Source organism: Carassius auratus, chromosome 18, assembly GCF_003368295.1.
Source record: "Carassius auratus strain Wakin chromosome 18, ASM336829v1, whole genome shotgun sequence".
Lineage (NCBI taxonomy): Eukaryota > Metazoa > Chordata > Actinopteri > Cypriniformes > Cyprinidae > Carassius > Carassius auratus.
Window position 1 is genome coordinate 22,582,542 of NC_039260.1, and position 144,179 is coordinate 22,726,720.

The 144,179-nt window shown below is 36.6% G+C and overlaps 1 protein-coding gene across 1 annotated transcript; it reads right to left on the reverse strand.

Annotated features, from left to right (window-relative positions):
• Positions 1 to 6,715: 6,715 nt before the first annotated feature.
• Positions 6,716 to 116,391, reverse strand: nectin1b (nectin cell adhesion molecule 1b). The gene is made up of 6 exons (XM_026288064.1): positions 115,725 to 116,391; positions 43,772 to 44,140; positions 40,707 to 41,006; positions 38,703 to 38,820; positions 31,908 to 32,059; positions 6,716 to 8,563 (listed from the first exon to the last, which is right to left on the reverse strand). The coding sequence occupies exons 1-6, from the start codon at positions 115,777 to 115,779 to the stop codon at positions 8,058 to 8,060; spliced, it is 1,500 nt and encodes a 499-aa protein (XP_026143849.1). The 5' UTR covers positions 115,780 to 116,391; the 3' UTR covers positions 6,716 to 8,057.
• Between the last annotated feature and the right edge of the window lie 27,788 nt (positions 116,392 to 144,179).

Here is a 144,179-nt window from a genome sequence, read left to right on the forward strand (position 1 = left end):
ACTGTCACTCACGTTTTTGAAGATAGAGATGAATGTGCATGATACAAACCTAAATTTTTATAATTCATGACTGAAAACATTTTGTAACATGATTTTGATGTGCCATTTACATGGTAATGCAATGTCTGATTTTAAAATGGGTTTTAAAGGATGAATTTTGAGATTTTATGTTTTCAAGTGATATATAACTTCTGATGATTTCTAAAATGTGATAGAGAAAAAGGCAACGAGGAAGTCTTTTTTTTAAACAAAGGTCAAAGCTCCTTTTGTAATGTAGATTTCTGAGGGTGCACTCTTGTCATAAATTCATCTATTACTTTTCCTACATCATTTTTAACAAATGGTAACCCATACTTGGAATTGGTGCTCTGCATTTAACCCATCCAAGTGCACACACACACAGCAGTGAGAAATGAACACACACCCGGAGCAGTGGGCAGCTACAGTATATCCAGCACCCGGGGGATCAACTGAGGGTTCAGTGCCTTGCTCAAGGGAACTTCAGCCGTGGGTATTGAGAGTGGAAGAGAGCACTGTTCATTCACTCCTACCCACCTACAACTCCTGCCAGCACTTTGACTCAAACGTGCAATCTTGGGGTTACAGGTCCAACTCTCTAACCATTAGGCCACAGCTGCCCCCATATAGTATAGTAGTACAGTATAGTAGAGTATAGTAAAATCTGTGAGTGCAGAGCTGTAAGCAGAAGCCAGTCTTCTTGTCTTTAGTGGAGAAATGCCTCTGTAGCACTGATTCATGTCTGGCACAATGATATATATAATGATATATTTGACACCTTCCAAAATAGGGTAAAATGTTTCATCAAATGGTCAGTGATGTGCTAAGGCATCAGTTGACTATCAGCCTCATGATGTCTAACAAAATATTAGATGAGCTGTTTTTGATTAAAATTTTAAACCCAGTTTTGTTACCATCATTTTGGACGTTAAACATGCAGTTCCCACAGATTTACTCAAATACATACGCCCGTTTTATAGCAACAAACATTGCATAAACATAAGAAACTACTCCATAGGCAAGAGGATTATAGATTTACCCTAAATTAACCTGTCACTCTGTAGGGTCTTGCTATGCAAAGTTGTACAGTATTTGGCTGGTAGTTAATGATAGTTTGATTATTTGTACAATCACTTTAATACAATAATTTGTACAATTATTAGTACAAATAAGGGATGCCGACAAAATATTGGTTCCTTAAGGTCCCTTTGTCCTAGACAACACTTTTTTTGGCAACACAACCGAAAAAATAGCCCAGCAGTTCTCGGCTGCAAAGGAGCAGACTGAGATGGTCCGACTTTCTGCCTAGTGGGCAGCTGCTGTCTACACCCGTGTGCCGGCTGCAGCGCCCTAGTCTGCTCATTGCCTAGGGTGGCTCCTTGCATCCACTACTGTTCCAGTGCCATATCCACAACAGCCTCAAGCAGTGAAGCTGGGAGTAGGCAACCTGGTGGTGAGCAGAAGAGCATGAGGCCTCGGGACGGATGACAAAGAAAAGAGAAGGATGCACCTATCCTTTACCCGGAGGAGGGCCGGATGGAGAATCTGGTTCCCAAAAATCTCAACAGGAGAGTGATTTTCTCTGTCTCTGGTTCCCAAGAGTGCATGGAAAGTTGCAGATGGACCAACACCGGACCACACATTTATCCACCTTTCTCACCAGTAGTAAGCAGCATTGAAGGCAGCTGATGCTCCTGTCTTGTGTGAAGATCACAGTCCTACTGGAGAGGGATGCAATAGAGCTGGTCCCTCCAGCCACTATGGAGATGGGGTTTTACAGCCCCTACTTCATTTCACCCTAGAAAGGCGATGGGTTACGACTGATTTTGGACCTGCGTGTCTTGAACCAGGCCTAAAACAAGAGGGGTAAGGGACCTGCATGCATTTTTGTTTTGCGATTCGTGCCTAGAGTTTAGGTCGGCTTACTCCCATGTAATACTGAGGCCCCAATAGAGTAGAGACCTAAGTCAAGTAAGTCTTCCATATGAACCTAAACAGTTGTTCATATGTGTAAGTACTTCCGAAACCTCCTTCGGGAAGCATGGGGCTTTCGTAACGTTCCTGTCCCAAGTGGTACGGACACATTTTACCAGTTTTATCCCGTCTTACTAGTGGGTAGTGCCATGGCAGCAGTTGCATTGTCTTCCAAAGGCTTCCAAAGTACACTGGAAGGGTCAGTATCTGTAGCCCATTTGTAAGGATCCCAATTCGTCGATCATCCCATCACCACAGCTTCTGTACCACCATTGAGTGGCCGGGTCACCAGCTAGGCTCCTCAGCAAAAACCTGAATATGTGCTGCACCTGCTGCCTACTTATACTCACGCTGTGTTCAGTGGCAGCTGGATGTGCATTGGCTCATTTAGTTTACACTTGCAGTAGATTGGTCATCCGATGTGATGTCTCTCTTCCTTCCTTCAGGGAACGAGGGTTACATATGTAACCAAGATGTTTAAATGAAATTATAATTGAGATACGGTAAAACAATTGTTGTTTGAACATTAAACCATGCAAATGTCTTTACTGACCTGTCATTTATATAATCCTGACATATTACATTTAATATTTGTATAATGACTATGCCGTGCAGTGAAAAACAACCCAAAACTATGGAATAACATAATTTTTGGGTGAACTGTTCCTTTAAGCACAATATTTCATATCAAATTTACAATCCTACTATGTCTCATGTAGCCAGATTCCCTTTCCCTGCACTGCAGAGTGACACAGCATGGAAGTTCGCTCTGGAGGGAATGAGGCTGATTCCGTATCATTTAGGCTTATCATGAGGGAATATGCTTTCAAAGGCCCATGGGGCTACAAAGAGAGCTTTGAGGAGACGGACAGGGGCAGCTGCTCTCCAGGAACCCTGGCAAGCAAGTCTGCACTCTCTCATTCCCTTCTGCGATTGCTTTTCAGGGTTGGTTCAGCTGATCAAGGGCTGGATGACGGAAAAGTAATTGCCCTCGCTGTGAAAATAGACCATGCACGTTGTATCACTTTTTCGCAGTGAATATATATATAAAAAAATTGTTCTCTAATTTTTTATTAACTTTTTTAATGTGATTTCTAAGTGCAGAAATGAATAATTAGCATTGCTCAAGAGAACTATCACTTTGCGCAGTGGGGAGGCCACATCCAGCTGTTAGCACTATTGGGATTTGGAGCTCATAGTTACAGTTCTCTTGTTCACAGACAAAAGCTTTTAAAAGCCATATCAAATTCAAGAGTTACAAGCCATTTAACTTCCTGAAACTAATGCAAGTACAACTTTATGCAGCGTGAGCTCATGCTTGCTCGTTGGTATTCTTATATAGGATGTTTGAATAGACCGTAAAACTTACAATACTAACATACTGACAAAATCTACAACAACAAAAGCAACAACAACAACAACAACAACAACAAAAAACTTTTAGACTTGTCAGAACTGATATTGCTGGACCACCACCATAGGTGACCAAATTCAGTTCACAATCCCATAGTGGGACTTTTTGCCATATTGATTTTGATCCTTTAACTGTGCGCTAATAAAAAAAGTTAAATATTAAAAATAAATGTATTTAATACCAAGTATAGTTCTATTAAATATATGAAAGTATTTACTCACATATTGCTCTGGATTTACTTATAATTAAACTTTATTTGGAGTAGGCTACTACTTTTAATATACATTTCTTAATATTAAGCCTAAAATGTGTTTTAATGTCACTGTTAATGAGGATTGTTTGACACAACTTCTATATTTACACTCTGTGTAAACTATGTTATCTCGGACCAATAACCCCTATTGTTTTTGTATTTATTTATGGTTTATTGTTTACAGTGCAGCATCGCTCACTACAACTTGGCTTGTTGTGACTTGTTGAAATACATGTTATGTATGTTCTTTAAAAATACATAAAATACTAAGTAGGTCATTCGGTGTGACAATTTGTATACCATTTAAGATATAATACAATTTATGTTTTGATACATAGACACTTTGCATGCATTTAATATGCTTTCTGTATTTATAAAATTATGCATGAACACCAAAATGTGAAGACTCGTCTTTGACTCATAAAAAAATAAAAAATAAATAAAAAAATGTATAATTATTATTGTATGCTAACACTTGTATAAACAAGCATTTAAAAAATCTCAGATTTACAGAACAAAGTCATAATATAATTATTTTGAATATATTTTTACAAAATATATTCGTTGTAATATTAAATATACTATTTTTTTAAGTGTGTGTATGTGTGTGTGGCACTAAAAAAAGTGTTGCATAATTGTAATAGAATATATCAAATAAAAACAATCTATATTAAGTGAACTAGGACAACACATCTTTGAACATTTAAATCATTTAATGTTTTAAAGCAAATACAGTTTACTTCACTGGGTCAACACATGTGAACAATATATACTGTATATTTTTCATATCATTACCGACCTCAGCAGACATACATTCACACGGCTGCATGAAGACAAGATCTTTCTTTATGTTTTTTTTTTTTTGTTTGTTTGTTTGTTTTGTTGCAGTTATGTACAAAATCACTGTAATGCATCAATCCCACATCTCTATACAGAATCCATTAACATATCAAAACCTATCTACCCAAGTCCATGTCGAAGTAGATTTATGGCAATGAGCTATACATCTCCAGTCATCTGAGCTGTCTAATTTGTTTTCTAGTTCAGCTTTTTATTTAACGTCCAGACTTGAACTCCTCTGTTTCTGTCCCCCTAACATATAGTAAACTCAACTCTAGTTTCCAAGGTACATACATTATTTACAGTGGAATGTCAGGCTTTGAAGTGGGCAGTTAGAAAGACATGAGACAGGAATGAATCCTTGATAACTACCTAAAACCGAGGATATATAAAAGAAATAATACAAAAGAAAAAAAAAAAAAGTCTGTAGAGCAATATTCAAAAAAAGAAAAAAAGAAAAGAAAATAATAATAATAAAAAAAGACAAAATATTATTTACTTAGTATGCTCATGCGCTTATGCAGGCTATTTAATGTTGCTAGAAGCGTCAACATCAACCGACCCAGCAGACAGACTACTGTATTAAAACAAAAAAAAAAGAAGCTGGTATGGGTCATGCAAATTAATTATAGTCACTTGAATTCTCTTATTTGACATTTAAAGCCATAATACCCATTTGGTAAATGGGTAACTTGTGCTTAGCTTGAGAAAACGTAAAAAAAAAAAACAAAAAAAAAAAAAAAACCCTTAATTAACAAAACCCTGGGAACACAAGGGGTCAATGAAAAGATTTAAAGAGAAAGAGAAATGAAATCAATACACAATTACATATAACATTAACAACTAATTAAACTTCTGGAACAAAACTTGTGCTTTAGCTAAAGTGGTGTCAGTCTCTTTAATCATAGCCATGATTGTGTAGCAGGTTTCCAGTTGCGAGTTGGTTAACAAAGTGCTGACAGACCAGCGATGGGTTGCTTTTGTATTTTGTCATCATATATAGCAGAGAGATAATATTTGTATTCATGAGGGTTTAAAAAACTTGATAAAAATACAGCTTTATTAATACTTGAAGTCCAGATGATACGCTTTCCATCACACTGACTTGTGTAGATTCATTTGTTTATCATGCAAATACTGTAAAAAAACAAAAAAACAAAAACAAATGTACACTGATGGCATACAATAACTCAGAAATAATATGTACATGATTCAGATCAAAAAAAAAAAAAAAACTTAAATCTCACACGTCATAGGCACTGCGATTTGTATAACTTTGCACACTGACTTGACTAAGCTAAAATACAAGGTTTGCTACGCAACAAATGTACATTTATTCCTTATGTGGTCCGTTTTAGGTCAAATCAAGATGTGCATAAGGTCTGCCATCAAGATTTTTATTCATTTGTATCTTAGGTGTAGACATACTATGACTTTCCTCATGGGACAGACCACAAGGAATCTGCGGCTGCAAGTTCCAGTTTGTTTATTATTTGGGTTCTTTTAATAATGGCTTAATTTACTAGCATTAATGCATTTTATAATTTTTTAAGTCTCTTCTGCAGATTTTCTAATGCAAAAAAAAAAAAAAAAAAAAAAGATTTCCCCCAGATTCCATGAGGGCCTGCTCATGGATGAGCAACCTACAGTAAGTGGCTTTCATTTAAAGTTCCTATATTTTAAAGTCCGCCTAGATTGTCTGTGTGATTACAGCAGTTCAGCATCCTAATCTCTCGACTTGTAAAGAGCCTTGTTTAAGGCAGGCACGGGAATTAAATATTTAATGGACAAGCCATGATAAATTCTACTAAAGCATTTTTTGAGTCTAGAAATAGATATGGATACAGTTAGGGAGGTTATTTGTCTCTGGAAGTAAAATAATTTAGTGTAAAACTGCCCACCCATTTACAAACAGCAAACCCTGATGTAAAAAGGGTGATAAAGGCTGAACCAAACAAAAAGCAATTTAAAAAGACACAAATGCATTGAAAAAGGCCTTGAAATATTGTACATTTTGTGGTTGAACAGCTATGTCAGGACTTTGATGAATGTCTGTTTTATTTATTTAAATATATACTAATTTGTAGCCAACAGATCTGATCTTTATAGAGGATCAGGAAGGATTTGGAAAGGAATCCAGGCTTTGCCGCAGATCCTGTGGTTTCAGAGACCTAGCAGTACATAACAAGCCTGTCTGTGATGCCTAGTTGCTGCCTCTGATTTAGCTTTGGCTCAAAACTTTTCCGTAATTTAATTTATGTGCTTTTACCTACTTTTGGAAAAACTACTTCCATCAAAAGGCTCTATATGGTGGTTGACACAAGCGCTACACGCCCGTGTCGAAATCTCCTGTGGAACTAAACATTACCATTGAACCTGCTCATATTTACAAGATCTTGAAAACATTTTGACCACTCCACATCACCAGTTCTAAATAACAAACACCCTGTCTTTATAACAACACCACATTATACAGGATTATCCTTTTGCGTCTTAAGAGTTTCAGAGGAAATGGATTTTAGAAAGCATCACTATGATAACATGATGGCACATCCGAGGTGGATCTGTGGATGGAGAATGACTAAGACTGGCATGGAGAATGGTAGGTGGGCACGGTATATCTGTCTAGGCCCCGTTCTGCATGCATGACTGCAGTGTGCATATGACTAACACTGCAGATGTGTTCTTCAGCTCTCAGCAGAGCAGGGTCTTAAAATAAATACTGTTTTTGGAGAGCAGTCAGAACCCACATGCTTTTTTTGTTTCATTGGATTGTACACTTCCAGGCCATGCCACATTCTCGGACCCCTGGATCTCCATTCAGGGAGCTGGGAGCGGCGTTTGTAACAAGAACCACAGGATTATGATGTTTCCATTAAACACAATAGTGCTAATGCAACCTTCGACCTCGTAATGACACGGTGGGTGGGAATAATTATTGTACTGTTTTGTTCCACATTTTCTGGTAACCAACACTCCATTTGAAAAGAAGACTATATAAAAACAAACAAAACATATGATACATGTAAAAGTAATGGTGATATGCTAATGAGATAAAAACAATACAAACAAACAATAAAAAAAATAATCATACATCCAGTGTAAGACTTTCACAACATGATCAGCAATATACCCCTTTCCAAAACGGTTACAGTCTCTTTTTATACATTTAATACATTTATAATAACAACAAAATGAGACAAAAAGGATAATACACTGTAATATTTTCAAGCAACCTGCCTGTCCAGCCTTACTGGATGTTGGTTGGCATCAGTCTGTGAGAAAACCTCTCGCTGTTGTAGCAGGTTCATCTAAAAGCGCGTGGATGTGTAATGATGTTGATGTGTTGATGCTGCAAGCTATTTTTCTACAGCTGTTTATTTCGATGGAATCTGATGGGGGCGGAGGTTACTGGGTCAGGGGTGGGATGTGCAAATAGGGATAAACACATTGAGGGAGGGTTCTAGTGATGGAGGTGGATGGGTGTGGTCGGATGCAAGAGAGGACAAAAGGTTGTTGATCTTTTTTTTTTCTTTTTTTTTGACGTTGCATGCCACTCTACACATACCACTCTTTCTTTGAAATAACAGAGCCGTCGGTCTGGGAGACCATGTCATCGGCGATCTCGGGCTCAGGGTCGTACTGGAAGGCGAGAGTCCGTTCGTCGTAATCACGACTTTCTCCTTCGTCTACGGTGAAATAGGGTCTCTTCAGATCCTCAGAGTTGCCATCGAAATCCCGATCGCCGCCCTCGAAACCGCCGGGCCCGCTGATTTGTGCCGGTTTCTTTTCATCGTCCGAGTCGTCAGGGTACTGCAGGTTCTTGGTCATCGGAGGATGAGCGGGCATGCCGCTGGCCTTGCTGTATCCATTCCCGAACACGTGCTTTTTGGTGCTGTAGTCGCCCTTAAAGGTGCGCTGACGCCGCCGCAGGAAGAAGACGAGCAGTGCGATGGCAGCCACCAGCAATGCCACCCCACCAACTGCACCGCCGATGACAGCACCGGAACTATGCTCCTCCAGTGGGATCTCACGGCCATCAAAAGGCAGGGAGTTAGGGAATTCTGGGTAGGAAAACACAGATGGAAGGGGAGAGTGTGTCAGTGCTCTGGTGGGAAGGAGGTGCATTTGTGCAGGTGCTCATTTTTGATGAGGAAAGGAAAATAGGGGAGGAGAAAGAAAAGGGAATATAGGAAGAAGCCCCCGCCCCATACCCACAACCACCCACTCCCACAAAACCAATCCATTATGACAGCTTAACACAGAAATGCAAGAGCTGGATTTTTAGTATCATCATGCATTTTATGTAAGGTACACAAGAACAAGCACTCTAACCATTTTATAAGCAAAAAGAAATTTAGGGCGCCTGTACACTAGAGCGAGGGCATGATGTTTTAATTTAGTGTACACTGGGACCAGTTTCTAATACCCACCTAACATATTGTTTTCTGCATATTGGTTGTACCATGTTGCTTTAGCCTTGGGTACAAAATTATATAAGGACACAATTTGAACCGTGGAAGGTATTAATTAAAAGATTGAGTTGGATTGAACAAATGAACCTAATAGTACAACCCATTCTCACTCCTAAGGCACCAAGAACTGAAGGACCTTGTGCTTCACTGTTAAGATTGAACAAGGCGAAAGGTTTCCTTCAATTCTGCTCCCAAAGATCCACCATCCTGCAGCTCCATGCCCAAACACACCCAAACCAGCTAATCAAGGTGGTTAGTTGATAATTACAGGAAGGTGTGTTGGAGCTGGAATGAATCTGAAATTTGTAGGATGGCAGCTCTCCAGGAGCAGGGTTGGAAATCCCTACCCATAGGTGTCAATATATCGATGAACTTGGAACTCCACTGCTTTCAATTGCTTGCCTTATTCAAAAGATTAAGGCAGATTCAACATACATCATGAAGACCAAATTATAATTAAATTATTATAAATTGAGTATTGACATATAATGTTTTTTCAATGGAATTCCTAGTTCAATAGAGCAACTGAGGTATGCCTTCAGCATCCTAATAGTGTTGATAAAGGCACTTAACCATGCTTTAGTTTTTGCATCCTTGGGAATGAGAATGGGTTGAATATTAACAGGTGTCGCGGTAAAACTTTTGGATGCTTTACTTTCTGAAAAGTTTGTGTTTTTGTCTGATATGTCCTTGTGATGCATACACTTATTGAAATCAATTGATTCAAAGCATTGTCTGACGTAGCATAAACTCTAGTGCCTAGACGCCCTTGATCATTTAAAGTAATTCACTGCAGCACTTTAATCTGACTGGAGGTAAAGCTTGTGTTAAAAGTAACAATCAGCCCCAATACACTTATAAAAATAGACCAGACAACTCTTTAAATCTGAGCAATTTCAATATTCACAATTCAACTTAAGTAAAGGTGTCTTGTATGTGAAGCTCTTGACCTTGTTGACTTATATGGAATATCTATATATTGGAACCTGCAACCTTTTATTCTCTTAAACCATTCATGAAATACATTTATTTATTCTTACTCAATGAATTTAATAACAGATAAGAGACCATAATGCTGCAGGTGAAAGGCAAAACAAGCACTACCGCTTTCAAAACTTCATAAAGTCTTTCTAATGAGTGATGTGGATTTTACAGACATGCTGGAACATGAATCCCCTGCAAGGTTACTGTACATGGTTACAGCTGCTGACAAACTGCTTATGTTTTTGTTTTCAAAGCACACAAAAGACATGCATCCAACAGAAAGCATCTGACACAGCCTGTAATAAGCCCATGCAAAAAGTCAGTAAACCATTTCTTAGTACCCACAGCACTGAGATTTGCAAACAGTAATTAGATTTGAAGAAGTAATTCACACACACATACACAAAAGCAAGACATGCAACTTTTTTCAGCACTGGATCATTCACAATAGCTGGATTAACAGCTTACATGCAGTTTCTAAAGGCTTTTCTTTGTGCGGCACTTCTTGTAAACATAAGCAACAAGGACTACAACAGGTCAGTGCAAAAATCTACCAGCACTCAAATATAAAACTTAACCAAAGGGTTCTCTAAAATCAGTTACAATGAGACAAAGCAACAAGCTACAGTAGTTGTCTTCTACAATACATTTTATTATTCGTCACATCCAAAATCCCAATCCAAATTAGAATGTCTGATTGGATCCGACTGTCACAATGTAAAGCCCCTTTCACACTGCGATTCCGGAACACTCAACAATTGTTCCTGGGTTGCTAGATTTTGCACTTTCACACTGCCAGTGATTACCCGGAATATGTGTGTGCGTTCACACACAGCCCGTAAAAGTCACATAAAGACACAACCTCAGCGTGTGACGTGTAATGTACGATTCTAAAACGCTAGGCACATTAACTTACACTTAAGTTAGCGTCAATCTCACCTTCAGCGTGGAAAGTGAGGAGCTAACTGATCTCTGCATCGTTATAGTTTGCACTTTTTTTTTTTCGTTGTGAACGTTAATCTTCCTTCAAAACACCTGGTAAAAGAGTCGCGCGATAAGGTGCGTCATTACTACGACACGGCATTAGTTCTGGCTTTTGTTCACACATCGCTCATTCTGGGACTGAACCCGACAATGTTACCAACCCGGGATCAATACCGGAATCAATCCCGGGATGTGTTTGCGTTCACACAGAAGGCGACCCAGCAATGTTCTGCCAATTTTCCGGGTCCAATGTACATCCAACAGTCTTCTATGAGCTTCTTCAAACTGCCTACAAATTTGCCTTTCACACATTGTGTTTACGCCACAGTTGTGCGTAGTTAGCAGCACAACACAACTTCTGACAACAAGGGAGTAGATGCTAGACACCCTGCGTCATATTTCCAGTCTGAAGTCAATGCCATTTACATGTGCTAATAGAATATGCCGGTTAAAAAGGTCAGCCACTGCTTTGTGGAGGTTTCTGACTGCCTTATGCGACAGTGAATTATTGAATATAGGCAGTAATAAGCCGGTCAGGGTGAGCTGCATTTGACATATTCCAGCTCTTTAATGAGCTTCCATTCTAGACCTGGCAGAGCACCATCTGGTACCCACCACACACGCAGTGATGGTCAGATATGTCTCATTGACATGCTCAGACAGCTTGTGAAGGATTATGCTCATAAAAGGCAAAAACCTCTAGGGCTTTAATCCATCTTGTCCTTTAATCTAAGAATATAAAGTTAAATGCTAATAGGGAAGGGGAAAGGCATAGCATACTTGCAGAGGATACACAACGGGCACAAATAAAAACTTTTCTAGCAAGCTCACATTAACATATTGCTACATTTTGTACAATTCATAACACAATACTAGAACCAGTATACTCTGTTAAAAAATGAAATAAATGCGTAATAATAATAATAATAATAATAATAATAATAATAATAATAATTCTTAAAAAAAATTAAATACATTTTATAGGAAATACATTTTATAGGAAACTGCTATTTTAGTTGTTCTACTTAGATAATTGTATTTTTATTTCTAGGCCAATTTTTCTGCTGCAAATGATTCTAAAGTGAGTTTAAGCATAAATATTCTGCTTCTATGGTCAGTTTTCTTTTTCAAATGTGAACTACTATCATGATAGGAGAAGAGAGCCCTGGTAAGAAAGTTGGTCAGTATCAGTAAACTCTTGAAATGTTTATAGCTAACAGTATATCAACACATTAGCTCACGCATTAGACATGGTTATTTTAAGATAAGTCTATTGCCCCCTAGAGTGTGGAGGATAGCTACCACCACAGTACTTCTGCACAAACATGAACTAAATGGATGGATGGATGGATGGATGGATGGATGGATAGATAGATGTTATGAAAGGGCCTTCACATATTTTCTGTTGCATTTCATTTATAAACTTTTGTGCATTGCTTAATTGACCACTTATCTCTGTCAGGACACTCCTGGAAAATATATTTTTAATCTCAGTGTTTCATTCCTGGTTAAAAACAGGTCTAATAATATAATGGGCTTTTAAATGATTTAATGTCCTGTTTTAACTCTATTAAACTATTATTTCAAATTCTCAAACACATCTCATTAATTTTAATAGCAAATGTTAAGACTAACAGGATGCCATTTCTCATATTGGGGGGTCAAGAGAACAATTTGACTTCTGAAGTCTTTCTCTCAAATTTAATTACTGTGACAATCCATGGCTAAAGCCATTCAACCACAGGAAACCATTTATGTATACTCTACCTCCCTCTCTCTGCTTCTCCTTCCGCTGCTCTTTCTTTTCTAGGTTTAGTCAGAGAATGTCCACACTGTGGTTTTGCCACTGGTGGTGCGACCACTCTCTCAGCTATCAGCTCTCAAGTATTAATCTGGCCTTTAATGGGATTAGACGAACTGGGGCCTTCATTATACTGAGGGAGAGAAATCCACAGGACTGGAGGAGTTGAAAGGACCAGTCTCCTTCCTTTAATGCATTCCTCTTTTCCTTCAGTGCACCTTTCTGTCAGTATCTCCTCAAGCTCTTGCTCCATCACTGTAATTGGTAAACTCGTTTTGTGCCCCTCATTCTTTTCCTGCTGAAGGCATGTGTTTATACTGCTACTATATTTATGACACACCATAACTAGCTGTGACCAGACAGAAGCATTAAAACTGCAAAATGACCCCCATGAAAAATTATCGCAGATTATTTCAAACTGGAGGCCCCTTATGAAGCCTATAAACGTTTGCCACCCAAGAGGGGTTTTGCTGAAAAAAATAAAAATTAATATGGAAAATGTGGCAGACCAAATCCTTATAAATGCAAAATCTCAATAAAATGAAAACTAATGCGTGTTAGACTGGTGAAAACATTATATCAGACTAGTTTTGTTATTCAGACCACTGTTATTTTAGTATCATTGAGACAAGTAATTGAAATGTAAAATTTGTATTAATGGTTTGAAAGTTTTTTTTATTATTTGTGTTTTCTTTTTATATATATTTCTGTTTTCATTTTATTAAATGCTTTTGTGTTGTGTTTTTGTTTTGTTTTTTAAACTACATTATTTTTTGATACATTTCTAAGATGTTGTTTCCTTAGAAGAAAAGGGTAATTTATTTTTTTGGTCGTCACTAACTACCATTGCATTTTTCTTTTATTTATGATTACCATTTTTCATTCGATCCAAGTCAATTATATACTTACAACTGTTTGGGTACACTACACACATTATTCAAAATGCCATGTTTAATGTAACAGAAAATAATAATAATGATAAATAAGTAATACAACTTGATGGTGAGTAAATGATGACCAAAAAATAAATAAAATACAATAAAAATGGGTTATAAAAACTATACCTTAAAAGTGTTCCTTTAGTTGTATGCTATAGATCCTTTAAAAGATCTTTAAAAATACTCCATTAGGCTCACTAGAGCTTTCAGATAATCAAAGGCATTGAGACAATAGTCCTTGAAGACTTGGTTTGCAAAGCAAATCAATGGCAGAATTAGCCTCACAGCCAAATTACTAAGGCATGATGAAAAAAAAAAAAAAAATGTTCCCATATCGAGTTCCTGTAGTGGTAGAGCATCAAGTTAGCTAGCACAAGGTTGGGGGGTTCGAATCCAAGGGAACACATGTTAGGAGAAAATTGATAGCTTGAATGCAATGTAAGTCGCTTTGGATAAAAGCGTCTGCTGAATGCATAAATTTAATTTAATCACCCCACTTCGAGACTCTTATTCTTCATACAGTATGTGACCCTGGACCACAAAAAATGGTCTTAAATTGTTGGGGTATGTTTTTAGCAATAGCCATGAAATACATTGTATGTGTCAAAATTATAAATTTTTCTTGTATGCCAAAAATCATTTGGATATTAAGTAAATATCATGTTCCATGACGATATTTTGTAAATTTCCTACCGTAAATATATCAGAACTTAATTTTTGATTTGTAATATGCATTGCTAAGAACTTCATTTGGACAACTTTAAAGGCGATTTTCTCAGTATTTAGATTTTTTTGCACCCTCAGATTCCATGTTTTCAAATAGTTGTACATACATCAATGGAAAGCTTATTTATTCAGCTTTCAGTTGATGTATAAATCTATATTTTCGAAAAATGTACACCTAAGACTGGATTTGTGGTCCAGGGTCACATATATTTATTTTAAAACACACATACTGCCTATCCTTGACAACTCATTTATTTTAACTGAACTACGAAGCTCAGTGCTAATACCGTTAGCATTTAACTAGCAAGCTCTAGCTAAAAAACTAATTATAAATACGAAAACAAAAACAGATATCATTTATTACCTCAGGAACTACGTCTTCAACATACATTGTGTGTGGGCCTGTTGTTAATCACACAAGACTAATCATATTACCACAACACTAATAATTCAGCAGTCTCTGGCTGCTTTTCTTCATTGGATGGCAGGGAAACAGAGCGAGGTGACAGACACGTAGCGTGGATGCGAGAGGGGCGGTGGGGGAGCTCAGACTTCAGTGCCATGTCGCCAACGGCTACACCTGCCAGAAGATAGATAAAACCTCACTCGCAGTGTGTCTCCAACTGCCCTGATACCATTAAAGCTGACAAAAGAAACCGCCTATTAACAAGCCTCTGGGAATATGCAGATACTGCCGCAACCTTGAGTTGCGGTGGACAAACAGGGCCCTGTTGAGATTAACTGGTCGAAGAACCATGAAAAACCTAAATTCAATCAAAACGCATGGATTTATAATGTGTGACGTGTGGCGTTGCAGACTTCCAAATGATTTTCTGTTTGGCTAATCATTAGCTGGCTTTGAATTGCATCTCTAGCTAGCGTTTACATTTATTTACATTCATTTTCCCTTACCAGCATGTCTTCGTGAATGTGTATAATCGGTTGTGACAATTACTAGCGGAAAAACACGGTCCAACATATGTTCGCCGAGAAACGTGGAGATAACATGTAAATTAAAACACATAAACAAACACTAAGCTTCCACGCTAATAAAGACACTGGCTTGAACAGACGCTTGACAGCTACTTCATAAAGAACATGTATTCATAAAACCCAATCTATAAATACATTGAATAAAACAGATAAGTAAAACAAAAGTTTCAGTCAGGCAGGCGGCTGCCGTCACTGTCATAAATCTAAATGAGCTGATGAGCTGCTCTGCTCGTCTTATGTGAGATTGACGGCACTTCTGAATTTAGCTCTCACCAGATGGAAGACGTGTGTGAAGCAAACAGCATTGTGCGAATGTGCGGGTGTTTATGTTATAGTATGTGTGTGAGAGAAAGACTCCGGGGGAGTTCAGGGGTATGAAATACTGTTGTTGTCTACTAACTAGGGAGCACTTTCTCACTCAGACACCTCCATGTTTTTGATCATAATTTAAGAGTGATGTTCAAATTACTATTAATTAATGAACCAACACTTCAGTAACTACATTGACAGTCAACCACATTTCGAAACCACACAGAAATGCCCTCACAATGACTTTCACTTACATTTTGCCGAGAGAATGTAAAAATGTACAAGTCTAGTTATTATTAGTCACGAACAAAACTTTCCCTGAACTCATAATTGAGGTATCCTTAGTGGCCCATTGCATTTTGCTGTCTGGGAGAAAATTGAAGTGTGTGATCTTGCCTCATGTGATGGAAATAACTAATGGCTTGGCTTCTTTTTTTTCTTTTTTTTTTTACTTTAAAAAGAAATGCGCTGTTGCTAAACCCAATGTGTGTATATATATATATATATTTTTTTTTTTTTGAAAAAAAAATGTTATTATTATTATTTTTTTTAAATGTGACTAAAATGGTCTTTTCTCTCTATGTTTAGTCAGAGTTTGAATATGGAATTTTATTCATGGAATACTAGGACGGTTAATAAACTGCACTAATCAGTTGCTACTCATCTAATAATAATTTAACAGTTTATATTTGAAAGTGTTGGATATTGCAAGACATGATATTATTATTCAAACACACACATGCATCCCCCCCCCCCCCCCCCCCTCTTTACCCAGATCTCAGGTATGGAATTTTATTGATGGAATATGTTAACACACACATACTATTTTTGTAGTTAATTTTGAAATTTAGAAATTGTTCAAATTTGAGGTGATGGTTGGCTAAAGCTTTGCAGCTGTTTGATGTGTATGAGCGTGTATATACATTTCTACACAACAGAATAAATGTCCAGCTGAGGCAGGGAGACTAGATGAAAGCAAATATAAAGACGGGGAAATCGTGCAGCAAGAGATGTGAGCAGAATATAGTGAATGAGCCAAAAAAAAAAAAAAGAGGGAGAATAGGAAAAATAGAATGACATAAAAAAGAGAGTTAGGGAGGGCCGGTGATGGAGGAGGATGTGTTTACTCAGTAAATCAAGTGAGAGACAGTGAGAGAGCGAGTGTGAGAGAAAGAGAGGGGGAGAGAGAAATTGCTTGTTACTCTCCTGACTGGATTTGCCCACGGTTGTGAAGTCATGGAAATGTAATGCTGCCACAAAGGATAAATCCTCATCAGCGGGCTAAACTCAACAAGCAAACTTTCTCTCCAGAACACCACACAAAAGGCTCCTTCTCTTGCACTTTTCCTCCAACCTCTTACAAGCATGCTATCATTCCTTTCCTTTCTTCCTTACAAGGCTTTGCACTTTAGCCAAATATGACCTAAAGGAATATCCCGGGTTCAATAAAAGTTAAGCTCTGTTGAAAAGTTTTGTGATATGCTGCCAATTACCTCAGAAAACTATTTTGACTTGTCCCTCAGTTTGTCACAAATTTATTTCTTTATTTTTTTTCCAGTTAACGTTTATTGTAATGATTTTATTTATTTATAATAAAAAAAAAAAAAAAACTATTACCACTCTGAGTCATATTGGTTTGAAATCACGTGAGTTAGTGAATGCTTACAGATTTTCATTTATTTAATTATTTTGCATGAGCTACCCCTTTGAATGTCACTGTAAAAATGTCAACCTTTAAATGCGAGTCTGCGCTGTGTGATAACATGCTGGAAAACTGTTGACATGAAGAGATGATGACATTCATGGCTCTGACCTGAACTCGTGCTGGCACCCGCAGCTCACAAGAGATTTTCTCCAGAGAACGGGGTTGGATTTTTAGACATCCTACCGAAGCGCTGGTCTAATCTCATTTGGTCGCGACATCCTCGTATCAAACAATTTCTCTTCCTGACAGATAATCAGAACGACTGAGAATCAGAACGGAACATGCGTGGCTCTTGCAGAACACAATGAAGGCATGGCCTGCCATCTCTAAGCTGATATGCATGAGATTTTGACCAAATCAAGACCAAATTAATAATCATTTTAGCAGATAAGCTGTACGGTTTGTCAAATGCAAACATGTCTTCTTCATCTGGCTGTCAGAAGCAGCTGATGTCAGGAGAGAAGAGAGGAGGAAAGCAAGATTATATGAGGAAAGAAATGAGGCGAGCATCTGTATTACTGTTGCTTATATCTAGGTTTAGAAATACCTCAAATAATCCTAGAACAAATCTTTTCTGAAAATGTAATTTGGTTTAACAATCAAGAATCAAATAATATCATACTTTACTGTATCCTTGAATACACCATTATTATTATTATTATTATTATTATTATTATTATTATTATTATTATTATTACGACTAACCATTGCTTTTCATGATATTAACTACAACTATTATATAATTTATTGTTCTGTTGACTTCACCACATGACTGCTTCATGTTTATATATATATATATATATATATATATATATATATATATATATTAAAAATAATGAAGATTTTGTGCAAACCTACTCAATAAGTTGTTATTATTATTATTATTATTATTATTATTATTATTTTAATGTAAAAAGCCTGAGAAAGAGTATGCCTATTATAAAAATAAATAATATTTATATTATATAATATAATCATAAAAAATAATGCTTGAATTTTACACAGATGAAAACAATGCTGCGAGTTATAGACTTACAGTCTTTACAGTTACACACACTGTATAAAGGCTCGCGGTAACATTCGATAACATTGTTATTTTCAAAATTCTCTCTCAAAACTTTCCAAAACTGAAATATGGAGTTGTTGTCCATAGTGAAAGTTTTTTTTTGGAATGTTTTGTCAGCTGAACAGTCAATATGTTGTTAAACAAGAGTTCGGTCCATTGAACAAACTGTTCTTTTATCTCTCACAGCCATGTTTTCATCCCTGTCGAAATTAAGATTAATGCTTGACTATTTCTTGACTAAGATTAATGCTTGTTGCTGCATATTTATATAAATACACTACAAAATAGTGTAGAGACTATTTTCGCTCAGAAATTGCTAGCAAATTTCACAATCGTTTGCAGTGTGCAAGCCTTCCTCTCTGTTGTTTTTGTTGAATTTTCCCTGATAATTTTGGTATGCTTTGCCTAATGAGTGACTCACTGCCGAGGCTCTGACCCTGGGTTACTGTCTGACCCACTTACTCACCCTCCCAGGACTGATGCTCACAATGATAACAGACAGCGTGATGATAGTAGGAGGGGAAGGGAAGATGACGGGGGGCTGATCACTGCCAGACAAAACTCTGCACTGGCTGTGTGTCCTGCAGTGTGACTACTCCATCACAGACTGCAAATCTCCTTCCACAGAGAGCAGAAAATGGCCTCCGTGGTAGGAGGGGACAGGGGCGTCATAAATCGCAGATATGTGTTGTGGCTGTTTTCAGCCCTTCGGGAACACGCACTCTGCCTGTGATGTAACAGAGGTGGTATTAAGGAAGAGGAGGACAAATCGGAAAAGTATTGAAATTAATGCGTGAAACCATACAAATAACTGTAGGATTTAGTTTAAAATAATATTTACTCAGTAATTGCTAGTAAATATATATATATATATATATATATATATTTATATATATATATATATATATATATATATATATATATATATATATATATATATATTTTGCCATGGATGCTGGATGTTTCTAAACTAGCTTAACTAACGAGTAGGGATGCACCGAATGTTCGGCAGCTGAAATTATTCGGCTGGAAATAGCAAATAAAGCTCTTTCAGTGTTAAGACAGATAAACTGTATCGAACAATTACGTGACACGATCAAAACATGTCAGCAGTCTAGAAGTATTTAAAACTGCCTGAGAAAAATGTTGAAAACATTAAATGCATGTCTTCGATGAGAAGAGTAAGGGCTGGTTGTTGCTGGTTTCTGTGTGATGACTGAAATACTGAAAATACTGCAGAATGTAATATTTTTTCAATACACAAACAAATTGTGTGTATTCAAATATCTGCTTGTTAGCCAGTTGCCCAGTAACCTTTTTATTATTTTTTACAAGGCATGTGACAATGCAATACACACGACAAAAATCTTTCCAAATTCTTAATGAGAATCATTTACTGTTGATCTGTAAAATAAAACAAAGACAATAATACCAAAAATAATAACGAAAAAAGGCAAAATACATCAGGGAAAAAACGCGAAAAACAGTTCGGTATTCGGCCTTAGGCTCAGTGTTTGGTTTCGGCCAATAATTTTCATTTCATTGCATCCCTACTAACAAATCTTCATGCTAAACCAGGATCATTTGGAAGATTTCTGTGAGAATCAGAGCCTCGTGAGCAAAATGTCTTTGCCTGTGGTTTTTAATGGCATTTGAAATTTATTTGATGGAATTTTCTTTATGGAATATTAGATTAGAACTGTTAATAGATTAAAACGATTAAAGTATTATTAATGTCATACTATTTGAAATAATTAATTAATCATTGTAGTGAAATTTGCATGTGTTGCACTAAACAGATTTTGTCCAATTATATGTTGTGCAAAATACAGAATGTCCAACCCCCTGTCATTCCACCTGTAGTCAACTAAATCATTGTTTATAGGTGTTGTATAACTAAACCTTACACATATTCTTCACACAAACCGGGAATATGTCAACAAAGGACTGAAAATCGCAGTTATCAAGCGACTTCAAAAGGGACCGACTGTAACTGTCTCTCTCTCTTACAAAAAAAGGTCTCTCTCTCTGCTCCCAGCAAAGAAAGAGACCGAAAATGCAAAAAATGCAGAAAGGACGATGTGCATATGCTAATATCTCATTTGGATAATGAGGCAGAAGCTTGGTGGGAGCTGAAAAGTGGAAGTCACTTCCTGTAGAGAGCAGTGCAGGCCTGACTTCACACTCCATCAGACCAGCACACTCAAAGCTCGCCCAGGTGCTCACCCGCCGAGGCTCGCGGGACGCGGCACAGACCCCCCGACACGCGGCTTTGAGCTTGCTCTTCAGTCGCCTTGACAGCCACGTTGTCCTTGTGGTGAGAGTTTAATGATACACAAAATCCACATGTACGTCCTGCGGAGGGATGAATTATGCAGCAGGCAGTGTGTGGGAGCTCACAGTGTCATATCAGTCCGACTGAGACCGATTCCGCAATGACAAGCAAGACAAACAAATTTCACATCGCTGGAGGGATGTCACACCAAGCAAGACATTAAAACGCCTCATCAGGGTGCTATTCAGAAAGAAGGAGAGGGAGTGAGAGGATGAACGAGAGGGATGGAGAGAAGGAAACAAGTGGAAGTGACAAGGAGTGAGGTTAAATTTAGGTAAGACTAAGACAAATAAGCTCATTTGAAATGAAACTGATCCTATTTGATTGCTTCATACACATCTCTGGTCTTATAGTGATCAAATGATATCTTATTTCACTCATTTTGAATATGATTTGATGCTTTACAGAAGTAAAATGAGTGAAATGATTCAATCATGGAAAGCAGTAGATATATAAAATCACAATTATGAAAATATCTCAGTTGTGGGATAAAATTGTAATTAGGAGAAATCTCATCTTTGAAAAAAAAATGTTAATTATTAAATGTTAATTTTGGAAGTCACTGAAAATTACATAAAGTAATAAAGTTTAAATTATGATACATGAAGCTGAGATTATGATAAAGTCGCAATTATGAGAAATAATCCCACTTGTAAATTAAAATTAGAAGCAAAAAAGGTGGATATATGAAAAATAAAGCTGAAATCATAGGAAATTAATTTGAAATTATAACAAACTAAATGATGAGAAATGAAGTCTAACTGTCAGATACAACATTGCAACAATGAGAAATTAAGTCGCATCTGGAATTTTAAGATATTACTGAAGGTAAGAATTATGAAAAAGAGAACTTTGATATAAAGTAACAACTGTCAAATGTAAAGTTGGAATTATGAGATTTACAATTTTAATTATGAGACAAAGTATAGTTATGAGATAAAATTCCAGTTAGGAGAAATAAGTTTGAAACGATGAAAAAAAGTTACGGCAATTATGAGAAATCGAGTAACATGAGCGATGAGTAACAATTCTGAATTTGCGAACCTTACATTCTGGAATATAAATTCAAAATCATTAGAAATAGTTATATGTGTGAACTACAATTGTAATAAATAATGTTGAAATTATGACAAAATAAGTAAAAATTCTAAGAAATAAAGTCATAATTATGAGATAAACACAACTATGAGATATAAAGTTGCATTTGTGAGAAAAAATTATAAAGATACAATTAAACACAATTTATTTTTAGTCTTAGGTAGACATAAACATTTATTAAGAACATAAAAAGGTGACGTGTGCGAAGTCTGTCCCTCCCACCGTCCCCCTCAAGGGCCATATGAACAGCAGGAGTCACAATTCCTCGTACGTGTGAGCAGCTCTACACTCGCTGGGATTTGTATAATTGGAGTTTTGTATGGCGAATCAGCCCTTTGCTCCGAACCGCAGCGTGAATGGATTTCAAATGAGGCCTGTGTGATGTGAGCGGAGGCTGGCAAATATATTAAAAACCCTGACGTTTCCATGCAAATGAAATGCCTCTCAAATGGCTTCTTATCAATTCATATCCCAAGCTATCTCTCGCCTCTTCTTTGTGTCGTGTTTCACTCTGTTGCTCTATGCCGCTCTTTTTTCCTTTTCTTCCTTCACATTTTGCTCCCTTGTCAAGCCTGGGAGGACAGAACATGTGACAGGAGCGAACAGAGAGCAGGGAGATGCCAGGCCTTGACTCAGCCACTTATATAAAGCCAGTAAACACCCTCCGTCACTCTGTCCCTACATTCACCCTCATGCCTCAAGGGCTCACTTACGTTTCCATTTCATTCAATGGTCTCAAACGAATCCCAATATTGGGTCCACTCAAGCGTTTCTTCCAGCGACAAGTATTCCTTTATTTATTTATACTTTGGTTTGGTGTGGCTATGTTTTATTCATCTCATTTTCACCTTGTGGTGGGCATTTTTCTAACTTCACTCAGCCTTTTTTTCTCTCCTTCTGGTTCTTCCTCTCATTTTGAACTTCACTGTGAGGGATTGCTTGCTCAGGCGAGCGTGAACAGTTGTCAGCGGTGTGTAGCGGCACTAAGCTAAGCGGTCTTGGCTTCTTAAACGGAGGGGAGCTAAGTCACCTATGCCACATTAACCCGTGTTGTGCAACACGACTACAAACAGGTGACGTCATGGGCCTTCCTGACCCGGATGGGACATCAGAGTGTCACTAAGTCAATTTATAACAGCAAGCGCACACTGAAATTAAAACTAGTGCCCTATGATTTCTGCAATGTTGAAAACATGGATGGAATCACACAGTCAATTCATAAAAAAACTGCAATTTTGTGTCTGTGTATATTAAAGCATAAAATAGCTGCTCTTTACAAATATTCAAGCACACGTTATGCTCTGTGTTTTTAGTTTCTGTCGTCTCAAAATACTAAGACATGAACTTTATGTCCAGGGCTGCTCTTAGAGTCACCTCACCAGCAATTCACCACTGAATTTGATAAACCTCATCATAAGTCAGATATATGATGAGGTTTTGTGTGTGAAGCACGGAGAGATTTTTGCTTCTGTGTAAGCACAGAAGCAAAAATGTTTTCAAAACAACCCGTCAAAATAAAAGTTCAGTGTAATACATAATCACTGTAAAACAGAACATACTTCTCAATGTAATAATATTATAATATAAATAATATAAATAATAATAATAATAATAATAATAATAATAATAATAATAATAATAATAATAATAATATTTATTATTATTATTATTATTATTATTATTATTATTAATTACATTGTTAACTTAATTGATTAGATTATTATTATTATTATTATTATTATTATTATTATTATTATTATAATTCCAAATTTAATTAAACCAATACAATGAAACCCAGATACATAAAATCAGAACACTGAATTTGGGAAACAAGTGCTCTAAAAATGTATTGTTTGTTTAACTTTTAACAAATCATTGCTAAATTCTATGCATTTCATAATTTCAATTAATTAGACATGCTTTATGATTACAAATAAATAAATAAATAAATAAATAAATAATTTAACTACAAAAAATAAATGGTTTTCTCACATCTGACAAGGTCAATTCAAGGTTTACTGAGTAGTTCTGAGGGTGAGAAAGGCAAAAGAGACAGAGGAAAAGGCAGAAAGAATGAAAGAGAGAAAGCAGATGGAAAGAACCACACACTTGCCCTCTTCTCTTTCACAGGCGCGATAATTAGATAATTACGGGACCATCTTACACCTCTCTTTCTTACTCACTGTTCACATACATACGAGACTAGCGGTCTTCAACACTTCCCACTCAAAAACCCAACACACAGTTTGAAAAGACTAAAGCAGTCAGCACATAAATCTCCTCATTCATTTCTTTAATTACAGATCCCCACGGAACTGCTGATTGAGGAATCTCTTGAAGAGTATCCGTTTCCTCAAAAATGTTAGACCTCGAGTAATTTCATCAGACAAAGCCGGAGGAAATGCATGTCATAGGAAATATACAAATAGTAACATTAATGCAAATGATCCTGACCTTGAAAAAAATAAAATAATAAACCTTCCAATTAACAGATTAAAATTGTTACGTTTTTGGAGTGTTTTTTGTTTGTTTGTTTGGTTGTTTGTTTTTTTATTGACTTAATTATTATTTAGCTGATATTCAGGTAAGTTACTTATGTATGCATGTATGTATTTATTAATTAAATAAATATATAGATTCGGGGGCAAGTTGTCACTAATGTAATGTACTAATACAATATATCATGGACAAAACAAAGGTTTAATATTTTTATATGTTACCTTTTTTTCATCACTCAAAACAAGCGTTTGATATTTTTGTATTTACACTAACATTTCATTATGTATTTTTGTGTTGCATTTAATTAATTAATTTGTTTACTTATTTGTCTAGCTGATTGAACTGTAAACCCATATCAAAAGAAGATCATGTGCAAAATCAATAGAATTTTGCAGATGGTTTTGTATCAATTTCTAGAGTCTGTTGTAAAATCTCAAAATCCTTTCCCTTATGACTGTACATTAAATCTAAAACATCTTATTGACTGGCTGTGATTGACTATCTTATGTTCCACACACAAATTGCTTGTCACTGAAAAACTTGGTTAAGACATGCTGTAATAGGCTATTTAAATGCCGTTCACAAAAGGTCAACATGTTCAATGAACTATATCTTTTTTCCTGAGCAGTAATGGTGGAAATGTTCAATAGCGCACATTCAACAATAAACCTAGACTGTGTAAAAAGAACAATAACTACCCTGCTAATAGCTTACAGAATTTTTTAAATATATATATATATACTTTTTTTATCCTGGTTGTAACATTAGGGAAACCACTAGCACAGTTAGGTGGCCTGAAAACGAACTTAGCGTTAAATTGTTTAACACTTCTCATGCATTCAGCTTCAGCTATAAAGCATTCACTCCACTTATCTTCAAATCTATAGAGAGAAAGAGAGCGAGAGATAGTCAGCATGAGAGATAAGATGAAAGATTCAGTTCTGAAGAGCTTTGTCAAAGCACTACTGTTAATCTACAGCACATGAGACAAGCGATCAAACAACTTGACAAATTACACTCCTCAGAGCTTTTTAAAAGTGTATCGTCCACTGAAGCAGATTTTTAATCAAGATGCACTGGGGTGGGTCAGGGTACTTGAGATTCAACCTGGTATATCTAGTGGAATCTACTACACCTCATTTGTAGATTTCCATTCAATTGTGTGCAGTGTAACCGCGTTTGACGAGGTGAATTTCAATGGAGCCAGATGTTTATTACTACATGTCTGGGCACCGAATGCGGTAGTTCCCTGCATGCAGAGCACGGTCATATGGAATGCATTAGTGGCCACAGGATTTGGGTAAATTTCCAGCAGTATGAAAGACGGCTACTGGACAGTCACTTGTTTTCGTGTGTTTTTATTTGGAAGACACCTCATTTTGCATTCTGCCCTGTCTGAATGCTAAGTATAATCCAGTGAGAAGCAGAGCAAAGAAAATCTGCCTGGCTTTAGCAAGGCCTGTCCATAGCTGTTCGCGAGAAGAGAGATTGCGTTTGAAGTTTATGAAGCATCAGCACACGCTTTAACTGAGCCTTACAGTTCTAATGCCAATTCAATCCAGCGCAGAGAGAGAGGGGGAAAACCACAGGAAAACAGACAGAGAGAAAGAAAGGGAATATTAGAAGGCACTCTTCATTTCAACACAGCTTTAGTCATAGTTTTTTGTCTTTTTGTTGAAAAGAATTCTTACGTTTAGTCAATTCTTTGTTATACTGTATTTATTAATTTTATTACATTTCACTCTGACTGACATGGTATGCTTTTACAGTCAACAAAACAAATATTAGTTAAATGACGTAAATTTGTTTCTTTGAAAGTCTCTAAACTATTGCCCTCGACTCAATATTATGTTTTATGTATTACTGAATAATTTAACGGAGTGCCTATTTACACTATGTTCAAATAGCCCGCCTTGTTTGCAGAAGCTATTTACACTAACTCCACCCACCAATGTGTGATTCGGCTAGTCAACATTACGAAAGACTGCCATCAGCTCCAGTGGTGCAGATGGTAACACGTGTGTTGCATTTATTTTGATGCGATAGACCTGGATTTGAATCCGCCTTTTGGCAAAAAATGGTCTTCCTTTTCAAATTTTAAATCACATCAGAAAGACATTTATTTTCAATGAAATTTAAGTAAATAATCAAAAAGCTGAAAACAAAGTATTGGGTAGGGTAAGGGTAGGTGTAGGGAAGCCTTTATTGTCCCAATAAGGTGGGATCCATTTTAGAATTTGAATAAAATTTCACATTTACACTCAATACGTTATTTTTGCATACTGTTTTATAATATACTACAATACTGAGGTGCAAATAATTGTCACTTTTTGCAATAGTAGTATTATAAATAGCAGAAAATCTTGCAATTTTAACATAGTGTAAATAGAATCTATAGCTATTTGCACTTAGTGTAAATAGCATCTATTGCTATTTGTACTTAGTGTAAATAGCCTCTTTTGCTATTTACACTTAGTGTAAATAGCCTCTTTCACTATTTATACTTAGTGCAAATAGCTGCAATAATTTTAATTAAGTTTTTTTTATATATATACAGTATTTTTTTTTGTTTAAAATAATTTTATTGACATTACATTGCATCTTTAATCTCATCTTTATTAGTGTTGCAAAAAAAAAAAAGAAGAAACATCAGAAGACACATTTTTTGCTGAGTGGATTAACGCTGGTAGACAGAGAGAAAAACGTGTTGGTCACACGCAAAAGAAACAGAAAGCAACAATGAGAAAGAGAGCACAGCTGTTAAAGTTGAGATCTCCACAGTTTCATCTTCACAATGTTATCATCTCTTCCACACAGTCTCGCAGCTGTTGCGAGCTCCTGCAAGGGAGTGCCAGCCTCGCCGCGTGCTTCACACACAAAACTCTCCTTCTCCCAGGTGCAGCCAGGCGAACAATGGACAACCGCTTACGCAGTTCACAAGAAACCGCGGCAGAGACGTGGTGCTCGGAGTAAGCTGCGTCCATCTGGCACAGACGCCGTCTTTGCCGTTGCCCCAACGTTGCCAACACTGGGTAACCGGTCACATGGAGGCTTCAGTTCTCACATGGACTCTTTCAGAAACAATGTGTGAGGAACTAAATGAGCACAGAACACTGTTTTACAGCGTTTGAGTGGGCTGCTTTTGCCAGAGGTATCACTTCCACTCTTGGTATGAGAATGGAGCTGTAATAGCCCATATGTGCTCTCTCATGGAGAGGTTTCCCTCTAGCTATGATAAGAACAGATGGAAAAGCCTTATTAGCATCTCGTTTGGCCATGCAGAGCACGGTACAAAACCACAGGGAACATAGAGCTGTGTCGGTGAAAATTTACAGACGGTCAGGGAGTTTTTGCATTGTCATCCTGGACTGACAGCAATTAGATTATGCCTTTGCACTTTAAAGTCAACATGAGCTGTTTGCAACCCCTTTTACTTCTGCAACCTGAGTCTAGACATTCAGCAATAAAAATTAGCAGGGCAGGACTTGATTTTATCCATCAGGAACTGATTGAAGTAGCTGTTATACACCAGAATGGAACCAGGTGGTAGGAGGATCGAAGAGTAAGAGAGATTCGAGACGTCAGCCAATAAGATAATTCATTTTAGACGCAAGGCTAATTATTACATTTAGATTGCAAAGATTTTTGGAAGCAGAATAAGACCAAGAAAGTAAATGTAGGGTCCATTTTGATTTCATGTTGACTTTAAAACAAAAAAGATTCTGCAGTGGCTACAGTCCTCAATGCATTGTGCGTAGGCCGAACATTTCAGTCACGGTTATTAATGAAATACTCACAGGAATGTGAATGAGATTAATATGGAGCCGTAAAGGGAGAACAGCTGCTGCCATGGAAGTTGTGACTACAAATAAAACTATAATGAACTCATAAAAAAGGCACGATGAAATTGAAAGATTCAACACTGCAGATGAGCACATCGTATAGGATGTTTAAAGCCGCAGTGTGTCATTTCTGCACCACTGGTGGCACCAGACAAAATTGCAAAGCTAATGACTATTTCCCAAACATGTCTTTTATTGTTCAGTCAAGCAGGTAGCCTCAAACTCACGTCACTGTTTGAGTCAGAAGTTGGCAAGTTGAACACCACAGTGTTTACACTGCCTGCAAACAATTACCTGCAACTGTCTTGCACAAAAATGAAAAAGAAAAAGAATAAAATAAGTTACTCATGAAACACATCACACCACCAATCCCTCTTCATAAGTATCATTTTGATACTTCAATATCTGTTAGCTCTCCCACAAACAGAGAGGGAGAGAGACAGAGGTTCAACGACCTCCGGATGGAATGATCCATCAAAGGATAGACGTTGCCATAGAGGAGGGATCTATCATCAAATGGGCACATGCAATACGGAAACAATCCCCAGGCATTGCCAAACAGAGGTCGGAAAGAACAAATAAGGCTTTCAGTGCATGTTCTGCTGGCAACCTTTGGACAGCGAGAAGGAGAGAGGAGACGTGCAACTTAGTTTTTGAACTCTTTTCTGAAGAGAAACTTCCTTCTGTAAAGGGGATATGGAACTCATATGGAAATGTTTCACAAATGGGATGTATTTAATAGGTTGAGTGTTAAAAAGAAAATGGATGCTTTGGATAAAGTGTCCTGCCTCCCATAATTTTATGACTATATTAATCTCTCTTTACACCTGTACAGTATTGGCATTCAATTTATACTTCTATTCTCTTAATGTATTAATCTATTAATCTATTCTCCATGTAAAGCCTTACACCCAGTGGAATATATATATATATATATATATATATATATATATATATATATATATATATATATATATATATATATATATATATATATATATACTTGGAATTAGACTAAACTAAACTAAACTAAACTAAAGAATTGCATATGTGTTTTTTGTTGAGTATCATATTTGATACATGAGTTTTTTACGGATCATATAGTATTAACTAAAACAATATGAAAATCAAGAAAAACACACACACAAAGACAATTATGATTCTGACAAGACGTAAAATAATAATAATAATAATGATGATAATAATAATAATAATAATAATAATAATAATAATAATAGTAATAACAGTAATAATAACATTAATATCAGTTGTCACTCTAAATCTCCCAATAATAAGTCTTAGTAAGATTATTTTTAAATTCCTAGGTTTTATGATTTTCTGTAGTTTTCTGTAGGTTTTATGATTTTCTGTAGTTTTCATCATTGGGAGACAAAATATACAGTATATTGCGAACAATGCAATACAATGATAATGTTCTGGATAATAAAGTAAACCTTAGTTGCCTCAGTCCAGTAAGTGTTCATCTTAAGATATTACTAACAATATAAAAGCGTTTACTTTTAAAAAATAAGCAAGATTTATCTGCAAAAAGATGTGTACCACAACCTGAAGTGGTCGTTTATATATATATATATATATATATATATATATATATATATATATATATATATATATATATATATATATATATATATATACTAAACGTTCTTTAATTGTTCAAACGAAAATCTCCTGGAGAAACATCTAAGGCAAAGTTGAGACTTGTGTGAAATATAATAGATAAACTATTAAAAAAGCAATAACATTTTCCACTGCAAAGCACCAAAGTTCTGTAAACTCACATCTTGACCTATTGCTGAACTCTCACAATTTCCTGAACTGCCGTTTTGAAAATGATCAACAACATCTCTCCCGAAGCAGACGTGCTCTATACATATCAGCGGCGGAAATTTCCCGCCTGCAGAATATTTTCCTTCACCACTCCTCATTCAAAATCAGCCATTCAGACTTCCATTAATGCATTGCCTGTGCCTGCGGAGCGTATCATCGAAAACCTGCCACGGAATGAGATGACATCACCACATCCGCAACACATCACCAGAATCTCCAGCTGAGACGTGGCGGGACGACGAAGGCCTGGAAGTTTACACGCAAACACACCCACACAAACAAATAAATGCAATGACAGAGAACAGCCAAGCGTCGACTCCAGCATGCAAAGCTATGCATGTTAAAAGCTCCCCGTTGAAGCGAAGAGAGAGGCGCACAAGCTATTATCAGAACAAAACTGCAGAAGCTCTCTTCAAATATTGGACCAATTTTGAGGTTCTGCTCAGCAATCTAGAGCAGCATCACCTCCTTTCATTATCATCTTTTGTTCTTAATGTATTGCAAAGCCTGAAGAACGAACTGCAGGTGTTTGAGATGACAATTAGAGTGAAGGCAGAGAAGCGGCTCCAGTTTTGTTCTGTTTTCATTTGTAGTTCTTGTTTTCACACAAGTAAAGGCGGAGAAGACGAAGAAGATGTGGGATGCGAAAGTAGCTTGGAGAAATGTGAGTTTGTTGCAAAGTGCCTGTGATCAATACTAAAGAGGCAACAAAACTGTGATGGTATTTTGGGGAGAAAATGACAGAGTGCTTTATTCTGAATCTAGCATCTATCTGTTTGTGAGTTAATTGTGTGGCTGCTGGCACTGTAGCCTGATGTGTGATGTGACTGAGATAAATTAAAGAAAAGGAAATTATAGCAATTTCTTCTTCACTGTCAGGTCGTACCATAGGTAGGAGGCCAACCTCTATAAATGCAGCAGTGCAAAAACAATGCATGTGCAGGCTTCAACATGAACAAAAAGTATTTTGACACTAAAGCCACATGTCAAATGTTTGAATGCCATTTGCCTTAGATAATAAACTAACAAATCAAATAGCAATTATTTTTTTAAAACAGCACTATTACACTTTTGGACAACCATTGGATTAAAAAAAAATAATAAAAAGAATCTGACAGTCAATCAGTTTTGGATTAAGACAAGCAAATATATTTTTATTTAGACTGCAAAAGGAAAATTACATCTGAATTATACTAGTCTTATATAGTTAAGAGAATGTATTAAATATAATCTTATTTTATTTTATTTACTTATTTTTATTTTTTATTTTTTACTGTAATTTATTTTGTTCACAGCACTGGTTGTATATATATATATATATATATATATATATATATATATATATATATATATATATATATATATATATATATATATATATATACTTTATATAGAATATACATTTATAAAATATATATTTATATACCTTTTTGGAGAAAAACAAGAGAACAAAAAACTAACAAAAATGTATATATATAAATCTGTTGATTTATTTATTCTTCATTGATCATCAGCGCTCAATTGAATCAGAAAGTAAACAAAAAACAAAAATAAAAACCAACAACCTTGGCTTGAGTGTTCAAATACTTTTTGTAGCCACTGTATCTGTGTGTTTGATGAAGAGTGTTCAACGAAATTCTAAATGAGCTTGTAAAATAAATAATTCTTATTCTACTGCTCTTTGTAGTGGTCAATTCCTACAAAACTCACATTTCTGGAGCTACTATCACCTGGGCCCATGTTAAAGCTTTTCCAGCACCAAAACACGCACTTGATAACTCAGATAAGCATCCGTAACTTACCCGTCACGTTGACCTCTACCAGTCCAGAGCGTGTGCCGATGCTATTGGTGGCGTCGCAGACATACGTTCCTCCGAACTCATAGGTCACCGGGCCTTTGAAGAACAGGGTGTTGTTCTTGATTTCAATATTGTTTGGAAGCGATCCATTCAACCTGATAAAAACAAACAGATAATACTTTTTAGCTGTCCCGTATGAAAACAGAGTTGGCTGGGAGACAACACCAACTCACATTGGTTAAGACTGAAATGATAGGTATTATCAGTAGATCAACTGTTACTATGTGGAAAGATTCAATCTTCTTTGTTAAAACAAACATACCAAGCATTCCAACAACTGCACATCTTAAACCGGCAGACGTGAAGGGTGGTACTACAAAACGTGCGAATGGGCCCCTACGGGCCTGAATGTTGCCCCGGGAACGAGGGAGTAGTTTGAAATGGCGAAGACAAACAAAGACAAAAAGTAGAGATGTCACATGTGGAAAAAATTTGTTGTTTTGCTGCCACTCTTTCCATTCTGGGCTGCTGCACCTGACACTGGATCCCAAGTGATAAAGACAAACCGATCAAGAAAAATATGGAGTATGACTTACAGTGTGGCTACACTTTAGACTTTAACTGTAGTGTCCTAATTCTGGACTCTTCATGGTTCAACTGCCCTGTGGGTCTAGACTTGCCTCATTCTTCTTCTAAAGTTCGACAGAGGTCACAATCTCTGGCAATGCTCTTGTGGCAGATGTTCTCTTTGCCTCTTATCAGAGATCAGTATAATGATGCCTCCCCAGGCACCAGGCACCTTCAAATCATCTAGTTCCCACTTAACAAGTTCCTTCCTTCCATCTCAATGACACCCGGTGTACTTTAGGGTCCGGTTGACTGGTGGTGTCCTTTATAAGTATCTTTCAAACCTTCTAATGGTAGTATTCTCAAAGCAAGACATACGAAACAGTCGATCTGCTAGTACAATAAGGCATCCAAACAATATAACGGACCATTTATTCAGGTCAACAAAAGGGTGAGAGTAGAAAGCATGGTAGAAATCAGGTCAAGTCTCAGTCAGAGCAGAACAGAACAGAACATGCATAAACATTGTGTACTATAAGATGAATGATAAAAAGCACAGTTCTGATCCTATTTGAGTAAGCCTCATCTGAAGTTGTTCACATTATACTCAACTGTGAATGCACATGAACTTAATTCTATATTAATGCGGCATAAACATTGATATTACCAAATTTATAATATTCAGACTTGCCGAATTTGACCAAATTGTATGTTCAGCTTTCCAAATATCGTGATGTGAAGTAAAAAGAACCAAAATAGCATCAGTATTAACCACCTTTATGCTTTATATTTTAATATTTCCATTCTAAATACTATGTTTAATGTTTTAAAATGACTGGAAATACATCATAAAATAAAATCATTATTTTAAGGATGCCTGAAGCTATCAACAACCCTGGGTAATAATTTTTAAACGGAACTTTCTAATCCTTAAAAGTGAACACAATATTAAGCTATGCTAATGACCTATAGTATACTCGGAGGATGAATCATTATTTGTGATTATTTGTATTAACACATTGAATTATTTATTTTATCGTTTTGCTTTTGTACTTCACTGTTTCATAAAGGCAAAGCCACCTTAACCACTACAGTGATTTTACCATGGATAAATGGTGTCATTAGGTATGATGCAAAGCAAAGCAATGACTACTAAAAGTTCAATTACAAAATGTATAACCCTCACTAACACACACCACTACGTCTATCCTCAGACAATTTCACGCAAAACAACTCCTGGTTTGGGTTGTATTGTTTTTCAAATGTGTTTTTTTTTTTTTTTTTGTCTTTAAGCAGAAGTCATCTGTTTTCTAAACTGTTGTTGTATTATTCATAACCTAGTTGAGGACACGGCCTGTGAGACAGATTTCAGCCCAAAAAACGCAGAAGGTATAATGTGTTTCCCTAAATGCTGACTGCTGCAAAGCAATCTGATAAGATCCAGCAGACGGAAGACGGGAGGAGAGATAGATAAGGAAATTTGTCACAATGAGCTGTCTGAAGATAAACTCTGAGTGTGAGTGTTTATGACTGTTCTGCTTGCTTTATGATATATTTATGGTAGGAATCTCTGAGGCATGTTTTGATAGCTGGGAAATTAATGCAAATCTGAAACTTAAAGGGTGCGTAGGTGTGTAAGAGAAGTCTCATCATATTTCAAAGAGAAATCTGAAATAGAAGTTATATTTCATATAGTAATGCTTAGCCAGACTTTTGAGCATCACCATTAAAGTCTGGCCCAAGAATCAGCCAAGAATCACCAACTTTGGAAAAGACTGTCTGGAAGACAAGTAAAGTTATCAGTCGCAGTTCACAGTTTCATTACAGGAAAGGTCATCCTAAATAGTTGCAAATCTATCCAATCCGACCAGAGCTTACCAGATCAAAAAAGTACTCCAATTTTGTGCAATATGCATCAAAAGGATACAAAAGTCTGTGTGAAATGGATATTGCGACTGAATTTACTTGTTGCAAAGATTCAATGATCTTAAACTATTGTAACATATTTTAGAATTAAATTGAATATATAATGGAGAATTCAATTCAATTCAATTCATGTTTATTTGTATAGCGCTTTTTACAATACAAATCGTTACAAAGCAACTTTACAGAAAATTATGTTTCTACAATATTTAGTAGTAGCTAGTAGTTTGTGCACATTTGACAGGATTTTAGAAAAAATAAAAATAATACTACGAGATGTAGTCAGCTAGATGATGAACTATCAATATTATTAAGGTATTATATGATGCAGTCACACATTTAGCAATAATTGTTAGTTCTGTTTGTTGATTCAGGGTTAGCATCATCTGAGGTCCTCTGATGGTCAGCATCATCTCTTCTCAGGTGTTCTGGATCCAGACTGGAGCTTGTGTAAATCAATTTAAAAGAATATTTGATTCAGTTTGTTGTGAAGTTGAGTCGACTTTACAATATTTTATAGGTAGGCTATTTCTGAATGAAACAATATCAAATGAGACAAAACAGAGGGCAGGGCTTGGTTTTAGTGCACTTCCTTGCCATCTTTAGCTTATAGCAGACTGACGGTTGGAAGAGAGTGGTTAAGGATGTTTTGCAAAATCAGAGATGAAACACTACTTGATTTAAGATTACAGAAAAAAAAAAGTGATTTAACTTGCACAGAATAATTTTTTCACCACAAGACTAGGAATGAGTTCTATCAAAATCACTTTCTTGTAACCTTGTACACAGAGAGCATTATTTGTAGGTTGACAGAAAATGTAAACACCATGCAACTTTCAAAACATTGCTTTGTATTTTTAAGAATCCAATCAGGCTGGCATAGCAACGTTGGCTCAACCAATAGCGTGAGTTTGGGGAAGTCGACCAGTAGCAGATCATGGAAGTGTTTGGAAAACCTGCAATCTGGTGAAGCTAGTGGTGCAGAAATGACACACTTTGACACATACTCTGTGTTCTTCCCAATGCAATTCTCTGTGCATTTTCAGAAGGCCGTTTGTGTAATAAGTAACAATATTCAGCGTTATGCCATTTAACAGACTTCCACACATTTGTAATTTAACTGCAGCTAGTGCTTGTGAGTGTGCGTCCATAGTTGCTCTGGATTAAAACGTTCTGCAACAGTGTGGTGATGACCTCCTGTGTAGCGCCCAGGGGACCCTTCAGAACACATTTGGTGTCCGCTCTCCACTGCTGCTGTGGCCGTCCCCTCTTATCTGTCACGTTGGCGCCCGTGTCTCTCCCCATCACTGTCTTTTCCTCCACCTCACTCTGTAATCACACCATTCTCCTCTATCTTACCTTATTCTCCCATTGTTTATCCTATTGCTTTTCAAGCAACTCCCACTGTTGAGATATATTCTTGCTATTTTTAGGGGTGCTTGCATCTTTCTTTTATCTGCTTTTCAAAGTTGAGTCATCAGTGTTACATCAGTGTTAGTGTGTGTGTGTGTGTTTGTGTTCACTATACAGGATTATTTTTGTAATACTGATCCTATTCATTCATCACTGATACTTTTATAGTTTTTATTAATATATTGAATTAGTACTTTTTTCATATCGGCATGGTTGTGATTCAGCATTAGGTAATCACAATATCGCACTGCTACTTGTGTAATATTTCATTTATACAACAGATTGACGGCACAAGTGGGTAAATACATAAGAAACAACAATGGAGTGCCTTAAAAAAATAATAATAAATAAATAAAAATACTTTCCTCCACTGTGGATTCTAATCTAAATTTGACATTTTAACATCTGATCCCAAGTCACTGTTACTAATTTGAAAACGTCACTTTACAACTAGTTATGAAGTAATGTTGAGTTGCTTTATTGCTCTATATGGCTCACTGTATTTATGTAGAGCATTATGAGAGAGAGATGGACTGAGCGAGTGTGATCTAAATCTGATACAGCATTCATTCATTAGCTCAATCTCATATTCAAAATAAAACATTGGAGGAAAGTGATATCTTTGTCATACTATCCTTTCATCTTTTTGGTGATTTCTGATGACAGTGCTGCTCAGTGCATTTATTGGATGTGTCTTACAAGGTGTTGTTGAAAGTAGAAAAAAAAAAAAAATCTTAGTTTGCCATTCTGTTTCAGTCTTTTTTAAATATAAATGCCTTTACTGCTAACACAATCATAAAAAAAAAGAATTATCATTGAATAATACTATTTTACATACAACATCAACAGCCATCATTGTTCTCACTCTCTTGTTCTCATCTTTTCCCTTCTTAATTCCCATTTTCCTCATTTCATCCTTTTCCTTTTCTCTTTGATTCTACTTCCAGTCTCAGCATGCCAATTACTATTAAAAACTGCCTCAAGAAGACCTAAGTGCCATCCACGAGTCCCTCTTCACAGAGTTGGCTGCTGTATATGTGTCCTTTGATACCCTGAATAGCCCAGAATGCTCAGCGCTTTCTCTCTCTTGTCCTTTCTCATTAAAACCCACCCCAGTCTACAGAGGCAGTGCACCCTGGGCATTGCCAGCTATTAATCCACCACAGCTGAAGTCCGGTGACATGTTTTCCTTTCCCAGCTTTCGCTGCCTAATTACTGAACAAATTGCCACATTTATCTCTCAGTTTTTTGTTTTTTCTTTGCTGCAAAATTCCTCCATTTTTAACTGTAAGACAAAACCTGCTCGTCTACTGTGTCCAATGTTGTTGGTGGTGTTCAGTATTGTTCACATTTACATACACATGCATTCATGGGGATCTGTTAGGTGATGAATGACAGGATATTTCGCGGTGCTAATTGCCATATAAGTGTGGCACATGCGCCAATGCCGTGGCCCTGAATTATAATGGTGCACAAGGGAGTTCGAGTAGAAGGTTACATGGGTCATCTTACAGAGTTGACCTAACCCAGGGGTGCAGGAACAATCTGGAACCGCACATTAGAAAACTTATCAGCTTGTCTCATGAATATTAATTAGGTGTTGAAACAAGTGATAGGCTGATAGGTCAGGCCAATTAATTGGCATCAGCTTGCTGTGTCCACTGGCCCAAGAGTGTAAGCTGTAAAATCTGCGAGCAGTTACTTGTTTATTTATTTATTGTTATTTTATATTTATTATTATTATTATTGTTGTTATTAATATTATTATTATTATTAGTAGTAGTAGTAGTAGTAGTAGTAGTAGTAGTAGTATTGTTATTATAATAATAATAATAATAATAATAATAATAATAATAATAATAATAATAATAACACATCTACAACTAACCTCTCAAAAGACACTAACACACAAAGCTTCACAAATACAAATTTGTAGTTGGCTAAAATGTTGTACCATTAAAAATAAAAAATATAATAATAATAATAATAATAATAATAAAATGTAAAACGCCCTTGACCTCACATAAACTCTGGTATTGTCCACAGAAAAGTTTATAAAACAGACCTGAGACTGTCTTGTCATATTCATATTCATTTGATACGCAAAGTAATGATGTCATTTTTTGCCAACATACTTTGCATCCAAACCCGTAGCACCAGTAACTCGACAACAATAGCCATCAGAAGACTCAAGATCCGGTTTCACTGTATATCTCTTTCTCTGTTCTTTCAAACCGGTAAACATTCAGAAGTACACAAAGCATAGCTTATTTTCTCATGTTTGATCTTGTTTGAAAAGTTATCAATGGCTCCCTGACTTCTGAATAGACCCATTGTAAACGGCTTTACTTAACTTGATTGAGTGCTAACCACCAATGATAAAGAAGTAGTTTATGGAAGGAAATTATAATATTATCAGTCATAACACATCAATGCTGTCATGTAGTATTACAGTAAACTGAATATTTCAGAAGAGAACTCTTCAAACATCAGTAATCTTTTATTTAGTTTAATGATGCTGATATACGCAGCTAGTTAAATCTATCTATCATTTGTTTGTTCATTCACTCATACGTTTAGTTGTTCATTCATTTCTTTCATTCAGTTGTTGTGAAGTCTATTATTTGAAATATGTAAAATGTGATACAAATGAGTAGGTGTGTGCAAACCTTTGACTGTTTTGACATTTCTGATAATAATGTGTAACTGAAAAAAAGATTTCAAATATTACAAAGTCAATATATAATATATGGCAAAAAACTGTTTGCTTTTTATTCTTCCTCTTTATGCATTTTACTCAAATACATTACTCATTCATCATATTATATTAATAAACTGAGATAAAAAAAGTGATTATTTGTAATGTAGATTAATAGGAAAGCAAGAAAAACTCACAGTTTCCACTGGTAGACGGTGACAGCTGGATTTGCATCTGCATTGCACGTCAGCTTTACATCTTGACGATTCAGATACCAGTTTCCGTCGAATCCCTCGATTTTTACCTCTGGCTCATCTATATAAAAGAAAAAAAAGACAGCTTTTCCATGTCACATGACTTGACGCTGGTTGCTTGTCATGATACTGATTAACGGCCTGGGCTCATAGCTAAAAGGTCAAGAGTTTACATTAGCGATTGGGAGGAGAGCCAACAAGTGAAGGGTTACTGAGACTACAACAACCACTGTGCCCTTTAGCTACCCACTTAGCCCCAAGCTGCTCCAGGGCAACTATTTCAGAAATTGGCCTAATTGGATAAGAACCTCCGCTAAATGGCAAATTTCAATTCATTACAGCACAATTTTTTCTATTAATGACAATATTAAAATGCACTGCATACTTGATGGTACCGGTCAGTAATTTCTATGTCTCTTCAGATTTATTCTTAATTGCTTTCATGAGCATGTATAAGGCCGAGCAAATTACATTTGGAAATGTTATACCAAAGGGTAACTTAATTAACAAAACACTCAAAGAAAAATAAAAGAATCAGGACGAGGGATTCTCTGTGAACTTATTGCTCTAAAAACGGCCTTTCACACTGCAAAAGCAATGTATTCAATAGTGAAGTGTGCATGGGTGAATAGGTGGATTTCCTCTGTCTGTGTGCTGTATGGGGGCTGCAATACTGCTCTAAACTGCCCTAAACAATAGCTGATAACAACAGTGCTGAGACAGGCCAGTGACACATCTCTTCATGTTCTGAACCTCCTCCGCAGGCCTTGCATAACAGTACAGCATTAATGCTAACATCTTAATACCGAGCACAAATACTGTTTAGACATTCTTTGACATTCGAGTGGGGTTTTATACAAATATGTCAGATGGATCGTTACATCAGCTCAATGATTAAAACAGTTAATGAAATCTGAATTTTGAGAAAACTGTATATATATATATATATATATATATATATATATATATATATATATATATATATATATATATATATATATATATATATATATATCCATTATATACTGATCAAATGTTTGGAACACTGAAAAGTTTTCACAATATTTTTTCTTTTTTTCCTTTTTTTTTTAGAAAGAAGTCACCATACTGCATTTATAAAAATAAATACAATGAAAACAAATGAGCAAATATTTTAATGAATGAATGTACATTATTATTATTTTTTGTACATTTTCAAAAAGTTATTTATTCCTATGATAGCAAAGCTGATTATTATTATTATTATTATTATTATTATTATTATTATTATTATTATTATTATTATTATTATTATTATTATTATTATAGCAGTCTTCAGTGTGACACCAGAAATGATTCTATTATACTGATTTGGTGCTCACTTATTAATAATGGTTCTTATTACAAATATTTTTGGTGGAAATCATGCTACATCTTTTCATGAATCTTGATGAATATAAATTCTAATCATATGATTCTAATGAACATAATGTTCAATGAACAGCCTTTATTTCATAACATAAATATTTTGTACCATTACGATTGCCCTTCCTGTCACTTTTGATCAATTTAATGCATCCTTATTGAATAAAAGCTATGATTTATTTGCTATAAATTCGCTAGCAAAAAATAAATAAATAAATGTTTCTTGAGAGGGCAAAACAGTAAATTAGAAGACACATAATATTGGTATAACGAAGCTGAAAATTCAACTTTTAAATATATTAAAACTGAAAACAGTTATTTTTAATTGCAATAATATTTCACAGTTTTGCTGTTTTTACTGTATTTTTAATCAAATAAATGCTTTATGTCTTGATGAGCAGAAAATACTTTATTCAAAAACATTAAATAAAGAAATATCCCAAACTTTTGACCAGTTGTATATTTTATACATATTTATCAACAACATAATTTAATGTGTTCTTGCAAAAATTTGAAAGACATGAAGAAAACCATGGTCCTTACACTGAACGTTGAGTATGACGCTTTCTATAAAGCGTTCTGCGCGGTAGGTGACGATGCAGCTCAACTTCTGACGATGGGTCTCGCGGCTGGGCAATACGATATAGTTACTGCGCACGGTCACGGTGCCATTCGGATTGCGCGTTTCCTGAAACGTGGCTTCGCCCTTCAGAGTGGTGTCCCATTTGATGACGCTAGGAGGCTTGCCGTTAGCCGACATGCAAGTGGCCACGGGCATCTTGCGTCTCGGCGTCCTTGCCACGATGGTGGGTGAATTCAAGGTCATCTTGGTCACTGGCCGTGCTGGAAGAAAGAAGCATACAATAAACAACACTGTAAGATACTAAAGAACTGTGTGAACAGAGGTGCCCTTGAGAAAATGCGAAGTGAAAACAAATCCTTTTTTTTTTTTCTCACTGATCCAGTGCCTCTAACACTAATCTCACCATTCTGAAGTCTTTTTTTCCCCGTCAGTATAAATCAAGCAGTTCACTCATTTATTTTTCCCCTACCCTGTGTTCAAAGCTAAAGCATCAGTCAAGCACTCAAACAGATGTAGAAACCACTCGTTTCTCGCGGTGCCCAAAGTCATCCAATCTCGATCCTTTATGGGCTGCCAATTAGCAATTAGCAGGCCCGCATCAAAGGGGAAGATGTGTGTTTATGTAAGTGTGTGTCAAAGAGTACTGATAGCAGGACTGAGGTTTGTGGCGAGGGTTGATATGACATGAAGAGGCTCTTTGAAAGCACTGAGCTGGTTATCGTCGTTCAGGTTGCTCACTCTTACTGCAGAGCCAGCGTTCTCAGAGGACGCATGTGAACGTGATATACAAAATGGGCTTGGGAGTTAACGAGCCACACTAGTAAAAAAAAAAAAAAAAATTGTACTTGAGCCAAGCAGCTCCCGTTGCTGGCTTAATGGAAAACATATCAACACTTCATTTCTAATTAGATCTGCAATCAGTGGGAGCATAACCCACCTCTCTAACGAGATACTCCTCTCTTTCACTCCAACACACACACACACACACACACACACACACAAACACACGCAAACATACACACACACACACACACACACAAACACAGAGATACATGCACATACATCATGGTGTTTTTCCTAACCTGTGCAGCTTCCTAAGAGACAAAATACAGCTCTGCTCTTGAATTAATTGTGTGTGGAAGAAAAGCTTTTATTGATGTCTGTTTAGGACATTTATTAAAGTTCACCCAACAACAGAGACTTACGCACCCTCACTTTATACAAACCATACTTCATCTTAGGCAGAATGTCTGAGAATCGTTTTTTTTTTTTTTTTTAATACAATGAAAGTGGGTCATGATTTAAACAAGCTCAAAAAGGCAACATAAAAGTAGCCCATGTTACATGTCTTCTGAATTCATTTCATACAGATCAATTTTAACCTATTTTAACCTGTAGGCCAAACTTGTTCTTTCTTTTTTCTTTCTTTTTTTCTTTTTTTTTTTGTGAACCACTTATCTGTAACTGGATTATTATAGTTAAATACCACTGATGATGTAACAGTTATAATTTGAATTTAGTTTACTTAAAAAAAAAAAAAATGCAAAAAAAAAGCTAAAATTATAAATAAAATGTAAATGTAAATATAAAATAAAACTGAAAAAAAAGTGTATATATACACAAAATGGATTTTACCTAAACTATTTATTTGGAGTATTTAAACATTTCAATTATTTAACAACACATGTGTATGTTTACTTGTATGTATGTATGTATGTATGTATGTATGTGTGTATATATATATATATATATATATATATATATATATATATATATATATTAAATTGAAATTTTTTGATTTCATGAATTGTATGCTTTTCATCAACATACAAACCCCGTTTTGGAAAACCCTGATCTACTGTATAGCTTCAGAAGATCTGGAGTCATTTGAGCTACTTTTACTGAGTGAATGGTCTTTTTGGAGCTATACTGTATAAAACCCTGTCCACTTTTGTTTTGTCAAAAAGCAGCTCGGACATTCTGCTTAACCTCTGATTTTGTATGTCAAGGAAACAACAACATAATACAAGGTTGGATTCATTTAATAAAATGAAAGCTTATCTTCACCTGTGTATGTAGCTTTTGTCAAGAACATGGAAACATTATACCTGCAGGTCGAGGCTGAGATGCCGCTCTTTCTGTTGGGGTTGAACACTGATCAATACATTTCAAGCGTAGTGAAGGTTTTAACCATGCACAGTACAGACCTGGAGCGGTCAAGGACAAAGATGATTTTTTCTGAAGGGCTTACAGGGTTATGAATAAAATATTGCTGAAACAACATCCATTTACACCTTACTACCTGCTAACCGGGAAGATGCCTTTAATAAAAAAATTCTCACCATGTCAGTGCTAAGAGTGTGGAAAATATTTGAGAAAATGACACCTACTTCTTTGCTGTCCATACATGGTGTTATATGTGTGCAGAGAACCTGCTGCTGCGTGCAAATCAGTCTTTTGGCACTGAATGCTAATTTTCATAGAAATCATTCACAAAACATTTATATTGAAAACTGTCACATTTCATGTGAATTCACTTCAAATTGTTTGTAAAACCATTCTTGCATGAAAAATATGATTTCTGTGTTAATCATAAACAAATTATTCACACAAACTGCATCAGTGTTTATGCACAATTTTGTAAACTGTTCGGAAAGCATTCATCCAATGAGTTTTTTTTAAGTAACGCTCTTTGTAAAAAATAAAATATTTTGTTTATTTATTTCACTTTGTTAATACAATTCTTACATAAATTGTACCATTTAATGTGAATAACTACATGCATGTTTAATCTTACACACAATTTAGCGTGGCATATAAATATTTTTGAACAAATTACACAATTTGATCCGCTTGTTATTTGCGAATGAAGCCCATTGTAACATTAATGTGACAATGTCAGAATTATTTTATGAACAACAGAAATTAATTCTGCTCATGTTCCATGAATGATTCCCATTGATGCTCTGTTTATGAATGTGCTCTTTTCTAAGTAGAACAGCACTATGTAGTGTGGTGCTCTTACCAAAGACGGTGAGGTTGACCATATTCTCCCTGTTGCCTGCTGGGAAGGTGGTGTACTCGCAGATGTAGGCTGCCTCATCAGAGAGCCGTAGGTTGCTGACCACAATAGTGGTATCCTCTAGAGTAGAAGTGGACCTCTGGCGCAGGTGCTTGAAGCTCACACGGTCTTTGAAAGGGGGCAACACTGATACTCCCAAGTCTGGGTTTGCGGTGGCGACGTTTTGTTTTGTGCCGTTTATCACCTTTTGCCAGGTGACCTGAGAGATCTTCACTGGTGGCTTACCGTTGATGAATACACATCGCAGCTCGACCGTATCTCCCACAAACCCTGACTTACTGGGGTCCGTCTGCACCGACTGCCCGTTTCCTGCTGCAGAAAGACAAGAAGAGAGACATTACAAACAAGTCAACCAATCCGTGCTGAGAATGATTGTTAATGAACTAAACTTATCGATACTCAGGAAATTTAGCAAAATTCATCAATATTAAAATGATAGTTAAACAAAAAAATAATAATTCTGTCATTTATTACTCACTATCATGTCGTCTTAAAGTCATAACACCTTTTTTCATATTCAGAAAAATAACATACACACACACACACACACATATATATATATATATATATATATATATATATATATAATTATTCTTATTAATTTTTATTTTATTTTTTTATCTAAGAACTTTCTCTACGTAGACAGCAATCAAACTGACAGTTTAAGGCCCATAAATGTAGCAAGGACATCATTAATACAGTCCATGTGACATCGATGTTTCATACGTAATGTTATGAAGCTATGAGAATACATTTTGTGTTTTAAAGAAAACAAAAATAATGACTTTATTCCGTTAAAATTATCTACACAGAACACAAAAATAATTCTTTTTTTTTCAACAATTCTTCACTTCCGAATCACCATCCGTCACCATTCACGAGAGTACATGTTCTACATTAGCAGCATCGTGCACTTGCATCTTGGTACTTTTGTGAATTGGTGCGAATGGTGACTCGGAAGTGAAGAATTGTTGAAAAAAAAAAATATATATATTTTTGTTTTCTGTTTAGATTATTTTAACTATATCTTTAGTACGTTTCTGGGCCTGGGAACGTTTCAGTCGCATTGCGGTCAGAAAGCTCTCAAATTTCATCAAAAATATCTTAATTTGTGTTCTTAATATGAACTAAGGTCTTATGGGTTTGGAACAAAATGAAGCTGAGCAATTGAAATGTAATTTGTTTGGGTGAGTCATCCTTTTATTACCAATTTAATTTTAAGGTGAGCTACCCATTTTATGTGTTACACATATAACTAACCTTAAACCTAACCCTAAGTAGTTAATTCATATTTGCTAGTACTGTGTAAATACATTTTAACAATATCACCTTTATTTAAAATGTTACCAAAAATATATTTAGATGATATGTAAGAATATGTTATCTATCCATATGTGTTTTGGTATTTATTTTGAATATGAATCATGAAAACTGACAACCCTAACTGAAGTTACAGAAACTCATTGACTCGATGCTTTCACATTACAATCAAATGCGTCGATACAACTAGCATGCCAATTCAACAAGAGTACTTCAAATGGCAAACAGGACTAATTACAAGTATGGCAGTGGTGTTTACAGGCAGCATTAGGTCTTCAAGAGTGTCGGATGTAGACTTTCCCAGCATGTGTAATGATGGTAGACCCCCCCCCCACCCCCACCCCCCCCGACTCTGATCCTGACTGCCAACCCTCCCATACCACTCCATCCTAATTATTTCTCATTGGTAAACATCTCGGTGACAGCCTCAAGCACCTATTAATGGAAACAATGCGGGATCCAGTCTGAGTGTGCCCACAATGATGCCACTTGAATTACGTTACAATAAACCAAGCAAGCAATTAGTAGTAAACGAATGGGTTTTCTATTTTTCCCCAGCAACGGCTTTCAGGAGTTTGAAGGTATCGGTCAGACAGAAGATGATTCCACTGCTCCCAGTGAAAACAATAGTGGTTTTGTCTCTCAAGATAACCCTGAAATACGGCATGCCCCACAGTCAAATGCATAATGTTTTGGCAGGCCCTTGGCCTTTTGTCTCCCTGGTGACCTTCTTTTACCCCCTCCAGCTGAGAATCACGTGTTAACACTCGAACCCCTCCTTTTTGCCCCTTTCTGTCTCGCTTTCTTGCACGTGCTATTACTCATACTTTTGTTTAACTGCCCCCTTTACCTCACCCCCTGCTTTTCAATCATATTTTCTTTGTCTTCACTTCCTTAACACCTGACCAGACAACCGGCTCTTCTTACATTTCTACCCAGCTTATGCTTCCACACAAGGGCTATACATCCATGAGCACTTTTAGTTCCTGTTTAGCTCTACAGAGGCCATTCAAAACAGAAACTTTCCTGACCCGTGAATAACTCTGAGGCAAACGTGTCCCTGGAGGGTCCATGAATTCTGTTGCCTTTAACAAACCTGTCGTAGGAGACCCCGAGTAGATATATTTCTCCCCGCCGTCAGGTGCTGTGCTGTCCTGTTGGCCTTGCTTCCTGCACAAACATATACTAAACCACATACCCTAACCTCCCTCATTCCCCCTCTCCCTCTCTTATTTATGACTGGCAAAAGAGGTAATTACCTCCTACAGAGAGACCTTAGCAAAGAGGAAGTAACTATGAACCACTGCGCTTAATCAAGCCACTCATAGAAGTTGGAAATATCGCAGGGGAAGACAAAACCGAGGGAAACTGTGGGCCAAATTAGTGCTATTTAGATCCCTCATATAAATACGTATAAAATTTGATAAAATAATGACATCATCGTTCTTTTAAGTAGTTAACTTTCAAACGCAACTTAAACTTTAGTTTGTCTTCTTACATTTCGTTAATTCTTCGTCTTAAAATGTCAACACTACTACCATGTGTCTGTATAGGAAACAACAGATTATTTAAAATAGATGTTTGTAGAAATATCAGTGACACATTTTTTTTCTAAAAATAATATTTTAGTTTCATGACTTTGAGAATCTGTCAGATTAAACAGATAAAAATCTGGAGGAACACTCCACTTTTTTTTCTTTTGAGGATAGGCTCATATTTCCAACTCCCCTAGAGTTAAACAGTTGAGTTTTACAGTTTTCAAATCCATTCAGCCAATCTCCAGTTCTGGAAGTAGCACTTTTAGCCTAGCTTAGCATAGATTTTTTAAGCTGATTAGACCGTTAGCATCTCAAATGTTAGCAAAATTATCAAAGAGTTTCAATATTTTTCCTATTTAAATTTACTCTTCTGTAGTTACACTGTGTGCTAAGACTGAAGGAAAATGGAAAGTTGTGATTTTCTAGGCTGATATGGCTAGGAACTATACTCTCATTTTGTCAAAATAATCAAGGAACTTTCAATTTTGTGTTGGTAAAACAGTAAAACACAACTTTTTAACTTTAGGGGAGTTGGAAAATAAGCCTTTTTTGTTTTGTTTTTTAAGTGAAGAGTTCCTTTAATTAAAATTTTAAGGAATTTAAATAATATTCACCCATTAATTGATTAATAGAAAATTTCAAATAATGTAAATCACACAAAATCACCTTTATTTAAATGGTTCCTTTTGAAAATTAGACAATAATGGGCAATTTTGAAAAGTTTTAGATGAATTACTGATCAGGGATCAGCTTCCTACTGATAAGAGTATTTGTAAGCCATTTTAAGAAAAGCTGAAAAACTGGGATGAGCACAGGCCAGTCATCAGTCATAAAAGTTAAACAAGTATTGGCAAGTTTATTGGCAAGTGTTTTAAATGCTTAGTTCAAGACTTTTAAGCATTTGAAAGACAATCTGGGAAAAGTTAAACTTGAAAAGACACCAATAGTCTAAGACTAAAACGGATTGCATGACCAGAGGGGTTGAAACTAGCTATGCATTTACAGAGAAAGAGAGAGAAGCAAACAAAATATGCACTGTCCATACAATGAACACAGAAATATCTATTGTGTATGTATGTGTGTGTGTGTGTGTTTGCATGAAAAAAAAAAAAATGTTCAAAGTCACCACTACACTAATATTAAAGCAAGGCACTCTAGATTTCAGAGAACGAATGGTACCAACCTTGAATAGAAATTAACTCTTATTGCTAGAAAGTTTCCTCTTTATCATGCAGTGTTACACTAGTAGTTTTTAGGAATGTGAAAGTTACATCTTCTACCCATGAATTCAGCTCCGTTAAGCACCTGCAAATTGATTAAACTACATGTTTACGGTTTCTTGCTCATGCAAAAGTTGCCATCGCAATGGTGTTATTAATGCTCACTTACTTGTCCAAGTCATAAGAGCCCCCCTAAGTATGATAATCAATTGTGATGCTATCCTTAGCAAACATCACTTATAAAGGAGGGAACCAGCTGGTGATGTGTCAGTTTTTTTAACCGATGCACACCAAACCCTTCATTTCTCATTTACCCAGGCGTACAGATGAGTTATTTTTGACCAGAGTGTATAGATCCATCAGCAGGAACTGAGAAACAACAGCTTGATTGACTAATCGAGTTTGACAGAAAGACGGCCCTGTTGACCCTGTTTCAGCTTGCATTTGCTACCGTGACAGGGTCGAAACACAGGAAATGCCTTGTGAAGTAGCAATACGATTTACAGCTTGACAACATCAGTTAGAAAAACCATCCGAGTTCACTTCAGCTGTATGATGAAGATGTTGTTAGTGGGGGAATAGTGGAATAAGCAGGGAGACTATATTCTGCTAACTCCCTCCTCTGAGTCATCCACTTAGACCACCACAAATAAGGATCAGTCTTCGCTTTTGAGGGAGTTGTGAGAGAGGGGTAATTATACGGCTCCAGAACCTAAATCCTCATACTAAGGAACCCAAAGCCTCTGGGCCCCCTGACCCCATTTCCACCTCCTCTTCCTCCACCTCGAGGCTGAAGGGGTCTTCCAAAGAAAGTAGGAGATAGAGAGTAATTATAGCCTGCACAGCGGAGCTGAACAATGGAGGGCAATCAGAAATAAAATTTGAGAATATAAACTCTTCTGTACACACTTCAAGAAGTTAAGTTGCTACGAATCGGAAGCAACGGCAAATAGACCATGAGAGAACATTGTCGCTAGCACAATGGTGCCCTTGAAAACAGAACAAAAAAAGTTTAATAAGGCAATCACTGGCAAACAACAATGAAAGTGAAGTAACACACCGCAGAACAAATCCATAGGTCTTAAAGTATCATCCAGTGGATCTGCCAAACACACCCAGACAACATGGACTCTACTTCTTTTTCCAAGCCCTTCAGCTAGACTACATGCAGAATCTCATAATGTGGAGGGAAGTTATTGCGTAAATATGACCGTGAGGCATATATGAACAAGTCAGAAGATGCTAAAGCCTTTCACAATCCCTATTGTTCAAGGTGTGTTTAAAAATCTCATTTAGTCACGTTTCATCCACCCATCATGTCTCAGAGAACTATCATAATACAAGTCCAACAAATGAGTGATTAGTCTCTCAGCTTTCAGAAGGTTGACGTCAAGGGTGAATGTGGTTTTCTTACTGGAGGGTCTACTCTGAGGCCGACTATGTTTTGTAAGCCTAACCACTGACCAGAGACCTCCGGAAAAAAAACTAAATACAGCCTAATTTGCCTTGAGGAAATACATTTTAACTATACATTAGATGCAATATTCTCCAAACCTACAGGTGTCAGTGGTGAGCAAATAACAGCTTGTCCCCTTGGAATTACAAGGTTCGATCTGCATTCTGAGTAGTTTTGAGCTATTGAGCTTCAAAGTTTTTGTGTTCCATTCGACTGTGTAGTTAGAACCTTATTGTTTTTTAAATAAAAAGTCCCAAAATTAGCACAACATTAAAAAAAAATCTATCACATAATGTAAATACGTTGACAGAATAAGAATACGTGAATAACTCAATTTTGACAAAAATGTCAGATAGAACCTTATAATTCCAAGAGCATGCGCTGAACCAGCAAGAAGAAGCAGTATGAACTAGAATTAAAAGTTAGTGAACTAACTTTGATGTTGGCTTGGCCATCTTGGCCATGGGGCAAAAGAGCCACAGTACTTGTGTGCCCAACATTCTTGAGTTGCCCCGCTGCAAAAAAATAAAATAATAATACCATAAAATACCAATGTGTCCCTGAGCAAGACACTTAACCTCTAGTTGCTCCAGAGGCGTGCGACCTCTGACATATATAACAATTGTAAGTCGCTTTGGATAAAAGCGTCAGCTAAATGAATAAATGTAAGTGTAATGTAAATAAAAAAATACACCTGCAACAGTCTTTTTCCATGGTCCATTGCTGTTTTCTTTTTTAATAAAAAGCCTAAGCTATGATAACAGCTAAGACGGGGTTGTCTAGCTGAATGCAAAAAAAGTCATGCAAAAACCATAATCTCCTAAATACCATTCAATTTAATCTTATTTTAATAGTACTGACAACATATTTTAAGTTATCACACATTACTGAAAAATTTAAGAAGGGACACTATTTATAGTATACTTAGGCGTGTCAAGAGCTAAACAAAAAGTACTGTTTCATTACAAAATACTGTAACTTTTATAAACTTTATACTATCACCACAAAATGTTTATTAATATTTATTATAAAATAAATATTTCATAAAACTGAAACTTAAATATATTATTTCTATAGGCTATACAAAACAGAAAAGAAAAAAGACTAAATAATAAGGCTGAATAAGCTGATCTATAGCATGTTAAATGGTGGTTGCCTGTCTATGAATGGCAGCCTACAGCCCTCTAAGCTCACAGAAGTGGTTTGACCCAAGTCCTCAGCAGCCAATGACATTGACCTCTTCAAACTGATTTTTAAGGTTTACTTCACGTGTATTTAACACGTGAAATACACGTTAAATACCCGCTGATTTTTCACGTATATTTGACCCTCTTGGCCTTCCATACACATTAGACGTGAAAAAACGACATTGCGTTGTTTTGATATGGATTACTTTATCACAGAATATTTGTTCGGCAGCACTTGTTTGGTTTAAAAGTAAACATGTCAAGTTTTCTATAGATATATCTCTCATGTCTCTTCGTTGTGTATTCATGGAGTTACAGTTCATTTTAATGACGTGTTTGTAAATGAAGATCAGCGCAGACCAAGGCTGCGACCAAGGGAGCGAATTTATTCTTATTTAAGACCTTTTCAAATTAAATTATATCGGCGATTGCACGCAATCTACCCATTAGAACACACCAAGAGCTAAATTCAGATGTTTCTGAACTGTTTAAAGTAATAACATGTTTTAAAAAGGTCTTAAAGAAGAATAAATTCGCTCGTTGTGAGCTCCATTTAGACAATGACTGAGCTGACCAGCCGTGATTCTTGTCTCGTCCTTTTTACTGCTCTCTGCCCAGAAATAAATTATTAATGAGCCCTAACACCTGTACTAATCAAATAAGTACTAAATAACTCTCACTGCAACAACGTTTTATCAAAATATTCGTCAAATATCGAAGCTTGAGTCTTTAAACTTTCAATTGATGCACAGTTTGTCTAGATAAAGTAGCCTAGTGTGCTGTGAAAGTGAAACAATAATAAACTGGGGCCGTCGGCGATGTTTGACAGTAAAGGGGTTTTAATATTCAATCCAGCATTAATACTACCCATTTTCAATTTATTTTTCAACAGTTTATGTTCGCCAAGCTATTATGAATTTTGAAGTAATCGTGTACTTGATTTGACCGATCTACCGACCACTGTCCTCTGAAGCTGGAGAGATGGATCCCAGTGGGCACCTTGATATCAATTTGACGTCAAATATTAGACAAGATTTGATCAAGATGCTGCAAAACATAATTTCAAAGTCAGATTATACATCAAGTCCTTCCAGTGGTTAATTGGTGAAAATATTAGGTTCATCCCATACTGAAATTGATTATGTAAGTATATGGGCCAACATGTTTGACATTGAGTTGACATCAAATCAACATCGTGTTATAGGCGTTCAGTTGATGTCATATTGACATCACATTGATATCAACCCAGCGGGCAATTGATATCAAATAGACATCAAATTGACATCAAACATAGTCATCAAATAATTTTTTTTTTTCTTCAAAATGCATCCATTCGGCATGTCATATGTTGTTTGATTTTTGCATGACTTGTAACTTCTGGGACTTCTGTGGTTAAAAACATATAAACAACAACAACAAAAAACTATTCATAAAATGTAGGCATAAATTACTGACAATGAAAGAGGTGAATATATTATATTTTACCAAAAATATACTGATTTGCTTAATTACAAATAAAAAAATTATGCAGCATTTTTGCTGTAACCACACATTAAGTAAGTGTTGGTGCAGTGGATAAGACACATGCCTTTGGTGTGAGAGACCTGGGTTCGAATCCACTGTGACACACCAATGTGTCCCTGAGCAAGACACTTAACCCCTAGATGCTCCAGACGCGTGTGACCTCTGACATATATATAGCAATTGTAAGTCGCTTTGGATAAAAGTGTCAGCTAAATGAAATTGTAATACCAAGTGTATACGGTATTACAACTACATGTTCATTTAAGAAAAATTTACAAAATTCTGATATAAACCAGTGGATTTAATAAAACACGTCTTGCATTTAATACTGTTTTGTCATTATTCTTGTGGTCTAGAATAGGACATCAATGTGTTAAAAATGTTTTTAAAAAATGCAAATCAAATGAATGTCAAAACTTGACGGCAATTTAATGTCAAGTTTTGACATCGATTTGATTTGCATTTTTGACCAGTTCTTTGATGACTGTTTGACGTCAATTTGATGTCTATTTGACATCAATTGCCCACTGGGATGTTATTTTCACCTAAGACAAAAAAAAAATCACACAAGCACTCATTTTGATCTCTATAATATATTCTTATAATTGTTTTGTGTTGATTCGCTGCACTGTTTTAATTTAAAAGGCTGTCGTGACTTTTTTTCCTTCCAGTATTCATAAACTGTATTACGCTGTCATATGGGCTGCTGATGAAGTGCTCATTTCTCTCGTCTTTCTCTCGGTTCTTTGGCCTGAGACATAATGTATTAATGAGATCAGATCGGGTAATAATAACATATGTTGGTTTAGCTTGTCAGTGTGTTGCTGTCCCTGTCCGCGATACGCTCGGCTCTCTCTCGTGCACACGCGCCATCAGCTGCTCAGTTCAGTTTCCCGCAGCGCTGGGCTGAAGCCAACTTGATGTGTTGAATGCTCGGAGCACGTTATAAAACGTATTCTTAAAATACACATTTCTGTTTTAATAAATGGTCATATTAAATCATAGCATAACACATAAGTAGGTACAAAAATAATCAGTGATGCCTGCGACCCTTTTGTTCTCAGTGTAGCTCCCTGCTTTACCATGTTATGCAACGCTGAGCAATCGTTGCGACGTTCAGACTGACAGAGAAATCTCACAAGCACATATAAACACTCATTTTCATGTGTGTAATATATTCTTCTAATTGTTTTGTGCCGTTTCGCTGCAGTGTTTTAATGTGAAAGGCTGTAAATGTGGACTTCAAGTGTTCAGAGAAATACATCGCCAGCTCGCGAGCAGTTGGCTGCCGCGAATATATCATGTTATTACTTTAAACAGTTCAGAAACATCTCAATTTAGCTCTTGGTGTGTTCTAACGTGTGGATTGCGTGCAATAGCGTTTTTAAAATGTCTTAAATAGGAATGAATTCGCTTGTTGTCGGCTCCGTGTAGACAGCCTGAGCTGAGCAGCAGCGATTCTTCTCTCGTCTGACTGCTCCTCCCATAAATCTCATTGCAACTGTAGGGGCGCAATTTTTCTCAGACAATTTTTACATTTAAAAATTAATAAAAAAAAAACTTGAAGTCTGATCACTCTGAAAAGATATAGCACACACCACCCCTCTATCCCGCAGGTGTCTGCCGAGTTTGGGGCTTGTGGCTTTAAAGCCCTAGGAGGAGTAGCGTTCAGAATTTTTTTTCTCAGAAGAATAATAATAAAAAAAATAATAAAAATAAGTTTAAATAGCATAACAGTATGTTGGCTTACAAGCCAACATAATTATCTTGCTGAGCTTTACATTAACTTCCCCTGGTAAAAATGTGTAGGTGGGGGGTTATGTATATTGTCTTGGAAAAAGGGGGATTCAGAAACCCTGATTTATTGTATAAAAGGTAACTGCTGTTGTTTCCAGGCCTACTTTTCACTTAGAATCTGCCCTATTCACTCACACACGTGGACCATGTGGCCGGGGTGGGGGTTTGACTGCGACGCATGTAGCATTAGCGCAGAGGCACACTCCAAACAGAGCTACCATTCTCCGGGACGGCAGCCTGACCGGATCCACATCTCTCTCTGGGCACAAGGCACAACACTGGACCTGCTTCAGGCCTCCCAGAAAAGAAAGAAAAAAAATGATGGCATTTGGCCCATCTCATTAAGAAAACCGCAGAAAGGCTTGTTTAGAGAGTCTACTAAATACGCCCCATTGTGTGTGGGTAATCTAATAGCAATCCAGGTCCTTCAGTTAGGAAAAAAAGAAGAGCTCAGCTTCGGTGAGGACACTAATATGTTTATGTGCTAGAGAGTGATGATACGGTGCATGCCAGCACATCCCGCTCATGCTGTGGGCGCATTACAACGCTGTATCAAGTTAGCAGCTAAAAACAGAGAAGAGACTGCGACAGCGGAGTTAAAGAGTAACTCTAAAATCAATGAGGAGAATGTAATGAATCCTACATCCGGCCATGCACGTACGACTCATTCTAGTGTGTTTGTTTTTGAGCGTGTGCACGTTTCTGCAGACACACTGGGATGTTGAGAACTGCCTCTACCTCTAATCATGGCTATTTGATTCCTGTTTTACCAGCTTCCCTCATCTACTGTGTCAGCCTTAGCTAATATTTACCTATAACAGAAACCTGCTGCAACATATGGTCAGCACTCTGGCTTTCACTTGAGCTTTGCTCTCGCCCCTATCTGCATTAATGCTTAAACTTTGCACACGTTTCCCCTGAATATCCCTTTTCCTGATAGACCATCCACCATCTGCTTTATTAAGACGGTGTGTTTACCTGAACCATCCTGCTATACAGGAAGTTATAAAGGTTGTGCATTTTCTGTTTGTCAGACAGCTTGGTACATATCATCAACACACCCTAAGGGTACCGTTCCCAAAAGCTCCAGGCTGATTAAAAGGGATAGAGGAATCGTGCTATTTTTGAAAAGTGGATGGGAAATATTGCAACACTCAGAAACTAAAATAATAATAATAATAATAAAACTACTTAAATTGACAAAACACACAATGGCTCAATAAAATTACTAAAACTTTAAAAGCAATTAAAAGGAAAACATCACATAAATGAATTAATAAATAAACCGACCTGATTCTCAATGATAGTAAACTAACACTGCTCAGAAAAGAAAGGCATGCACAATATTAAAATGCAGTCAATATAGAATAAACAATACAAATAAGTCACTGTTTTACGACTTGAAATTTTTATTAGTATTATAATGTATTAAAACATTTAAATCAGTTGTTTAAAAGTCATGTGTGACTTTAGACAGCACATTTGATAAAAACAAATAAGAAAGAAAAACAAATTATTGCATCATTAACTTACAGTTAGCTGTATATATCGACATATTTAACTATTAAATTAGAATAGTTTTGCAGCCCAATTTGAGCTAAAAGAGGAAAACATTTTTGTCAAATTTTAGTAGTGATGTACCATATGTATTTTTTTTTAGGTAGGTTTAGAAAACAGCTTTTGGCCTTTCCTCGTTCAAGCAGATAAAAGCTGCTCTTGCATAACTTGAAAATAACTGGCCAAGGGCATTATCAAGATGGCCGCCAAGTCAAATGGCTTACTTGAAAGGACATTGCCCTCATCTAAAGAAGGCACTGATTATACAACCATATGTTACTTTCTTCCATATAAGACTATGGAGCCAACCCCACATGGCACAAGTCCAGTGCGATGTAGGAAGGCGCCTACAGGCCCACGCCGCTACCCCTCTGAGAGTGATTTGAAGGCGTTGTGAGAATGTCAAGGGGATTCATCAGCATACCTGTGTTCTGCACTCTTTCTTCTCCATCACTCTTTTTTACACACTGATTCATCTTTCACAGCTCGGCCTGCCAGCTCTTCCACTACATTTTTATATCCACAATCCAACAGCAGGATAGATGATGTAATACACATGAATACAGGCTTTGAATCTCTTATTTGGCATATTGCACTCTTTATAAAGGTCAATGGATGCAGCACAAACTTTAAATGTTTGTTGCATCATGCAAACAAAATCCAAATATTTTTTATTTCTTTTTATACTAGGATCCTGCTGGATAAGATTGCTGATTGTTTAAATAATGTATAGACATATGTAATAAGTATTTTTTATTTGTATTTTTTTGCCTAGCAATTGTTGAATTTTTTTTTTTTCAAAGGCTGGATTAATTTTATCAAAATTACAGGTTAAAAAAATATTATTACAATTATAATAACAGTTTTCTATTTTAATATATATTCAACTGTAATTTATCATAGTGATGTCAAATTATTACTCCAGTCTCCAGTGTCATAAGAGCCTTCAGAAATCATTCTTACATGCAAATTTGATGCTCAACAAACTTTTTTTTTTTTTTTTCAGTTTTTGTTGCTTAATAATTTTGAAGAAATGGTGATCCGTTTCCTTGCATGATTATTTCATGAACAGAAAGATTTTAAAGCATTTTAAAAATAAATCTTTTATAAATGTATTTATTTATTTTTGATCAATTTAATACTCTGTATATGCTGAAAAAAATAAGCATCAGAAACTTTTCAAAATTGGTAGTGATTATTTGTTAACGATCATGTGAATACTGGAGTAATGAAATGATGAAAATTCAGTTTTGATATTTCAAGAATAAATAACGTTTTAAAATGAAAATATTAAAACATTAAACTAGAAAAAAATACTATATTTGCAATAATATAATACACAATATTACTGTTTTACCTTATGTTTGATCAAATAGATGCAGTTTTGGTGAACATAAAAATCCAAGCTTTTGACCTTTACTGTAAATAAAACATATAAAATGTAGTTTTGTCTTGCCAGAAGTTCAAATCAGGTCTACAGTAACTACCATGTGTTAAAAGACCGAAACAAGACTTGGAGACAAGGTCATGCTCACTAATGTTTCTTCTCAGTCATAGTTTCGGTCGGGCTGAGAAAAAAAAACAACAAATAAACACAATATTTGTCTGTACTTGCCCTAACAGCTGATGACATCAACCCCGATACGAGATACAGGCCACTTGTCAGAGTCAGAGGAAGCGCGGGGCTGTTAGGGTCAACAAAACTTACGTAGTTAATGATTACAAAGGCCAACAAAATGACTACTCAGAAACGGCCCTGCTTGTTTGCAAAAGAGAGACAGAAACTAGGCATCAGAGACACAAAGATAAGGGAAAAAGGCTCAGCTGGCACCATTACATAAATGTGTGCATAAATGCATAAGAGGGTTTTACACAGAACAGTATTCAGCTAAATTATTGATGTTCCCATTCAGTAAAAAAGCTTTTTATGTGGTGCACAGTAAAGGGCGACAGCTTCCTTTACTACGTGGATTGATGCTGTGTTTGGAGTATGTATATGTCTTTCAGCATGTGTGCGCTCGATTGTGTTTAATGCACTGTTGTGTGTGCAAGGATAGGTTTGTGTACAAAGGGACAATGGCGAGCCCGCTTCTAACAACCTAAACATCTCTAAATGACTCTAACACACTGAGATGTTTTAACAAATCACCGTCTCCTGTGGATATCAACACAAAAGTGACCAGCGTATCGCAGCGGGTGATTTACAAGCAACGGAAGCAAACAACCTGACCACTGCAAGTCTGCGAGTCACGGCCAATACGAAGTAGTTTAGAAATAACGAACAAAACATAATTCATCTTTTATCGCACAGATTGCCAGATAAATACACCCACGAGCGTTCAGTGATTAGAGTTGGCAATTTTTCAATAATGCAGTGATATCCTCCGGCGTAAAATCAATAACAGCTGTTAGATGTCTTCATGTGAAAAATATCTAATCAATAAATAATGTGGCCACGGCCATTTCTGGTGGGCCATATGTACTGGATTACACCTGAGACGGCCTTTGTCTTCGGGTTACTGTTGGTGGGAGGTGTAAAGGGGATTGGAGTCAAATTGAAGTGAATCTGAGGACAGATAGAGAGAAAGAAATACAAAGGGGAAAAGAGCAGATTATAAAAGAAAATCATATGTAGGGTACTGAACAGATTGTTACATTATAATAAACCTCAAAGGGATAGTTCACCTAAAAATTAGAATTATCTTTTTTCTCTCTCATGTCATCTAAGATGAGATGAGTTTCTATGTCTGAGAAATGTTTAAATCATCTCACTGATGGCATCCATTCACTGCAGTCGATCCATTGATGAGAAAATATGTTCAGATGAAGAAACAAATTCACCTACATTTTGGATGTACATTTTTAGCAAATTTTCATTGTTGGGTGAACCATTCCTTCGGGAGAACAAATCTGAACTGTGTCCAAGGTGGTTAATTAAATATTACCATACAAAGAGGCATTGCTCTTAAACATATTTACTCTAGTATAAAATAATAATAATTGCTGTATTTCACCAAATGCACTCAACATGAGTCATATCACAGAGTGAGGTGTCATGCAACAGTGTGCAATACAACACAAGCCCATAGACTCGATAAAATGATTGTCTGGTGCAACTCCATGTCTGCATTTTGAGTGACAGCTGGGATGTGTTTTGTGTCTGCTGCTGAACCGATGGCCGAGTGCACCTTGGACTACACTGTATACTCAGCACATCTTGCAGACAAAGTATTTCAAGTTCAGTCAAAATGGGGCTGGGGGATATGCTAAAGACGGCCATGCATGACAAATCCTCTCCCTGTCCATCATCATCAATGGGCAAAATTTCAGGCTGGAAAAGTTCAAATCCAAAGTGTTCACAAGGAAAATCGGATTGGAGGTAAGTATAATGATTAAATGGATTACACGGATGAACGATTTAAATGCTATGCATGAACGAGCATGACGCAAGATTTCAGGTTGAGTATGTTTGCAAAAATCACCTGAAAATATTTTTTTTCATTATTTATCTGTTTATTAATTTGTTCAATAATGTAGCATATATTTTTACATGCTATTACTGTAGCATTATATTTTGTAAAATTATACTGATGTGTCATGACAATATTATGTTTTTTATACCCTTAAAATATTATTTGAAGATCTCCTAAATACCATAGTACATCAATATGATCATAACAGACCTATAACATAGACCAAAATATTTGGCCATTTTAAGGAATACTGGTCAATGACTATATCATCTTGAGAGAAAACATACATTTGTAGACATTTTGTGACATTTTACCTTTAAATTCATAAATTTTACATTTCTATTGACTCAGTATTGATTCAATACTGGCGTTGGCTTTAGACACTTTTCATTAAGGCTTTCCTGATGTCTTAACCTGTGATTAGCTTTCCAAACTCCCAAGGCTCCCGTGACTAACAGTAGCACAACCCCCTGATGGGAGGACTAATTTAAAAACAAAAAGAGAACAGATAATCAATATTTGATGTGAGGTGCTGCTGAAATCCTCAAGCCCCCTCCTGCGTATCTCTGATGAAAGTGTTTTATGAAGATTTCTTAGAAGGAAGTCATGTTGAGAGATTCATCCATTTTTAACGATTTGCAGAAAAATATGAAATGTCCATCTGACATCAAAGAGCATGGTTTATTATCGGGGTTTAAACAGGCCAGTGTTGTGGAAACAGGACAGCTGGGCCAGTGGGCAGCTTTGGTCTCTCCCCCTCATTCGACAGAGCAGATTGATCCATTAACATGTCCGGTTGGGAATTCACACTCCCACTGGAGAGGGTAGTGAGAGAGTCTGGACCACTCACAATTAACACATATATTTAGTATGCGACCGGCCAGTGTCATCATCTGTCATCTGGTGCTAGATGAGATTATAGAGATGTGTAACTGAAAGAACATTGGGAATATTTATACAAAGCTACAACTATGAGGAAAAATAAATAAATAAATGGATAAATCATCATAGTTTCATATCACATTTACAATATTCTACAATATTTTAAATGAGGTTTGGGGCACTTGACTCATTACATAAGGGTTTAGCACTTTTTCTCAGTCAAGACAGTGTAGTTAGCACTATCAGAGATGTTAGCAGTCATTATCGCTTTTGCAAGCACTAACATTTCACATGAACTTTTGGGATGATGATCTTCAATTCAAAAGAGAACTCAACTTTACCTCATTAAAAAAAAAAAGTATTGCGCCCAAATACATAAATGCATATTTTGTTATAAAATGGTTTTTAAAATAATCTTTACTTCATAAGATGAAGATTTTGGTCATAGTAGAAGCTTCATTAAAAAAAAAAAAAAAAAAAAATACAGGAATGGGCCATTGCATGGTGTAACCATGTTGATGTCACATTATCAAGCGATAATTCTTCTTTCTAACCCTCCTATTATCAGACACCTTTGCTTGTGAAATAAAAAAACAATGGCTGATTGTAAACATAAAATTTCTCACCATGTCATGGGTAACCAATTTTTTTTTTTTTTACTTTTGCGGTATGCTGCCTCCACACCACTAGGAGTCAGTAAGCCCAAAATGGCTTCCATATCAGCCAGTCTAACATTAGACTACTTATGTCTCAAGAATGGTTCATGTTCCTGAGAACTATGACACTGCTAAGTAAGGTTTACCTGACTATAATGAGTTTAGAAACAAACTTTGCAGACCTCACAGAACCTGGAACCCACTTTCATGTGGTAGAAATGTACAGAACAGTTTGAGAATTGGCACTGGCCTGGAACCCGCACCAGAATCATGTCAGTGAAAAAGTGCTATCAGAGCGCTAAACTTAAATGTAAAAAGAAGAGGAGTCAAGTAAAGAGGTTGATGCATATATTGTTCAGCGTTTCTAAGAAGAACTCCAAGAGTACGGGGCTGTACTATTTCCATGACCAAGACCACAATGGATCTTTCCAAGGGCTCTTTGGGAGCGTTCCATTCTCCACATACAGCCCACGGAATGCTCACCACATCTCTTGTGCTCCTTTAGTCTCCAGTGCATGTGCTACCCAGCTGGGTAGAGGGACGTCGAGTCCCCCTCCTCCAACTCTTCACCACACACCACATTTCAGAGATTTTCCCATATCCTCACATGCACACGCACATACGTACAAACTTCAATGCATAGCGGGTCCAGAGCACACTACATCTAGGTCCATTATCCAGTTTTCGCCTTCCCTACAGTTCTAGAAACTTTCAATGTGACTTTTGTTGTAATCACGGAAGCTTTCCAAAAATCTGTCCGATCATCTCAGCGAGTCTGGATGTTGTTATTCCAGGTCGCACATCAAAGAGCAGTGGAAACCCAATCCAAATGACACATCATCTATCATAATGCATGTCCTTCCGTCAATATCCTCCCTCACCAACAAAACCCGGCAGTCTGCGGTGCGATGGGTGGAACTTGATATTAGGATGACATTTTTCTTCATTTATAAACTCACCAAATCACTTTGCGGTCATCAAACGAACGACTGCACAGCAGCGCAGAGCTATAGTAACATTCTGATAGCATCTAAGCAGAAACAAGAACATTTCTTTCTAAAAACGCAGAACGAGAGATTTCTCAGAAGCGAAGTGCGGAACCGGGGTGCTGATTGCACATTTGAAGAGTTAAACATTGAGGCACTTTTGGCTTTCAATTAAATGAAAAGTAGCTGGCTACGAGATGAAGACAAGAACCACAAAACCACAGGTTGAGAAGAGGGAGAACGTCTGAAAATGTCGAGGGGTGGAATGAGTTACAGTATTCCCCCACAAGACCTCAGAAGTCCAACGATGTATATTGAAATGAAGGCCATGAGGTAAAAGGACCCACCAGAGGATCCTTCTACAAAGAATGTTAGCATATGTGTGTTAGCATATAGTGTTCTGAATGTCAGTGTGGTTGGGGAAAGGAAAATAGCATGGCTAGTTAATTGTGGCTGAGGTAATCGCCCGGGTGTCTGAAAGCAACAGGGTGGGTGGAGTCACAAAAGAGGGTCTCGGCTGGAAAACGAGAAATGAACTTGTGGGATTTTGCAGTGGGTCTGAAAATCTAAGGTTTTTGAGAAGTAGATTCTTTTCAATTCCATAAAACAACTAGATTATGCATTAAGATGAAGCAAACAGCGTTTCCATTTGAAGTCTGGTTAAGGATAAAGGGGTATTAGAAACAAAGATGAAATGATTCTCTGTTGGTAAAAGGTGTTATATGAGCAAAAAAAAAAAAAGATTTAACCAAGGCTGCAGGTAATTGTGGAGTTCAGAACAGTTAATGTAAATGCAGTGACAACTATTTTAACAATTTTCTTCAGTAATAGCCATTTAAGCTACAATAAATCTACCTGCTATTTCAAAGATGTATTTAAACTCTAAATCGTGTCAGGCTAAACGATGAATTCAAACATCCCCACCTGTCTACCAAGCCATTCTTACAAGGGGAGACAATCACCTGTGAAAATTGACTGCTTTTCACCTGATACCCTTTTATAAAGAAAGAATGGGGTAAATATATAAATAAGTCTAGCTGACATATCACAATAGTGTATTACTATTGATCAGAGACCCTGAAGCGAGCGAGAAAAGGAACTCAAAGGGAGATTCAACAACTCAATTAGCTTGGATTGAAATTAATGTCACTCACTGAACCTTGCAAGTGGAGGAGCACCGCTAGAAAGAACTCAAAACCGAGCACAGTCTTGAGAAATCTGCATCTTACAGCTACAACACAAACTTGCTAGTAGCAAAGGATTAAACTCATCATCATTTCCTCTCATAGAACAAACCGTATTCCGGTGAAAATGACTCACATGCCCTGGATGCTTCCACTGGAGAAACAATTTCTATAGCTTTTTTTTTTAAACACCAAAAAATTGTGCATATAACAGCGACTCATTTCAACCACTGCCAACACATGGCACCCACCTGGAGAATGCAGAAGTATGTTTCTGCCAATGCAAATGACCACACATTTGCAATTCAGTGTGGAGAAAATTAAAAATTCACTTTTTTTTTTTTTTTCTTTGTTCTAACATTTTACAGTTTTTGGTGTTAAGATATATATATATATCCTTTGCTAAGTAATATGATATCAATAGCCCACACAAAAATGTCAATCTTTCATCATTTAGTCACTCCACTCTCATATTATATATCTTTTGAGATAGAGGGGAAAAAAATGTTGAGCATAAAACAATATTGCAAAATTGGGTCTTTTTGACACTGATACATTTTTTTAACTATCTTCTTTTATGTTCCAGAGAAGAAAGAAAATGTGTACAGGTTTGAAATAGCATAAGCACATTCCTCAGTATATCATTACTTATAGCTTCACATTAACAAAGCATGAATATTCTGATATTTTTGGCCCCCTTTTTTTAGCATCTGAAGCTATAAGTGTTTCGCTTTTTAAATAGCAAAATAAAATTAAAATTATTTTAAAAATAAAATTGTGTAATTTACTCACCCTCGTGTTGTTTGAAACCTGTATGAGTATTATTATTTAATATTTAATTAATTAATTAATTAATTTTTCTGTTGAACAAATGAGATATTTTGAAAAATGTTGATAACCAAACAGTATGAGGAAAATATTAAGTCAATGGCTGCCAGCAGCTGTTTGGATGGACATAATTAAAATTTTATGGCGAACGATCCATTAAAGACCTTATAGTTGGTTAGCTGATCAGAGAATCAAACGAACATTTAATTTTTAAGACATACAGTGTATTCTCTCTCTCTCTTTCTCTCTCTCTCTCTCACAAGGGCAGGGCAATAACCCCCCATTCTCCTTTTTAAGGATTTTGTCAAAGCACCAGCCCTACGCTGGCCTCTCCCTTCCCCTCCCTCGATCTCTCCACCACTGTCATGCTTTGAAAGGATAGACGGGATCTCAGACAGAGCTGATTAAAAGCTTTAAGGTCAGAAAAGTAGGACAGCTATTGAGTGAACACCTGTCTGGCCATACACACACTGCCAACTCAATGCGACGCTAGGTGTGATCTTCATCACAGCACGATCAGAGACTCCAATAAAGCGGTCCTGCCGCCCCCTAACACTGCACACACACTCATGGGTGAATGCCCTACCTGTCTTGGCCAAAACACCTTCATTAAATGCCAAACAAAACCGTCTTTTAAAGGTGCTGGAAATGATTTGTTAACCCTCATCCGCTCTCAGCAACCCCGATGGCAGCAAACCAAAAAGCACAAAATTATTTTCAGACGGAATAGGAGTTTCTTATTGTAACTCTTGTTTGATGTTAAAATTAATTAATACTTTTAAAATACAGAGCTTTTCTCTGAAAGACGAGTATGCTCAGTTTGAGAAAGCAATTGACATTGTAGAAAAACATTTACTTCCTGGCTCAAGATTTCTCTGCATTCAGCCAAACCCGAAGCTGTCCTGAAGTGCACTTTTAAGTCAATTCTAAGATATACGACTGTTTGTCCCTAGTTTGAATACAGCAGCACTGTTTTTTCTTCGCTATCTCTAGGAAGAAAGACGCAGTTGCTCAGTCCTCCAAGACAAACAGTGCTGCCTGAACTAAACAAGATACAGCTTGTCTGTCATGATTTTGTTCATAGTGGTTGAGCAAAACTTAATTTGACTGAAAGCAATTTCTGTTGCACTGGTAGCATTCGTTTCAGGACATGCATATGCTGCACATGGGTGTGTGACACGACTTCTCAGTGTCTTGTACTTGCTACACTGAAAATTTAATTTTCTCACTCAGAAGTCCATAAAGTCACTGAAATACCCAACATTTGCTGAAGAAAAAGTTGTGTATGCTTATGCAAAAATATATTTTGGGTGGACACACGTTTCTATGATATTGCGGCACATATAGGGGTTTTCCACCCTTTTCACTTTTTAAAAGAGTAAATATGGATGCTCAGAAAATATTTTTTTCATTAAGGCATGTTTAAGGTATCTCAAACATGCTGAAGTTCAATACATGACATTACGGTTATGTTAATTTCCTAACCTTAAATAAGAGTAATAGTTATAGTGATGCTTGCCTTTAGCAATATATTTCAAAAAGAATCTCCCAAGCATCAAAGATAATACTTTAACCTCTCCAGAACCTGGCTGAAAACTCATTTTCCTCTTTCAAAACCATTGTGTGCCTTCATTTTAGTTTGAACACGTAATACTCCTCTCCACAATGGGAATGATGTAGTGTGACCTCAAATATATTCTCAGAACCTATATGCAGTTTGTGGATACTCTATCAGGCCTGGCGCTCATTGTTTTACTGCCAGGTGCAGGAGTATCTCCTGTTTTTCAACTTCAGAAATCCTCTCCGATCCAACACAGTGGCTTAACCTGTCCAGCCTGATACGACTCAAGTAAAAGAAGAAAAAAAACAACAACAACACAGAGAACCGTTGATTGCTTGACCTTGCTTTAGTTTCCCACAATGATGAAAGCAGGCATTTGAAAAAAGATAAGAAATGTACTCAGTGTTCCTTTGCAAAAACAGTTTCACAAAATGTGGGTCACATTAAATGTCAGATTCCAGTAGAATAAAATGAAAAGAGTACATATTTAACCTCATTTTTTAACACTAATAGGCTAATAAAAAAAATAAAATAAAAACATATTTTTATTATTATTATTATTTATTTTTTAATTAATGCAGTAGCATTTTTACAATAATCACAGTCTTTCTTAATAACATTCAAATGTTAACCAATTAATATAATAATAGTAATATTGATGACCTCAAGGTTAACATTGAAAAAAAAAAAAATAGTTACGTATTCGGTAAATCTACAGTTATGACCTAACATGCAAGCAGGGTGGAGGTTTCAATTTTTTTTTAACGTTTTAATATTTATTTACTGACCCTTCTGACACCCCTATGGGAAATCATTTTCAAGAAGCTGAGACTAGTTTGTCTTGTTGTTTGTGTATTCTGTGGATCCCAATGACTCTAAGCCAAAACACATCATTGATTTTACAGGATGCTTGATATTAAACACTACTGTGCACCTTGAATGTAAAAGAGCAGCTCACACATTTTATAAAACATTTTTTTTTTATCCCAAAGAAGATAAAGACATATGGGTCATTTGGGATGTGTGTGAGAGAGAGAGTAAATAATGACAGATTTTTAGTATATATTTTTGTTTGTTTGTTTCATTTTTGGGTGAACTATCCTTTTTAATGGTGCACACAAAAAGCTTTTTTTTTTTTTTTTCGGATACGGCTGCTGTTATTATAATCAAGTCGTGGGAAAGCTGTTTAGTTGGCTCCTTTAGCACCGCGTTGCTATGGCACTGTGTACATCAGATTAAGACGACATGTCCATGGATCCTCTTCTGAACACATTTGCATGGGGAACGAGTTTATGAATGTAATGAACTGCTTCTAGTGCCACCACAGCTGTTAATGGAGGCAAAAATCACTCTTCTTTTGCAAGCCAAAGACATATCTGCAAAAACCCATCCTCACACAAACATTCTCCATTTCAAGAGCGGTCATTAGAAAGGTTCATGTTCAACAAATTTGACATCTGGTTTGCTTTCACATCATATTATCTACAGCTGCAAGGTATGTATTTGCACTTGGTGGAGTGTAAATGTAAGAATGTTTGTTTAAGTTTGGGAAGGATTCAACTCTTGGGTATGAGATAAGTGAAACTGTTCCCATAACTGTCACCTTTGTATAGTCATATTTAATCTAACAAAGCATGGCATGGATTTCACACAAACTGGTCTTGTGTGTCAAGTCCCTTTGTGTTTATTTCACGAAGCCCTTTACCTTTTGGTCTACACCAAACTCAGTTCAAGGAGGGCCATAGTCCTGCAGAGTTTAGCTTTAACCCTAATTAAACACATCTGATCCGGCTAATCAAGTCCTTCTGGGTTATTTCTAAACTACAGGTATGTGCATCAGAGCAATGTTGAAAATAAACTCTGGACCTCCAGGATCTGAGTTTGGCATCCTTGGTTTACACTATCATTGCAAAAACAGCTTAAAAAATAACATTAACATTTATGCTTTTGGCATAATGTATCCAAAAACTTACAGGAATTTAAAGTATGCCTTTTATAAACTCATGCATTCCCTGTGAATCGAACCCATGACCTTGGCATTGTTAACACCATCGTTTGAGCTACTCAACTCCAACAAATTCTACCCAGAAATGTTCCAAATTTAAACATACTGCAAAAGCACAATGATAATTAAGACTTGTTTGCACAAGAAATATCCATAATTCATGCATTTAATTCAACATTGATCAAAGGTAACCGTTTACACTGCTGTGGGAAAAACAAGGATTGAGTTCCAGTTAATAACCTGGTTGTATTCCCAAATCATGCAACTCTTTCATTTATCAGCAATAAAATTATTAATTTTCATATTTAGCCAAAGCATCCACACAAATTACTTGATTTGTTATTGTAAAACTATGGCTTTAAAGATTAAATATGCAGGCAGCACAACAAAAACAGCACTCATGAATATGTATGAGCGCTTCCAAGCCGTGCACCCGATTCGCTCAGCCGAAATCAAGTGAACCTTATAGTGACCTACTTAAAAGAATGCCAGATGACAAGGCCATCTCATGCTTTTTCATCTTGCAGTCAAGAGTGGCAGAGAGCCCCACGCTGCACCATATTTTAAACAGGCCTCCTTATCAACATGGTGTAGGCAGTCTTCAGGCAGCGCAGGGTTTGGTTGATTAGCCCTGAAAAGGGCAGGACGACCCTACCTTCCTACACTGGACCATACTGATTCCACCGCTTCTGTTGTTAATGGTGTGTCCCACCCCTGCAGTGCAAAACTCGAACGGTCAGACTCTTCTGCTTCCCACCATGTGGCTCGCAGCACTCTGCTTGGCCGGTGGACTATGACAAGTCTGGGGCTCCAAGGTTGTTTGTGCTACAGACCAGCCAAGCCCACAAGGCAAAGGTGACACTTAAACCTGCTGCCCGGCCCCACCAGATGGCAGCTGTTTCTTTAATCAACAAAGGTGTCTATAGATGATACTCAGCATACGCACCTGAGAAAAACCTGTTAAGCATTCCGAATTAACACAATGCAGGTGTGCCAGGAAGTCGGTGTGAGCAAAGGCGAAACGAAGCATCAGAACAAGCAGGAACATTACTTTTCTATAACGCCCAAAGGCTCACAACCAGCAGCATGCTCTGATTGTACACTTATCATTAATTGACTCACAAATGACGCATATGTTTCTCAAGAAGTGGGCGCAGCAGACAAACCAAAGGGAGGCTGGCCACTGTAAAATCTTATGCGGTAGTGGTGGAATGGCTTTTACCCACAATGGCTGAGTGAGTCAAGACACGCTCATCTGTTGAACAGAACTGATGAAATTCTACACTGAACGAGTTCGTGTCAGTTCTAGCTTTCCTTGCAATCATTTCTTAGTGTATGATTCAAAGACCAAATCCCACAATCCCCGGGTTGCTGCTTCTAGGCCGTCAGGGGGAAATGAGACCCACAAAGGTCTTGCTCCTCAAGAGGATCACTCAGTAGCCACTGAAAATGGCGTATCAATGAACCCATTGTACATTTTTTTTTTACAGGCGGTAGCATGTTGTAAAAAAACTTAAAAAATTGCACAAACAGATGGTGGGAATGGCTGCAAAGGCCTCAAGGGAGTTCAAGGTGGTCGCTTTGCTGGGGTCTACATCAGACAAGACAAAAGGATCTACTTAACACACTCCGTTCAATTTGGTGGATGATTCTGCAATACGCAGCAATACTTTCTTACCATTACACAATGTTTGGGAAATAACTGGTGAATAATGCAAAAGTGTGGTTGCTCTTAGAGTCCACAAGCCAAACCACCACAAGGCTAACTGGATCAGCGAAAAGTTCATGAGATTGTATGGTCATTTGCAATTTAAAGTGTTCAAGATAAGGTCAAAACCAAAAACTTATTATTTATTGAATACATTCCTAATCTTATTTATATAATCTTTATCAAAATAACATGCTCTTCCTCTGAGATGATTTTCCGCTATATGAACCATATTTAGGCTATGGTTGTAGATAATGGCATTAAACTAACAACAATGACAGCAAAATATATGATAGCGTAGATAAAGGATGAACTTGAACAGCTTAGCAACTACAAACTTGCGTTCGAGTTTTGCTAACACCCATTTAACCCATAACCCATACAAACACACCTCACTCATTTTTTTCTTGCTGATTACTATTTCCTTCAAAATAAAGTCAAGAAGTAAAATGGGTTGTTAACATCATTTCATGTTGAGTTTAACAGTTTATTACACAATTTTTCTGAAATTACAGCTCTGTTTTATTTCTTGTTTAGAGTGTGTCTTAACACTAGAAAAAGTGTCTAGAAAATTGCATGTTTGATTTTTAGAGTATACGCACATTTGGAGACAAAAACAACCTGCAGCATTGGCGTTGACGTTGTGTGTTATTTGGATATCGGAATGACCTTTCAGTGAAACAGTGGACACAAATGCAAGGTTGAGCAGTTTTGCTCTATTTTGTTCAAAGAGCAGCGCTTTCTGATCTCTTCCTGAGATGTTTTAATGCCAGATGAGTCACCAAAGGCCAGAGAACATCTGCATTAATATGATCATAAGGCCTGAGAGCCTGTGTGAGAGGATGCTTTTTACACTCCCTCACTGTCAGACAACACTTTCACTCAATGACCTTCAAGTTGCAGTCTCCCAAGCTGAGGACAAAGAGAAAGAGAGGGAGAAAGAGAGACGAAGGAGGGGAGGGCACAGGGCACAACAAGAGAGGGAATGACATTGAGGATGCTCAACACGCTGCGGGGAGGTCTGGGCTGTGGCCTTGCTGAGGGTCTTACATCAATGGCGACTTAGCTTCTGAATTCTGAATTAAGCTTCAGTAGCAAAAATAGTGTTAGAATTGGTAAATTAGATTCATTTTAGTGATTCAGTCCATACTATGCCTGTCCCTTTTTTCCAATACTTTGAGATATATACCAAATAGGATAAATTTGAGATGTACATCAAAGATACATAAAAAGGTAGACTTTAAAGTGCTTGCAAAAAAAAAAAAAAAAAAAAAAAAAACATTTTAGCTATATAGTTCAGCTCTATCGTCTAACAGGATGACAAACGACCACAGAGAAAAGCGTAGACATTTAAACAAAGAAAAGCAAAAATTAGAGATACCGATTGCTTTCAATTCACAAAAAAAAAATAATAATAATAATGTTGGATAATAAACACTAAAGAGGGAAAAAGCAGATCACTTGCTTTCAGTTGACTTGCATAAATAAGCAGCAGTAATATAACACTATTACAGACACTTTGTCAGTGCAGAAACAAAACTAAACCACACACCAGCGTCCACTAGGGTTTGACAGACTGAAGTATCGTATTGTGCAAATGTGGCACTCTGAAAACCGATCCATGAAAAAATAAAGCTGGGTCTCGGCTATCCTTACCAATTTCAAGCATGCATGAGAAGTGTAAGCGCACTGTGCTCACGTGTGCACATACATGTCCCATGATGCCTGGCTTTGTGCACAATTCCTTCTGTGTGTCTCACATGACATGCTGCCTTTGCGTGCACAATATTGATTTGACAGCAGAGGAAGGCGACAAGAGAGAGAGGGAGAGAGAGATATCAACTGTGCAACCCCGTCAAAAAGAGAAGAGGAAGTGCTGAGCTTGTTATGCCAAATGGTGTAACGGGAGAGACTGGAGCGTGCAGAGCATCAAATTTTCATCCGAGCAGCAGCACACAATTTAGATGAGCTTTATGGATGCAAAACAGCAGAAAAATATCCTCAAGGAAAGGCACTCTATTTTAGATCGTAATGGGCACAGTCTAGAATAATTTAATTAGTTTAATTAGGAACTGTGGTGCGTGACTGTACCAATGTGCTCTTTCGCTATTTGTTCTCAGTTTTGATGGCGCAATCGCTCCTTCTGCCCTGTCGTTTAAAGTTAAATTAACCGTTCATTTGACACATTCACACAACAATGGCACACCGGCTCCATTCTATTTCAATAGTTATGTTTTCCGTAAAATAAAGGCTGAAAATCAAGCCTCATTCGTTGCTGCAATTCAATAACCCACCATCCTCCCTTTCCAGTACATGGGGACAAATCCAGTCATCCACAATCCTACTGTTTCGCATTCAATAGGCCTAACTGGCATCGAGAAGCAAGCTGGGACAGGAAAAAGAATTCAAAATGTCAACCGGCTTCCCAGCAGAGGGAAATATGACCCAAAATGCAATTGCACAAGCAGGGGTCAGCTTCTCAAGAGGAGAGCCACGGGCATCAACAACGTAGCACTGCAAAACCACCAGGGAACTTTCTTTTTATGCTCAGAATAGACAAATTAGAAATGTCCAAGCATGTTGTGTTAAAACGACTTCTTTCTTTTCAATTCCCATTAACTTCTGTTGTGCTGTAAAACAACAAACCAGACAGGAAAGTAATCACACAGAGTCGAGTGTCCATCTACACTGGGAAAAAATACACTTCCCAAGCCCATCGTGCTTAATATGCACCCCTTTATTAGAGACACCTGCATTCAAACTCCGTGTTCCAGCCTCCCAGATGCAAGTGCCAGATGTACCCCAAGCCGAGCCAGCTTGCTGGGGGAAGGATATGGGGAAGAAGGAGGTGAAAATAGCCTGGAGAATCACAGAATGGTTATAAAAAAACAGGACAGCAGACACAATGAGAAAACCTGCTAAAACCTCCTCAAAGAACCACGGATATAGACGGGAGCACTCGGCTGAATCGAATGGGGATTTGACTGCCCAATGCATTTGGTTCGTAATGAATGCACTTCCTATTGCTGGAAGTAAATGGAATGATTCGCTGAGGACCTTTAGACACAGGATCCAGTAATATTAATGGGCCTACGCTGAGAAGATGGATGTGTTTTTTCAATCGTAGGATTCAGGGATATTGTCAAATTTTGTAGGAGTCTGGCAAGGGGAAGGTCTGGACGGAAAACAAGCAGATGGGGGATAGAATTGGACGTGTTTGCCATATACTCTCAGACCTCAGGCCGAGGAAATGACAAGGGAAAATGATCATGTGTAGGACGAGTATAAGAGGAAACCGAACTCTACTACCCTCAGGGGTGAGGTTAACCGAAGAGTGCGATGACAATACAGTCAACAAGATTTTGAAATTTGCTTCTCTTGCAAAGAAACGGACGTATACATAAGACACAAAATCTGCCCACGCCAGTAAAATCTCACCTGAGGACCAGTTAAACCGCTTCCCCGAATTTAACGTCCTCAGCAGGAGACAGCATTAATGACACAACCTAACGGGTGCAGTGTGTTGAAAGATCTCTCTTTTTTTTCCCAGACTCACACACGCTTAGGAAGACGGAAATGGCCGTTTTTGCCACAGAGTTGTTCCTGTAGTTGCCCTCCCTGTAATTGTCTACATATTGGCAAGACCACAACATCGCCAATATGAGAAGGCTACAAACCCAGTGGAACCAAAAGCCAGAAAAAAAGCCTCTGTGATTCACATTAAGTGTGTCACTCAAGCTCTGTGGCTGATAGTTGTCCTCTATATTAAGATATTGTGTATTTTGGGCAAGAGAACGCAGTTAACCTAAGGGGACAAATCACTACATCAAGGACATTCGCAACTGAGGATAAAGGCAAGTGAGATGTGCTTGCCCTGATGGAAAGAGATCTTTATAAATATGCTGCGGTGATAGGCTGTAAGTTACAGTGGGTATCAGATGGTTCACAACTTTGTATACCATGGTAAGGGCTGAACAAAACAGTTTTCACAGTCGCAGAAAACAAAAAATATATATATTATCAAAATAACATTACTGAATAATTACTATGTTCATGTACAATGGTATTTTAAAAGTATTCATGGTACTTCAGACAATGGCATTCAAGATGCTTCAGTGATACTAAAGACAAAATAAAGTTGCTTGGTTGGTACTGCTCCAACAAAGTGCAGAGTCACACTTCAATGTAATGTGATAATACAATGTTTATTGGAGATGTACCATGATGATACTGTCTTTAAGGACATTTACCAAGATTATACCATTTTTGTTGAACATGTATCATGGTATTACCATGTTTTTTAGACATGTACCATGATGATATCACGTCTGAAACATGATTACCATGATGCCACTATTACCATGGCAATTTCTGGCCCTTATAAATAGAGTAAGTTTACAAGTAGGCTACAGCGTCCAGTTTACTAATAATGCTTCAAGGAAAAAACTGTGCATTTCCTGTTTAAAAAACTCTCGTTTTACTTCCATCCCTTTTTGTGCTTGTTATTATCCTCTGCACACAGCAGTTTTGTAGCTGTTGGCTGCAGGCCAGTTAAATGCAGGGTGCCTCTGTTAAATGCATCTCTATCTTTGAACCCGGCTTGCACTCCACTGATCAGGAAACAGTGCCGGGGTCTCTACAATTCCCACAGAATACAAACACTCACACACTAATCGCAGCCTCTGAAGAGAGCAGAATAAGTACGTGATGGTGAACAATAGCTTGATCTGGGCTGCGCAACTGGAATAATGAGTGTTTTTGGTTCATTTTTGAAGCATAGCCGTAGGGGTGTTTCAATTGGGCTGAAGATGCAAGAAAAGACTTGTTCCTCCTGTCACAGTTACATCGTCATCTCAAATAAAGCGAAGAAAGACAGTGATCGCACAATAAATGTATGTTGTGATAATTTATTTAATCTCTCTGATGACACTGGCTCAAAACACAACTTGAGGAGGAGTGGTAGAACATGCAGTTTGAGTGCGCTAGGAGCTCCTCTGATAAAAATAGAACCTGATCTCCATTTGTATTCAGACAACTTCCATGTTCATGAGCACACAGGACATCATGGACCTACTTTAATATTCTTTTTCCTGTTCGTTCAGATTTCCCTTCATAAAAATAATAATTGGGGGTTGTAACAACATTTAATATGGAACAATGGGACAACAGGGTGTGCTGATGATTTCTTGTGTTAACTGTAATCGCTCATCGAAATCCTGCATGCGAAAAGTTAGAGCAGTGTCATTGATTCATCTCCCTCAGAAACAGAATTTAGGAACTACATGCCCAGATCCATCATTCCCAATTAGGCATTTTTACTGAGAGGCCACACATAAATGGAAATGACCCATTTTCTTATGATCAGCCACTCAACAAATCACTCGGATATTACCGCCCTTGACAATTTGCTGGATCCAAACAGCAAAGGTGGGATGGAGATTTTTTAAAACACAGCCATTTATGTTGAGCCGAGCGTCAGTTATATAAAAGCAATTACGTAAGATCCTTTTTTTTCTACCATTAGTCGCAATAGCCTTCATGGTTAATTACACTACAGTTCAGTAACCTCCATTATTTTAAAAAGAGGTCTCTTTTATGACTTAAACCCTGCAACGACATTCCTATTAAAACCTTTGTGTTGTGTCCAAGCTCACCACATGGAGCAGAATTACATATGCATCTATAAAAAACATCATCCATATTTACATTTTCCCCATCATAATACTTTGCTGTGTGATCTCTCATTACATTGCCTTTACAGCAACGAATTATACGAATTATACGAATCTCGCTGTGACTTCAGCACCATGTCCTGATGGTACTCAAACATTTTGGGGGCAGCATTACCTTGTGGTCAAAAGTTATAATGAAATTTCTAAAAATGCTAATAACTTTTAATTACATTAACTTATTGTAATGAGACTCTTAATAGATTATTGGATCATGCTCAGAACATTGATACCAGTTTTTCCATAATTGGCCTTAACTTCCTGCCTGCCATTTTAATGAATGTTGAAAACCTACCTTTTCTAACTCCAATTAGACCGTTAGTCTGATTTTCACCAAATTTGAAGGGGATCATCTTCAGACCAAGCAGGCAAAAAGTTCTGGACTTTGCGTCAATATATGAAACGGTTTTTGTTTAGCGCATCAATATATTTTCTGGAAAAATACAAAACTGCATCTGAGGCTGTTTTTCTGCAAAAACTTTGTATGCGCCATTGAAACCTCACACCATCCAGGCCGCATCATATTGATAAGAGCGCCATCTATTTAGTAAAGATTTTTGAACCATTCATTAACCATTAATTATGAAATTTCCAAAAATGCTTATCATTTTTGATTGCATTAGCTTATTGTATTGAAACTGGTTTCAAAATATTCCTTTGGTCATGCCGACAACTTAGATAACAATTATGCCACTGTGGGGCGAACTTCCTGTACGCTATTTAGATTTATGTTGAAAACCTATGATTTATGAAAATCTTTTTTCAAACTCCTTCTTGACCTTTGGTACAATTTTCACCAAAACTGGATTTTGGATCAGATCATTACCAGACAATGATGACAAAAAGTTATGGATTTCGTCTTTTGATAGACAAAACTGTTTTTGTACAGTGCCGCAACAAATTTGAGGAATAATGCCAGATTATGTTAAAGGCTATATCTCTGCAAAGCTTTCACACATTGACACCAAACTTTGTGTATGCCATTGTTTCCTCACATGGAAAACACCACATTAATTTGATAAAAGTGTAACCTATTGGTCTAAAGCCTAGTGAGCCACACTGAGAGACCATTTTGAAGGCTCATTTTCTAGTTTGTTGAGATAGTAAATTTTGTGGGTTTTTCTTAAATGTGAGCCAAAATCACCACAATAAAAAAAAAAAAAAAAAAAAAAAAGACTTGAACTACAGTACTTCAGTCTGTGTGCATTGAATTTATTTAATACACAAGTTTCACAATTTGAGTTGAATTACTGAAATAAATGAACTTTTCCCATGGAGCCCCTTAAAAATAAAAAAATTAAATAAAATTATTTAATTTTAGGTTATTATTATTGAGACCAATTGGGTGCCCTGGTAACAATAATTTGTATAGAGGGAAAACAGTACTGGTGAACTAACACAACCGTTTGGAGGCAGAGGGCCAGTTTTACAGGCAGAAAACCATACATTCATAAATTGCAATTATGGGAAGAAAAGTGGGGCTGAGGTGAGGTCACACCTTCAGTTTGCACCAATGAGGATCTCATCAGCATTGTAAACTCACTCTCTGGGAAAACACATCAACAACATCTCTCCGCCGTCAACCTAAATTAGACTTTAATGACCACAGTGTTGCCCATTCACTATTGTTTCCCCCCACTGATCAGTCCCCTACCCGCAACCATCTGTAGCACCTTCATAATGTTTATCATCCTTCTCCAAACAACCCATTTTCCCATAATCACACTTTCTCGTTTATACAGCCCCTCCTGATTTCCCCCTTCTTGCGCATTTTTCCCCTCCACTGAGATTGCATTGTTTTGCGGCCTTGATCTCCGTGCCCCAGAAGCCTTTGCGCTTGCTGTTATTGTTTCCTACACTTGGCCTTATTCACACACCGGGCTCATCGTGGCTGGCCTGAGCGTCAGTGTGGCATTATATACTGGCATTCTTCAACTAATTGCCCTGAGCTGGATTTCCCAGCAAGCCTTGCACCCAATCCGCAGCCATATCCAGCAACGCTGATTGCATGCCTGGGGGAGGCTGGTTGCGGCTGTCGATTGGGAATCAGTCACCATGGAGAAGAGACGGATTGAGGGTGGAATCGTGGGATAGGTGCATGGACTGTAGCATATGTTTGTTGTTATTCACAAGAGGACAGCCAGCAGCAGGTGGAAAGGAAGAGGACAAGATGAGATGGAGGTTAGGCTACAGAGCCAATTATTTTCACCTCTTTGGTTGGCCTCTGCCAGCAAACATGTAATCTTAAACGCTCTTACTGATCCCAGGGCAACTCATGGGAAGAAATAGTGAGAGACCTAATAGATGAGATCAGATAGAAAGAGCTTATGCAATAGAGAGTCTTTCTCGCTGCTATCTGTCTGCCATAATGCCCCCTCTATACTCACTTCCTCTAGCACCCTATTAAATTGCACATACATTACCAAGCTTCTCAACCGGCCACTGACTTTACATGATGTAGGGGAAATATGAAGTGGGAAAAGAAGATGTTGGAAAGGTATTATCCATGTTAGTGCATTTGCCTCATTTCTCTCTCTGCCATTGTCTTGCATCCCTGCTTTGCTTCTCAAAGTTTCCACACTCCGCATCAATTGATTTCCCGTGACTTTTTCATGTCCTTGTGATTCATGTATTGATTCATGTAAAGAAGAGATTTCAAGTCAATGAGATATTCTAGAACAATGGTGTGAAATGACTGTCACGTCCACATATGATGGTTTTAGATAGGACTTCAAAGAATAACATAGCATTACATTGGTACTAAACCACAAAACATACCATGTACTTGTCCAAACAAATGGTGACACACTGGTAGATAAGCAGGTATGTAGATAGATAGATAGACATACAGTTGATAGATAGATAGATAGATAGATAGATAGATAGATAGATAGATAGATAGATAGATAGATAGAGTAATGAAGTAAAAAAAGTAACAGAAATCTACATTAATGGTTTAACATTGGAATATATTTAACTTTAGTTTAAACATATGGGTTTTGCTATTAAAGATTACTTATAAACAAATGTACAGTTGGTGAAAAAAAAAGGAGACCAGAAAAGACTGAAGCAACATGAGTGTGTGTCAGATCAACGAACCGCTGCAAGAAAAACAGAAGTCAGTACAGAGTGTAACAATGTCCATGTACTGGGAGGTGTTTCTGTGTCCCAGTCATTCCAGGTGAACTCCGGAGGGAGTCTGACTGTGATGGGCTGAAATACTGTTTGCTGAGATGATGAAAAACTATAACTGGAAGTATAAGAAGAATGTGCACACACTTATCTTTGGGTGTGTGTGTGGGTGCTCTCTGCAGTGAGCAGTAGCAGTCCAGCACTGCTGTGCCTGCTTAGACCTTGAGCACCGGAACCTCTTAACAATCCCACTCAATAAAGAAAGGCCGACCTCAGTGCAAGTCTGATAGTCTTTTATACCAGTGCAGTGAATAAAACAGAGAGGCTACATGGATAAGACATGACACAGCGAAGTCAGCTTCACTTTATGGAGCCAGGAAGAGGGGTCTTTGAAGTTGAGGACCTGGGATAGAAAAATAGAGGCTGAATTGCCTTACTGCTTTTATGAATTCTGGGTTAGGGTTTGTAAACAGGACTTGAGATACATCCACTTGCCAGAGATAATGCACTGTACTGCATACAAATGTAAAGAGCATTGCATTGTATGAAATATAAGTGGCTTGCTCTTTCATATACCATGAGAATTGTATTGATAGTTCTGCCTCTATCATTATCCACATTGTTTGAGTGCCCACAACATCCTTAGAGCAAAACACCTTGATCTATTAATGCACATGAAAAAAGGAGCCGCTTAAATAGCCTGCAAGATTTTCATGTAAAATATAAAGTTGGAAAGAGACTTCTCATCAACTTCAGGTTACAAGCCCCTGGTAAGTTTCTCCTTTCTTGTGCTCTCCGACACTCATGCATCTTTATTTGCTGTCCTCGGCATCTTGAATCACACAGAAGTCCTGGCTCCCTAGTGGCTGTCTCACCCGTGCACCATGCCGGCCTTCCTTTCCCATGGTGCTTGTACATTGTGTGTTAGCTTGACTTTGTTGAAACACTGAGCACCATTCCTTTAAAATGCTAACGCAAATCAAACGGTCGCAGGGAGCAGCAAAAGTCATTAGCCTCCACACTGAATAGAGCCGTGTGCTTTGGAATTAAGGTTAAAAAGGTTTTCTCATGTAAATGAGTTGACAATGCCCCCGAGAGGTGTTTAAACCCCAGCTGTAAAACCCTAATTCCCCAAACACATTAGCATTTGCTCCATAGCAACACGGGCTAAACTTAGAAACCTTGAAAATAAAAGATACAACCTTATTAATTCATGGACTGTTTGATAGAGCAGTGAGACTGATCTTTTTATCCCCCTGTTGTGACAGATTAGATGAAAAATTAGACAGACTGACAAGAATGTCCTGAAAAAAAAAGAAAAAAAAAGAAAAGCTAATTGCTAAATAGCTATCATTTTTCTTCGCAAAATGTTCTGAATGTAAATAAAAATGAACTGACACCCCTGATTAAGTGATGAACCGGACCAAAAAAGTCAAAACAAAAGATTTGAAAGGGTCATGACATGCAAATATTTAAATCAGCCCTAAATCTACATCATTCATAAGGAAAGTTTAATGTAACATTTCAGCAACAAGTTCAAAGATGGATTACAATTGTGTAAAAGTGTGTACTTTCACCTCACTGTAAATAAGTGCTTGTGAACAGAAATCTGAGGTGGTAACCACAGCAACAGTATGTTCCCCAAATGCAAAATGTAAGTACTGTGATTATCACTTTATTATAGATTTAAGACATCACAAAAATCGTTCCTTTCCTTGCTTAAAAATATGGTTGGTGTCAAGTTTGCTGACTACGCTATGAAGGACAAAAGAGAATTTGTGTTGTGTCAGACGAATTTCAACTGATTTTCTGTAGAGAAATAACTTTTCAGAAATAACAGTTGGACCTAGTTAAAATCACTGTTTGAAGCACATAGGACACACTGTCATTAATACTTGTAATATTTTGCTGAGCAATCATTTTTGCTTTTGTTTTTTTGGTCTGGCATATTCTCACACTCTGAAAGTAAAGCCCCTTTCACACTTCGATTCTGGCAAATACACGGGTTAAGTGTTCAGGAATTTTTTCCCGGGTCGCTAGATTTTGCACTTTCACACTGCCAGTGATTACCCTGAATATGTGCATGCTTTCACACACAATCCTTAAAGGTCCTGTAAACGACACGTGACATCAGGGCGTGACGTGTAATGTACGAGTCGAAAACATTAGGCACGTTATACTTTAACTGAACCAAGCGACAAGCGAACGATCTCGGCATTAGAGCGGAATGTGAGGAACTAACTGATCTCTGCTTCATTAGAGTTTGCAAATTTTTTTGTCGCGAACGTTGATCTTTCTTCAAAACAGCCGGTAAAAGAGTCACGCAATAACGTGCATCATCACTTCGACACGGCATTAGATTTGGCTTTTGTTCACACAGCGCTCGTCCCGGGATTGAACCCGGCAATGTTACTAGGTCCCCGACCTGGGTTCAATGCCGGAATCAATCCCGGGACGTGTTTGCTTTCACACAGAAGGCGACCCGGCAATGTTCCGGCAATTTGCTGGGTCCGACGTGCAGTGTGAAAGGGGCTTAACTGAAGATCAGATGTGAGCTTATAAGCCTCCATCTACATAAGTCCATTAGAAAGTATTTTTGTTGCCAATTTATTTATTTATTTGCTAAAAATACTCTTCTGAATATGCAGGCTTAATTAAGTTAGACAGATATTCAGACTTCAAAACTGAATTAATATGCCCAGTAGTTCATTATTGTTAGCGTTGTTCATTATATGCTAGTGTACATTTTACATACTGTATGAAGTTTATAATTAATAAGCAGAGCCATATCCATTTTTTTACACACTTTTCAATTAAACACCATATTTTAAGACACCTTTGATATGCCCTTCTTCAACTTCACATTTCAACTGGAATATAAGTGAACAATGGAAAGAAAACTGCACTAGGCCAGCCATTCCATAAGGACATTAAAAAGCATAAAACTGGGTAAGCAGCACCTGTGAAGCTGAAGGCATGCATGTGGAAGACCACAAGTCCCAGAGCTAAAAGTGACAGTTTTATTGGAGCATTAAATTGTTTTGTTCTGGAAAATGAGAGCTGCAACCTGAAAAAAAGCCACCAAAAATACAAAGAAAAGCAAAGTAAACAAGAGTCACATGTTTAAATCCCACTGTTTCATTGCAGTCTGTGTGAGCATTTTTCCAGGCGTAATAATAGAATGGAGTAAAAGGCACACAATGAGAAATATGGTCTTATTTTCCCAAATCTAAGCCCTTCCCTAATAAAAGATTTCAAAGCTAGTAAAAAGACAAAAACACCAGAGCAGCCATTTTGGCACAGTCTTTCATATAACCAAACCAAATGCGAAGCCAGGAGAAACAGAGCAAGACACGTGAACCGTGCAACCATTTCAGATGGTATTTGATGCAACGCTCATTTTAAAGAGCAAACATTTAAAATTCTGACATTACCACTGTAGAGTTAACTATTACTAGCACGCCTGCCTGAACGTTTGATGAACACAGAAGATGCTTTGTTGTGTTACTCCCTCTTTCGTGTCCTAACCTTAACCCCTGGCTTACTGTCATATCCAACGGCATGAGTCAGCGTGTGCTAAAACAAAATGTCCACCCCCACTTCCTCTCTCCACGTCCATAGTGGAGGGTGCTTGTGTTCAGTAGTTGGGAACGCTGTCAGGCCCTGTGAGTCTTCCAGCCCTGCTGCGTCACACTCACTTAACATCTGCGGCTCCCTATCAGGCGGAATATCTCTCTTGAACGTGCCACAGCACATGCAGCTCCCAAACAGGGATGAAATACCATGAGAAGGCATCCTATATGATAGATTGCACCATTCACGTGAGGCGGTGTTAGTGCGCACAAACGAAAACTCTGTGATTGATCGGATTCTATATATGTACCATCCACGCATGCAGAATAAAATGTTGCAGAGAAGGAATTCTGGGTAGTACACTGAGGCTATAAAGGCTGTACTGCCAGAGGCTTGAAACTGAAAAAAGGTTCTATGTAATCGCAGGTTCACATGTTAGCTGCATAATGTAGTTATGTAATTAGTCATACGCAAACGCACCAAGTAATCTTGATTATGTGAATTAAATCATGTAATGACATGTATAAATTAAGTGAGTGAACATGAGCAACTTGTACATTAACATTTATCACACCTGACATTAAACAGAGCTCTTTACAGAGTGTTTCCTGTCTACAAATCCTAATCTCGCTTGCTGAAGAATCTTTTGATGCAAACATCCACAATCTAGTTTAACAAGGCTGGTATTTTCATAATTGTCTTTATTTTAAGTATGAATTTGGTTCATTAAAGAATGTGCCTTGTTCACAAAAACAGTGCTTTTTTGCATGGTGCACTTACCATTTCACTATTAGCATCTGCTTTCCGCTATGTTGTAATTTTAAGACAGACATTTAATTTGTCTCATTTCATTGCGATTATGGCAGAAGTATTTCATCAAATCAAGGAGAAAACATCATACTGGGCATACATCCAAACATGCAGTGTAGCTGAACATACTTTTAGAACAATCAAATGCCAGATGCACAAAAAACAGAAACTCCTTTAGGAAAGTTCCTGAAATATTCTAAAACATTTTCTTATGGATATGTCATTTTATTGATAATAAAATGATAGGCTTTAATCTTGTCTGGTTGTATACTAGCATACTCAAGAGGTTGCCTTGTGTAATACAATAAATTCAGTTCTTCAACATTGATAAAACATTTAGAACATTCTTTCTGTTTTTCTGTATTAAAAGTAAGACAATCTGGTACTCGAAAACCGCATGCAAAATCATTAATTCTTAGCAGAGTCTTTGCATCTCCTCTTGTGGAACTTCACGTGGAGCTTTAGCACCCATGGGGCATGTGTGAGAGACGTCAGAGAGTGACATGTCAGCCCCAAGGGTTCTAGGATTAGGAAGAATGGTGCCATGCCATTCTGCATGAAACGGGGCATGAAGCATAGGCAGCTCAGCATCACTATCATCATCATCGTTGTCATCTTCAAAAACAACATCCTTCTCGAAAAGCCCCTTACATGCATGGCAATGGCTCTCCACATGCATTATAGACAGCAGGGTTCACCCGCGTGAGGTGGAAGATTACAGCAATAGATGGAAAAGTAATGAACTATGACTGTTACGCTTGGCTGAGCTGTCAGATTAGAGGTACGATGAGAATCATTTGCAGGGTATTGCCATAATGGCAGCACATTGTGAAATGCATTTGGTTATATATATATATATATATATATATATATATATATATATATATATATATTCATGTGTATATATATATATATATATACATGTGTATATATATATATATATATACATGTGTATATATATATATATATATATATATATATATATATATATATATATATTTATGTATATGTATATATATATATATATATATATATATATATATATATATATATATATATATATGTGTATATATATATATATATATATATATATATATATATATATGTGTATATATATATATATATATATATATATGTGTATATATATATATATATATATATATATATATATATATATATATATATATGTGTGTATATATATATATATATGTGTGTATATATATATCTATATATATATATATATATCATTCAGCAATGTCAGACAAAATATTTATATATTTATTTATTTTTATTTGTCATTGTAAATTCAATTTAGGTTGTCTTTATATGATCTAAACCTCAAGAACTCTCGAATGGGGTTTGAAAAACACTATGCACCTCAAGTGCAACTTTGACCTTGGCAAAATACATCATGTAATATCTTATCACATATATGCCACCAAATACAGGCCATTCCTTTCCCTGATGCAGGAAGCTGTGCCAATGAAATGAAAACAGTATCTCTAGAGATGCTGCATCATTTTAATCTGTTCCCACTGACTCACGGCTTCACAAACAGAAGGAAAACTCAATTTGGAGAAGAAGAATGACATAAAAACCATATTCTGAGAGCTCTTCGAGGAGGTAGAATCTGCGACAGGCTCACATTTAATAATCTTGACCGCAAAAATGCTTTTGTATTGTGTTGCGGAGCACAAAAAAAACAACAACAATTCAGATTCAATTCAAACAGAAATAAGTCAAGTTCTGAACGTTTCTCTGTGTAGTTCACCTCTGGAAATAAATTGAAAGGCCCCTACATGCTAAGTGGTCTTCCCCACACTTGGCAGTGCTAAGAAATGACACTTAAGTGGAAAGGATGCACTCACACTTTTGGCCCCATTGCTGGATTTTACTTCAAGTCCTGATCAAGTCGAGTGACAGAGGTTGGTTCAGTTAATGCAACACTCAGGGGCTGTGAACCAACTGGAATGGAGGCGAAGCTGAGATGATGTAAGCACCATATGGTCAAGACATTAAGGATGACTAGAACAACCTTTGACCAAATGTAGGGGGTCGTAGTCAAATGAAGGGGTCATCAATGGCTTATCTAAACATACAGAGGGCAGCTTGCAATGGGGTGTAAAACCTATTAATGTTTATGTTGACTAAGGGGCAATGTGCTTTTGTCATTAGCACTGCCCAATGTGCTCTACTTGTTCTCTCTCGTTGTTTCTTGCCATATTGAAGCACATCAACCCTGTGTGCCGCATTTAGTGTAGAAAAAAAAGAAGAAAAACTGCGGGGGTGTGGGCAATGAAGTATAGTAATGAATTGTGACAGCTCCTTCCCAGGGATGAAAATATTAAACCCTTCCTTTTTAATGCAGTCTCTCCGTCTTTTTTTTTTTTTTTTTTTTAATCCTTTCCTCTCCCCCGATGGCTCAGAGCAGGGATGGGGACATCTCCATATAGGATATTCAAGCAAATCAATCAATTAGCTGTATGTGCTGAGTTCAGTCTGAGCGTGGCAGCTTGGGGGAGTGGCCTGAATCCGAGGAAGCGAGGGGTTGGGCGATATGCAGGGTGCGTGCTTCTGTCGAGTACTTACTCGTGCGCACAATGGGGTCAACACGTGACCCCCTCCAGCACGTAGAGCATCCCTTCTGCAACGCTTCGGGGCCGGACACACAGCACCATCTGAGTTTGCTTTACGCCATTCAGTATTCCGACAAGCCGAGCTGCAACTGAGGACAAAGCGCAGCCCGAGCAGCTAAATATACATCATGTACTCTAAAGAGCTGAACCGAAACAAACCGAGGCAGTGTAAACCTGATCGACTGCAGTTGCAGAGGGCTCGTTCATTTGAAATATCCAACACGGGTATGTGAACTTGTTGGAAATTCACTTCACTGGGTAGACGAATGCCCTCTGCGATGATTAGGGCATAGACCGTCACAGATTTGTAGCTGCGAAATCATGCCGCATTTCATTACTACTAAATGGCTGGCAAGTGAAAAGAAAGAGCAGCAAGAGATATCTTTCATCTTCACCTTCAGAGGAAGCGTTTCCCTGTGTCCTATGCAACCTTTCACCCATTCGCGGTTTAATCAGTGGCCTTCTTCCTCAGGAACCTTGAGTCAGTTGCATGTAATCAGCTTTTGCAAGTTGCTGTGGCACTGATAAACGTCCAAGGGTCTCTCGCTGCACCGTTTCTTTATAAATATAAAACGTATATACACTTTTTCATGTCAGGTGTGGAATACAAAATGGCAATTGCAGACACTGCTAATAAATACGTCAACTAAATAAAGCAGTCCATAAAGAGATGGCAGATAGCTCTGGAAGCAAAGCATCTCAGCAGACAAGTGACCAGTTATTTGGCAAAGCCAAACCAAAAAAGGAGCGTAAATAGCAAGATTATGTCTCAATGAAAAGATCTAAATGAGAAGATATAAGTCAAAAACGCCAGAGAGGGTTACAGCAGCATTATGGATTTAAACTGAAATGGCTTTGATCCCCATTTTTCTTGTTTATGCACAGTTACGATTCTTAAATCTGGCATCTGAAAAGGCTCTTCTGTAGTCATTATCTCCAATTTGCAAACACATAAAGAAAGTAAGAGGTGACAAAAGCATTTGAGGCATTATCATACCCCAAACAGAGCTTGAAATGCGTTTAATTCAAATATAAAGTAGCATTTAATGACAGTTTATCTGTTTTCCTCGCAGCTGGGCAGCTTTTCACTGTGGAAGGGAATTGCTTTCTGTTGGAAAAAACAGACTCCTTCTCTGGAAGAGGATGGCAAAACCCTCTTTGTAAGGGTAGATAAAGAGTGCAACTGGAATATCCTAAATGTGGCTTTTCTCGCTCTCTCTTTGCACTAAACTCTTTGTATGCAGCATCATTTTATAAATTCAACTAAAAAAAAGGACGTGGGTGGTAAATTGTTCACCATGCATTATTATTATCATAGATAGGTAATTTTAAATTACGGCAATGTTATGCATCATAATACGGTTACTTTTGGATGGAAACTCAAGGATGGTTAAAATGGATACAAATCTAAACAATGTTATATTGTGTGTTTTTTTTATTTTTTTATAATAAAATGACAATTGTAGATTCAAGCTAACTACCAGAATCTTTCAAAAAGTCTTGACTTAAACTTTTTTTTGTCTGCTGTTCAATGTTTTTTTTATAATAACAGGTTTTAACATCAAAACTGAGATGCTTCAGCATGTCTGCAGCCATTCCTGATGAATACAAATGCTGTAACAGACACTCCCAAACACGGATGGCATAAGTTGTATTACACTGACATTGTACTGAACACAAACCCAATAAGGCTCTTCATTTAGGTGAAATAAAAGCCCCAAGGGACAGTTTAAAATCCTATGATATGTAGTGTAGGTGCAGCTTTGCAATGCCTCATGATTTGTAACACCTCTAGTGCTTCCTTTCGTTCGCACCTTTGCATATGCAAAGAACAGCAACACGCTTACGGCAGCGAATAATGCTGCGTTATTCTCCTGTACTTATCAAGCTCTCAGTTTACCCACACACGTTCAAGTCACAGTGCGGGTGATGAGCTGTCATTTATCAAGAAATCTGACAAACACAATGTTTTTGTCAAGAAAACACTATCATAAAGTGCTGACCATGTATCCTGGCTCCACCGTTGATATCTGATTAATCTTTGTGGTAAGCGTGAGCTGTCAGGACTGGCGTGGGGCTTCTTGAATGATGGATTTTCCAGCCTGGATGCGTGAAAAGCAGTTGTGGATGTCAAGACTCCCCTGACACTCATTCAGTGCTGATCAATCTCCTATTCCGCCGCCCTGGGCCTGCCCCCACCCATCAGCATCAATTCAGCACAAGTAAATACAGTGAGTGGCTTAATGCATCTCCATTCTGTTCCCATAGGACCTCCCAGGCCAGAGAAAGAGAGAGAGAGGCAGGTCTCATACATAACAAGAACCAGAAGATCTCAGAGAGGAAAGGTAGGCTTGCAATTTATGCAGGATATTTTCAGGTTGCCCACATACAGGGCTTGGGCTTCGTGACGTCATTACTTGGCGTGGCCGCCACGTTGATAGCGTCCTTTACTGCTACTCGGTCTACTGCGCAGTGTTTAGACATACTCCCTCTCATTCGTGTGTCTTAATTTGATTAATTAAAAATCTATTTCAACCATGGTAAACCGTTGCTGTATTGTGGGGTGTAATAGCGCAACACATAATCGCCATGGGGAAAATAAAATGAGAATGGATTAACTTTACACCGCTTTCCTGCTTGTAGGCGCGATCACGGAGACCATAACATCTGAATACTAATTTAAATAGCTTAAGTCAACATTGAAAATAAGGGAAATTTCTCGGGTTACTTATCCAAAATACAGGAAATTTCAACATTCATCTTTTTGTTGCTATCCCTCTGCTGACAGCAAAAACAAAACTGCTGTTAAGCGATTTGTGAAGCTAGGTCTAACGTGACTTTAGTTGCAGATTTGCGTGAAATTGTGCTCTCACAACAACCAAGCTATCTTAAAAAGCCCAACATCACGCTAAAGGTTGCTTTCAAGTGAGCAAAACGATGCTTTGAAAACATATGTTTCGCTGGAAGGGCAAGGGGTAGCAACAGCACAACAGTACAGAGACAAACAGGTCCGATCGAAGGGCTTACGGGATATTTTACAGGAAAATACTAAAACGGGAAGACAGTGGGAAAAGAGCTCAAATACGTGAGAACCCCGGATAAAAACGGGAGGGTTGACAGCTTCTAACTACACTTTTGTTAAAAGTACATGTGTGAATGGTTGTTAGCACTAACGTTTACCAAACAGCAAGGTGTAGCGCAGCTTACCTTTGTCCAGATTACTGTAATGTATACTGTTTGCCGGTTTTATGATCTGCAACTCCTGAACATATCCATTTGTGAACTGCACATGAGACTCCAATGACTTGTAGCTTCGGAACTGTTCTGAAGTGTAGGCGCTCATAAAACAAACAATGTAGCCGAGGATATCTGTAATGCAAAAGTGTGGCAGCAAGTAATTGTCGGTGCTCCACTCTTTGTTGGGAATTTCATATGGATCCAAACCGTTAATAGTGCCGATTTTGTGCACATACCGGTCCCTGACATCCCTATTTTGTGTATCCCTTTAAATCCCACAACCTTTTCGCGATTGTATCATCCTTTCTCTTTCTCCCAACTCTGCATCTTCTCGTTCGACTTGCTGAATGTTTACATTCGCGAAGCTACCAGCAGGACCGCCACGTCCCAGAATGCAACGCGGCGCCCAAGCCCTATTATGAGTGGACACAAACATGGATGTTAATGATGGATCAACATATTGGCCACAGTGATTATTTGGATGATCTGGCCATTTTGAGAGATGGGCATCAGCAAATGACCGGCTCAGCCAATTACTTAAAAACACAAATGAGCTCATAAGAGTTGTTTCTCTCAGAATTTTTGAGTTAGAAAACTATCACAGTGTCTAAAACTGCTACATCTGCAATGAAAAGATGAACTGTTTATTTCTTAGAGGATGCATTGTATGCCATGTTTTATCTTGGTAAATAAATATGAATAGTACATTTTAAGATCTACTTAATGACTTTTGATTGTAAATTTTTTAAGGAACCTTGGCAAATTTATGAGCATTTGAGAATTTAAGTGAGGAGACATAAGATTACTGTAGGATTTTTCTCAGGATAAACATTCATCAAATTTAAGAATTTGGGATATTAAAGTTCTTTCATTTGTGATTTGTCTTTCTTATGGGAATAGTTTTCAATATGAACTCAAGTAATTGTCATCAGATTTTTCTAAGATCAAATGATCTGACATTGATGACATCCACAATAGTTTTATAACTATACAATTGTACTGTATATCCTCAAGTGACATGGTTTATAGTTTTATTTCTACCAGGGAATTTCAATAGAAACCTCTGAAACTAAATTGATTCTTCAATGAACACTTAACCGAGAACTATATAAAGTATCTTGTGCGATGACAAAGTAAACATTGAGCAGTACAATTTTCCTCTGAGATTTTTCTCTCATTATCTTAAGGAGAATGTATTAAACAAATCACAGCCCATGTACACCCACTATTACTCACTCATCTAGTCGCACAGACACACACAAACATACGTACTGTATCAAATCAAGATCACACAACCACAGAGTCAGCAAATACTCCGGAGTATCACATAAATTACAGCAACATTTCAACATGGCCCCAAATCAACACACAATCAAGACCTGGGCAATGGGCCGGCAGCTGCAATTCTCTCAATCTCTGCTTCATCTCTCAAATCATTACATATAGCTGGCTCAGCGAAACCCTGCTGCTGAAATGTGTACAACAAGAAGTTTAATTCCAGTGCGTTTTAAAAGTCCAAACAAACATATGCACACACATGCACTAACTTTTTAAGTGACAAAGACAAAAAAAAAAATATTAGCTTAAAGTGGTAGAGAGACGCAGCATTATTTACAGCCCATGCTAACCGTGGTGACACCTGCGCTCACTTCCTTCTCTGCTTTGTCCAGACACTGGCTTGATTAAATCCAGAGAGAGTGCTTTAATCCTGATCCCTGCATGTACGACCAAACAGGACCACCCCCAACTGCCCCTCCCCCACATTTGCACAGAAACATCTGGATTTGTCATGTTACACAGGTGGAATAAAACATGATGAACACAATTGGTTCTGGCACTTAATGGACTCAAAAACTATAAGCTCAATAAATATACAAAGTATAATGTACACATAGTTTAAAGTCGCAACCATCTCCTGATGAAATGGAGTATACATATGAGCAGAATTGGCTGAAAATAGCAAAACTGACTAAAGAAACAGGAAGAAATGCTCTGGAAGCTTGGTCAGTAATCGTAATTCTACATGCAATGTGAACAGTCAATAACAGAATCAACAAAGATTCCAACTCCCATAATATAGGAGTACCCCCAGTCCTGCACATTTTGTATGTTCTCTAATCTATCACACCTGTTCAACTCATCAGCTCATTAATGGAGACTGCAAGACCTGAAGTCAGACATAGGGAGACATACAAAATGTGCAGTGCTGGGGGTACTTCATGGAGAGGTTTGAGAACCACTGATACAGGAAGAAAGGAAACATGGAATAACTAAATGGTGCAAAAATATAACACGCACACCACACTGATTCATTCGCTACTCAAATCCATCTTCTAAAGTACAGTTTTTCCATTTCATGCATCCAAGATGCCAGGAAGGCAGCCATCATTAATTGCACGATATTCGCATGAACACCACGAGCCATGTGCACACCCAAGCAAACACAATTGTTGAGCCCACAAATGGCATAGATCAAAGCACAGCTGAAGTAAGCAGGCTTCGGGAGCATCGCTGGAGAATGTTCAGAATGGTTGAATATTTCACAGCAGCAGGGAGCATGAGGCTAATACGTTCCTGCTGCTCCAGAACGTCACAGTGCAGGTGTGGCAACTCTGACATGCAGGGAAAATGAAACTGCGGGAGAGTATTAACTGAAGAGTGTTGTATTTAACACCTCACTCCAGTGATGTGTGTCAGTGAGAGGCAATTAAAGAAAAAGCAATACAAAAACACACAGGCATCTTCATACAAGGGACCGGCTTAATCTCCATGCACCGGGATCAGACAATCTCATTAAACCTCAAACAAGACTACAAACAAACAAACGGTATCGCTGACCCTTAATAAACACATCATTTGGATGAGAAATCACCGCCTTTCAATTGGGTTTGTCCATGAAATGAAGAATTATTCATGCTGTGGTTGGTAAAAGTAGAAGCTGCCTTTGCGTGACTAATAAATATATGTATCTGTGGTCAGTCAACCTAAAGTTTTCCATTCTGCAGGAACTGTATATTTTATAATGAATGTGGTTAAAAGAGGTAAACCCAGCTGAACTCTGAAGTCCAAAGTCCTGGGCAGGAATTATCAATATTCATAGTTAAATATACAGCAAGTTTTTTCTTAAATCGGTTTAATAAATACTGAATTGTTCATGCAGTGAATGTTTAAAAATATGATTACTGAAATTATGAACATCACTTTTAACGACTGTAATCAGGATTAGACTTCACACCTTATCTTGTTATTACTCATTCTTTTTACCATATAAAGCCCAGCATAAATAAAGACACTGAAACAGCTTATTCAAACAACAAACATAAACTAACTTCGTTTTTGGCAGTAAGACATTGAATATGTTGCAGCTAACCTAACTACATTACTAAACAGGACTATATACTTAGCTTTTTCAGGACTAACAAGTCATTTTTATCCACCAATCATCTGAACAAATTAACTGATTAATTGTAATGTGTTGGTTTGTTGAGATGTTTAACATTGACAGATGCTGTTATCCTCATTGTTCTGTGATGAACACAGCTAAATAACGAAATACTTCTATAAGTACCTCATCAAATGCATAGCTTGACTATTTTTTCAGTAACGCGGTTCACTTGTTAACTGTCAGTTTAATCTATAGGACTATGGGTGTGTTTATTTATGCAGATGCTAATGTGCTAATGGCTAACAGCAGGAGAGGAAGGGTATGTACGTCTGTCAGCCAATCCCATGCCGGAATCCCAGGCATGGCACTGTTGTGGCACAGTTCTAGTGCCCCAATGACTGCTGCATACTCCACACCCCTGACCCCTATTTCCCTGTTGGTCAGTGCCTTCACAAATCCGAAAAGCCTCCCAGCATCTCCATGGCGACTGGCCCTGGCGGAACAGATGGCCTCAGTGTGCTGAGCAGCAATTAAAGAGGGGGAGAGTGCAGAGTAGAGAGAGAGAGAAAGAGAGAGAAAGAGAGAAAGAGAGAAAGAGAGATGAAGAAAGTGGGTCAGGATCAAAGGGAATGTGTCCGACTGTACTCTGCTGCACGTCCACAGTATAAACACACATACACAGGCACACTTACGTTCTCATAAACATACTGACATGTGTGTCTCTGCACACATGGACTCATGCATCATCGCATCCCTCATTCGCCGAACTCTCCGTTCCCTTAACAAAAACAAATGCCCTATCCATCCCCCTCACATCACTGAGGCACAGCAGGAACACTGCGCAGGGCTCAAATGCTTTCGATCCTACTGGAGAAAAAGCACTGAGAACTCATTCCCAAAAAAATAAAGAGTATCTATCTATAACATCTAAAGTCGGGAGCCCTAGTGAAGAGAATTATGTTACCAAATCCCAGCCAATTGGATTAACCCTTTCCACTTCTTCCCCGCCCCTACATCTTTACACCACATGATCACTTCCACAAGAGTAGCATCCTGGCACAGCCTCCACATTTTCTTCTTCGTCTTGTTCTAGTAGTAGTTAATTCACAAACAGTATGGTCAGAAGCTCCCCTTTAACACCATGGGCCTAATTCAAGTTCTGAGTTTCCCAGGTGGGTTCCACCAGAACTTTCATATATCTATATATTCAAACACAGGCTCAACCTGAGATTAAACAAGCCAGTTTAATGACCACATCATTTTATGAATCCATAAATTTATACATATTGCTTAAACATGTGGCAGAGATCAAGTGTTTGCTGCAGGAACTTTAAGGGATTTTGTGGTCCAAACGATCCAGATGAGAAACAAGGGGAAAGGCAGGAAAAAAAAAAGTCAAAAAGATTAACGACACAGGGAAAACCATTGAGACTTGAACCATTCAGATGTCCCTTGCTGCTTAAGAACACGGCTTGGGCCAGAAAGACGATCTAAGCGTGAACTGCGGTCAACCCTGGAATGGACGTTCATTAAAAGGTATAACACTCCCCTAGCACCTCTAGTACATCCCTACAGATCATGTCTGTAGATCAGCCCTCCCATCCCCCCTGCAAATCTGTTTTCCATGAATTAACAAAGGAAACATTTAGATTTAAGTCATTTTACAGTGAACCTCAGAACTTGGAAGCATGGATGGGTCACATCCAAGACCTTGGTGTTTTTTTTTTTTTTCTTTTTTCTTTTTTTTTTTGCAGTCATAGGAACAGTATGGGGCACTGAATTGAGTTCCTTTTTCGCTTAATTTTCACCATGAGATTCACTTTGCCCTTTCCTGAGTGCAGTTTCTGGGCTCCTAGCAGGACAAACCAGCCAAATATGAGTTTGGTCCATCAACTGTGGGTAGACAAACAACAGCTGGGAGAGAACAAATTATCTGTTTGGATTTAGAGAGAGGCAAACGGTGATGGCACCAACGTTCTTCGTGGCAAGGAAAACTTTGCCTCTTACCCTTTTTAACCTCCAAAGAGCCTGCTGGAAGTATAGAATCAGAAGCCATGCTTCCATAGGCATCACAGGGTGCTACATTGTCTCTAACTATGTGCATGTTGTTGGGAGGTGGATTGTTTAGCTTGTATGAGTGAATGCCGCTCCCTCTCCCTAGTCAGATATAACTCTTGGAACAGACTGAAGCACAACAAGGACTTGGCTCCCCACTTTAACTGGCATCACAGCTTTTTGTGGCTTCCACACTGGCTGATGGCACAGCTAAACCACAACGCCTCAAGAAACGAGCCACAGATACACCTCCCATTCAGCTCAGCACATTACAGTTGCTCTCAGAAGGTGCGAAAGGAAGGGGCAAGGGTGGATCCTCTGTGAGAACGAGGTGAAAGTGTTCTGGAGGAGGAAGAGTATTGTGTCTTTGGCTTATCATTAGTGACAGGAACCATGCCTAGTTGTTCGCTTTAGGAGTGCCAATCCTCCACCTATCTAGATAAAAGCACGCATTTCTCTGTCGCCTGTTTCCATGATTTGCATGCAATGACACAGCATCTGGACCTGGGCAGGGAAAAGCCCCAAAGAGCAAACTGGAGTTAAGTGTCTTGCTCATCTGCACAAAGAAGATTGATCCAGCAACTTTATGAGTTACCAGTCAAGAATACAACCTTAAAAATTCCATATGACCAGACGTATCATACATAGGCCTTACCCAATGATTGGAAATGTGCCAGTGTACCTCACTGCACATATAACCACACACTTAAGATGTGGATTATCAATTTCATAAACAAACATGAGTCAATGTGTCTAAAGCAATATTACAAATGGTCCTATCTTTTACTTGGGGCATTTATCTACATCACACATTCAGCTTGCGATAAAACGATCCACTAGATCAGATTTCAAGGCTTTTAATGTCAATACACACTGCTGTCTGAGACACAGGGGACATGCACTATTATTGTGAAAGAAAGGAACCACACCCTGTTGCAGGTGGCTCTCAGGTGATTTAATCACAGGTGAGGCGGCAGGCTTTATAATGCATTTGGGGACAAAGAGTCACCCCGGGCCAAGAGTAAAAATTGCCTGGGGCAAGTCAGGGTTGAATGACTATGCTGGGGCAATGAATTTGTGCTGTGGAACATATCGGCAGTCTGTGACATTAGCGTGGCCATCACAATGCAGAATAGAATATTCTTCCCTCATTTTTTAACACCTCTCTATTATTTCTCACCCTTTGTCTGTCCTTTCTGTACCACAGTAAAGGATGACATCTATAAGCTTCTCTCTTTCTTTCTTTCTATTTTTCATTTATTTATTTATTTTTTGCTTTCCATCTGTCACTTATACTCACAAGTTATGTTCCAAAATCTAGTGAGCTGCCTACGTAGGCAGCATTTTGAGGCATCACATGATAACTTTGCATAACGACTGTTAATCGTTTGATGTAAAAAATTCAGCAGACGTTTATTGCAGAGCTACACTGACACCCTATACTAAACCCCACACATACACAATAAGGTGAAATTTGTTGTGAACCCACTACCCACAGACATGTGAAACACAGAAAGTGCTAGAACGGTGGTGGATGTGTGGGTGCATTTGGGCCGAAATGTTCCCTCTTTAAATGAAGCGGCAACATGGAGCTGTGCAGCCATGCCTAAAACTGGTGAATCAATATCAGACTACATTAGTTACTCTGGCATCAGAGCCTGCCAGACCAGAACAGGATCAATGCCAAAACAGCAAGCCATCCCTCAGTTTATTTTCTTCTTACACTCTGCAACTGTCTATATCTCTACCTGTCTGGCCAATCAGAAACAAATCAGCATGAATTAAAAGTTTACTCCAATTCTGGGCAAGTAATGCAAAAAGACAGCCTTCCAAAAAACAAGGATCTGGATTTTTGGCCATAGCAGATATAAGAGAGAAAATTCCCTCACCTCCAAATTGTACATCTCAATCGGTAGCTGGTTTGGGATTTCAGAACAGTTGGAGATAGCTGAGAAGGTATTGATCTTAGGTAGGTCTATCCAAGCACTCGCCCGAGTCAGTGTAGTGTCTTAGCGGGACGCAGTGGGAGCAGACGTGCACTGCCAAGCAGGATAACTAAAGCCTGTTTTTGTTTTCTAAAGCAAACTCATTTCCCCTACCTTTCTTACTACAACTGTATTGTTGGATTGAACCATGGTCTGAACTCTTAACAATCTGCAGCCTGTAAATATTAAACAAGAAACTATCAAAACTCATTAACGTAAATATTTCATCCATTAAAAACACTTTGTTGTGTTTCTCTGCCTATCTGTGCAATACATAACTTGGGAGCTACAAATGATAGAATTGTGACATCAATATAATCAATGTATGGTGCGTACATCTCTACTTTATAGTTTCTTCAAACGTGGCTCTAATAATAAGATTTATTTAGAGTACATTACTGTTTTCAATCTGACTACAAGTGTTTTTCTATTGGTACATGACTTCTTTGTTACATTTTGGCTTATGTTGATCAAATTCCAAATTCATGATAAGCAACCCCAGTCCTTGTTGTCCCTTCATCCAATATTTTATTTGCCAATTACACAAGAACATACACCCATACACACACACACACACATCGATCCAATGCAGGTCCCATAGACTTACTGTCCCCTTAAAGAGAGAACAGGCAGGAAACTGCAGCCGTATTCACAGAATTCCTCCCCTCTATTCCCCTGACTGATGCTTTTGCGCAGTCCAGTAATCGCCAGTGCATGTCTCTTTTAATGGAGGCACATCAGCCCAGCTGCCTGTAGTAAATTGACTTGTTCAGTCTGAAGGGCCTGTGTGTGTGTGTGTGTACATGTGTGAGAATCTGATCTATTTTATTTCAGAGGCATACACGGGATTTTAACGGCAGGCCTGGAATTATCCAATCGCTCAATCCTAGATCAGTGCTCTGACTAACCGCCCCACTTCTCTAGCGTGACACCATTACCCCTGCTGGATGCCTCTCAGCAGAGCCCTCACTGGTTTATCTCATATGGAGCCTATGAAGTGGAAGACTTGATATAGACTCAACATAAACCCTTACATAGACAGCATTTGATAGACAGCTATAAAGCTCTCCTACTCACTTCAGAAATATTATTTTTTATTATAGAGAAGCAGTGATACCGAAATCTGTCCAATACTGATAAATATACAATGATAACTTAAACATTAACTGTATTATATAAAATACATTATAACACCTATAATAATTATAATTTAATATATTAGAAGACTTCAATGTAATGTAATGTATTAATATACTTGTAACCATCCAATTCAAACCAAATCTCTGATCTACAATATCATGTTTCAATTAAAATCTAAACATTATAAGGTAAATTAGTGATGATGGATCACTGTTTAGTTCTTTTGGCATAGAAAAAGAGAATCCTGTTGGAAAGGAATATGAAGCAAAATGTTATCTGCTTCCAATTTTGGCCAAATCAGACTGACGATATATATATATGGTATTTTTTTTTATCCAGAAGTTCATAAAAGTGGACACGTGGCCTAGATTAGTTATTTACTAGCATTGGGTGACCTGGAGCCCTAAACCATTCAATCTTGTGATGACCATGAGTTTGAGCAAAGTTCAGACTTTCATGAAGAGAGAGAGAGAGAGAGAGAGAGAGAGAGAGATGATCTCTCTCTCTCTCTCTCTCTCTATAGTGACAGACAGAACAGAGAGAGAAATTTGTGCCTTGTGTGGGTGTATTTATGCCGACCTCTGAAAGGAAAGGACCAATTTAAGTGGGGAATCCTAATGAGCTGATCCATGGATGACACAGCCGGGGTTGTAAACCATTCAGAACCAAATAAAGAATGTACTGACAATTGAAATTCAATTCCAGAATTTGAAATGATTGAAATGATAAGCATGCCTATTATTAATATTTTGGCTGTTTATTAGTACTTATAAAGCACATAATATTCATTAGCATATTCTACATCCCTAATCCTACCCAATACCTAAATTCAACAGCTACCTTACTAATTAATAGTAAGCAGCAAATAAGGAGTTTATTGAGACAAAAGTCATATAATGGTTTGTTAATAGCGAGGATTGGACCTTTAAATACAACACAGTCTCACTCTCTACTCGTCAAATGTCTGACGCATGGTCAAGTGATTTGGCGTCACTTTTTTGACGCACTGGGTATACCTTTGGCGTTATTTTTCAACGTGCAGGTTAGTCCAATAGACTTCTATAGAACTCAGCAGCGTTTATATTTGACGTCTTGGTTCAGCACACCGCAACGACACTGAATAAATAAAAATAAATAATAGGCTACAAAAAAAATATATATATATGACAGAGATCGTTTTTATCTGGCCCTCCAACTTGTTTTTGAGGTTTAAATATTCTCGCAATCTGATATTAAAGTGATCTCTGTGCCAAAGCTTAGCGCGTTCATCAGTGGTGAGTTTAACAACACTCAACTGCAGGTAAAACAGCACTCAGCGGTGAGTTTGACCAAAGCAACACTCAACTGCAGGGAAAACGACATAAAAAGGTGAGTTTAACAACGCTCCAAGGCGCGTGCAAGTAAGCAGTTTAACCGTTTTCTTACACACCATTCTCGCTTATCGCTTATTCATAGTTCATCATCTCTATGAAATCACGTTCAAGAAGTCTCATTCAGCACACATCGCGATACTTGCCATCAGTTTCCATGTGCCACAGGGTCGGTGAGTAGATATAATTACGCTCTTTTAATGCCTGTTATAAAATGTATTCTGTCTTTATTAATCAGATTAGCGCCATATTGTTTACTCGCTGTATTATATCAGTCATCCGAGGCTGTCTTTGAGTTTCATTGCGTTTAACTAAATGAACACACCTGCTAACTAGTGTGATTAAACCCTGTCGGTCACGTGACGTGCCATAGACTTTCAATATATTCATTTCATGTCAAAGATGTAAATTTGTAGTAAAATCATGGTAACCACGGCATGTACAATAGCAACAAATTAAATTTGAAGTTAAAACCCAGGAACGGGACATTTACCATGTTTTTACCTCAGTAACTGTAGTTCTACTATGGTATATTAATAATCAATACAACAATAAAATAATCATCAAACTAACTATGGTTGTACAACTGTAATTGTCGTTTTTGATGTGCTTTTACATTACAGATATCACACATTTACTGTACCATGCTTTTGATACATTTTTATGTAAATCCAAAAAAAGTAAATAAATGAAAGGACACATTTTTCCCTTCCTGCAGTTCATTCATATCAGTTTATATTTTAAATATTTTGCTCACAAAACATTATTAAAATTCTGTTTATAATTCTATTTTATTTTACCCCCCTCCTCCTTTCTTATTTTTATTATTTATGTATTTTTTTTTTAGTTGAAAAGATGTAAAGGAAGCAGTCATCCCTGTGGTGTTTGTGGAGAGGTTTTCCTTCAGAAATGGAAAAGACAGAAAGCTGCGGAGGCAGACATTTGCAGCAGTAAGTCTGTGTTGGTTTTACCTTTTTATCAAACTGCTGTTATAAATTGCACAGCATTTGTTGTTTCTTAAACTTTTGCACTGTCCAAATACCCACACTTGCCATCTTTGCACTTGACCAATCGATTATTTATTTGACGTCTTTCCTATGTTTAGGCCAAGTGTTCGAGTGAGCATGATGACCACAAGTGTGTGTCGAACTTTTCATCACCTGATGACAGTGGTTCCCAATCCTGATCCTGGAGAACCCAGCACTGCACGGTTTTGGCGTCTCTCTTATCTGACAAACACACTTTTGAGGTCTTGGAGTCTTCACTGATGAGCTGATGAGTTGAATCAGGTGTGTTTGATCAGGGAGACATCTCAAATGTGCAGTGTTGGGCTTCTCCAGGACCAGGATTGGGAGCCACTGCCTTACGGGACACACTTAAGTGTTTACAGAGATTTTTTTTTTTTTTTGATTATTATTCAACTTTGCATTTTAAAATAAATTCTAATTCTCTTTTCATTAGTCCCTATTACAGAGGACAATTTAATTTTTGGGGCTTCTAATTAAGTGAAAAAAAAGCAGTTGCAAATGTTGTACAAAATAAATATACTTTTCTGTACACCAAGAAAACATGCAACACTTTGTTTTACTACCAAATTATTCTCAGTATCTAATTATTATTATTATTATTATTATTAATAATATTTCACATACATTGGAAAGGTTTCCGTGAGCAGATCAATTACACTACTGATAACATTCCTTTAAGCATGTAATATATTTTTTTATAATTCATATGAATATAGCTTGCTATTATTGACTAGCTTTTAATAATAGATGCATTTAATATATAATTATACAGCATCTTTACAGAGGCTGGTTTTATGGTCTAAAAGTAGCATGTAATAATATTTCCTTCCTTTCTGTCTTTCAGGATTGTTCGCAGATAATGATGTTCTTCTCGATCATGCACAAGGACTCACCTCTTTAACTCTTTATCTTCCCAACACACACAGAAATGCTCCCTTGATTAGTGTTTAGACTTTGCAGTGCAGTTTTGTTTTAGTTCTAAGCTTATAATGAATACATTGTGACCTTCCAGCAACCCATATATTGTATACAGAACCAGTGATCAAAACAATGGTTGAAAATAGTATTTTTATATTGATAAAGCATTGTGTTCTCTTTTTCAAGCTTCATACAGTAAACTTTACTTCTGGTGCTTTTATCATAAAAAAACAAACATCAGTTCTCATCAGGAGTTTTCGTAAAGGACGTATTCATGCACAGCCATCCCCTAGTTCCAGTCATGAAGTGAATGATGTTATTGGTGTTTCTTTTCCTGAACGTTATCTTTCTTCCTTTTGTTCGGACAATCAGTGTTTATTTGATGCTGTGCTGATGGAGGTTTATAGATGATATTGCACACTTGACATGCATGTCTTCATGGTCTTTATTTTCTGAGTTTGAAACAGTGTGTTGTATCACTTTTTGGTCAAATAAATTCTTCAGTGTTCTCTGAAAGACTATCTGTATTTACTTTTTTTTTTTAAATAAAAGTATTTGCAAAGAATTTTTATTCTTCATAGTGGCAAAAACAACTTATTGACAGAGGATGCAGTGCAGTTATATGGGCAATTTGTCTTTGAATCAGTTTTTTTTAACTCTGTTTTTATTGCTAGATTTCAATTGGTAAAGAATGGCAAATCACAGAAAAACAAAAGTGAATAATTTTTATAGATTTAAAACAAAACATAACATGCAATTTAAATGTTACAAGCTAATCATTTGATTAGAAAATGCACCTGTCTTTGAAAAAAAAAAAAAGATTTAATGAGAGGAATCGGTTCGATAGAACTGCGAATGCTGGCCATGTGCTCATCAATATTGCCCAATTTTTGTCAAGCTGAAAACAATAATTAGCGCATTTGCATTATTGTTGGAGGAAGGTGTAGACGTTAATAAAACACAATCTAATAGGTAGCAAATGTTATTGATTGTTAACCAATCTATCCCTTCAGCCGAAAAATGAAAGTCATCGGTCATAAATGGATAAGGAAGCGTGACGCCGCTGCTCAGCTTTGATATCATTGGCTGTCAATGTCCCTTGTCATCGCAGGGTTGTCTGTGGTTGGACTATCCTTTAACCCATACTAAACAGCGCATCGTGTTACAAAAGAACGTTTTGCTACTATTATCACATTAGTAATATATTAAGTCAACAATTAAGGGTTGCTATGTTGAGGAAAATTACCTCTTTAGCGAGATCCTAACCCTAACCCTAATCATAACTTCGATGAACTACAAAAAACAGCCCCTAGTTTCGCCTTTCCATATATAGAACGACGGAGGCTTGTGGGTAATGTAGTTTAAATCGTTTTATTGACGAAATGAAATAAATAATATATTTAATGGAAAACTGGATATATGAATAGTTTCATTGTGTAAACCTCTATGATATAATTGAAAGACAGAGTGAAATTTGGTATTTTAGAGGGAGCAATATTTAAAATGGCTTTATGAAACATTTCCATTTATTTCTGAAAACTGTGCCCGACATTATTTTATCAGCATAGCATAAGTAAAAATTCTTCTGGTTTTCTCTTTGATTCATTAATTGGACTCTGATTTACAGCCATTTCAAATGTACAGTTTTTGGCTCTTCCGGGGGGTGCTACTGGGCCCCTGGGGGTAGAAGGGCAGTAAAACCTACATGTATGTATTCTCCTCATAATGGACAACAAACTGAGCTGAGTCACATTTATATCTGACAGTTTTCATAAACTAACCTTTTCTTATTCTTATGTCATGAGCAGTAAAGCTTTTGACAGGACATGGTGAGGCCATCTGATGAAACATGGCAAAATTAGAAAGAAATGATTTAATAATAAAAATTATAGATTATTTATTTTATTTTTGAAGTTAACAGTAATAAATATAATGGATAAACCTGCAACAACATGCCATTATCTATTCCCCACTGTTAAGCAGTAATCAAGGACTTGAAAGGAATTTATACACATTGTGATACTTCACTATTCCACAAGGAATAATTCATGGAGTACTCAGAATACTATATATTAACTAATTAGCAACAATCAGTGTAAAAATGTCCTCCTCATCCCCTTATCTGGGTCCTCAGATGCTGAACATCAGTAATGTGCGTGCTCTTGGATTTAATGCAGTACAAGATCCATGTTGATCATTCCTGCTACATTCTCAGTTATCCCTCAAGTGTTTGTAACTATAAAGTAAATGGCTTTTCAAAATAATTCATCTAGTAAATCCCTTTATATAGATATATATATAGGCATATTTGTGATTAAATATATACAATACTAACTTTCTGGTGTATTGTTGTTCCAGATGTCATTAATGTTTAAGCAAAAAATAATCCTGGTAATTAATATGTAGTTTTTCAAGTGTAGAATAAACCCATAGTAGCCTACAGTATCTAGTAAAATTATGAATTTACCAAGAATTTTCAACACACAATATTCACCATATTAATTTTATTGAAGCATAGACTATGAAGTTGATAAAGTAGCTTCAAGACAAACACAGTTCAAGGAAAATAATAAAGGATCAAAAATTCATTAATATCATAAATTAATCAGTTCACACAGATGAGTGATGAAATGTCCTTAAAAGTAAAAATAATCCATCCAGTCAACTGTGATACAGATCATGTGATACATTTAAGACATGTGATACTGTTCCAGAAAATAATGATTCCCATCATCACATCTAAACTGGTTTCATCTCCCCATCGTGTTCTTCTTCTCTCGTGTCTGGAAACAGTTTGTGGTTGATATCCAGCACTGGTGTGGTGTAGCCTTTTCTCAGCCAGAGGATCTCTCAGTCCTAAGATCCCAGACCTGGTCAAAGTGAAACAAACAATACAGATTAAGTTGTTTAATTGACAGAGAGCTCAGCTTATGTTCTGTGTGATTTTAGCAGGGTGAGCAACTATGACCCTTGTAGTACTGTACACTTTCCATTCTTCAAGCTGTTTTGAGATCTTTTGAGAAGGTTTTTCTCTGAAGACAATTTACCACATCCTCTTCTTTCAGTCCTTTCAAGAGCATCACTTGGTCAAAACCCCCCATTTGGCTGATGAGATCATCTGTACAAATTAAAATACTGCAATAAAAATTTCATTCTGCAAGAATTAAGGCAAAGGACTTGCTCATGAGACACCCCTTAGCATGTGACAGAATTTTTTGCCTCTATAATTCATCTATTGTTGCAGTAAATGTGTCTTTTTTCCCCTCTCTAATCTATCTTCAAAGTTCCTGACTTCTCTCACAAATGTGTTTTAGTGTAAGGCCTGGCTTCAAACCAATCAACTATCAATCCACAATTTATAATACAACATTTATGAAACAATGAAATAATGTAAACCACTTACATAAAACTTGTATTCTTTTATTTAAGACAAACAGTTGGTGTTTTTTTTTTTTTTTTTTTACTTAAAGTTTAAAAATATTCCAGTCACACTTTGCCTACATGATTTAATTGTAATAGCTGTATATAATTTTTTTTTTATTAAGAATAAAAACATAGAAAGAATAAATTACGGCTGAGATGAACAGTCCTGTGAGATAAAATCATAAAGTGCTGTAACACATAACACAGCATTGCACAGCATTGCTTCAACACACACATACCAGAGGACTTCAGTCTTTGTTTGGGCTCAAGATGGCCGTCTTCATTCCTCATGAGCAAATCATTTCCTTGGTCTTCCTTCTCTTCTGAAAAACAAGATAATCTTACTCTGTGTGCAATTAACATTGCTCATTAAACATAGAATTAAGTTAATTTAAAATAAGATTCAGACCAGAGCATTTGATGAGTAAATGTTGATTCAAAAATATTTTAAACAAATGTACCTGGGAAGAGCTGATCATGGCAAGATTCGCTGAGACTCAGTAACAGCTCTTTTAGTTTTTAGGAAGGTTTGTGAGGGTTAGCTCTTAAAAGAGCTGTTGAGCTTGAACAGCATTATCTGCAAACAATCCTGTAAGACAGAAAGAAAGAAAAATATTACTACATTACATGCATCTTATACATTACTGTGCGTATGTGTGTGTGTAATTATACAGCTATATTCATATATATATTAAAACAAATTATTACAAGCTAACAGGACTGTTATCAGTAGTGCACAAGTCTTAATAATGCCAAAGCGCAGTGCCCTTAATGAACACTAAACCCACATTATCTCCAATACCGCTCCGGAGCTCTATACCAGGCTTAGTGTATCCCATCATGCATCAATTTTTGTAATAAATTGTGAGACCTTTTGTCGAGATCTCACAAGGGGTCACGGAAACCTTTACAATGTATGTAAAATATTAATAATAATAATAATAATAATAATAATAATAATAATAATTAGATATTGAAAATAATTTTTCAATTAATTTATTTTAAAATGCAAAGTTGAATGATCAAACTAAAAATCTCTGTAAACACTTAAGTGTGTCCCATAAGGCAGTGGCTCCCAATCATGGTCCTGGAGAAGCCCAACACTGCACATTTAAGATGTCTCCCTGATCAAACACACCTGATTCAACTCATCAGCTCATCAGTGAAGACTCCAAGACCTCAAAAGTGTGTTTGTGAGATAAGAGAGACGCCAAAACCGTGCAGTGCTGGGGTTCTCCAGGATCAGGATTGGGAACCACTGTCATCAGGTGATGAAAAGTTCGATACACACTTGTGGTCATCATGCTCACTCGAACACTTTGGCCTAAACATAGGAAATACGTCAAATAAATAATCGATTGGTCAAGTGCAAAGATGGTAAGTGTGGGTATTTGGACAGTGCAAAAGTTTAAGAAACAACAAATGGTGTGCAATTTATAACAGCAGTTTGATAAAAAGGTAAAACCAACACAGACTTACTGCTGCAAATGTCTGCCTCCGCAGCTTTCTGTCTTCTCCATTTCTGAAGGAATACCTCTCCACAAACACCACAGGGATGACTGCTTCCTTTACATCTTTTCAGCTAAAAAAAAAATACATAATAATAAAAATAAGAAAGGGAGAGGGGTAGAATAAAATAGAATTATAAACAGAATTTTAATAATGTTTTGTGAGCAAAATATTTAAAATATAAACTGATGTGAATGAACTGCAGGAAGGGAAAAATGTTTCCTTTTATTTATTTACTTTTTTTGGATTTACATAAAAAGGTATCAAAAGCATGGTACAGTAAATGTGTGATATCTGTCATATAAAAGCACATCAAAAACGACCATTACAGTTGTACAACCAAAGTTAGTTTGATGATTATTGTATTGTTGTATTGGTTATTAATATACCATAGTAGAACTACAGTTACTGTGGCAAAAACATGGTAAATGTCCCGTTCCTGGGTTTTAACTTCAAATTTAATTTGTTGCTATTGTACGTGTCGTGGTTACCATGATTTTACTACAAATTTACATCTTTGACATGAAATGAATATATTGAAAGTCTATGGCACGTCACGTGACCGACAGGCTTTAATCACACTAGTTAGCAGGTGTGTTCATTTAGTTAAACGCAATGAAACTCAAAGACAGCCGCGGATGACTGATATAATACAGCGAGAAAACAATACGGCGCTAATCTGATTAATAAAGACAGAATACATTTTATAACAGGCATTAAAAGAGCGTAATTATATCTACTCACCGACCCTGTGGCACATGGAAACTGATGGCAAGTATCGCGATGTGTGCTGAATGAGACTTCTTGAACGTGATTTCATAGAGATGATGAACTATGAATAAGCGATAAGCGAAATGGGTTGTAAGAAAACGGTTAAACTGCTTACTTGCACGCGCCTTGGAGCGTTGTTAAACTCACCTTTTTATGTCGTTTTCCCTGCAGTTGAGTGTTGATTTGGTCAAACTCACCGCTGAATGCTGTTTTACCTGCAGTTGAGTGTTGTTAAACTCACCACTGATGAACGCGCTAAGCTTTGGCACAGAGATCACTTTGATATCAGATTGCGAGAATATTTAAACCCTTAAAAACAAGTTGGAGGGCCAGATAAAAACGATCTCTGTCATATATAATTTTTTTTGTAGCCTATTATTTATTTTTATTTATTCAGTGTAGTTGCGGTGTGCTGAACCAAGACGTCAAATTTAAACGCTGCTGAGTTCTATAGAAGTCTATCGGACTAACCTGCACGTTGAAAAATAACGCCAAAGGTATACCCAGTGCGTCAAAAAAGTGACGCCAGATCACTTGACCATGCGTCAGACATTTGACGAGTAGAGAGTGAGACTGTGTTGTTAAATAAAGTGTGACCAAAATAAATAGTAATTATAAAAGCACAAACACATTCTTGTTATGCTAATAATATAATTTTTAGTTAATAAAATGTATTAAAAGATCTACTAGTGGTCTCATATTCTGCATTTCAGTGAATAAACAGCCATAATTAAGAACAGTTAACTAATGAATACTGGACTAATGAAATTCCTCTCGAGTGACTGTGTTAAAATTCATTCAGTTGTAATTCCTTTTCCTGCCTTTCTAATTCATCATCCTCTGGCCAGTTCAATTCAAATTTCTAGTTATAAATTGAAAAGGAGCCAATTCTGGAAATGATGCAAGAAAAGGAAGAGAAAATAAGAGAAGCCAACAGAAGGAGGAGGGGAAACTGCTGTAATACAGCTGAAGTATCTATTCAGTAAGTGGAACACCAAGGGTGGGAGGATGGGTGGGCTTAACTATTTAATCTCTAAATCGAGATGAGAATCGCTAAATCAGATTAATACCAAATCAGAACAGCACAAGCAAGATTGGCCCCCATTTATTGATTTCCTATTTCTTCAGTCGGCTGTTTGAAGCATTTTGACTTGAAACACAACGGGATTTTCAGGGGTTTGAAGCAGAAAATTGCTCCTGTGCTTTGCAGATAAAACAAGAACTCCATTTGGACGGTGGAACAGAGAGTTTTGTGTGATCAGGAACCTGGAAAACGTGTGTGTAGATGCGCAGAGGCGGACACAGGTGCACACAGACACTGAGACCTCACAAGGATGCTGAGGCTAAAGGTTCCCTGCGTAGAGTCACTTTCAGGTCAACCTTATCCTAAAAACCCAACCATACTTACACACTTCACAGACCTACCTAAAGACCCTCCACAAACAAAGAGAAAGAGGACATGCTTGTATGTGTGCGCATGTGTGTTAATTTAGCACTTACTCTGTTTTTAGTGTTATTTGTGCAGTCAGCTGTGCGGTGCAGAAACACTCTGTGCTGTCACATGCACTCCATTATTTAGATCAGGAGCTCTCACTCATGTTTAATTCACCATCGAGGGGCTACGCCACATCTAGACAGCACCGCCTAAATGTGCACTACAGACTCAGATGAAAAACAACGGCGGAAGTCCTGCGGATGCAACATATTTGCATTACAAAAAAGGAAACTGCCTTTTAAGAAAAAAAAAAAAAATTGTGTACCACTAAGAAACTTCTCAGGAAGAATTCTGGGCAAAAAAATAAATAAATAAATTAGTGTTTTTTATTTTGTTTGTTTTTTTTTTGCACACAAAATATGCAAATCATGAGGCACACAGGATGCACATGGCAATTTCTCATCTTGCAGGCTGGTTGTAAACTAAGGATTCAGCTGACTATGATAATCTGGCGTACTTCAGTTTTCAATTTGAGACTTTTTAAAGTGCCAAAAGCAGATATATATGGAAGCATGTTTCCATACAGAATTACCTGTACAGTTCTTATATCTCACAAATTATTATTATTATTTTTTTTTTCTTGCAATGCTGAGGAGGGAAAAGTTAGAACTGCAAAATATACACTAAGAGTTCCTTGATTCAAAAAAAAAAAAAAAAAAAAAATAATTAAAAAATAATTGCAAGATATGAATTCAGTTTTCTCAAGTCAAAGTCAAAAATAATAAATAATAGATAATAAAAAGTCAAAATTATTATTATTATTATTATTATTATTATTATTATTATTATTATTATTATTATTATTATTATGTGGCAGAAACAGGCTAAAAAGCTTTGCAAGCACAGGTAGTATTTATTTAAACTTGATTATTGGTGGTTAAGGAATAAGATTCACGTTTTTTGGCTTAAAAAAAAAAAAAAAAAAGACTAATCCGTATTAATAAGATACAAAAATTAATTGCGCTTGCATCAAAATTTCCACTGAGCACAACACAGGAGTTCCAACCAGCATTTTAAATGCTGCATTAACAGTCTGCAGGGGTTGCTAGCAGTGGTCCATGAGGTAAATTCACCATAGTAATATTATTTGGCCGTCACTCTCACTGTTCTTCCTTTGCTCGGGGCGGCTTTCCATGCATCACCCCAGTACCAAATAAACCCAGCTACTCCAAGGGAATTGGATGGAGCTCTCATCTGCATGCTAATGTTTAACCATCCAACCCAAATGTCTGTATAATCACTTTCACAGCAGAACTCCATCCAGTGAGCGGCCCCCGCCAAACACAGAGCCATGTGTCATTGTCAGGCAGCTATGACTATCTCTCTCTAAGGAGGACAGACAAACAGACAGAGAGACATGCAATAAAAGACTTTTCCTGTGACCTCTTGGGGTTAAGCAGAGCTTATGGAGGTTTGGCTGATGAGTTCTGCAGGTTTTTCACCCTTACAAGCTCCATGACCCTTTGGGAGACACCTGCTTCGGATCAACGTCCTCTTTTATGACCCTGCTTCATCTGGCTTTCGTTTTTTTTTAAAGATCCACTTCAAATAAGAACTCTTCTCAACTGGAAATTGCAGGCGCATGTAACAAGCCAATCAGCTCAAAGACATGAAACCGTGGACCATTTGGGCCAATTTCAGTCCGAACGAGCCAATTGTAAACATCTGAAATCAGATAGTCAAGAAAAGTGTTTTTGGCCATGGTAAACAACCTAATCAAATGCTACATTTTGTATACAGCAAATATTACAAAACCAAAAATGAGAGCAACTACTTGAACTAAATCCTGGATACCAGAACCTCCACAGATAGTTTTTCACAAGGTAAGCACCAATAAGCAACAAGCCTAGTGGGTAAACAAAACCGAAGGTGTCTGAAAGCAAGATTATTCACATTTTGAGGAATCAAGTTTGCATGGTGCCAAGTTATTACTTGGATTACATTTCAGAGCTAGACAAATTCACATCCTGAATAATTGCATTTCTGCGCTTGATGCTCATCAATCATTGGAAGTGTTCATTCCCCCAGAATGTTTAATCCAACTAAGATGAGCATTTGGAGTTGAGGAAATAGCTTTAACCAGCCTGAAAGGCAATCATCTATATGAGGGAGTATACTGGATAGACCGTTCCCAGCCTTCCTCATCCCCAGAATGCACAACTCAGCTTAGACTATTAAACAGCAATGGGAAAGGAATTGAAATTATCATGACGGAAGGGAAATTATCATGACGTCACAACAATCCTCAGACAAGCAGCTTTTAGTATCATAATAAATAAATTTAAACATTAAAATACAATGCAAAAACACAATTTTAATTTGCTTTGAAAGTTACAATAAATCATTTCCAACTTCAAGGTTTTCAATGGGGGTCACCATTGGGATGCGAGATGATAATCATGATCAATTTTGCTGAATCCCGCACTTTTCATGATCTACTAATAATGACAGAAATCTAGTTTTTTGAAAACCCCACACACAGCACTTTTCTTTATCATTTCCAGCTCTTCAAATCTAAAACAGCTCTTTTTCAGTGTATCTGAAGAATTCAAAAGTGTCGCCACTGACAAACAGCTAATTCATGTATACTCTGCTGTGAAAACCTCACCTTTGCAACCATGTTCTCATCATGATGAAGGACTGGAGGCAAGTACCCATCGACACAACTGTAAAACAGAACTACACGGACTATCATCTAGTGTGACATATTTGAATGATGCTTTTTTTTTTGTGATCTCTTACATTTGTGCAGACAATGTACACTGCTCACTGAAGCCTAATGGATATAGTATGCTGCTGCTGTTTTGGCACAGTCAATTTCATCTTGAGCACCGCTGAGGACTACGGTTCATGTTAATAGCTTTCTAGATTGTTAATTTCAGGAATGGCTGGGCACACCCCATAGATCACAGCTGCTTGATGATGAGGGGTATACGATAACCTGCTCTCTCACCTGTAAATCACACCTTACTTTGTTTTACACTGCAGTAATTAAAAGCTATATTTACCCAGATAACAATACCAATGGCTCTGTTCCAAAACTGCTACTAACTGAAACTGACCCCCATAAGCGAATGATTAGGACATCTGCATGAGAGATGTAATTAGCATTTTGCCATCATAACAACATGGTACACTAAAAATAAAATGCACAAATTATTGGGTAAAACAGTCTACTGAATGTTCTTAAGCAAGTTTTCAATACTGAATAGATTTCATGCATACTTGCACATTGCTGTATTGGTCAAAATGCATTGTAGGAGTGCTCTCTCCATAAAAAAGCTTATGTGTGATGATTCCTTTGGGCTACAAGACATCACCTTAGATTATAAGGCAACATAATTATATTTTGGGACAGGCTTCATGTTGGGAGCTCACCTATGATACCTTAAATCGTGTCTACAAAGGAGCCAGCATCTATGCCAAGTCTGCAGCATTTGCATAGAGCAAACAGATGCCTTCGATAACTAGACTTCAGTACAGGATCGTGGAAAAGAATGTTTAATACTGAACAAGGCCAGATTCAATGAAATAAAACAACAGTTTGCATAGAGCATATTAAATCAAGGTTACTGGGAGAAATAACACAATTCTCTTAGTAGAATAATAAATAAATAAAACTGCCATCTTAAGTCATTTAAAATGCATGACTAAACTCCAGTTCGATGAATGAGGACAATGACAGATGAAATCAATAAATAGAAAGTGGCTTTTTTAATGCACCTCATTGTTAAACACAGTCAAAGAAAGCGGTTATAAAAGTGTTAAAGGGCCTCAAAGTGTGACGGAAACTGCTTAAATCGAGTCCCTTAACCCAAACCATTTCAGTTCACGCTTACATAATATATTCTTATGTGAACTGAAGACGGTTTAAAATGCTATGGGACTCACGTCAAAGCGAGTTACCTAATGCAAAAGTAATGAACGGTTTACTTGGGAATAAAAGAGATTTTCAACACATTTGGAAATACAATTGAGGAGTGTTAACCATCTGCCTGAATTTACCCTAGTTTCTCATGGGTGGAGTGGAGCAAGTGATGGTTTTACACCCACCCACCCCCACACACACACACACACACACACTTGTTTGCCATTTAAGCCATCTATTGTTGGGGTCACAACAGCTTGTATATCACTTAGACCTTCAAACCAGGCTGACATTAATAGGCTGACCTTTTGGCCTCAAACTGAATGACCGAATTCCTGTTGTTGCACATAAAGAAAAGCGTAAAGCCATTTGACGTGAAACAGAGCCAAGCTTTTTTCAGCAAACGACATATATTTTCCCCTTGCTGAACTCTTTTACGGATTTGTATTCTTTCTTGTGCACATTCGTGAAGACCCCGGGCGATCTGATATTGCTCATCGCAGCAATTTAGAGAGCATTGGCAAAACTCACAAATTTAAAATGCCACTCAAATATGGCTTTCACAGTCAATGGGATAATCAAAACACGCAAGGGGGGGATATCACAAGATGTTCTTCTTCTCTCTCTGATTGAACCACTTCAAACACGATTCCTCCAGCCAGGAAAATAATCCTGATCTTTTACATGAACCACAGGATCATCTCTACACAAATCAGGCAAGACTTTGTGATCAAAGAGCAGAACGCACAGAATCAGTTGTCGTGCTCTGAGGAAAGAGGACTCATGGGTAAGGAAAGGCCAACCGGGTATTAGTTCTATTGTGTGACGTTCTGGTTAGTAAAATATTAAAGTAGACCTGAAATCAGAATTGACCCTATTGATTTTTCATTCTAATCACAATATTGAACATTTCATCATTGCACATTATTTCAAAGAAAGGGAAATAAAGAAGTTACTGTGCTTATTTTATATATATATATATATATATATACACACACCAACACACACACACACACACACAAAACGCACCAGAATTTTTTTTGATTGAATCAATTCTTGAAGCAATTCAGCATCTATATTGAACATATTTCGTACATAAATTTCCCTGATAAAACCACCTTTCATATTGTACATGCAGTAGTTGAAAGTGCTTTAGAAACAGCTGAAAAAAACATTTTTTGGCATTTAGCCATTTTTTTTCTACCCTAGATTAACTCTGCTGATTGCGACACACACTCACAAACCATTTTCATGGGTATTCCACCTTGAACCAGCCTTCTTAGTAAAATTGATGTTTGTGGTGGGTTCAAATAATTAAGGTATAGATCAGAGCTCCTCCATGAAGTACTCCTTAAACCGGGCCAAACCATGATGAATGCTTACTTCTGAGCTTTAAAACGTTTTCCATTCTGTAAATAGAAAAGGTACTGCTAAAAAGGTATCACTGGAGGAAATTATGATTTACGAATGATGGTTCGCCAAACAATGGAGGTTAGACAAAATTATCCATGTAGCATCTGTTTTACTCTAAAGGGAGAGTTGTAAGTCATGTAATCACTATCAAACTGCACAGTCCGTTCCATTACTCTTGTCTTCCATCTTTTTGCTTTGTTGAAGAATTTTAGCCACAAAGAAGATTTAGATCTGTTTTTATATGAACAAGGGGAATTGCAGCACAGGCATGCTGTATCACAGCCCAACATGTGTTGGTTAAATTTACCATACTTGCTTTAAAGCAGCATTTTTGTATTCCTGGAAGAAAACCATCATGTTAAAGTATAAGAGCCCTATTAAACAAAGTACAAGAGATAGTTCACCCAAAATCATTTACCCACTCTCATGTTATTCCAAACCTGCAAGACTTGCATGTGGAATACAAAAGAACATATTTTGAAAATGTTGGCAAACAGATTTCATGACTACTGACCATTACATTTCCCAAAATAAAGTGTTACACATGTTCAGAAATGCACGAGGCTCAGTAAATCATGACAGAATCTCAATTTTTGGGTGAACATTGCTTTGAAAAAAAGCTTGCGAGTTCATAACGTGTCAATCTATTGACTGATCTGGGCTAGTGCTGAGCCATTTCAGGCTTTATCAATGCACCCGATTAATTCCTCTGGCTGCATTACAATCAACACGATGCAAATTGTCCTATTAATAGATTAGTCTGGCGGGTTCTAACTTGGCAAAAATGGGGGTGTAACTCTCAGAGCAGATAACATTATATATTTCAACACTTCTGTCCATGCTTTTCAATGGAAGGGCCTTTGGCGTCGAATCACAGCATCAATATAATTCATTACGCTTCATTATTTTACTTGATTTCGAAACAGCATTAAGCATTCAGCTGTACGTGTAGCTGCATGTGTTTGCGAATGCAGACAGAGGGCAGCCCTGCCAGCTCTGACATGTACATGTGCACATAGAGTTTATTTATGCTGAGTGATTGCTTTGCTTCAGAAGGAGAAACAATAACCAGATGTCTTCCAAGACCCCTATTCCAGCTGTTAATTGCATGGCAAGTGTCTAGTAAATACTGTGCAGAGGTGAACAAAGAGGGATGTGTTCAGTGTGCCCAGCTTGTGTATATCATTTAGATTTGCAAGGTGTCTTGTCAACAGGGCATGCTTGGGTTTGTTTGCTCAAGGATCTTGTCTGAACGGATCTTTGTGACTTTTTGTATAAAAAAAGCCCTGGGATTTTATTCTGTACGACTTTGAAGTCTTAAATTATAGCCTGGGAAGAAATTAATAGTTCTGTGCATGTCATTAATGTCAAGAAGGTGAAATATTTTGCTATGTTAAGTTAGCCGTCATTGCTAACAGTGGGAAACGCAGGCCAGATAATTTTTTTCTGAAGTCATAACTTACCCACAGGAACAAATGCTCAAATTTGCTGACTCTGTTAATACTGTGTGCTACCATCGACAATTTTGCTTGGGCAGAATTCTAGCTCTAGATCCTGTATCATCTTGCCATGCAAGTTTAGATTACATAACAAAAGTCTACAAGAACTTAATCTGAAAGCAGCCCTTTGAGACGAACAAACATTTATCCACTGTGTGGTTCAAACAAGGCTGTTCTGTTTCTGGAGTCACGCCAAAGGCAACATGTTCAAGCTAAGATATTTGCAACAGTACAAGGTGCCATATATGACAAAAAACTTTGCGATAAAATCAAAAGCATTCTATCACTCCAAAGAGCAGCAGTACATTGAGAAGCAAAACATCATTGAAATGATATTCTCTCCATCATTTGAGAGTGTTAAAAGTGAGATGATACAAGGAATAATCACCCAATGAAAGTGTTATCATATAAGCCTTTCACTCAGCTGGCCCCTAAAAGCTGTTTTGACTGGATTAACTTCCTCTACAGAGCCACTGGGGGCAGGCCAGAGATGTGCTCTAAGACCAGCCAATACATCAGACGGTTTGTTTACAACATTAGAGGTCAGCAGTGCAGTATTGATTGGAAAATATACTCTCAAGAGCGGTTTATTAAAAGTCACCTAACGCTGGGCCAAAAGTAGTACTGTTAGAGACTCTGGGGGATGCACATGAATTGAATACTCTTGCTGATAAAAGAACAGGATGCTTTTTAAAGGGGGACTGTCTGTTTAAATCAGGTTATTGTGTCACTCCATGTGTTGCATTTGTTTCACAGGAAGGAAGGTTCAGGTAGAGGGGATGAACGAGGAAGGGCAGCTTCTCTGATCTTCACAGAGGAGTCACACCCATATATCAATCACAGACAAAGCAAGTGCTTTAATCTGGCAGCCAAGAGAAAGTTCACTAATTGCAAACCATTGTTGACTACAACAATAGCTGCTACACCTCAGAACATTATGAACTGTATTAATTGCCAGCATTAATTGGTTATTACAATAAATAAATAAACAGAATGTTGAGTCATGGGAGAAAAAGGAAAGAAAGAAATGCAGCTAATTTTAATGCTTAAATAAAATATTTGTGTGCAATTTGACACACACACACACACAAAACAATTATTATTTTTATTATTATTATTATTTAAGTTCAATTGATTGCATTGTTCAGTGTTCACTTTATAGACCAATGATAACAAACAAAGGTGATATGAATGATGCAAATATTTTTTTTTTTTCCCCAGAAATAGCTAATTTATTAACAGTATAATAAATAATGATAACAGAAATATGCCCTAGTTACTTTTTACAGTTTGCAGACATCAAGAGGTGCATTCTAGTTATAACTGCGGTTTTTTTTTTGTTTTTGTTTTTTTTTTTTTTTAATGTTTTATATTTTAACAATATGTACGTATATATTTATATATATATATATATATATATATATATATATATATATATATATATATATATATATATATATATATATATATATATTTTTTTTTTTTTTTTTTTTTTTTTTTTCAAACAGTAAACACCTGATACAAAATGTTTATGTAATGATTAAAGCAGCAGCTATTTCCATATCAATTTGTGACGAGAATGATTCATCGCTTCGGGATACTTGATCCTTCTCATCTAAGCCACTCATTTGATATCTGGCGTCAAATGATAGGCTACCGTCAAATAAATAACCCAATAAATAACTAAATAAAGACATACACTAATCACAATAATCACTTTTGTGTGTAAGCATGAATACCCTTTATTTCCTGAAAACTAATTTACTCATCTTTCTGTACCCTTATAGGATCTTACCTGAGCTCTCCAATAATTCACAACTAACAAGCAGCACACATATTCTAGCACCACTATCGCCATCTGCCTGCATTTTATGATTTCACGCGTTCAGTTTGAGTTCATTTATCTTAATTATGGCAACACTGTATCATGACATTGTTTAGTTTAACTTTACACAGTTATGAACCATGCATAGATCGGTTGAGTCTTTTTGAGACTCCTGACTGACCAAACAAGCTTCAATGGAGCTCATGGACTTACCTGGAGCGTTTAACGCGACCAGCAGGACTATCCAAAAAGTCGCCAGCATCGCCATCGCTCTTCACGCCTTGCGCCAAATATCCGATCTGATATATCGCGATCTGCAAAGAGCGATCCGGTGATTCATGCAACTTCAACACAATCCACCTCTGTCCACCCTTCACTATACGACAGAAAGTCAACTGTTAATAAAACTGTATTCAGTGCAACTTCTGCAGGAGAGTTTACAGCCAGCAATCTAGATCAAATCCAAAGCCCGACTATAAGATACGCATCGACTCTCACTGATTCTGCAGATGAAAAGTCCGCTCGACGAGGTGCATAAGAAGCAGATAAGTTCAGGGATCCCGCATCCCAAGCGTTGAATCCAGTGCGGCTGTTCAACCCACTCGAAACAGAAGTGTATAGTGCCCTGGATAACGGGGCGTTTAATGCATCCGATCCGTTTGCTCCACAATACAAGTAGGTATAATACGATTCTTCTGTACTTTTTTTGCGCAGTAGTAATCAGAATATGTCCTAGAAAGTCCCAACGGTCCCGGTCTGTTCCAGTTTGAGAGTCTGGGGATTATCAGATTATTTTTTAGTTGGGTGCTGAAGATGTATCAATGGACGTGAGATCCGTTCCAAGTATTTTTATATTTATTATTTGTTTTTTGTTTTGTTCTCCGAGAAAACGGACTGATTCTCCAGAATATGGCAACAATTCCGTGGTTAGGCGCACTCCTGGCACTGCTGCCACAACCTGAACTGTTCTAGTGTAGCTGATACCAGCGCGAGCAGAAAGATCCGAATCAGGGTGACATCAGAACAGGGCGGGGCTTACACTATCTTGAAGCGCGAGTAGGAGGATTTAGTCCATTGTTGCCATGTCCGCTTATATTAAGCGGCTCTGTTCTTGTTTTAGCTTGTATGAACAATGATGGTCTACAGTATTTGTGGATTATTTCCCCAACACACAGGCAGGTTTCTTAGGTTTGCTGGTACACAAATAAATAGCAGCTGACAAATATAGCCTACCCAATGACTTTTTTTAGCCACACCACTATGTGATGTTTTTAATGTTGTGACAATTTGTAATGGTGTTCATACTTACAGTAACTTCAAAAGACCAAGCAATTTACTTGACATCATTCATATTCAGTAAAGAGTTAGCGATTTTGGCTGACTTGACTAACGGCACAAGCACAACTGTATGTAAATAAGCAGCAACATGATGGACAAATACCAGTAAGAGTGCAATGGCCAACTATCTGATACAGGATAGCATGGAAAAGCACAAAGGCAAACTAGAAACTGTAATTGTGAACAGGACTTGCCATGCAGTCCCTCTCTTACAAATGCACTGATTATTTTACGCAATACAAAACATGAAATAAAATAATAAAACAAATCTCGATGATCCATAATATCTGAGAAAGAAAGAGATGGGGCAGCAATAGCTGCACACTATTGACATCTGGCAACACTGATTTAGTCGCCATTGCGCAAAGTTGACTCTGAGGGGAGGATTAAATTCGCAGACGTGATGAAAAATATATGCTTAACATTTTCTGCGTGATAAACCGGAAGATCATCATGAAATGGACATTTGTGAGGTAAAATGTTGATGAGAAAAACTTGTTTTATTCACCGACTGCCTATTTTATTCTACATTAAATTTAGCCAACACTCACTGGTCAACTTTTAAGAGACTTTGCGGTCACAACGCTGAGGTTTGAAGTCAACGCGTTGCTTTACTCGCCTTGTCAATTAACATTTGATCTAACTTTATAATTTGTTAACAGTCGTAACTCTTCATACTTCATAAATCCATGTCAGGTTGGACAGTCAGTGTGACAGAATGTGAGGTGATTGAGGAGGTGGAAGTAGTAAAACACTTCCCTCTGCTGGTCACCCTCTCGTGAGTTCCTCTGGGCAAACGGACAGGGCATTAGACAGCGGTGTGGGAGTTTACCGTTACCGAAATCCTTCTCTTTACAGAACTACAGCATCAGTTTACCTCACGTGAAGATAAGGTACTTCTCATTGATATCAATCAGTTCATTGTTGCCAGATCTCGCAAGAAAATAAACACCCTGGTCTAAAAGAAGACCACAAGAAGATAGCACATTTCTGTTAAAATATTAATAATAATAAATACATAACCTAACCTTAATATCAGAAATATCACTAAGTATTATTCATTTTTTACATTAATTGTCAGCATTTACTCATTAGAATGCCATTATTTATATACAGGAGTTGAGTATTTGTAGGTATACTCTCTTCTATATGATACAGATGCCATTTTCACGCCACATTTGAAACCACTGTAAAATAGCCAATACACACTGCACGTGCATTGAATTATAAATGAATGCAGCATGGTGCGATTCATTTTATTTATGTTTTTATTTATTTATTTGCCTGACACCTTTTAATAACACATTCTCCTTCATCTTGAACTGTTTGGGACCTATCCAGCTCTTTATTTTTATATTATTAATTGTTTCTCTTATCACTATCATGTGTCAATAGTGTAAAGCAGTGCTGCCCAGTGATAGCTGCACAAATATCTACAGCAGTATAAATGATGCAGCCAAATATCTACCGGCTGACACAATTCTACCATTACACGATATAGTTTATATATATATATATATATATATATATATATATATATATATATATATATATATATATACACCACCCAGCCCTGCTCCTGCTGCCACAGTCACAGTAATCTTGATATGAAAAAGTGCAAGTAACAGATGCCATTTTCATGTGAAAAAAAGAGCTTAAAATATTGTGACGATATTTAATTTAAATGCACGCACACAATCCAGTTTCCCATGCGCTGTGGGTGGGAGTTTTTCTCAACAATTTACAAATTGGAATGAATGATTTTATTCATCAAAACATCCATTCTGAAGTGTTGATGGAACAACACTGTTTAGTTTGTAGGATCTGGTGTTTGATGCATGGAGTTTTTTTTTTTTTTTTACTCAGAAGAAAATGAGAGCCCCCCCAAACAACCAGATCTTCATGCTCTGTCCAGGGAAACAGACAAACCTTAAAAAATAAATAAATAAATAAATTGTACCAATCGACCCTTGAAACAAACACATGGCATACCCATCGCATGAGAGTTTACTGTTTGTTTCTACAATAAACAGACACTCCTTTCTCCTCCCATTTTCTTTGCCACAAATACAAATGTGCTAGTTTAGACACACTCAAACATGCAGTTTAGCCATCCATTGTGTAGCTGTGTGAGATTGTATGTACACACATCTCTAAACATCATGCCCAGGGGAGATTAAAAGCAATCACAAATACACAATATTTATTACAGTTTGTTCCATCAAAATACCAGCAATCACAGCTGTGCACTGAACAATTTTCAGCAGCAGAATGGGACCACATGCACATTTGAGTCTCTTAAATAATTTAATGTGTACTGAACGGGCCACCTTGTCAATATTGTGTGCACCGATGTATGTGTGTCAAAATTACAGAAGATTTACACTCCGATGAACATTATTTATTAGAATCAACACCAATGACCTCGGTATTGGATATTACTCAACTCATGACTGATTTAATGATTGTGGAGTAAGGCTGTATTTAAATATGCATACTTCTCCACTGTATAGCGAAGAACGGTATATGTAAAAAGGTGATTATGTTCAAATTCACTTCCGGCAAGATGACAAAAATGCACATCCAATGGACACTCTATACCATGGGAGAGGAGTTGATATTAGGTCATTATATAGGACATACATTTTTAATGGTCACCAAGTATTCAAAAGAATGCAATTTCGAAAAAAAAAGGACTAGAACTCAATCAATGAAGATTGAGTGAATTGCAAAGAAGAATGTTGATCATAATGCATTAAAAAAATGCTTTTTGCACTATCCAATTTATATTTAGAATGCACTGACAGTGTTTAATCCAACAAACAACCTATAGAACTGCAAGGATAACACTACAGACTTCACACGCAGTGCTCCGAGTCATTTTGCGCGTCCCAAGAGCAGAATGATGTATGGTGTATCTGGACTGTGTCAGGATCTGAGCGATTTCCAGGAAGTTAGAGAATAAAAGAATGTGTTTCCACTTTGGATGTCACCATTAAATTGATTTCTCTGGGACACAGCAACAGTGTTAGGACGTGTTTATCATGACCAACAATGCTGTGTTGTAGATATGCAGCTCGGGCTGCAGTTGAAACCCAATACATATGACTGAATTTGTAATTGACATTCAATACAAACAATATGATACGCAGGATCAGAAGTCCAAACAGAGGAAACATGCCTGTCGTTGAGTAGAGATGTGTTACATTTCTTGTTCCTACATCTCTCATATTTCAAATGAGACCGCATTGCACTATTAATAAACGGATATTTATAAATATCAAGCTACATGTTTTATAATTTTAATATTATTTTAAGGTTAGTTTAACATGGCAGTTTCCTGGCTTTTTAACCAGTCCTGTCTTACTGTCTATGCATTGGTATTAGTATGTAATATCTACAGGTACAAAAACATACTTTCTTTTTTTTACCTGATTTTTTATTTATTTTTATGTTTGGCTAGATAATGAAATGTATTATGGACATAAAATGTAAACATTATATTTAGCTATACAAAATAATAATAATAATAATAATAATAATAATAATAATTATTATTATTATTATTATTATTATTATTATTATGTAAATATATTTTCTTTATATATTTTTTCTTCTTTCTTTTTTCTTCTTTTTATACCATTTTATAATTATATTTTTGATCCCTTAACCCTACCCCCAAACATACTGTATAACCATTTGCAATATATACTGTGACTCAGCAGTGCCACAGGCTGAGTCACAGTATATCCATGCCACACCTCACTGATGCTGTCATTTGTGCTAAAGGATCTCTGACCAAGTATTGAGTGCATTAATGAACACACTTAAAAAATGTGTTTTGTTTTGTTGATTGATTGAGCTGTAAACTCTAATCATCATCATCATCATCATCATCATCATCAAAAAAAAAAAAGTCACAATAGTCTATATTGCCATTAAATAGATTGTTTTTAGCCGTTAATACCACTCCTGCATCTAGACCTAACCATTTCTTACTTCTGTATAAATATAATATAATATAATATAATATAATATAATGTGAATATATACAGTATGAAAGAGATCACAATAAAGCACAAGTATAATCAAAATAGTTTATTGCAAAAATGGTGCAAAAGTAGTCTAAATGATTGAAGATTGTCGAATAAAGCTTTGAATTTAAGTTTCTTACAAATCAATGCATTCTGACGATTTAGATTACTGTGCACAGATTAATTGGTTGAAATTTTAAGATGATATAAACTAGCAAATTTTATTTAGAATTTTCTTTCCCATCATATTGAGAAAACATTTTCTAGAGAAATGTTATTCATTTTAAGATTTAGTCTTCAACTGCAATCTTGTTTGAAATGTCCAATTTAGTAAATAAGTCAAAAAGGCATTAAACAGATGCCATTAAAAAGAATCTCAGTGGTCATAAATGCAATTTTATCAACTGATTAATTCCATTAATTCAATCTTCAGAAATAAGGATTTTTCAAGTTTTTCTTTCTCTTTGGGGTGTTACAAGCTGTTCTTGAAAGATAAGACCCTAAAAGTTGTAAAGACTAACACCTCAAACCCAAAGAGATATTCCTTAAAAAAAAAAGTTAAGACTCGTCCACGCCCTAAAAAAATGTGAAAATAGCAGTATTTTTTTAGTGATATGCAATTTAATTTTTTTTTTTTTTTTTCTGACAGTTAAACAGTTGACCACAGAAAAAAAACTGGTTGCTGCAGCATCCCCATTTCCCGCTCCTTTGCCCACATGTCTAAGTCACAATGTGGAAAGATTTGCATAACACCGCCCAAATGTTCATGCAAAGAAAGAAGGGGCGTAACTTTGATTTGCGCTGTAGTATTGTTGCCGCCGCCATGTTGTATAGATGCTGTATGTTTCATTGTGAAAGTGAAAATACATTGTTTGGCCTTCCAAAAGAGCACATGACTATAAATCAGTGGTTAATTTGTATTTACAACACTGTTCCTGAACAGTTCAGTCCAAATGTTCAGTTGTGTGCAGCACATTTAAAGGAGGACTGTTTCTTGATCATGGGACAGTATGTTAGACTACAATGCTGGCTTTTCTTACTCTCAGTCTGTAAGTACATTTACATGTGTAAAGGATTTTGCCAGTTATAATTCAAATGCGAGTTTTGAGCAGTGTAGAGCAGAACACTTGTTGTTTTTAATTTACCCAATCACATATGCAGGCATGTTTTTATGTTTATGCAGCACAATGCAATGCAATACAGAAAAAGACATTATAAATCATTATAATCCGTAATTATGTCCCCACTGGATGCAACAAATGGCTCGTTTGTAATGGGTTTTATTGTTTTCTGACCGGGACACGGTATCACATTTTTAAGGGGTGGAACATTTCCGTTAAATGCTTGAGGCATTCGGTCAATCACTACACACAGGATAGCTGGCCAATCAGAGCACACCTCGCTTTTCAGAACGATGAGCTTTGTAAAAAACAATGCTTTTCAGAAACAGAGGGATACTATAATGTACAGTACGTGGAAAATGTAAAACAACAGCAAATAATAAAATAATATTTTTAGCAACACCATTTGACCCATTTAAATGTGTACATCTAAAAAAAGTTATTTATACAATACATAAATATGTAACATTTTAGATGCTGTCAGTTGTACCTTCCAACAATTGGTCTGAATATCTCGCTGCTGCACAGTACTATATACTATATCTTTTCTATCGCATATTATCAATTTCCTCTTTGCTCCACTGTGGTTTTTTCACCGCATACGATAATAGACGTGTGGCGTAAGAACATGAGAGTTGGAAGCCCTGAGTAAATGCCTCGGTATGACATATTGAATAGTCTATGCAGAAGTAAGTACATTTACATGTGGTAGAAACAAATTCTGTTAGCGAGATCACATTGTTTTCACCCATTTAATTGAAAAGCCCCTCCCTCCCCCCAAGGCTTTTAAGACCATGTAAACATAATTTTAGTATTTAAGTAACAACACAGCCCATCCTTCGACAACAGCTCTTTGCATCAGCATAACATCACAACAGGTTCACAAAACAGTCAATGCTAAGATGTGCTGGACAAACCATAAATGGTATCTTCTTCTGCTGCTGGTGGTGTTAAGAAAAAATGCATAGAACATATTTCCTCATTATAAATTCACAGAAAGACTAAGAAGCTGAACTACATTACACCAGAGAAAAATACTTTGTAATAAGTATAATTGACATACGTAAGCGGAAGGTTATGCAATTTTTTTTTTTTTTTTTTTTCACATTAGAAACATGTAGAACATCTCAGTTTTTCCTATGTCTGTTAGTTTTGTTGGTCTTTTAAAACTTCCTTTATTGACCTTGAGCTGGAATGGCAATAAATACATAAAACTCATGTTTTATAATATGTTCATCACTATGAAGTAGTTTGTGCTTTGCAAAGGGTTTGTGAAAGGAAACACAATTGGATCAAATTTAAAGACTGAAAATCTCACACAAGACAGTCAATAGAAAAAATGCAGAGATAATCTACAGTGGCATGTTTTAAACTGCTTGTAGATTACAAACAAACAAATACAAAAAAAACTGTAAATGGTGAGCACAACTTGCATTTACAAAGCGCCACCTGCACAATCTGTTTCACAAATGATTAGCATCTTGAATGATTAGTTTAAATAGACACAATCTCACTTTACCAGTCTGAATCAGTTATCAGTTTTAATCGCAGTTCTCTATTTTTCTACTGATAGAACAATCAAATCTAACATTATGCACCAACTTAGATATATTTTTATTCCTTCTCGCTGTGGAACATGCATTATTTTATGTTGTAACAAACAGCAGGCAAGACATGCATGTAGATGAATTGTTCAGTTGTGCATTTTGATGATCACTGCAATTTGTATTTTCTAGTTTGATGTCAGCGGGCTCTTACATGTACTTATTTATTTATGAAAAAAAAAAAAAAAAAAACGGACTGAGACGTCACAGTGAAGATGTAAACACATGCTGTCCACAATTCTCACTGGATCCAACTGCTTATTAATTAAACTTGAAAGTGTGTACAAGTACAAAAAAAAAAAACATATTCCACGTAGGTCTGACTGTTTGCCATGACTGTAAGGCGAAGTCAGTGCCATCTGCCCGCTCAACCACCTGCCATCTGGGATGCATTTGCTTTTCTGTCCGTGATATCACTTCATTGGGTGTTTATCAGTGCTGCAGCTCATGCAGCTCCCTGCCGTTGTGACTCTGTAGGGGGGAAACTCACGCAACTGTCGGGTCAACGCTCTGACAGTCTCCTGTGATTACAGGTAAGACAACAGACAGCACGTCAGCCCCGCTTTGTCAGCAAATACAGACTTACTGACAGAAGCTTTGGGCGCTCAGTTAAAAGTATAATAATATTTGACAAGTAACTACATTCAAAATAAATGAAACTAGTATACAAGAACTGCATTATTTGCATACCCAGTGATGCACTGACAAACAAAATAAAAAATAAATAAAAAATAAATAAAAAAATAAATAAAAAAAACCTATTAATAAGTAAAGAAATAAAGAAAAAGGTGTAGGATTACTTTGGAACAATTTGCTAGAAGATTTTACAAATAATTACAAATAAATTTGTAACACACTGAATTAAACATTACATTTTTAAGCAGAAAGATTTAAACAGTATTTTGTTGTACAACATATTCTAGTAATATTTTGTTTTATTACAACTTTTAAAATCATTTATATTATATTATATCATATTATATTATATATCTTTACTGTCTACCATAACTTATGTCAAATTTTTTTGATTGTCCTGAAAGAGATTGTCCTGATATATTGAAACCACTGGAAATCTACAGATGGCTTATTTATTTATAAATTATTTTTTAGAATAAATTTTCTTAAGGAGAAAAAAAAATACAAAATTAAACAAATCCACACCAAATTTACTCTCATATCAGATACATGCAAAAATTTTGTGACACTAAATGTAAAATATTAGTTTTCCTGATTATGTTCTTTTCTTCATTACGGGGTCATTATTCATTGAGCCTTGAATTGTTAGTGCCCTCCAAAACCTGAGACTGTCAAAGAAAGCTGAACTCCAGTAATCCATGTACATTTGAAGCATCAGCCAGCCAGCATCATCTTGCAATATCTTGAAGTATGAAGCAGTTTTTCAAGTTAGCATAATTTATTAAATTGTCTTACCTCTATAACCGACAATTATATAATGAATACTAAAATGTAAACATTTAAAATAAAAGAAAAGAAGTCCTGATATACCTTTTGTAGCTACTTTTCTGCCATCTTGCAGTGCTGTTACTTGTGACATCACAGCGTTAGTTGTCTTGCCATTCATATTCAATATTAATAGTTTGTGCTTGTTAGATAAGGTAAGACAGTCAGGTTTATTTGTACAGAGCCCTGGTCATGTGCAGAGGTGAAGTGGTAAAAAAAAGAGGTGGGTAAACTATAAATTCTGGGTGACCTCATCGTGGTCACGGTAAGGTGGGCCACTGCCTACCGGTGTATGTGTATCCTGATGACATCACTATAGGCTATCATTTGATATTACTACCAAGGGTATCACTGGTTGTTCCCTCATATAGGTCACACAATCACTATTCAATTCATACATTAATCTAAGTTCTTGTTAAAGAGACTCAAGAAGGAATAATAAGGTTGAAATCTATAAAGTTTACTAAATGACAAAACAGAGAATAAAAAAAAAAAAAGAGAAATAGAGAGGGAGGCTTATATCCAGGGGTTCCAATGCAATGCACTTGTACGTAATGATTAGGGATTTTGGATTATTTTCATAGTCGATTAATCTGTTGAATATTTTCTCAATTAATTGGTTAGTTGTTTGGTCTATAATATGTCAGAAAAATGTGGATCAGTGTTTCCCCAAATGCCCAGGAATGGTCCTCAAATGTCTCGTTTTGTCCACAACTCAAAGATATTCAGTTGACTGTCACAGAGGAGAGAAGACACTAGAATATATTCACAATTAACAAGCTGGAATCAAATATTTTTTACTTTTGTCTTTCATATATTTTATCAATGACACAGACTGCAATGACACGGACAGATTCATTTTATTTTGATGCAGTCTGTTACGTGTCGTTCATTTTGAATGAATCTTTAATATGACTCAGGACTACCGAGTTGTCTCAGAGAGTGAGTCGTTCATTGTGTGTTGACTGCACATGCGCATTACACAACATATGGGTTCTGAATCGACAGGTGAGGCCCGAGTCTTTTATTCTTCATGTCAGTCCCATAGAGACGGGAACAGAAAAGATAAGTTCATTTTGTTGAACGAGACTCAAAGATTAGAGTCAGTAAAATGATCCGAACTTCCCACTACTTGCAACACCGCAAGCAATTGGTCAACACTGACAAGTTGCAGCGCAATATGAAAGACTTCGTCTTTAACAACAAAGAACCTATGAAACTAATAATGAACAATATGAAACTAAAACGACATAAGCTTAATTTAAAATGTCATAGGAACTGTAGGCTATTTAGAGTTGGATAAACTCAATTTAGAGGTGGATAAACGCACTTTGGAGGTGGGTAAACGCTATTTCCGAATTTTGGGAGGTGCGTAAACAACATTTACGTGCGTTTAGCCTCCACTACATCCCTGCTCACGAGTGTCTTTTCCACCCCGAGAATCAGCTCAAATCCCTTCTCCTTCGGCCGTGAAATATTGGATATTCAGGAGGGAAGAAACCACGGGGAGGGTTTCCGATCCCTGATAGGGGGCCGTGGATCCAGTGGGTTAGGACCAAGAAAAGGACGAGTCCATCGCTGATCCCTCAGCTAAATCCACTTGTGATCCCCACAATAGCAGCCGTCCCTTTGCCTTAGCAACATACTCTGTGCATACTCCACTCGCAAATCGTGTCTATTCTCACTCCTATGCAGGGAGAAACACATGACTTGAAACGTCGTCCGCTCATCACATTTTCTTTTGATTTACACTTTGGCATTTTTTTTTAAGAAGAGAAAGAGAAAACTAGAGGAGCATGTAAAAATCTATTCATATATGTATTGCGATTCTGTCTTCTAACAAAGTTTCAAAATCTATGTTCTAAAGCAGTGGTTCTAAATACTGTTCCTCACATCCCACTTCTTTGCACATGCTCTGCATCTCTCTCTCTCTCACTTTGTCTCTCTCTTTTATTCAGCTCAGCTCCAACAATGAACTGTTCCAATTATACACAATTATTTTCACATAGCTATGAGAAGCGTTAAACATGGACGTGCAAGCAGCTCTCATGCAATATTAAAACTTTAATCAGGATAAAACAATATAAAAAAGCTAACATAAGTTTTCATAAATTTTCATTTACGAGTAGAAAGAAATATTATCATATTATATATTATTAAAAAAAATATTATAAAAAATATATACATCAGTTGTAGCCTATACTGTTAGCAAACATTTTAGAAGAAATCATTTGATAAATAATTCAATGTGAAAGAAAGTGGAGCCTAGAGCACAACTAGTGGCAGTTCGAAGGTCAAAATGGAGTAAACATTTTTGGAAACTTCAATTTGACAAACTTCAATATGACACTCCAAATGAACTTCACTTTGGCCAGATTTTGTTCAAAATGACATCACACTAATTCATTATTAAATTTCTCGAGGTATAACACTTGGCAAGCTTCAAAAAATGAGCACCTAAGCCCAGAGATCACGGTTCTGCATGGCCCTTGAACAAACGTGAAAACCATTAATCTAATCACAGTGAATGACAGAACCACCCATCTACATGGTAGTAGACCAACTAAAAGCATAAATCCATCTGTCAAAATACCTGTATGCACTCCTTAAATTAAAATACAGTACATGGATACTATGTGGCACATGTTTTTGTGTTTGTTCTGGGTTTATATTTTGTTCAGTTCAAAATTGCCCCCGATTAATTAATTTTGGCTTTGTTCTTGTAAAGCCCAATCTGTTTCTGGAGCTCACAAACACTCTGACATCCTGCTGTATGCATGAATATTAATGAAAATGCAGAAAAAAAGCCCTGAAATAACTGCCCTTGTACAAGGCCAGTAATTATGTGTGAAACCTGTTTGCTTTGACATCTTTATGAGACTAGAATGGTCAAAGCCCAGAACGACCAATTTAAAATCCAACCCTGACTTTACCCTTAGGCTGCACTTTAATTTCCTTATTTCAAAAGGATGCATCATTAACATTATATTCTGTCACCATTGGTTACTACTTATGTTTTCATAATTTATGTATCAGCTATGTTATCTATCACCATTATGTTATTTTAGAGATTGGAAAGGAGTACTGCATACTTGGAATGAGAGGATGACCAACCAGGATTCAACGGGGACTCTTTACCTTCTAATTGCAAATTTATTTTTCATAATTGCAAATTAATTTGTCTTAATTGTGACAATATATCACACCATGCGAATGTATTTTTTATTACATTGTTTTGTTAAGTAAGTTTTCTTTCTTTATCAGTCTATAAAGAAAGGGTCAAACTAATGTTTTGTCCTGGATATTTCTTAACCCTTCGAATCGTACAGATTTATAATGGAATTTCTGGATTTTGCCCACACATTTTTGATAAAGTAAATGTGACTGGTGGACATGATGGCAATAAATCCAAATGCCAATAATCCTTCCATACTTCCCAAAGTAAAAAAAAAAATAAATAAATAAAAATAAATAAAAAAAAACACCGGTTCTGAAAGAAGAGGCTTTTCCAGCTTCCTCAGTATTTAAAAATGTACACAATTTTGCCTGTTTGTATAAGAACCAGTGGGGACATATAGCATCTTAAATATGAAAGTATTTATGCATGCAGTATTTAATTATTTGCATTAAACTGGACAGTATACTGAATACAGTTGACAAAGAGGGCTGAAAAATGAATGAAATTTCAAAAGGACCCTAATGATGTGTATATCTATTTCAGAATTGCAACTACCTTGGAAAACTACTGATTTTTTTTTTTTTTCCTTTTAAACTACATCCATCCATCCATCCATCCATACCACTATCTTCTCCAGGGTTGCAGTGGGCTGGAGCCTATTTTTAAACTACATTTATAATAATCATAAATATGCTAATTAGAAAAGTTTGAATATTTTTATTTAATAATACTAATTTGGATTAGAGTTTAAAAGAAGTCTGTAAGTGTTAGATCAAGAGACGGCCTTAAATCAACCCATCAGCTGGGCTAAAGCACATCCCTTTCCATGTGTGTAAAAAGTGAGCAGCACATTAACATGGGTCAATTTTTCAAAGTAAATCCTACATCATTTTAATGTTAAAAGTGTTTGTATATAATGGCAAACTCTACATTACTGCATATATTATCATATTTTGCCCTGGTCATTGCTGAGAGGCTGTCCAGCTTATGTTAATACTGTTCATAAACTGCCTTACAATCTTTAGATTTATTGCTCCAAAATGTATTACCTCCTTCTGACCTTGCTGGTCCATTAACATGAGCGTTATCAAAGATGAATAATACTGATAATCTGATGAGTGTGTGGCTGCAGAGGGAAGACTAGCGCTCCATCAGGAGCAGTGAAACACAGAACACATGTAATGCTCAGATTAAAGAAGGCTGGTGTGTTAATGCTCCAAACATCCCTGAAGACCTGTGTTGTTAACACTAATCACAGTTATTGATGTGAACGTTCACAGGGATCACTCACATGGAAGCATGAAAATGTACAGATGTGATACTGTGTCCAGAAATCCACATCTGTACTCTCATTTTCTTCTGGCATTTAATTTGTATTTATTTATTTTGTAAACCGATTATTAGCCAGCTGAAATTATTTGAAGAGCTGAGTGAGTTAAGCTACGCTGGAAAATCCCAAGAGTTCTCTTATGAAAAAAAAAAGAGAGTAAACTTTAGCGTACTTTCAAGAAGAGTACTTCTTATGGAAGTAAAATACTTTAAAAGAATATACCTAAGTGTGAACTGAATGCAATGTTTTCAGATTCTTAATGAATGTTATTTACAATAAGATGAAAATGTATTATAGTTAATGTTTATTAAATGTAGTTAGTTGAGCTTAGTTCAGTGTTTTTGTTGTTGTTGTTTTTTTCACACACTTAATTGACACTTACTATATAGTACCATTTTAATATGTAATTTCATAATTACTTTTATTGTCTTTGAAATAGATAAAGTATACTGCTGATTGTGCTGATTGTACTGTCATTTATGGTAAACTAAAATTAAATGTAATGTCTACTGAAACTTGTATATCATGTATTTGAATATGTTTGTAATGGCAAAGTTGTAATTGATGATACAATTCAGAAAATAAGAAAAAAATAAATTTATGAATTAAAATGAATTAAATGATAAAATAATAACTTCTGTGTGATATCAAATTTAATATCAAATGACACACAACATTTAAAATTAAATTACAGTTAAAAAGTAGTTTAAATTTGCTTAGTAGCTATTTTAGTCAACACATGAAAATAAGTGTATGTCTTTAAAGCATGACAAAAGCTAATGATAAAAATTCTAAACTTTGACATTTGGATTTTTTTTTTTTTTTTTTTTTTTTATAGTACAAGTGCACATTTAATCCCTTTTTTATTTTTGTCTGAGCCCTTTGAAAGTCAATAATACCAACCAACATACAATCAAAAATTATACATTAACATCAACTCGCAAAGTGTGGACAGTCAGAATCTTTCGATCACCTCATCCTCTGTTTCTCACTTCACGCGAGCATATAATTCAGACTACATCCTTCAGAGAGCATCTACACAGTGTATCTACCATTTAGACCAACCATCAATTTTTCCATTTTCACATATAGCAGTTAGTCACTTTACAGTGCACACATTCCTCGCAGTGAGTCCTTTGAAGCTTTAGCTTCAAATTTAAGATTTACAGATATGCCACATGCCTGTTGTGCCCCGGCCATTCTCCTCAGCCTATCTCAGTCCTTCAACATTACAGACCTCTCCAACTAAAAGCTTTTCAAAAGTAAGGAGGGAGAAAGAAACCAAAAAATTGCCAAAAGAGCACCAAAGACTTGAACCACGCAACAGTACATACAGTACATACATCCACCGTAGTGATGTTAGGAATTAACATAGAGGGTCCTGCTATGAAATGAAACACCCTATACGAAGCTTAAGTGTCTAAACATTACTCGAGCGAGCCTTGGCTCACAACGAAGAAACCCTGTGTGCAAAGCATTATGGAAGATAATGCTACAGTGTAAGTCATTCATGCACATAAAATAGCCAGTCTGATCCACCCCGTAAAGCTAAAGATATGTAGATTTGGAGGAGGTTTGAATAACAAAACCCACTCCAAAAGATGCTTAAAAAGACTGTTCTTCGATAAAGAGTTGTTTTAGTTTTTATTTAATCAACAAAATTACTAATTTTTTTTTTTTTTTTTTTTTTTTGTCAATAACAAAAAAAAGATGAGATTATTGATTTGGAAGGAAAACTTACAATAAATATGACAATTTCAAATATAATATAATATAATATAATATAATATAATATAATATAATATAATATAATATAATATAATATAATATAATCATTTTGTCATTAGTATTCATTTTTTTTTTTTTTTTTTTTTTTTTTTTTTTGACAGAGTAGATACCATATGTTTAAAAGATAGAAATTGAGTAAAACTGAGTAATATAAACAAATATGGCATTATATGGAGATTATGACTTTTAAAAGTATATTTAACAAAGTGCATTTAAAGCTGCGGTAGGTAACTTTTGACGCTCTAGCGGTTAATAAACAGAACTGCTTGCGTCTTGCGGAAGAACATCGTAGCCGGAACTACTTCTCTCTGTTTATGTCTATGAAGAATCACAAAGGTACTGGGTTACTCCGCCGCGGTACCCCCGAAGCAATCTAAAATAGTCCGAATATAAACACTTATTATAGGTGTACCCTAGTGATTCAGGACAAGCTAAAAACACGGTTTGGAAAATGGATTCATGGTGTACTCGCTTATTATATACATTTTTCTACATTTTGAACACAAACAAAGTTACGGACCGCAGCTCTGATTGGTTGTTTCTTACCGGGAGCGATGGGTTTCTGCAAATGGCAATAGGACCACTGGGAGGAGCCAGAGGAGATGATTTTTTCAAATATTATCTGTCTCATATTCTATTGTCAGGACATAATGACAGGTTTAACAAATATGTAAAGAATATATTTTTACAAAAGTTACCTACTGCAGCTTTAAAGTATATTTCCACAGAACACAAAACTATGAGTTAAAAACTGGCAAGAAAAAAAAATGTTTAAGCCAAAGTGAACAAATTTAGCAAAAACATCCCAGTTGATACCATAAATTATCCTAAATAATGATTTAATACCAGTTAATTTAAGCTGCAGCTGAAGCCGGGTTTGACTTCTGAGTTGGAACCAATTGTCCGAACAGCATTTATTTACAGCTAGCTAGCTGAAATTCAGGGTTATCTTTGAAGTGTGTCTCTCTCTGCCGTTTCAAACCTCAGGAGAAGCCTATTAGATGTCACAGAGTATGTGTTCTTGGCATGAAAGTGCAGGGAGCAAAATTGCTTCTGCAGTGAGCAAATAGATGGACTCCCAGTTCAATGACAGTTCAACAGACCTTGTGCAAATGGAGAGAGAAAGTGACCAAGATGGTGTCACATGCTTCCTTGCTGTGAACAGACGGGTGGAGAGAACAGTCTGGCCTCTACAATGTTCACAAACAGGCAAATTGAGCCGCACAGAAGTTAATTACATTTGTGTGTGTGTGTGTGTGTGTGTGTTTCAATATAGTGTGCTTCCAGCCAGTAGTCTGTCAAAGCCGTTTGTAGATAAAATTATGTTGTGGACACTGGTGCAAAATAATTGTATATTTGACTTACGCGTATCGTTTCTTTATTCTTCAGCAAACCAGAGAGCCAATCAAGAAACTATTTAGCAACACAGTTTGAAATTGCCATCAGGCAATACTTGCTTTACGAGTGATTTGACGGAAATGAGGTAAATTGATTACCTAACTGAAACAACATTGTCTCGATCACAGAGCTGATCTGTCAGAAGCCTCAGGTGTTAATTGTTTTCATCACAGGTTTTGATAGTGGTAATCTGTTTTCATTCCAGCCTTGTTCCTGAGGACACTGCAGTGGTTTGAGAGAGACGACATGATTTATGTGGTGCTCTTATCTTCTGCTTTTGTTCTTCTATTAGGCAAGAGCCTCCAGCAGGGAAAAGAGTATCTGTTAAAATACTGTGGGCATGTCACATCACTGTCACCATTTTCTCCTGGACACCCACCATTGATCTTTAGAGCCTTTGTGAGGTAAATGACTGATATACAGCGCTGAAGAGTTAATGGTGAAGTGATTTCCTTGATAATGACTGAGGTTTGTAATTAATATTGATGTGTGCCCTCCGCCAGTCTGTTCTCGTGTTTCACTTACAAACATGAAAATTGTGTGCCAAAATGTGTAAACAGAATAAGGGCCTTATGTTTCCTCCTTTTCAAATAAGAGTGAAAATGAGAAGGAACTTCAACCTTTTTCCAAAGTAGATTTGCTATGAGGGCGCAATTATGAGCAATGAAGTCTCAATTGCAAGATATAGTTCAAGTATTATAGTGACAATCATGAGAAACAAAGTCGCATAAAAAATCATATTAAAAGTTGCAATTACAAGAAATAACCGTAATTACAAAAACTGCAAGATACAGTCATAGTGTGAGATCCAAATTAGCATTCTAACAAAAACGCAGCATTCATGAAACAAAGTCGGGTATAGCAAGATGTGATATTGTTGTGATATTATTGCTGCAATTACAAGAACAAAGTCAGGGTGCAAGGTATAAAGATAGAGTGACAAAATCACAATTATGAAAAATATAGTCACAAATACAATATTTGAAGTTATAATTGAGAGACAGTCATGTTGTGATATGCAAAGTAGCTTTCTGAGAAACAGTGAGTCCTATAAAGTCACATTTACACAAAATAAAATTGCAAATCTAAGATATATAGTTAAAATAGCAAATTAGCTTTCTTAAAATAGTTCTTATATATATATATATATATATATATATATATATATATTCGCAATTACAGAAAAAAAGTCACACCATAAACAAAGAGATTATTAAATTAAAGTTGTACATGCAAGATTTTACAGATGTGAGATATAATCTCACATTTTGAGATACAAAGTAGAAACTAAGCCATAAAATCAAGATAAAGTCTCATTGTGAATCATTAAGGACATTTTCAAGAAATACAATTACAAAAAGCAAATAGCAATTACAAAAACACAAATTCACACTGCAAGATATAAAAGCACAGTGTGAGATATACAGGTGCATCTAAAAAAAATTGAATACCATGGAAAAGTTGTTTATTGTTTGCAATTAATAATAACAAAAAAAGCGAACTTTCTTATATTCTAGATTCATTGCACACAAACTGAAATATTTTTAATTCTTATTGTTATGACTTGTAATGAAACTTACAAATTCAGTAATTAAAAAATATATAATATTTTCTCAAAGATCAACTTTCTATGAATATATTTTTGATACAGCACGCTCTGAAAAGCCAGCCCTTTCAGCAATGACCATCTGTGGCTAACCCTCCTTGTTAGAGGGTGTCGATGATTGTCTTCTGGATAACTATCAAGTCAGTGGTCTTTCCCATAATTGTGGTTGCATGTTCTAAACTAACCCAAGAGGTACCCAGTATGTATACTCAAAATTAATCAAGCTCAAAATTTAATATAAAAATTTTTTTGAGATACTGATTTTTTATTTTCCTAAGCTGTTATTCGTAACCATCAAAAAAAAAAAAAAAAAAAAAAAAAACTTGGTTGTTCACCACGCAGGATTACAGCTACTTTCAGGCCCATATATAAAAACAAACAAGGTAATAAGCCTCTATTTAAAAGGCAAAAAGGCATTTTTAAAACAAGGATCAACCTGAAAACTGAGAAAAAAAAAAATATATATATTATATATGTATTACACACACACACACACACATATATATATATATATATATATATATATATATATATATATATATATATATATATATGTTAAAAATTGGTTTTGATATGTGAGAAATATGGTCACTCTTTGCGGAAATAGATCATATGTTTTAGCAATTGTAAATGATAATGTCTTTTTTTATATAAAATAATAAAAATCTCAAACTTAAACAGTATACATCTGTGTTAAGAATATTCTAGTGATCATCTCTGATAAATTACAAAGTGGAAATGTTGCTATTTTAATAACTAATGGCAGGTAATGTTGTAGGACGTTTTGTCCCATGTCTCAGGAGTCGGTGAAATGATTTATCATTGAATACGAATGTGAGGCAAGCATCTGAATTTCAATGAGCTCTTCAACATATCTTACAGCAGGGGTCTGTCTCAGAGCAGCAGTCACTGCGAACTAATGACACAAATGTGCTAGACTTTACTCCATATTAATAAGTATTCTGTCCACCTCAGCGTCCCAGATTTCCCCAGCAACAGCTGTTTCCGCCGATAACAGCAATTCATGCATCAGATTACGTGAGATGAACTATGACACTTGTTTTGAAAATTCTAGTCAACAATTCCAGTGATTGTGTAGATCACCTTCCTCCTCCATGCAGAGTAAGTAAGTTTCTTAATGTGTTCAGGTCTTTGAGTGACCCATGCCACTCGCTGTGACTTTGAACAATGGCTTCTAGACATGGCGGGAGGTTATCAGTTCTCAACCTCAGCTTTAAAACCTGCCTACAAAACCTGTGTAGTTATTAAAGAATAAGATGTTTCCTCCCGGCCCACAACAGTTGTATTTGAACACTAAAGTGACAAGCAAAGAAGGAAGCAAATATAAATAGCATGGCAAGCATCTGCTTTTGCAGATAAGGCAACTATTGCATGACACTGATTAAAGTCTGCCTTTCCTCGGCACTCCGAATCTGCTGATTTAACCACTACAGATGAAAAAAATCCAAGATATCAGCTGGCATGTCCATGCATAATCCTCCTTCCCAAGATTAAGTGAATTGAAGTATCATAATATAAACCTTGATGTTTGGATGCAAAGTCGTGGTGTTTTGGTCATGAACAAATCACTGTTAATTCTTATTCATGTACTGACACTAAAGTGAACCTACTGAACGAATATGGCCCAACACTGAAATTAATTGATTTATATATATTTATTTATTTTTACCTACTTGCCAACAATGAATTGTTATTGGACAGCTCTACATGAGCGCATCCAATTAACTTTAAACTAAATTTTAAAACATGCATCCCTAAAAAACAAATGCAGGAAATGCAGTTTTTTGAAAAATACACTTCTCACAATATATATTTTATGTTTACACTAGTGCCATTTTAAATTGTTAAGTTGTGTTATATTTCAGTTGGGCTATGATATCATGAATAGAAGAATGTTGGTGGTAACCAAGTTGATTTGGTTACCAAAGACTTTTATTGTATGAACAAAAAATACTGAGATGTTTCTCAAATTATTATGTTCCATATTTTATGTTAGGCCATTGTATTCTTAACATTTGGGTCTTATGTGTAATATATTTTATGTTGAATAAAATTTAATTTTTCCTTTTAAGGCTGCTTTTTGTAATATATATATAGAGAGAGAGTTGCAATCAAAATTACTCAACCCCTCAGAGACTGCGGTACTTTACAAATACAAGCTTTTCTGAAGATCCAGGATAAAATAAAAAATTGCATCTATAACAGTTCACTGTCATATTAAAAGTGATATTTTCAATATATAATGTATTACTTTTGAGTTAGGAGATTTTTTAATAATACTGCTATGTCATAATTATTCAACCCCTATTCAACTGTTTTTAAATCACTTATTCACATGGTGGGGAATAAAACAGTCTCAAAATACAATTAAGCTTTTAGAAACTCTATTAAAAACAGAATTAGCTTGAGCTGTTACACATACGGTTAGCTCATGCGTGTGTTGAGGTTGAGTAGCAAAAATGTCAACAGAGATCGTACAAAAGCTAAAGAGAATAAATATTATATTACATTAGAAAGGCTAAGGCTATATGAAGATTTCCAAGACATTGAAAGTCCCTAGAGACACAGCTCCCAGCCTTATTCCTTAGCTTAAAGTGTGTTTTACCAGAAAACCTTTGAGGGTGTGGAAGAAAAAGCAGAATATCATAAAAAGAGTTTAATCAGAGCAACTGAGAAAAACCTGCAACGTACAGCCGAAGACTTGCAAGATGACCCGAAGAAAGGAGGAAATCCATTTCAATGCAGCGTGTAAGAAGAACACTTGACAAGTATGGCCTTTATGTTGAGACATCTTGCAGAATACCACTCTTGATCAAGAAGAACAAAATGCCAACTTTAACTTGATACAAATTCATTTGTGTAGACCTGTGGAGCTCTGGAGGAATGTTTTATGGAGTGATGTGACCAAACTGGAACTTTTTGGACCCATGGATCAGCGGTATGTCTGCTGCAAAAAAGGCAAATCTCATAAGCAGAAGAATCGTCAACCATCTCCATCGTCAAACTTGGAGATGTGGTTTATTTACTGTAGAAGGAAGTGGAAAGCATGACTGTATGAAGGACATCATGGATTCTTTGAAATATCAGGCCATTTTGACAAGAATTGTGATACCTTTGGTGCATAGACTGAAGCTGATGATCAATGGACTTTCCTGCAGGACAGTCATCCCAAAGTACACATCCAAATCTACTACTGCTTGGTTCTGGGAACAGTCATAGAATGTGCTTGAGTGACCTGTTCAGTCTCCAGGCTTAATTCTCATTACAAATATCTGGTTGAATTTAGAGAAAGCAGTGGCAATGTGAAAACCAAAGATAATTAGTGATCTTGAAGTTTTTCAGATGAGGGATGGGTTCCAAGACTGTAGTAGATAGGTGACAGAAGCTTCTAAGCACTTACAGACAGCGTTTATTGGTGATTTTACCGAAAAAAAGATTCTGCACAAGGGGGGTTGAATAATATTGAACATGAATGTTTAGAGCCAATTTGAATTTTATCATGATTCATCAATGTTCCATTCTCAGAATCACTCAAAAGTTTATTAATAAACTTTCTCTAATGCTTTACTAATGCCGTTGTTGAATTGCTTTCATAAAATGTTCTCCACAGCAAAATGTCTTGCAGGTCAAGGGGGTTGAATAATTTGCAACTCTATATATGATCTATCATAATCACTTGCACTTCCGCTAGTGACATCACTTGCAGTCTTTATTTTTTATTTTGTTGAATTTTTTATTACTTTTTTGTTTGAATTTCCCAACATTTTATAACAGTAGCCAGTTGGTGAAGACAAGAAAAAAGAAACTAAATTACAATGTCTCTTGTAATCGCTACTTGCACTCTCTGCTAACTGCGACAGTTGCAATCGACACAAATCGTGCATGTTGCCAATGAAGACAAGAAGCTGTGGTGGTGATTAAACGGTTGCACTTTATTTTACAGTACGTGTACTAACATGTACGTATAGTGTACTTACAGTGTATTTATATAAGAAAGTTCTGGTAACACAAGATAACTACAATGGGGTAGGGTTAGGTTTAGGGGTAGGTTCAGGGTTAGTACCTAGTTATTACATAGTTATTGTAATTACTATAATAAGTACATAGTATGTACATGAGGAACAGGACTGTAAAATAAAGTGCTACCGATTAAATAATTAAACCTAACTTAGTACTATAACGTACAGAGTCCTGCAAGAAAAAGACAAGACCGGCAAATCCGTGGCCAGAACACCAGAATATGAATGCTTGCACAAAGTCTCTCGCTAAGCGTTTTCCTCCAGTAGAAAAAAACATGAACACTTAACATGGCTTAATGTATTAAGATCCTATTAAAATATCAAATAAAATATACAGTTCATTATTTTAATGAATATGTATATATTATTTTCCTCACATACCACAAAATGTGGCATAATGGACTAAGATGATAAAGGCCAAACTCAATATGCTTCTCTACATTATTAAAATACATAACCTATATGTACAGGCAAGCAGGTGAGCCCAGAATAAATGCTACACGCAAAGTTTCGCGCTAAGCATTCCATTCCATATATAATAAACTGTCTCGTTTATAGCAATTGACTTTGTCCATTAAGCAATATTACGTGTTTTATTTATAATGATTTTTGTTTAATGTTCAATTTAACGCACTGCGTTCTGTACTCGTCTGCTTGCCTGTACAGAGTTGATCCTTTTAAAATCACTTAATGCATTTCATAATGCACGTTCATATTTGCTGGTCTGTATATACGTTAAGTCTACAACAAGACAGTAGAGCTACTGCATTGTCTTTATCAGCTTAGTCTGTTATTAGGCCGCATTAAGCGTTTTGTTGTATGGGGGGACAAAGTTTGCGCATTTTGTGTTCATAGTCATTTGCTGCTTACATTAAATAATAACTATATATAAAAATTGGTCTATTTAATTGAACTTAATGTATCTTAATACATTATGCCATATTAAGTGTTTGTTTTTTCTATACAGGAGAAAAACGCTTAACGAAAGACTTTGTGCATTGCGTTCATATTCTGCTATTCTGTGGCTACGGATTTGCAGGTCTTGTCTTTTTCTTGCAGGTCCCTGTACGTTACAGTAGAAGGCTTATTAATTTAGTTTTAATTGTTTAATCACCACCACAGCGTCTTTTCTCCGGAAACATGCACGATTTGTGCTGATTGCAAGTGACGTCACAGGTAGCGGAGAGTGCAAGACGGCGATTGCAAGTGACATTGTCATTTAGTTTCTTTTTTCTTGTCTTCACCACCTGACTACTGTTGTAAAATTTTGAGAGATTCAAACAAAAAGTTATCAATAAATAGAACAAAATCATAAAAATAAAGACTGCAAGTGACGTCGCTAGCGGAAGTGCAAGTGTCTGAGAGTGCAAGTCTGCAGCCAGACCCTTCTCGAAATACTCCACAGAGTTGAAGCCAGAGGACAGGCTGAAAAGAGTAACTGAGCTATGAATGAGGTTAACTCACTTACTTGTTCTGCTAAAGGAGGTTGAATCTTTTCAGTCAAATTTGCTTGATACTTCAGACAATATTCTTTCACTATGGGTATAAAGGAAAATTCCTCATCCCCCATTTTAACTTTGGTTCTTTGGTGGAGCTGGCATGGCAGCGGGTCTGTATCTAATGTTCTCAGGGAAAGGGCCGTGTGCTAGTCCTCTCTCAGGCTGCCAGAACAGACGACATCTTGTCTTCAAAAGAGAAAAAGTGAGAGTGAGACAGAAACAAGAAAATGGAAATCTTGGCTCTATCAGACAAGCTTTCAAAAGTCATTTCAGGCGAGAACATTGTCATTGTTGTAGCACAGGGCTCAATAAACAATGGCAGGTGCTTGCTGGCATGGGTGAAGACTTAATCATAGCCAAACACTATCCAGATGAACACTGTCAATACAGACATCTGTGATGGAAATAAATTGCACTTGTGATTGTGGCAGGCCTTTCAACTGTTTCATGGAGAGTTTGACTTAAACAGCGATTTGCATTTCATAAAGGCTTTTGTTTATTGACTTCCTACAATATTGTTGGTTTTGAAAATATATATATATATATATATATATATATATATATATATATATATATTAAAAAAAGAAAGAAAGAAAGAAAGAATATCTACTATCAGCAACAGTGCTTCAGCTTTTTATAGTACATATGGTGCCTATATATAATTTCTTTCCACCATATCATTACCTTTTTTGATAATACTTTACAATAAGGGTATATTAGATAATATTAGTTAATGCAAAAGTTAACATGAACTAAGAAATGAACAACACATATGTTCACCATTACTTAATCTTTATTAATGTTAACTTGTACTAACGCTAAAGCTACTGGTAAGCTTAATACTACAGTGGAAACCATCTGAATATCAACTGATATGTTATTCATGTATGTAGACTGTTTATTAACATGACTTACGATTAATAAAGCGCTTTTGCTTTCGTGGCTGCATCAACACGGGTGTTTTTTTTTTTTACTTCTAATAATACAATGGCCCATCATCAATTATTTCTTACATAATTCATATGTACAAGAAATTAATAAAAAGGCATTTGCAAATGTATCTCTATGCAACTATAATGAATGTTTTATTATTATTATTATTATTATTACTATTATTATTATTTCTTTTTTTTTTAATAAGATTAAAAATAACTCTTAAGCACAAAGCAAAATTGTCCTTAATACATACATTGTTTCCCATTTTCTTTCTTATTATTATTTTTTTTTTTTTTATAAAATACTACTACTACTACTACTACTACTACTACTACTAATAATAATAATAATAATAAATATATATAAATATATATCTGTTATTTATTTGTGGCAAATAAATAAATGCATTAGTTTCATATAATATTTCATTAAAAATATTTACTTAAATTTTGCAGCCTTATTTCAATAATTCAATTGAAATTCTCATTTCAGTTATTTAGTCTTGGAATGACATTTTGTGCTCTTATTTCAAAAGATGGGCTCATAGAAATAATTCCTTCAATACAATTTGTACATGTTTATATAAGTGTATATATATATATATATATATATATATATATATATATATATATATATATATATATATATATATATATATATATATATATACTGTATATATAATCCGTGGATATTTGTTGAAGTCTCTATTGGACAAGCACATTCCCAGCAACACGTGTGGTACTACAAGACTCCTGCATAAAACAGGCTTAACCTCAGAGCCAGAATCAGCCTACCACACTTAAAGAGCAAAGACTGCGAATGGAAGCACAGGAACACGATCCGATAATAGGACTTACTTCTGGGAGAAAAGCAAAGAGGATGATGATTTTTCTCAATCCGATTAAAGGAAAGAGTAAAGCTCATTTTCCTTATCTTAGTTCAGAAGAGCAGAGAATTGATACTATGCAATTTTGTTGTTTTATCCATTCTTTTTGCAACATTCATTCTAAATGTATTACATTTTGCACAAATTAATTTCACTGATTTAATATGCATATAAGTGCATTGTTTCAATATTGGGTCTTCTCTGTTTCTCCATATGCAGAAGCACTAATCTAATCTAATCACTAATCTAATTATACGGTTGGTAGTGTCACATCTTTGGGTGTCCTGGTCCAGTATGCTGCTGTTTCCATAGCTGGATTCACTCACTCTATACTCTATTGTATCGGCCATATACTAAGAACTCAGGTGCAAAATGGGTTAAGACTTGCTTTTCGGGGGGTTAAATAATGCCACAAATACTAAAACGGACTACTACAAACTTTAGTAAATAACTTTCTACGATTTATTTAAATACTCTCCTCCCATAAATTATGTGGGAAACTCCTACAAGTGCATATGAAATATATTGGTCGACTCCTTTTCATCACTATTGTTTCACTGTGTGTTTTCAGTACATCCTGACAGTTGTTTTTTAATGCCAAAACAGGGTTTGCGCAATTGGCGCAAGCTGTTAATAAATCTGCCCCTCAGAATTAAATTAATCTTGAAGCAGCTTATATGACTCAATACATTGACATATCACAGGCCCTGTGCATTAATGAAGCAGATGTTTGCAAGAAGAGAAATAGGACTTTCTGGAATCTAATTGATCTGGTGAAAAATAATAATTTACATCTTTGTAGATGAGTTTATAACTGTCGGTTTGTGTAGGAAGACAATAATGTAATGTCTTTATGCAATTTTAAATAAGTGTCTAAAAGTACTCAACACAATTTATGATAGGAAAAATAGCTTAAAGAGAAATAGTCTATGCATTTTCAATGCATCAATAGCTTTTTTTTTTTCCAGTAATTATTTAAATTTAATGAGAGTGCTGAATGTGTGTACAATGAGCTATAGATCACACTATAAGTGCCAATTTTCTGTATTCATTACTGAGTTGCACCAGTGTAATAGGAGCTCTTATTACACAATTTATGTCCACCAGTTTGTGACTGCAGTTGAAAAGGATATAAACAGAGTTTTAGGGGTTCACTGACTTCACCTAGCTGTTTCTTATGGTGCAGACTGTTTTCAGTCACATTATAATGACTTATATACAAATACATGGCAACCTTCTTGCTCTTAAAAAGACCACACACATATGCAGTCTTTAAGTCGTGAGCTTATGCAAAAACTCAATGCAGTTCAGCTTCTAGGTATTTTTTGCAAGTTGAATGACAACAATCAGTATGATTCATTCTCATTTGACAGTTGTATTTCAGAGTACAAAAACACTATTTACATGAATTTTGGAGAACAGATATGCAGATGTTAAATTGTTGAGTGAGTTGTACAAGTAGCCAACAGCATTATGTGTTTTATTCAAATGTATTACGCATACTCTAATCCAAACATCACTCTAAAGTTGTGTTCGAAATGACAGTAATTTGCAGCAACATAGTAATAAAGCATATGCAAAGTTATTCAATTTCAGTTAGTATTTGAGGTGACATGAGGAACAGTGAACGTTGAGAAGAGTTCAACTTTATGCCAATGAGCAATGGTGCAATGCGGCGACAACCAATGGGAATGCAGACAGAGAGCTGCCAGCCATCGTAATCTAAGTGCCATTCACAAAGGTTGTATCATTGCAATGTCTGTTAAAGCGAAGTGTCAGGTAATTAAACTTTTCAAATACATTCCAAGAACTTTGTGTCAAATTCCATTTTGTTTTAAATGCAGGAATGTGCGCTTTTGTATGGACATTGGGCCGACTTGGAACAATGTAGCAGGCCCTTTGATAAGGTCATTAGGCACAAGGGTTAAGGGCCCACCCATAAAATTATATACCATGACTTCTAAATTTAAACTAGAGTTAACCTGTTCACAGCTACATAAAAATTTAGTAGTTCTCACTGTCATTTCATCATGTCTTACTTTAATGTCTGTGTTAGATAATACTTTTTTGAAATAGAGATGAAACACTCTCATTTTCCCATGTTCTTAAAGGGATAGTTCACCCAGAAGGAATAGTTTTTTTTAGAAAACAGTTGCTGTTAGCCATTTACTTCCACAGTATTTAATGTTGTTATGTTATGCTATGTCATTTATTTATTTATTTTCCATCTTACCATAACTTATTATTATTATTTTTTTTTTTACCAGTATGTGTGTTCTCTGAGAATTGAACCCACTACCTGTATGCTGCTAACGCAATGCTCTACCACTGAGCCACAGGAACATAAATTGATGATTGGTCGATTTGGTGATTTTATGATTATCAAATGTTGAGAAAAGTATATTATAGGTTTTGTAAGAACTATACTTCTTGTTCAATTTAATTCATA

Excerpts from the sequence above, each read along its gene's own strand:
- nectin1b (XM_026288064.1), bottom strand. The coding sequence starts at position 115,779 with ATGGCGATGCTGGCGACTTTTTGGATAGTCCTGCTGGTCGCGTTAAAC. Across the intron at positions 38,821-40,706 it reads CGTCATACTCAACGTTCAGT|ATGAGCCAGAGGTAAAAATC; the intron begins GTAAGGACCATG and ends TCTTTTATATAG. Across the intron at positions 32,060-38,702 it reads ACCGTCTACCAGTGGAAACT|GTTGAATGGATCGCTTCCAA; the intron begins GTGAGTTTTTCT and ends TGTTTTTATCAG.